Source organism: Ochlerotatus camptorhynchus, unplaced genomic scaffold (assembly GCF_037179485.1).
Source record: "Ochlerotatus camptorhynchus isolate MF236.1 unplaced genomic scaffold, CSIRO-AGI_Acam_v1.1 ptg000579l, whole genome shotgun sequence".
Taxonomy (NCBI): domain Eukaryota; kingdom Metazoa; phylum Arthropoda; class Insecta; order Diptera; family Culicidae; genus Ochlerotatus; species Ochlerotatus camptorhynchus.
In genome coordinates this window covers 18,698-162,876 of record NW_027041059.1, presented here as the reverse complement: position 1 = coordinate 162,876, position 144,179 = coordinate 18,698, and the positions used below count along the sequence as shown (strand labels likewise).

The 144,179-nt window shown below is 39.5% G+C and overlaps 2 protein-coding genes and 1 long non-coding RNA gene across 5 annotated transcripts; 1 reads left to right on the top strand and 2 right to left on the bottom strand.

Moving 5' to 3' along the window:
* Positions 1 to 29,104: 29,104 nt before the first annotated feature.
* Positions 29,105 to 29,863, bottom strand: LOC135713801 (uncharacterized). Its single transcript, XM_065237035.1, has one exon. The coding sequence runs from the start codon at positions 29,861 to 29,863 to the stop codon at positions 29,105 to 29,107; it is 759 nt and encodes a 252-aa protein (XP_065093107.1).
* Positions 29,864 to 32,383: 2,520 nt separating this feature from the next.
* On the bottom strand, positions 32,384 to 118,265 carry LOC135713806 (serine/threonine-protein phosphatase alpha-2 isoform). Of its 3 annotated transcripts, XM_065237043.1 has the most exons (8): positions 117,911 to 118,265; positions 117,477 to 117,608; positions 112,748 to 112,964; positions 86,958 to 87,243; positions 60,224 to 60,371; positions 37,245 to 37,310; positions 35,007 to 35,080; positions 32,384 to 32,973 (listed from the first exon to the last, which is right to left on the bottom strand). In XM_065237043.1, the coding sequence occupies exons 1-7, from the start codon at positions 117,963 to 117,965 to the stop codon at positions 35,043 to 35,045; spliced, it is 942 nt and encodes a 313-aa protein (XP_065093115.1). In that variant the 5' UTR covers positions 117,966 to 118,265; the 3' UTR covers positions 32,384 to 32,973; positions 35,007 to 35,042. The 3 variants fall into 3 exon arrangements, with proteins under 3 accessions (XP_065093115.1, XP_065093114.1, XP_065093113.1); XM_065237042.1 differs by having other exon boundaries at positions 32,384 to 35,080; XM_065237041.1 differs by lacking the exons at positions 32,384 to 32,973; positions 35,007 to 35,080 and having other exon boundaries at positions 36,667 to 37,310.
* On the top strand, positions 83,888 to 117,576 carry LOC135713807 (uncharacterized). Its single transcript, XR_010518767.1, has 2 exons — positions 83,888 to 84,354; positions 116,983 to 117,576. It is a non-coding gene; the product is annotated as an uncharacterized LOC135713807 (long non-coding RNA).
* Positions 118,266 to 144,179: the final 25,914 nt, after the last annotated feature.

The window sequence follows — 144,179 nt, the reverse complement described above, 5'->3', positions numbered from 1 at the left end:
CTTTCTGCGGCGAAGAAGGTGGACAAGGTGGCTGTACAAAATCTGATGGCAGGGGTCAAGCGTAAGGCCCGGCAATTCGGATTTGGAAAAGCGGAAGCCTAACTGAATATTTTTCCTGAATTTTATACTAATTGAACTTTTTGAATAAACGATTTCACCGATTTACACGCGTTTTCCCTTGACCAAATTTTGACCGTATCACCCTTTACTAGTCTTAGAGTTACCTCTATGGTGCGACTGCCGCGAAGAAGCTGCTCGACAACAATCGGTTCTCCGTTCTGAAGGACGGTGCAGAACAAGTGACGGTAACAACAGGACCAGAGAAAAAGGACAGAATGCCACCCTTCTACGTGAAAGGCTTCCCTCCCGGACTGCGGGAAAAACTAAACTTCTACAACACGAAGGGACAGCCCCTGGGCTAAACTGCCGTTAGGATGGACCGTCCCTACCGCAGTCCGAAATCAACTATGGTTCTTGGTTCACCGCAGCGGAACAAATGATCATCTTCCTCAAGATGTATGACATTGCCAACACCATCAAGAAGAAACCGACCAGCGCCAAGCTGTGGCTACCTTCATGCTCAGTTATGGACCGTGAAACCATCAAGATCGCCAACTGAAACGCTTGCTCGCTCAAGAGCAAGATCATCGAGTTCGTTGACTTCCTCAACAAACAAAACATCGACATTGCCGTTATCACCAAAACCCACCTGAAACCGGAGGTAAACATCTACCTTCCTGACTTCCGGCTTCTAAGACTTGATCGAACCAGCTCCGGGGGAGGAGGAGTGGACATTGCTGTAAGGAGAAACATCTGCTGTCAGCTTCTGCCGAGCTTCCAGCTGAAAACCATCGAAGCTTTAGGGGTAGAAGTCTCCACTCCTGTCGGCTCTATCACCATCATTGCGACCTACTGCCCCAAGCAAGTCACCATCAGGGACGGGTTGGCAGCAGACCTGCGAGGGGCAATATCAACAAACTCGACGGCGCGAAAAGTACATCATCGCTGGTGACCTGAACGGCAAACACCAGGCTTGGGGCAACAGTCGACGCAACCAAAACAGGCACCATTCTGAACGACGACCTGCAAGAGGCTCGCTACACCATATTAGCGCCAGACTGCCCCACCCGGTTGAGCCAGTCTGGCGTTCACTCCACGATAGATATCTTCATCAGCAAGATGGGAGACAACATCTCGCTACCTGTGATCCATCAGGAGCTGAGTTCGGACCACTATTCGATGGTACCCGAAGTAGGCTCATCCGTCAACCGAATCCAAGCTTCCCGACGCAACTACCATCGTGTCAGCTGGGAGCAGTTCCAACACTGTGTTGACTCCACTGTCGACTACGGTGTCCTTCCGGAGACGCCCGAAGACGTTGACCGGTGTCTACGTTCCATCGAAGAGGCGATATCCCGGGCCAGGGAACAACACGTGCCAGTGAGCAATACTCTGAACCTCATGAATCTGAGGTTGCTGAAAATGCAACCAATCTTCATCCGATTCCTAACATTTTTCCAGAGGAATCTGATATTACGGCTGACGAACTGTTGGTCTTTATCAAATCATCTAAAAACATGAAGGCCCCAGGTTTCGACAACATTCTGAATCTGGAACTCAAACACGTGAGTTCCAGATTCTACAACCATCTGGCACTGATTTTTAATCAGTGCCTCAGACTTGGCTACTTCCCCTCGTGTTGGAAGTCAGCTAAAGTCATACCCATCCGGAAACCTGGAAAGGATCCGTCCTCTCCTTCAAGTTATCGACCAATCAGTCTTCTCTCAGGGTTATCAAAACTGTTCGAAAGAGCAGTCTACCACCGGCTCCTAACATCTGCCGAACAAAAGAACATCTTACTCGAGGAACAGTTTGGTTTTCGGAAAGGTCGTTCAACCCGAGGGGGCCGACACATCTAAATCTCAATTCTAGATGCTCAAAAAATCTCACACTAGCGAATAAATCTTCGAAAAATCTTCTTTCATTTCTCGCATCTGCTTGCATCGCCCATCATCTTTTTGCAGGAACTCTTCAAAATCGTGATAAATCTTCTTTTTATCTACTGAGGTCCACCGCCTAGCTGGTATTCAGACACTGGAGTTACGGAGGGTTCAGATATTGCTGTAGACGATCCGATCAACAGATCGTTAGGGATCTCGCACGTTAGGTTAAGTTAGGTTAAGTAGGTAGAAAAACAAATTAATACAGTAAATTACCACAAATGACTGTAAAATATATCTATATATGCAATTGGATTACAGGGCTGGTAGCAATCACTGCTGTTAAAAATAGTGATTTTAGTGACCATTTTGATGAAATAAGTGACCAAATAGTGACTTATAGTTGTAAAAATAGTGACTAAAAGTGACCTAAAAGTAAATTTTAATGAATTTCTGAGGAGCTTCAGAGGAAAATTCCAAGGGCAGTCTGAGCATAATTTCATAAAGTTTGTGGGAGAAAACGACTCCGGAGCATAATTCCTTTGATTTTTTTTTGAAAATACTAAAGGAGGATTTCAACTAAATCTGAGAATAACTCCAGGACATCTTCAAAGGAATTCGGAAAATGAATTCAGGAGAGTTTACCAAACAAATTATGAGAAGAAATCTAAGTAATTTGTGAGGAGAAATGCCAATGAATTCTTAGGAGACTTTCAATGTGAGTAGAATTCCAAGGGAAGGAAATCTGAAATGAATTCAATGAATATTCGGAGAATCTTTCGAAAGGGTTTCTTATTGTGGAGAATTCCAAGGAAAACTAAAAGAAAATTGAATTCGGAGGATAGCTTCACCAAAATTTTGAGGAATATTTCAATGGAAATCTCCGTAGAATATGGAATGGACTATTCTGAGGTTTTCAGAACTACTTGAAAGTTCCCAATTTTTTCCTGAAGTTAATGAAACTGCCTTGAAGTTCTTTTGTAGTTTGAGAAACTAGCCTGAGACTCACAATACTTCTAATCAAATTCTTAAACTTCCCTGAACTTTTTAGGACTTCCTAAAGTTTCCTATTTTTTTCAATAATCATGGATCTCCTCTAAACGTTTAACAATTCGCTGAAGTTCTCTAAACTTCTTTAAAATTTATGTGACTTCTCTAATGTTAACGGAACTGCTCTGAGGTTTTTTGTTCTTTTCTGAAATTCTCAAAACTTCTCTAAAGTTTTAGCAGTTCTCATGAATCTTGTTGTATTACGCTGAATTTAATTGAACCGCCCTAAAAATGTTTAAGCTTCAGTGAGCTTCTGAACGTATGCGAAGACCTCAATTAACTTTTTAACGTCTCTCAAGTTATCTGGAAATCTGGGAACTGCTTTAAACTTCCCACTAATTTTCTGAAACTAAAGGAACTGGCCTCCCCAATGTTCATAAAAAATCCTGAAGTTCGCGGATCTCTCCTTAAGCTCCATAGATTTCTATAAAGTTCTCGAAATGTTTGTGAAGACCACAGTCCTTCTGTGAAGTTTTCGAAGTTTTTCTAAATTTCTGGAACTTTTGTGCTACCGCAATTTTCATGGAATTAGAACGAAATAATTATGTAATATAGTTCTATGATTTTCATTGAAGTTCTCAAGACTTTTTTGTAGTTCACTTCCCTTAAATTATCGATACTTATTTAAAACTTTTTCAAAAGTCTAGACATTCCTGGTGGTATTTAAACTGCCTAAACGATTATTGAATTTCTTTAAAGTTCTCTAGACTGCCCTGAATTTTCAGTATTTTTTAAGAACTTACAACTTTACTGAAATTCAATTATTTGCCTTGAAGTTTCGACAATTTCCCTTAAGTATTATAACCATTATAAACGGTCCCTAATTTTCCCTGAACTAATCAGTGGTTACCTGAAGTTCTCTTAATTTGTTGAATAATCCGGCAATTTGTTTGATATATATTGATAATTCCCTGGCGCTTCTGAATTCCCTGAGTTTCTCGCAACTTTTTTAAGGTTTCTACAATTTCCTTGAAATTGTTTGAACTGCCCTTTGATTCTATAATCTGTCTTGATGTTCTCGAAGCTTCCCAATTCTATTGAAGATCTCGGTTCTGCTGCTCGGAAATAAATGGAATTCCCGTAAAAACCTTTAAATTTCCCTGAAATTCTCTGGGCTTCTGTGAAGTTTCTGAAAAATTTCTGAAGTTTTCATGAATTCTCTGAAGGACTCTGTACTTCCCTCAAATTCTCTCGGAACATCTTAAGGGTTCTCGATTTTTTTCAGCACATCATGGAATTGTCCTGAATTTTTCTAAATTAACGATTATAGATATTCAAACTGCTCCAAAAGTCTGGACTAAAGCTACAGAAACCGCTCTTAGGTCTGAAATTCCCCCAAAAAAATCAAAAAATTAAGTGAGAAATTAAGTAAGTGATAAAATTCAACATTCAATGGATTTGATTGTAAAGCTGTTTCTTTAAAACTGATTGACATGTCTTAAAAACATTTGGGTAAATTACTGTTGTTGTAGATCTACAAAAAAAAAGAATATTTTTAACGCATTTAGCTTTATTATAAACCTGGAATTTCCAGTTAAAATACTGGAAAAACCTGGAAAAGTCAGATAATTTTATTTAGAAAAATGAATAGACATAGAGAAAGACGATTAAACGCCTGAAGCAAAGAATGAGCAGTCTTGAAATAAATTCACGCTAAAAAAGTTGAAAATAGTGACTGATTACAAGAAATAGTGACTTTAGTGACTGGCTTGAAAAAAGTGACTAAGTCACTAAAAAGTGACTCGCCACCAGCACTGGGATTAACATCCAAAGTCCATCCTTTTTTACATATCCTGCACAAAAGAAACTTTCTGCCCCGCCCCATTCATAAAAAAAAACTGCGGGAAATCCTGTCAGTTTCGGGGCTTAGAAAGTATGTATTGTGCAGGATATGTAAAAAAGGAGGGACTTCGGATGTATTTTTTGTGCAAAATATGTAGAAAAGGAGGGACGTCGGATGTTAACCTAGCCTGAATTTATAAAGAGACGACATGTCAAAATTGGAAAAATCGATTATCTGTCAAAGTCATAGGAAAAGTCATTCCAATCGAGCAGAAGACCTGTCAAATGGATAAGATGTCGCCTCTTTATAAATTCAGGCTCTTTACATATATGGTGCAAAATAGATAAAGAAGCTGGTTCTACGTCATACCATAGAGGTAACTTTAAGACTAGAAGGTCCCGAAGAAACGTGCTCAACTTTTTGGCTCAGCTCTGGTACTCTGTTCGATCACCCCTCGAAACATAGCAAAATCCACTAACCCCTCATTGTGTAGTACTAGAATTTCGACTAGAATGGGGTACGTTAATCGTTTGCTTGGGACCAATAGGCTAGTCAAGTAGTGAGCCAATTTAAAATCGTTAGTTTCGTATTGATTGTTGGTCATACTGCGGTCGTGTCCGAGGGGGGCGACACATCTAAATCTCAAGTTAAGATGCACAACAAATCTCACACTAGCGAATAAATCTTCGAAAAATCTTCTTTCATTTGTCGCATCTAATTGCATCGCGCATCATCTTTTTGCAGGGAATCTTCATAATCGTCATCAATCTTCTTTCTATCTACTCAGCGTGCGCGCAGCTAGCCACAGCAAAACACAATTTTTTCTGCATCGTAGATAGAGTCATCCCCCTCGGTCGTGTCTAGGACACAACCCTTTATTTTTTTTTTCGATTTTTAATAGTCGATCAAAATTGTCTCAGGTGTTAGGAACATCAATAAAAACCGAAAGAATAGTAAGGAACAAGGGGGGGGGGAGATGTCGAGATTCAATCCGCCAGACTATATTCATAACTATAGATTCTATAGATAAGCGGAAGCACAAAAAGTTTTTGGCAACTATGAAAAATAAATGTTCTTACCGGCATCTCCAAAAATATTACTGCTCTTGGTTGTGCAGTTTTGTTTTGTTTTATTTCGTGCGCAAAAGTACAAAATGAAGTGCAACGCAAATCTTTGCAACAATGAATCGTGGAGTGGTTTGCGTAATATTAAAAAAAAAAACTATAATGAAATTAAAACAAATAATTATTTTGCAAATAATACTACAAAACTCCCCCTTCCCAAAACCACCATGATGACGTCATGCTCGTTTTGCTAAACTAACTGACCGTTCGTTTGGCTACATTCTACTTCGGATCCGCTTATCTATGGAATCTATAATTTTAACATATTATAAGCCTATCTTGATGACATTTTTCTTGTCCATAATTATTATTACATCCTGATAAATGTGGGCGTCTACAGAGTTATAACAACAATCAATTTGATGCACCCCTCAAAACATAGAAAAATACACAAACCCCTCATTTTATCTGTCAAACTTTCATAGCGAATCAAAACAAACATTGCGTAGTACTAGAATTTCGACTAGAATGGAGTACGTTAATCGTTTGCTTGGGACCAATAGGCTAGTCAAGTAGTGAGCCAATTTAAAATCGTTAGTTTCGTATTGAGTGTTGCTTCTACTGAACTGTAAAAATATTGTCGTCCGTCTTGACGATATTTTGATCTTCGGGCGTACTTGAAAAATCTGGAAATTTGTGTTACTGACGTCAAAGGCGTTTTAATTAAGAATAATTTGACCATAAATGAGGGGAAATCGGTGTATAACCAAACTTCTGTGGATTTTCTTGCGTTCACGATCGATGGTTCAGGTATACTACCGATGCATAATAATATATCAAGCTTTTCAAGAGTCCAAAGTACTCGTTGGAAGTACGTAGCTTTTTAGGTATGCTAACGTTCATTTGTCCATTTAATAAGAATTTATTTCACAAGACCAAGCCATCATATTGCGTATATAGTACACGAAATTTTAAAATATTGTTATTAATGTACAATACGTCCCATTTAGTAAGAGTTTTCAACAATAGAACAACAATACAATTAATGGTAAATGGCTCAAGTTTGTTCGGGAAAAAAAGTGATTTTTCGTATGGTTAAGATACATAACGACGTTCTATTGTATATTCCCCCATTTACCATAGAATATATTGTGGAAACAATACATTCTATTGTTATTTTATCTTTGTGGAAAGTACGATTTATTGTAAATACAATAAACTCTATTGTATGGTTACAATACATTTCATTGTACCTCTACGGTTCTTTTTTTACGGGTTGCGAGTGTATATATTCTCAATTACATCGTGAGCGATTTGTCTACTATAGGGTTTTTGATCTAATTTCCGTCCTACTAAGCACAACCCGCACTTAACCTCTCCTTCCTGAACGAGTTTAAACAAAAAAATGGAATATTACTGTCAAAGATGACTTCCAAATTTATTCACCTTTCCATACGTACCGTTGGATTTGATAAAGAGTCACAAATTGTTGAGATATTCACCCCTATTCTGTATTTCGTTTCGAACGGGGTGATTGTTTAAAATCTAATACTGCTTCTTGATTCTAAATTCGTTGTACGAGTTTCAATTCCGTCCTAACGCATTGAAACGCCATTAGATTTTCTTCGTCCTACGGAAAAACGTAGAAAAAGAGGATTCGCTAGGAGCGCTTTTGTTTTGAGAACAATGAGCGTAAATATTCATACAATGCGCTCTAACAGTCTATACCTGGCAACCCTGGTATACCTTGCAAGTGGTTTTTAGATTGTCCCACATCTTTCGCAAGTTTAAAGTGAAAACGCTACGTATATTCGCGTGATTGCTTACCCTAATAAAAAAAATACCATAAACGAACGATAACCCAAATTGTCGAACTTTTCCACAAATGGTTTGGATGATACCCCAAACACGTCGTTAAGCAAAATAACCATACAAATTTTATTAGGGTAACGGTGCGACCAACCGGTGAACACTCGTGTTTATTTCAGTTACCATGGAGACGTAATTTGTGATTAGCCCCGGTCCCTTTCAAATTGTATCATTATTTATGAACGGCCTTATATTTGGGTGTGATTGTTTTGATAAAAATGAGCGCAAAATTTCATCTCTTCCGAGGGGGCAGCAAAACCACAAAATTACCTTGAATACGGGGGGTTCTCCTTGGATGAAAGGGACCGTGAAAGAAGACACTAAAATAGAAAGTTTTTCTTCCGACAGTTTCATCTTAGTATTCATCTTTGGTGCGACTAAGTGGTGTAGTCTATAAAACGAGTGCAGTAAGGTAGGGGCGTGCATATATTTGGTGATAATTATCATTAATTAGTTCCTACAAAAGTGCCACAAAGGAACAATTAAATAAGCGGATCGATATCGTTTCTGATATCAAGCCCGCCTTGCATGCAAGATCCTGTTGGTTCATACGAACTGCTATCTCGTGCAGCTGTTATTGTGTTTATTACCGTAGATATATCAACCGGTGAACACTCTTGTTTATTTCAGTTACCGTGGGGACGTAATTTGTGATTAGCCCCGGTCCCTTTCAAATTGTATCATTATTTATGTACGTACCTTATATTTGAAATGACGTTTCACATTCATCTAGTGATGGCCGATTTTCATTCGAATAATTGATTAATCGATTAACGAACCGAAAAGTAAAATATTTGTAATCGGTTATATCGTGCGGATATAAGCATTAACATCTCCAAAGGATCATCACCGATCGTTTCAAACATGTGCTGCACTCCTATTGGTTAAAAAATGGCAGCACAGCGAACAAAAAATAATCGATTAGTTGTTAATCGAGTAATTAAAAAATGGGACATCTCTGATTTTGGTGTGCTTGTTTTGCTAAAAATGCGCGCAAAATTTCATCTCTACCGAGGGGGCAGCAAAACCACAAAATTACTTTGAATACGGGGGGTATTCATTGGATGAAAGGGACCTTGAAAGAGGACACTAAAATATAAAGTGTTTCTTCCGACAGTTTCATCTTAGTATTCATCTTTGGATATATTGTTGTGAAAGGAATTGTATGTTCCCGTGGCACAAATTGAATATGCATGACTAGTTTGCGTATATAGAGAAGAAAACAAAGTGTGTTGTTTATATACCTAATGAGATACAGTTCTCTGGAAGTGGTGTTAGTCAATCGCTCTGGAATTCTCTCTCACACAGGGACTGCATGCTACTCCCCCTTATTCTGCGAGTCACGTGACTCTCTGTCACCGGTGAGGTGACAATTGTCACCTCGTGTGAGGTGACTCTCCATGTAAATCAAATGGAGAGTCACCTCACACGAGGTGACTATTGTCACCTCACCGGTGAGAGAGAGTCACGTGACTCGCAGAATAGGGGGGACTGTTCACCACTGAAATGTTGTTTGGTTTAGAAATGTGATGGTATGCAGTAGGCAGAAAAATTTATTACTGAAAGTAGTGCTTTCAGTGATTTTTATTTATTTTTATTTTTTTTATGGTCTACGCCTAGACATATAGTCACGCTGAATATAGTTAGAAAATAAGTTCTTGAAATATTATAATTTTGTTTCTGAATAAAATATCTACCCAATTCGCCTCTCACCTTTTTGGTATTATCTTTATCATTTTTGAATCTCACTTAAATAATTGAGATCGCTTAGTATAAACATATAAAGCAACCATGATTGCTTTATGCCAAGATCTAAGGGTGTCAAAAACTGTTTTATTCCCTTTATTATAGGCTTTAAGTACGTATTGCGATGGAGACTAATAGAGAACTGATGGAAGTTGAGGATCAGCTGCGAGATAATTCGTTGGAGGAAGTAAATTCATGTTCCTCTTCGATCCTTAACTCCTCCGGACATGGAGATGACGATGACATCTACGATGATGACGGCATAAATGTGACTCTGTTGTCGACAGCTGCTACTACTGAATCTAACGAGGAAAATGTTGGAATCAAGCAGACGGAAAAGGAGGTAAATGCTCCTCTTATGCTTGCTGCTAGCGGTAACTCTGCTGAAGTTGATACCGAATCAGCGATTGAGGCTACAGTCCCAAAAAAGGCCAAGTGTCTGAATGGAGCTGCTAAAAAGAGGCTCAAATACTTGGTAGCTTATGGTCATTCCTATGATGATGCTCGTGTATTGGCTGAGAAGCCTTTCAAAGCACCGTATTCGGATCCAAACAAGCGTCGCAGAAATGCAGAGCTAAGCGAATCCAATTGTAGCGATACCAATCCACCTAAAAGGATTGCTCTAAACGCTGATAGAGGAAATGCAAAGTCCTCGGTTCAGTCTCGGCTGGAGAAAGCCAGACAACAAGGCAATGGAGAATCGTCAAACATAAAGGAGCCAACAAGTAACAATGGCTCCCCAAAACCGTCTTACAGTGAGGCATTAAACTTTGTTAGGTTTGGAATTCTGCCCGATGGCTATCCAAGCATTGAGTTAACCACACAACAATTAGTTGCCACCCAAAAGGCAATCTTAACAAAAGTAGCTGGACAAAGGAAGGAAAGAATAAAACCAAAGTTTGGAAGCTGCCTGTAAGAATCACGACACCGCCAAGTGGTTAAAGGCTACAATTCACAGTATTTAGCCATGGGAAGAAGCTCGTCTCATTGCAGTCGATGAGAAGGATATTCTTCGGCCTGAAATACTACTTGGCTTCTTTCCACGCAGTGTTGAGGACACAAATGAGGACATCCTTGCATATGTGGAAAGTCAAAATGAAGGGTTAATGGTTGATTCCTGGAGAATTATTAAGAGATACACGGTCAAACAGCATCACGTGGAGCTTGTCTTCACTGTTGATGCTGTTTCTATGAAGACTCTGGAAGACTGCAAATTTACTGTGGATTACAAATTTGGAGTTGCCTATATAAGGAAAAAAGCCTCCACGAAATCAGATGATACAAGAGATAAACAAAGTCTCAAAGAGGAAAAACCTGATGACAATAAGGGTAAGGGCAATGCAGAACAGTCCTGTTCAAGTTCTACAATCTGTGTAAATACTGAGGACGCTGAGATGCGTGATACTAACCAACAAAGAACAGAAGCTAGCGGTGAAAGCTGCAATGCTTCTGCAGATGTTGAGTTTAGTTTGCACAACGCTGATCAGTGCCCTCCTAGAACTAGTGGAGCAACAAATAATGGAAATTCTGTGTTGCCCACCTCTTGCTTCAAGTTCACGGATCCTCTGGGTAATGACCTGATTTTGTAATAAAGGCAGACAGTAATGCCAGTTAGCATTAGCATTAGCATCGAACAAGTTGCACAATATCGTAGGTGGTACGAATTCAAAACTATTAAGAGCAAGACGGATATCTATTACTGGACAGATAGTAAGTAGGAAGTAATTACTATCTCCCAGATAAAGACATATCCCGCTCCAACAGTTAAGGATTGTCCTGACTACGTCCTTACAACTGGTAGGGATAGGAAAGGTATGTTAGTCCAACATTTACTTAAGAGAGATGCAGAGAACTCTACGACCCCTCATAAATGTCTCAGACAATAATGCCAGTTTTGGTAAAAATAGTAACTCACAGAAATAGAAATGACCGGAACAAGTATCAAATTTATACAAGAAAACTTTCATCATGCAAAGGCAGCTTCCGCAATTCTATGTAAGACATTCATCAAAGGCAAACTGGGCGTAGCGCTTCTTCAAGAGCCTTGGACATATAACAGTAGGATTTTAGGAATGCCTACACAATCGTGTAAGTTAATCTATGACAATACCGAGGGGGACGACTCTATCTACGATGCAGGAAATATTGTGTTCTGCTGTGGCTAGCTGCGCGTATGCTGAGTAAGATAGAAAGAAGATTTATCACGATTTTGAAGATTTCCTGCAAAAAGATGATGCGTGATGCAAGTAGATGCGAGAAATGAAAGAAGATTTTTCTAAGATTTGTCTCATACTGCAGAAGGCAAAATAAAACCTTTATCATCGGTTGTGATGCCAACGCTTATCATACGATATGGAGTAGTTCGGGGATCAACAAAAGGGGTGAGTCACTTTTTGATTTCATTTCTCAGCGAAATATTGATATATGTAATAAGGGTAATTCGCCAACATTAATTAATTCAATAAGGGAAGAGATGTTGGATCTAACACTTTGTAGTCCAACAATCTCAGATCGTATAGTAAATTGGCATGTATCGGATGAAATTTCTTTATCTGATCACATGCAAATTATGTTTGAATTCACGGTTAATGATGTATTAAAGGAAACTTACACAGATCCTCGTAAAAAAATTGAGAGCTATACAGCTTCAGTCTTCAGAGTCAAAATAAGCCTATTTTAAAGGATTTTGATTCAATTTCTAAGCTAGAAAAAGCTGCTAATTGCTTAATAAGCAATATAAATCAGGCTTATAATATTAGTTGTCCTGCAAAGGTGCGCACGACTAACAGAAATGTGCCATGCTGGAATGATAGATTAGAAAAACTAAGGAAAAGGGCTAGGAAACTATTCAATTCTGCCAAATGCACAGCAAACTGGTCTCAGTATAAAGAGGCTCTAAGTGAGTATAACAGAGAAATAAGAAGATCCAAGCGAAAAGACTGGAGACACATGTGTGAAAACATAGAAAGCACTTCTGAAACTGCAAGGTTTCATAAAGTTCTCTCAAAGGACCATTCTAACGGCCTGGGAGCTCTTAAAAAAGCTGATGGCTCTTTTACTATAAATGCAACAGAAACTTTGGAAATGATGATGCATTCTCATTTTCCAGGGTCTAGTCCTACTACTGACTACATACAAGATACATCTCTAAGATGCGAAGAACAAAATGGTACTACTAGAATGAATAACTCTTGTGAACTAGTAGTGTTCAACAAGGAGGCTGTCAATCTAGCAAACATTCTATTTACAGACTCTAGAATTGAATGGGCAATAGACTCTTTCAGCCCATTCAAATCCCCAGGTGTAGATGGAATTTTTCCAGCACATATCCAAAAGTGCAAAACTTTAATAATTCCTATTTTAATCAAGCTTCTTCTAGGGTACATACCAAAAATATGGAGGCAAGTCCGGGTGGTGTTCATACCTAAGGCAAACAAAAAAGACAAAACTTCACCGAAATCATTTAGACCAATAAGTCTTTCATCAATATTTTTGAAGTTAATAGAAAAACTTATAGATGAATATGTCAAATCAGATGTTCTTCATGGTAACCCACTATGTAGAGCCCAATTCGCCTATCAGTCAGGCAAATCCACCATAACAGCTCTTCATATGCTAGTTACTAAAATAGAAAAAACCTTCACAGCAAAGGAAATTTTATTAGCAGCGTTTCTGGATATTGAAGGTGCATTTGACAATGCGTCTTTTTCGTCAATGATAAACGCCATGAGAAATCGTGGCTTTAATGAAAACATAATTAAATGGATTGTGGAGATGCTATCCAAAAGAGAAATATCAGCTAATCTTGGAGATGCACTAGTAAAAGTAACAGCTGTAAAAGGCTGTCCTCAAGGAGGAGTTCTTTCTCCACTTCTGTGGTCTCTGGTAGTTGATGATCTTCTTTTAAAGTTAAAGCATCAAGGATTTGGAGTAATCGGATTTGCTGACGACATTGTTATTATAGTTCGCGGAAAATTTGATAAAATTGTATTTGATAGAATATGCAAAAAGCATGAAAATTCACACTATCATGGTGCACACAAGAAGGACTGAACATAAATACTACGAAAACATCAATTGTACCCTTTACCAAAAGACGTAGAGTCTCTACCACTGATCTTAAACTAGGAGATGTTACATTATCACTGTCGTCAGAAGTTAAGTATTTGGGAGTAATCCTAGATAGTAAACTCTGCTGGAACAGACATATGAAACAACAAATAGAAAAAAACAACAAATGCTTTTTGGGTCTGTAAAAGATCATTTGGTAAAAAATGGGGTCTAAAGCCGAAGATGATACATTGGATCTACTCGGCTATTGTTAAACCCAGAATCACTTATGCATCACTAATCTGGTGGCCGAAAACCAGACAACAAACGGCACAAGTTAAATTGAACAAGTTACAAAGACTTGCTACTCTTTCCATTACTGGAGCAATGCGTAGTACTCCTTCGAAGGCATTAGATGCTCTACTCAATATTCTTCCTTTACATCAATTTATTCAAATGGATGCAATGAAAAATGCTCTGAGGCTCAAACGGTCCATGAATTTCTTTGATGGAGATCTTATTGGACATCTGAGCATTTTAAAAGATTTTCAAATAAGTCCACTAATTTTAATGAATGAAGACTGGATGTCAAAGCGTAACAACTTCAATCACCAATTCAAAGTTCCTGAAGTGACTCGTTATGATTGGAATACAGGAGGGCCATCTTTTCGTCCTGGGTCAATAGTATTCTATACGAATGGGTTGAAACAAGATAATATGGTTGGGACTGGTGTTCGCAACAGCGAATAGATTGGTACCACTGCCGTGTATCGATTACACCGCCACCGCTAACCACTCCACGTTTCCGATGTTGGCCGCAGAAATCAGCACAGCAGAAATATTTCCCTATCCTTTTTTCCCTTCCTTGCATTTTGTTTTACTAACCCCGAGAACGCCGCGGGCAAACGGCTTCCGTTACTAACACTAGCAATAAGAACAGAAATAAGTTCAAACATCCAATAAGAATCTAGCTTTTATGACATTGTACACGATCATTCCGTTTTGCGTAGTAGATTGTTAGACCAATCATCATCGTCATTTAATTTCTCTTTGATTCAAAAAAGTATAAAACCAAGCGAATCACGCATTCACATTGTCAGTCGTTTCCGAATTGCCAAGCAATATAGATATAAAGTGAAGAAGCTGAAGTTATCCTATCCAAGAAAGAAAATTCCAGTTTTCCCGTCGATTCGATATCGATGCAAGGGGTCCCTGTTACCGTCCTAGTTTTGTCGGTGGTCCTGCTCAGTGGAGTTCCTGTTCCCTCTACTTCCGAAATGGAGAGTTGCTGTTCCCACCGTTGCTTGTTGCCGTCGCTGCTCTAAAAAGAGTTTTACTTTCGCGGTGTTCTTTTAAGAACTACCGATTCCGAGTAAGCGATGTCGGCTCGCAGCTGGTGCAGCTGGAATTTGTCGTCATCTGTTGGCAAGGCCCAAAGAGCAGCCGTTTTAGATTCAAGTCAAACATCACGTTGGCAGTCGAGCCAACATAGTGGTCCGTTCCGAACCGGATAAAAGTGCGAAACATACAGTCCACGAGTGAATTGTTTTCCCGTGTCACGGTGGTCAATACGGAAGAAGAAGAACAGTGTACCGAAGAAAAAGTGAATTGTTATAGCTTCCATTGACCTAACCGTGAACATGAACAAACACGTATGAACATGAACAAAGTGAATTGCTAGAACGCAAAAAGAACAAGTTGTGAAGTTTGCTGGATTCCCAGTATCCAAAAAGTGATGTTCCTGTGAAGCAGTAAAGTACGAAGTATTCCTAACTGGTATCATTTTCCTCGAGAGTTACTCTTCCGAAGTAACAACATCCTTCCTTCGTGATGCCAGTGGATTATACCCCAACCAAACCTGTGAAGTTGACCATGGAGGACATCAAGCCACTCATCCACCAACGTGGTCAGGTAAAGGCCAAGGTCACTGCGATTGCAAGTGCCTTGGAAAGAGCCGAAGACGATCCAACTCAGGTGAGTCTACCCATTCTCAAAGTTTATGCGAAGAAGCTCGAAGCTCATTACAATGAGTACAATAACTTGCACAAGGAAGTTCTTTGTTCCATCCCTCCTAACAAAACTAATGATCAGGATGAAAAGCTGAATGAGTTTGACAAGCTTCACACCGAATCTTTGATTCGGTTGGAGCTTCTGATAGAAATGTTGTCAGTTTCCAAGATTTCCCCTGTTACATCCAATACACCAACTAGATTACACATGTAATCGTGCAGCAACAACCGCTCAGAGCTCCAATCCCTACCTTTGACGGGCGCTATGAGAATTGGCCCCGTTTCAAGTCCATGTTCGAAGATATAATTGGTCGAAGCTCTGATTCCGATGCAATCAAACAGCATCATCTAGAAAAAGCACTAGTTGGTGGAGCCTCTGGTATACTTGATTCAAAAACTCTTGCTGACAACAATTACAAGCATGCTTGGGAAATTCTTACTGATCGTTATGAAAATCCCAGAATTATCATTGATACTCACATTGATGAGCTTTTAACAATGAAGAAGATGTCAAAAGAATCCCATAAGGATCTTCGAGCTCTGGTAGATACGTGCACGCGTCACGTTGAGGGTTTAAGGTTCATGAAACAACCAGTTGAGGGTACAACGGGATTAATAATCAACAAAATTTTGACATCCTGTCTCGATGGTGCCACTCGTAAACAGGGGAACGATCCCTTTCTCATGATGAGTTGCCGAATCTCAATAAGACACTGACCTTTCTGAAGGAACAGTGCCGTATCCTTGAACGCTGTGAAGCCGATACTCATACAACCGTGAAAGCGCACCCAATGAAACCATCCCAACAATATGTTAAGCCTACCAGCGTTAAGGTTCATGCGTCAACATCCAGTACTAACAACGAACCATGTCAGTTGTGTGGCAAGGGCCATTTCAACTATCAATGTCCCGACTTCTCAAAGTTATCAGTGGCTGATCGAGCTGCCAAGGTAAGAGAAGCCCACCTATGTTTCAATTGTCTGCGTCGTGGACATCGGTCCATGAACTGTTTGTCGAAGAAAAGTTGTAGTAAGTGCAACAAGCGCCACCATTCCCTTTTGCATGATGATGCAAGCAAAACCGACAGTAGTGTCCCTTCAGGTAATTCGTCCAATCAGAGTAAGGGTGATAATGGGCCCGCTTCTCTTCCAGTTGTTACACAATCCCAAAGCGAGCGTTCTGCTGAATCCACAACACTCGTCTCGTCTTCTTGTTCTCTGACTGCTACGGTACCAAATGTTTTGCTTCTCACTGCTGTGGTGAATTTGGTGAATAAAAATAACCAACCAGTGCCATGTCGTGCTTTTCTCGACTGCGGGGCCCAGACGAATCTGATGTCTGCTTCAATGTATCAAAGGTTGGGTATCGAGGGCACTCCAGTGAATGTTGACATTGTTGGAGTCAGTAATGTTCGAAGTAAGTCTAACCGTCTCGTAACCGTGAACCTTCAGTCCCTCTACAGTGACTTCAAAGTTTCTCTCAAGTGTCTGGTAGCTTCAAAGATAACCAATGCTCTTCCGTGCAGGAAAGTTGATATCTCACAGTGGAATATTCCTTCCGGATTTCAACTGGCCGACCCCCAGTTCTATGTACCTTCCGATGTTGATTTGTTAATTGGAATGAATCACTTCTTCAGTCTTCTGCGAACCGGTCATCTAGTACTTGGTGACGGTCTTCCAGAATTGCGAGAAACCGAACTGGGTTGGGTGGTCTCAGGTGAGATTCGGGATGAATCAGTTGCGTTTGTGAGTCCACAACAAGTTAACGCAGTTTCTATTGAGTCCCTTAATGAAATGGTCAAACGGTTTTGGGAAATCGAGGAGGTAAATAACACTTCTCAGCGCACTGTAGAAGAAGAAGAATGTGAAAAAATCTTTCTTCAAACTCATCGTCGTGATTCATCCGGTAGATATGTCGTAAAGCTACCATTCCGAGATAATTTATCTCAACTGAACGACAACCGCTCTTTGGCTCTGCGTCGTTTCTTCTTCCTTGAAAGACGTCTTCTCAGAGATCAGGAGCTACATGCACAGTATTCTGACTTCATTAAAGAATATGAGTCACTAGGTCATTGCAGAGAGGTTCGAGAGTCCAATGATCCCCCTGGTATGATTAAATATTACATTCCGCACCATGCTGTTATCAGACCGTCGAGTTCTACTACCAAACTCAGAGTTGTTTTCGACGCGTCAGCGAAACCTCCTTCTGGAACCTCCCTAAATGATGTTTTGCAGGTCGGAGCAGTTGTCCAAAGCAGCCTTGAGACTGTGATTTTAAGATTCCGTAAGCACACGTACGTGTTCACTGCTGACATTGCCAAAATGTTCAGACAGGTTTTTGTTGACCCCCTCCAGGCGGCTTTCCTTCGAATTTTCTGGCGTTCGAAGCCTTCGGACGCTCTCAGAGTTTTGGAGTTACTTACTGTAACATACGGCACTTCCTGTGCTCCATTTCTTGCTACCAGAACTTTGCTTCAGCTTTGTGTTGATGAAGGAGATGAGTTCCCTTTGGCAGCACATGCTATCCGGGAAGACTGCTATGTTGATGACATTCTTTCCGGTACAGACAGTATTCAAAGGGCAGTCGAATGTCGGCAGCAAATTCAGGAAATGCTGAAAAGGGTTGGATTTCCAGTGCACAAATGGTGTGCCAACCATCCGGATATTTTGGAAGGAGTTCCCGAGTCCGAACGTGAAACTTTAGTCCAGCTGAATGAAATGTCAGCCAACGAAGTAATCAAAACCCTTGGTCTTCTCTGGAATCCGCACGATGATGAATTTCTTTTCTCAATCCATCCGAATCTGTCAGATGCAACACCTGTCACCAAACGAAAGATCAGTGCTAACATTTGAAAACGGCGCAAAAGCCATTTGTAAACAAATGGTTTGTGGGCCCTTTACTCGCTACCCGAAGAACGCCCACGCAAACCAACAGCATCGTCAGGAAGGGGAAAATTTCCCCTACCCGATGTTGCTGTTGTGTCGCGTGGGTGTACTTCAAGTAGTGAGTAAAGGGCCCACAAACCATTTGTTTACAAATGGCTTTTGTGCCGTTTTCAAATGTTAGCACTGAGATGTTCTCAGAAATCGCAAAGCTGTTTGATCCAATCGGCCTCGTTTCACCCGTTATCGTACTTGCAAAGCATCTGATGCAGACAACTTGGAGTCTGAAGATTGGGTGGGACACACCTCTCGACGGAGACATTTTGCAATCCTGGGTAAAATTTCGTTCCTCATTGATACAAGTCAAGGATATTCATATTCCGAGACATGTGATGGTACCTCAATACGAGTACGTCGAACTGCATGGGTTTGCAGATGCTTCTGGTATGGCTTACGGTGCCTGTCTTTATGTTCGTTGTATCCAAGCTAATGGTTCAGTCTCAGTAAGGCTGTTATGCAGCAAATCTAGAATAGCTCCGCTTCAGGAATTGACAATTCCACGCAAAGAACTCTGTGCTGCCTTACTCCTTTCCAAGTTAGTCAAAAGAACTGTTCCCGCGATGCAAGTTGAATTTTCGTCAATATTTCTCTAGTCACATAGTCAAATCGTCATCGCATGGCTTCGAAAGCCTCCCTCAATGTTGCAACCATTTGTCCGCAATCGGGTTGCAGAAATCACCAATGACAATAATCACAAGCAGTGGAACTATGTTCGATCGAGGGAAAACCCCGCAGATGTTATCTCTCGTGGTCAATTGCCTGATTCGTTGAAGTCAAACTCATTTTGGTGGAATGGCCCAGAGTTTCTTAGATCCGTTTCATCATCAACCCGATATTGAGGAAGTTCCAGAAAATCAACTTCCGGACGTAAAACCCACTCCACTCGTTGTAATGATCGTGTTGAATTCAGATGACCTACCCGTTTTCAAGAGATTTAGCTTCTTTCGCAAATTGCAACGGGTGCTTGCCTATGTACAACGATTCATTACCAATTGTCGAACAAAAGAAGTTGAAGCTCGTGTTAAGGAACCTCTACCTACCATCCAAGAACTAAGATCTGCACTTCACACAATCGTAAAGGTCATCCAGCATGAAACACTTCTTGATGAAATTCAGAGAGTTGAGGATCAGGAACCCTGTCGAAGGATTGGTATGCTAGGACCCTTTCTGAAGGATGGTGTTCTACGCGTAGGAGGTCGGATCCAACATTCTCGTGTCCCTTTCTATACGAAACATCAGTATATTTTGCCTAATCATCCTTTGACCGATCTCATTATTCAAGCATATCATGTAGAACACCTTCATGTGGGACCATCTGGTCTTTTGTCCACGCTACGCCAACGCTTCTGGTTACTCGGTGCCCGATCTGCAGTACGAAAGATAACACGACGATGTGTTCGATGCTTCCGTGTGAAGCCTAGAGGAACTGCCCAGTATATGGGTAGTTTGCCAGAAAGCCGCGTAACGCCTGCCGCTCCTTTTGAAGTTTCCGGGGTAGATTATGCAGGACCGTTTCTGATCAAACAAGGATCCCGAAAACCGACTCTCGTTAAGGCATATATAGCGGTGTTTGTTTGTTTGGTGACAAAATCTATCCATCTCGAACTCGTGTCTGATATGACGTCTGTTGCCTTTATTGGTGCTCTGCAGCGGTTTGTAAGTCGAAGAGGTTTGATTCGAGAGCTACACTCGGATAATGGTAGCAATTTCCGGGGTGCCCAGGCAGAACTACATGACCTTTTCCTCTTATTCCGTGACCACATTGCTGTCCACGATATTGAAGCCTTCTGCCGAACTAAAGAGATTGTTTGGCATTTTATTCCCCCAGAAGCTCCGGAATTTGGTGGTTTGTGGGAAGCTGCGGTCAAAAGTACGAAATACCACCTTAAGCGTATTCTGAAGCAAACACCTTTGACTTTTGAGGAGTTTTACACATTGCTCACACAAATTGAGGCCATTCTTAATTCCCGACCGCTGTTTTCGCATTCTGATGACCCAACTGAGGGTGAAGTTATAACTCCTGCACATTTCCTCATTGGAAGGCTGTCCCTGAGCCTTCTTATGAAGGTTTGAACGAAAATCGTTTGTCAAGGTGGCAACACCTACAACAGATGAGGGAACATTTTTTGAAGTCATGGGCTCATGACTATCTCGTAAACTTACAGCCTAGAGGGAAAAATCGGATTCGTCTAGAGAATGTCGCCCCCGGCACCGTCGTTTTGGTTGAAGAGAAAAATCTGCCACCACAGCAGTGGAAGTTGGGAAAAATAGTCCACACATATCCTGGGGAAGACGGTTTGGTGCGTGTTGTTGACGTTAAGGTAGGAGATTCAAGTTTTCGGCGCTCAATAACAAAAATATCTGTTTTACCGTTAGATAAACAACACATCGCTGATCAATCTACGACTTCTGGCAACCCATCTTTTTGCGCCGGGGAGGATGTTCGCAACAGCGAATAGATTGGTACCACTGCCGTGTATCGATTACACCGCCACCGCTAACCACTCCACGTTTCCGATGTTGGCCGCAGAAATCAGCACAGCAGAAATATTTCCCTATCCTTTTTTCCCTTCCTTGCATTTTGTTTTACTAACCCCGAGAACGCCGCGGGCAAACGGCTTCCCTTACTAACACTAGCAATAAGAACAGAAATAAGTGTAAACATCCAATAAGAATCTAGCTTTTATGACATTGTACACGATCATTCCGTTTTGCGTAGTAGATTGTTAGACCAATCATCATCGTCATTTAATTTCTCTTTGATTCAAAAAAGTATAAAACCAAGCGAATCACGCATTCACATTGTCAGTCGTTTCCGAATTGCCAAGCAATATAGATATAAAGTGAAGAAGCTGAAGTTATCCTATCCAAGAAAGAAAATTCCAGTTTTCCCGTCGATTCGATATCGATGCAAGGGGTCCCTGTTACCGTCCTAGTTTTGTCGGTGGTCCTGCTCAGTGGAGTTCCTGTTCCCTCTACTTCCGAAATGGAGAGTTGCTGTTCCCACCGTTGCTTGTTGCCGTCGCTGCTCTAAAAAGAGTTTTACTTTCGCGGTGTTCTTTTAAGAACTACCGATTCCGAGTAAGCGATGTCGGCTCGCAGCTGGTGCAGCTGGAATTTGTCGTCATCTGTTGGCAAGGCCCAACGAGCAGCCGTTTTAGATTCAAGTCAAACATCACGTTGGCAGTCGAGCCAACAGCTGGAATAAGTGGTCCTGGGATCAGCCTATCGGTGCCGATGGGAAAATGGCCAACAGTATTTCAAGCTGAAATATAAGCTAAGCTACTGCAGCATTTGTCCTACTATAATAAGGTTAACCTATACTGGCTTCCTTGTCATTGCGGAATCGAAGGGAACGAAAAAGCTAATCAATTGGCTAAAGTGGGATCATCAATGCAATTTATTGGACCTGAACCATTTTTAGGATTATCTTTTTGTGCTCTTAAAATGGAGTTCAATAACTGGGAAAGAATAAAGGTACAGTGCAACTGGAATAATACCTTATATGCCCGGCAATCAAAACGTTTCATAGAGCCCAACGCTTTGCACACACAAAAACTGCTGACCTTATCGAAACACGATTTGAGTACATATACTGGTTTGATTACAGGACACTGTCCTAGTAAATATCACCTTAAACTTATCGGAAAAGTTGATGAAGACAGATGCCGTTTTTGTAAACTAGAGAGTGAGAGCTCTAAACATTTGCTGTGTGACTGCGTTGCACTATTTCACAAACGACGTATATATCTAGATAAGGGGCTTATGGAACCCTGGGAAATCTGGGCTGCTTCTCCCAATCAAGTTATACATTTCATAAGGAATGCATTACCTGTTTGGGATAATTGCCAACAACAGTAGTGGTGGTTGCTCATATAAATAGCATCTTGCCATTGCGTTACGGCAAAATCAAAAGAGATACACCACAATAGATCAAAGTTATGGTCGCGGTGGTATTATGTCCCGAACACAGGAAAAAAAAAAAAAAAAAAAAGGATTTATGTTGTAGCTAATGAACTAACGCATTGGAACAAACCTATTATTGATTTGTGCACGGTGAAATCATTGATATTATTGATCTTTTCTGATCGATAGAACGGAAATGGGCGATTACGACGAAGTAGTGCTCTACCCTACCTCCTTGGCCGTCATATTGCGTTCCGATGGTGCACACAGAGTGTAGATTTCTAATATGGACCATCAGGTCTGTGCCATAAAAAGGGAGAGAGTGTAGATAACCGAAGTTGGTAAAATTTTACACACAGAGTTTAGATAACCGAAGTTGGCAAAAGTTTACTGGGTTTTCAAACAGCTGAGTTTTCAGCAATCAACGTTTTAATTTAATGTACAAGTAAATTTTAATTTATACTCCGTAAATCTGAACTGAACTGAACTGTCAAAAAATTGCCGTTTAAGGCTCTGAACCATTTGGTGGATTATTTTAACTTTTAGTTAAAATTTGACAGATGGAAAGTTATCGATGAACCCTGCTATCCGAGCTTTGTTATTTCTGACAGACAAGAAGTTAAATTTTGACAACCGTGGGTTGAATACCGGTCGATCGACAGCACGAGGATTTTCGAACATAGAAAATAACTTTCGAAATGTCACTTTTAACCACGAGTTAAATTTAACTTGGCAAATGGTTCACAGCCTAAGTCAGTAAAGAAATTACTTTGTTTTCAGTAATTTATTTGTTTACATTTGTTTTTGCTAAGTTTTTCAGGGTTTTTATTTCAGTATTTTGATGAATAAGTCAGTAAAAAAGTTTATTTACTGGTAGTAATGATTTTTGTTTTTGGTTTCATACGATGGGTAGGATTAAAATGTTTCTACTTTTCAACGATTTTTGTTCAGCGCTTCTTGGTGGTTCAGCCGGTTGGTGGCTCTCTTCGTGTGCCGGGTTGCGAGTCCATGTCTGGAGCTCAACAACAGGCAATGTTAGTGAATTGGGTTCTTTAAGGGTATTGAGGTAAATGAATATTCGTATTCTGCATTAAAAATAGAACCCAAGTTCAGTTGTCAGTTTGTCAATTTAGTGTCAAACAGTGAAGTTATTTTTTTTTCCTTTGGTTTGTTTTTTCCGTCGATCTTGTTTTCCGTGCTGAGCACCAATGCTACCGACGTGCCAGGAAGGCAGCTCCCACACCTGGACCCTACCTATCGACCCATCAACTCATGAATCGGGGACCAACGGCTTTACTTCCCATCCGAAGAAAGGCGTGATCAGAGATGTTATGCCTCAGAACATCCCGGCGGCGCCGACTGGTATTGAACCCAGGCCTGCTGGGGTGAGAGGTTATCACGCTTACCACTACACCACCGGCGCCGTTAACAGTGAAGTTATTATTTTGCTTTAAATCTTGATTTAAAAATCGAGATGAAAGTGTCTGGGTTCGAAAAAAATATCGCTGAAAACGAAGTTCTTTCAGGTGATAGGGTAAATGTTGGCTTCGGCACCCATTGACTGTTTTCGGCAACCAAAATTTGAACGTTAATTTCACTATGTTTTCCCATCAACGCACTTCCCTGAATGTGTCCAAACGATTGTTTAGCCTTTCAGCTTCAATCTGATTATATTTGAACGATCGAGCAATCCAGTAATGCTACATTTTTCTTCAAATAAAGCATACGCACTACAAAATGAGGTTGATTTCGAGTTGCCGATAATAGAACAGCTGGTTAACACGCAGTTCTAATGGGAAGGTTGCCGAAGAAAAAGAGACTGCCGACAATAGTCACACTCACCTGAGAAGTTTGGAGCGTTGTAAAAACGCTTTCAAAACGTTTTGAAAAATTCTGTCGATTGGAATGGATAGAGAAGCAAGCAGCAGATGAATGTAAACAAACAGACACATCATATACCTATGTGCGTGACGCTGAGAAAATGCTAGTAGAAGTGCAGACGCTGCTTAGATTGACGAGAATACGTAAATTCCCCTATATAAAAACCGATATATTTTTCAAAATTAAAGAACCCAATTGTTCAGCTTCAAAATCAGTGAAACATCTGGAACTCGATGCAATGCCCAATTCCGTGTCAGTTTCTGCACTCTTGCGTTGGCTTCCAGATGTTTCACTTATTTTCACAAAGATTTTATATTATCACGTAGAGAGTAAGAGTTCGAGGTAAGAACGCGATGTGAAATGGAGGAGGTTGACGCAAGCAGATACTGTAAACTCGGTACTCTATTTTACTGAAACTTAGTCATTCACCGTAAAGCTGTTATTTTACGGAAAATTCAGTACTTGCTATTACCGTATTCAGTGGTTTATCGCAAAACTTACTGAACATCAGCAGTTTTATTGAAAGTAGCTGAATGTTCGGTATTTTTTTGTGATTCGAAAACTGTAAAAAAAAATACCGAACAGGGAAGCCGTGATTAAGTGTGTGAAGCTTTGATGTTCATGAAGAAGAACAAAGGTTGTAAAAATGTAGGAAAAAGAATTGTGTTCAGAACTTATGCAGAGCTGGCTTCTCCGGACAGACAAAAAAAAAATCACAGAGTAGACACGCATCAATTTTACTAATCTTAAAAACTAATAAACTTGGCTTTAGTGACGAATTAATGTTTAAAAAATAAACTTGACCACTTATTAAACTCACGCAATTCTTCAGCAAATACAACCGATACACAAAACCACACTACTATATTTTGATGCAGTTTCATATTGTAGGTAGTCTAACTTTCAAATGATTGCAATGAAACTTATGTTTATGTTTTGCCTTGCTTTCTGAAAAGAACCTTCTTTCGATCTTGATCAGTCAAGATAAAGTTTGCGACTAAATCTCAAAACTGTTGAGAGACTCGAATTTATATCCGAACTTCTTAATGCACTTGCAGGATAATCGGATAGTAGTAATCAGATGATAGTTGAGCATATGGTAGATGTCTTTATTATCGACACAAGTGGGCGAAAACTATAGAAGCTACCTAAAGTTGCTCTTGCTGTTCTATATGGTGCGCTCTCTCGGAACCATTGTTGGTAAACAGGAAATTTTTATCGAAGTGGCTCAATCGCTGTAAAATTCATAAGAGCCCTTTCCCGTACGTTTATACGGTACCGGAAAGTGGATTACGCTAAACCAGTCGCAGACATGTTGTTCTCGATATTATCGAAAGAATATGTTGTTGTCAAATAAACAGAAATAACTTGTACGCATCTAAGCACCGAATTGAATTCAGAGGTACAGGTAAGTAGAACGTAATGTTCCTTCACTATCAACTAAGCAACCATCACCGATTTCTTCCAAATGATGAATCAATCACACAAACCGGCAATACAATCTGGTGCAGCAAATCTTCGTAATAAGAATAGAAAGTTCCTATGTATACTTATCTTCTTCTTAATTATTTTATTTAACTTTGGTCTCTATTTCGAGGAAATTTCACTTTCCTTGCTGAATAATGATCTTGTGGGACGGAAGTGACGAGAAAGTAATAACGCGACGGAATTAATCAATAAAATCCAACTTTTATTCCTCTTCACGTGGTTTACACTTTTTGATTCAGTTCGCAACTGACAGCTCCCTCACAGGGTAGCCAGATGATAGGGTGACTGATTAATTAGCGCCACCACATATGCCCCTCCAGTTACACTAGGAAACGAACCCTGTGTCCTGATTGTGTAACTACAGTTTTCTTATCGTCCTGGGGGTGATTGGAGAAGCTGCTATTACATAAGAAAGCAGGTTTAATACGGTCGATTGATATGGTGCGCTGTTTTCCTCCAATTGAGATTTCAAAAAATTTGTCAGTTTTTTTTAAAACCTGGTAGGGTCCCTCGTAAGGTTGCTGGAACGGTTTCTTGACTGAGTCCACCCGAATGAAGACATGACTGCAATCCTTCAATTTTTGATGCACAAACGGCCTTTCCTTTGCATGGTGAGTCGGAGTAGGCGCATTTAGTTCGCTGAATGTTTTGTGCAGAAAACTGGATAGTTCAGTACGATCGACGTTTGCTGTAGGAGGATCATAAAATTCTCCCGGAATCCTGAGTGCTTGACCATATACTAGTTCTGCAGATGAACACTTTAAGTCCTCTCGATAAGCCGATCGAAGTCCTAGCAGAACCAAAGGAAGGCGGTCGTGCCAATCACGCCCACCTGCACACATAAGAGATGCTTTTAGTGTACGGTGAAATCGTTCGATGATTCCGTTTGACTGCGGATGATATGCAGTGGTGTGAATATGGTGTACGCCAAGCAAACGCGTGAGTTCCTTGAATACCTCCGACTCAAACTGCCGCCCTTGGTCGGATGTGATTGTCTCTGGAGTCCCAAAACGAGATATCCAACCCGCGTATAAAGCCTTGGCGACGGTTGGCGCAGTCATTTCGCTCAGTGGAATTGCTTCAGCCCATCGTGAAAAACGATCAATGATCGTCAGCAAGTAACGATGTCCACAAGAAGGCGTAAGTGGTCCAACGAGGTCTATGTGGATGTTCCGGAAGCGTGCCTTAGGTATGTCGAAGCTTGAGAATGGTGCTACGGTATGTCTAGTTATCTTTGAACGTTGACACTGCTGGCATGTCCTGACAAATTGACAGATATCCTTATTCATGCAGGGCCAAACAAACCGATCTACGATCAATCGCCTTGTAGCACGTGCACCGGGATGAGCTAACCCATGAAGTTGTGACATTATGCTGGCCCGGTGGTTCTCTGGAACGTAAGGACGAATATTGTTGTTAGTGGATACATCAACAATTAACGGTGAACGCAAATGAGGGAATGTCCGAGATTCGAGCTTCAAGGAAGTATCTTTGGACGACAAAAGTTTCTTCAGTTGCTGATCATTTTGTTGGTCCTTGGCGATCACATCAAAATCAATCCCGGCTGTTACAGCATCAACTCTTGAAAGAGCGTCTGCAACGATATTATCCTTTCCACTTATGTGGCGAATATCACTCGTGAATTCTGCTATAAATGCCAGATACCGTTCTTCGTGGGGAAGCCGACTGCTCGGATTCGTGGTTAAGGCATAAGTGAGTGGAAAGTGGTCAGTGAAAATTGTGAATTGTCGCCCTTCGACAAGATGTCGAAAGTATTTCACCGCTTCTTTTGCAGCTGTAAGTTCTCTTCCGAAGGTTGAGTACTTCTGTTGGCTCGAAGAAAATTTTTGAGAAAAGAATCCGATGGGTTTCCAGCTTCCACTATCGAATTGCTGCAAAACGGCACCCGCTGCGCAGTTAGACGCGTCTACCATAAGTCCAAGAGGCTTTGAGGCGTCAGGATAGTGAAGCAATGTTGCCTCAGCTAGTGACTGCTTACAACGTTCGAAACAACGAGATGCTTCTTCGTCCCATGAAATTTTTCTGCTATCGTTTTTTCGATTGTCAGGAATAAGCTTTCGTAATCGTTCCTGAATTTCCACAGCGTGAGGTACGAATCGTTTGTAGACGTTAATCAATGCCAGAAAACGACGCAAATCTTTCACCATTGTTGGTATTTTGTATTCCAGGACAGCACGAACTCGAGATGTAATTGGACGTATTCCATCCTTGTCAATTGTATACCCAAGAAACTCTACTTGCGGTTGTGAAAAAACGCACTTTTCAGCATTGATCACTAGACCATTTGCTTTGAGACGTTCAAGGACTAATTTGACGTGTTCCATATGCTCCGCCGCGTTCACTGACGCTATGCAGATGTCGTCGATAAAAACTATCACGAAGTCCAAATCTCCGAAAAGCTTGTTCATAAAGCGCTGAAAAGTCTGACTTGCATTGCAGAGGCCAAAGGGCATGCGCATAAACTCATACAGACCGAAAGGCGTGATGACGGCTGTTTTCGGAATGTCTGCGATTTCGACAGGAATGTTGTAGTACGCTCTAACTAGATCCAATGTAGTGAAAATGGTCTTACCTTGGAATCTGTTGACAAGGTCGTGGACGTGAGGTACTGGGTACCGATCAGGGACAGTAGCTTTGTTCAGGCGGCGATAGTCGCCCACGAACCTCCACTCACCATTTTTCTTGGGAACACAGTGAAGGGGGCTTGCCCAGCTACTGCTCGAAGGCCGACAAATGCCCATTTCGCACATCGTTTGGAACTCGTCTCTTGCTGCTTGAAGTTTCTCCGGGTGCATACGACGTGGCTTCGAAGCCACCGGTGGTCCGCGCGTAACAATATGATGTGTGACATCGTGCTTTACTTCCTGTTGAACAGATGGTGGAACTAATATCTCTCGATACGACGCAAGCATGTCTCGAAACGGGTGATGGAGATCTATTGCAGTTATTCCATGTAGAGGCACTTCCGATAAACAGCCAGTTGTTCGTAGTTTTGTTGTTTCGTCAATCAAGTGCCGGCTTTTCAGATTCACCAGCAATCCAAAATGTGCTAGCAAATCCGCGCCGATTATGGCGACGCTCACATCCGCCACAAGAAAGCGCCACTTGAAGCATCGTCGCAGCCCAAGATCCACAGAAATAAATTTACTCCCATACGTACGTATCCTTGTTCCATTTGCTGCATGTAAGGAAAATGGAACAGTTCCTCCTGCTTTTTCGCGCCGTGTCGCTGGAATGATAGACACGTCCGAGCCGGTATCAATAAGGAAGCGAAGCTGACTTGTTTTGTCGAAAATTACGAGTCGGCGGCTTTCGAAACCAGTACCCACCTGCGCCGTTTCAGATGGGCAACCGACTAGTTTTTTTGCTGGCCGAATGCGCATGGCTCTCTGCAACGATCCGCTCGATTTCCGTACTTCCGATGGTACCAGCAAATGTCGTCACCACGGGATCTCGGTTTCGATGAAGATCTGCTACGATTTCGTGTTGGCTCAGTTTTCAAGCGTCGAATCTCAGCTGTCAGAACTTCTATTTTCTCCTTCAAACTGGCGTAATCAGCATTTTGTCCAGTGGATGAAGCCGGAACATGAACAGCTGCGGCGGTGGCCGGAGATGAATCGATCATTTTGTCAGCCATCTCAGCCAATTTCTGCAAACTTCCATCACTTATGCTCAGAACTGCTCGGACACTTGGCGGCAACCTTTGAAGGAACAGCATCTTCATCAATGCATCGTCGACATTCAATCCCGTGGAGCTCTCCTGCATCTTGGCTAGTAGATGCGTGGGTCGAAGGTCACCCAAGTCGCAGGAGCCAAGCAATTGTTCGAGTCGCGCCTGTGGCGAAAGAGCGAAACGGGCGATCAATCGTTCTTTTACTGCTCCATATTTATTCTCGGCCGGAGGGTTGGAAACCAAGTCCGATACGTGACATATCACGGACTGGTCGATTTTGGCGACGATGTGCCAAAATTTTGTCTCATCTCTCGTCACCTGTGCCAGACAGAACTGGGCCTCCGCCTGCGCGAACCACATGTGCGGATCGTTCTTCCAGAACTCTGGCAACTTAACCGCCACTGCTGCGATATTCTGCTGTGCTGGAGCTGGGTTCGCCATCTTGTTTGCGTACCGCGGAGAAATGCGTATTTTCCCGATATTCGAATCAACTGCGGCGTTTTTCGACCGGAACCCGTTTCAATCACGTCGGGGTCACCAAATGTGGGACGGAAGTGACGAGAAAGTAATAACGCGACGGAATTAATCAATAAAATCCAACTTTTATTCCTCTTCACGTGGTTTACACTTTTTGATTCAGTTCGCAACTGACAGCTCCCTCACAGGGTAGCCAGATGATAGGGTGACTGATTAATTAGCGCCACCACAATCTGATCAATTATTCCGTTATGTAATTTTGACGTTTTGGATGCATTTTAACATCATAAAAACTAATTATTATTGACACCTCGCTTTGATTTCGAAATTGAGAAAAAGACACCTCTCTAGCTAGGCTAGCAAATTTACATTTATTAATCATCAAAAAATACTTTTCGGTTTTCTTTTCAGTTGCGTGCGCAGGAAGACGTGATCAGAGATTAATAGCTTACCAATACACCACCGGCACCGGTTTTTAAAGCATGTATCTTAAATATTAAAGTAATTTGTTTACTTTATTGTTTATGGTCAACAAGATTAATAGTTAATTTCATATTTATTGAAGGGCACCCACAAACACAAACTTTAAAATCTTTTCTTGTTCCTTACACATGCAAAATACCATCATAATATCTTATTATTCCATAATTTCCTAAAACATTTTTTTAGTCAAAATGAATGGAAGGCATTGTTTGTTGAACTATTATTTTTCGAGCTTATTTTATGAGAATTTTAGGCCTGACCGACTACTAGTTAAGAATGGCGTACAATCCATCCACCAAATAACCAGAATGCACGTATCTCAATGTTGTTTTGTGATATACCAAGAGTTGGCATTTCCACTTTCCCCATCAATTTCGCTTCAATCGGGTGCCCTGGTGGACCCTCCTGTACCCAGCATCTGATTTTAATGCTACTGAACGAACTGATTTTAATGCTACATGTCATTGTCAAATGCTCGTTTATCGTCAAGCGGTACCCGTAGTATAATTGGCAATGCATCCGTGTACTGAATGGGATTTAAGGGTTCAACCCACCGGTTGCCATAGATTTTGTTCATACACACGTGTCCTTCTGATCATATGTGTTTTGTTTCTTAGTATCTAGATATGTATAACTTTTGTGATTAAATTTCTCGACAGTAATCAAAAATGTAATTACTATGCGTTAGAGGCTTCTGATCTATAAATAGATCACTGGTCGTTAATCGGATAAACCATCATTGGGGGTACATTGAGATTTTTTTTAAACTTTATTATAGTGATTTTTATCCGAAGGCTAGTTCATCTCTAGGCTACATTGAGTCTGTTGATGTTGACACATAAATAAATAAGGTAGGGCGATCACAAACATGAAAACCTAAATACCTCCATTATAAGCAGGATTGAAGTATAATGTAGAACAATTTTTTGCATGGTTTGAGGTCCTCTATCACTCTGTTTCGTATTGACCATAAGCTACCGGTCACCCTGTACTAAGAGCTACAAGCGAGGATGATATTCAGCAGCGTACCCGCGGAAGAGGTACCTAGTCGACGCAGGGGTAAATCTCGCACACGTTGACATTTTACAGTAAAAGAGTACAGATATAGTCACCTAACTTCCATGGCGACTAAAAACGATGAGCTCAGGACCGATTGCACCGGAAAAGAATTCCTAGTTCGGCCAAGAAAGAGATAGAACCAAGTGAATTGCAGCGTCTAGGTTTATATAAATCAATCACATAGCCCCTATCAATCGATTTTTTTTCCCTTAGTGTGCTTTGCGTCGATCTTGTTTTCCGTGCTGAGCACCGATGCTACTAACGCCAGGGAGGCACAGCTCCCACACCTGGACCCTACCACCTATCGACCCATCAAATCATGAACCAGGGACCAACGGCTTTACTTCCCCGGCGTGATCAGAGATGTTACGCCTCAGAACATCCCGGTGGCGCCGACTGGGATTGAACACAGGCCTGCAGGGTTGAGAGGCAATGACGCTTACCACTACACCACCGTTGCCTTTGATATCGATCGATCGAATACTAACTGTGAAATAAAATAAGGATGATGTGATATTGGAACGACAGTAAACAATGAAATTCATATTTTGATTTAAGATATTTTATTACACCAGGATTTTACCGTATGCAAGTATTTTTCTTGTTGTTGGCTGCAATATTTTAGGGTTTTTATTTATTATCCCCTTGTCACTGTTCTTGCATCATCGATGTCTACTTTAATGTTGCGCTACATCGTTTAAGTCTTACTTTTAAGGTGTTAGAAGTTGTGGTTGTGTGTGTGTGTGTGTGTGTGTGTGTGTGTGTGTGTGTGTGTGTGCGTGTTTGTGTGTGTGTGGGTGTGTGTGTGTGTGTGGGTGTGTGTGTGTGTGTGTGTGTGTGTGTGTATGTGTGTATGTGTGCATGTATGTGTGTGTGTGTATGTGTGTGTGTGTGTGTGTGTGTGTGTGTGTGTGTGTGTGTGTGTGTGTGTGTGTGGTGTGTGTGTGTGTGTGTGTGTTCATTGTTGGTTGTTTAGAAAAGTGAATCGTGTTCAATGCAAATTTCAAATTTACTTTCCAATTCCGCCAATCATTTCTTCATTTCTTTCTTCTTTTTTATAACGTTTTTTGCAGTTGGATCTAGTTGTTGTCTTCATACGAATGCTTGCAGCCGAAGAGAAAGTAACAGATTTCGGAAGCGAATGTAATCAAAATACATAACTAGAAACACTGTTGCTTCCACTTTTGCTGCTGCAATCTGGGTCATTCGAAGTGATGAAGACTATTTTATCGTTTGAGAATATATGCGTCATCATCCTTAGGACAAAAATAATACTGATATAAATCTTATGGATGTTATAAAAAGGTAACTTCCACATAAACTTATAATAGTATTCAACATGATCCAACGCCTGATGTATCCGTCTTTATAAGCTGTGGGTGTTGAGTCTGGCGATGATCACGAGTCCTTATTCTGGCAAAATATCCTTCTGCTATGGCTGTACTTCTTTTCCTACTACAGAGGTCTGTTCGTCAATGCTAGTAGTTGTATAACTCGTAGTGGTGGTCGTCATAGTTGGTCTAGGCTTGCGGCTGCACAAAGTGCCATGACAATCAGTTATTGAGTGATTTTCATGATTATGTGGAATTTTCACCAATTTTCAACTATTGGTTTCGTTATTTTCAGTGAAACAGTAATTGGTACAAATGATCGTTTTTAATGGAAAACATATACATAAAAAGATAAGTCGTTTCTTGTATCACGATGTACTGCACTTAACGGAAACGAATCAAAACTAGCTCCTTATGCATTTGTGTTTTCATTTATTGAAATTAGGCTAGTTTTTGCTCATTTGTCTTTCGCAACACTCGTGCTGTTACTACAAAAAGTGTAAAATGCGTGAAATCAAATTATCATAACCGATTATTCCAGTGTTACGTTGCTTCAGATCTATCAACGAAAAAAAAACTATTTTACTAAATTTGTACCTATACAAAAAACTGGTTTGTCTAAATTCGTTATCCAAGAGCGCAGTATACCGTGTGCTTGGCGATGAGGTGACGCAGATATTATTCGATCAATCGGATTACAGCGTGTATATTGTATAATTCTGCGTAACCTTCCTTTTTATGTCATTGCAGTACAATAACTGATGATTATTTATGTGTCGATTAGTGGCATTTTACAATTGCTGATTATCTAATAATGGCAAGATATATAAAGGGCTCAGTGAAAGAATCTACCAATTTCACAAAAACTAATGTCATGATCACGGCTATGGTAAAGTGAGACTCCATTGCTGTTCAGGACTCATGTCACCGTGAATGATTCGTGTGTGACACTCGTGTCATCGTTTTCTTCAATCAATTTATAGTTAGTTCTGCCAAAAATAACCTCCTGCTAGAAATCAAATGATGAAATGAAACTTCAGACATGCTATCTTTTTCTAATTAATCATAAAGGATATAGGTCTTTCAACCACTGAGCCCCTGATATAATAAGCATTTAAAAGAAATACATACACGTGTGCAAAATAATAGCAATGGTATCTTATTAATCGCTTCACATGTTCTCACTTGAGCTTTACGCTGGCCCAAAAATGTATTCAAGTTTTTTTTAGCGCGGCATATGACGCGTCGCTATTCTGAGGATTAAATTGGGTAAAGCGAGAATCTATTTGATTTACATGTCGCCTATTATAATACCAAATCAAATTGTCACGTCACTTGTGAAATGACTATACAGATAATCACTTCAAATAAGGGGGAGCTAGAGCTACTCCAAAGCTATTAAGGCTTAAGCGTTTACGAGCTTTCCAAAAGAAAAGAAAAAGTCGTGAAGTACTACCGACGCCAGTGGCTCCATCCAAACAAAGCGAAAATTGCGGTGATTTCAAATCGCCCAAAACTACACTACACAGACTACAGATGCTAATTGCGGTTTTCACGAGGCTATTTACACGCGACAGCTATTCCTTTCTAAAAATGTGACTATATTGGCCAGATACGTCGACTTTCATTGCTATTCGTTTGCACACAGATGCTATGCGTTTTAAAAATATTGTTATTTATTTAATTTTGTTTTTGCATACGCAGGAACAAGGATAGAACCACAAACTAATGATACTAAAAATGATTTAGATGTTATTAATAAATTGGAAGATGATGATAAAGATGTTTTCATTGCAAATGCCGCACTTTCCATCTTAAATTGCCGTTCTTTTCAACGTTATGAATTATGTGCAATTGTTTAGCACATTTGTAACATTTTTTACGAAGCAGGCAGAATACGAATATTCTTTTCTACTTCGCACGCCGTTCGATGTTGAGTCCAATACCGAAATTTTATTTTTTAAAGGATAGCGCAAGCCTTCTTATTCTCATACAATCAATTATCATAGACAAGTAATTCAATCGAAATGTAGAACTTTTACGAGAAATGAACATGATGATAATACTTTGATGAACATCAGCAGTTGGACCTTACTCAGAATTAAGATACAAAAGTATTAATCCAGGTGCGCCACGGAAAGAAACAACATAAACAAAGAGCTACAAGAAACACTAAAAGGGGAAACTAAAAACACAAACCGAAAAAAACTTGGTAAAATAAATGGAATACTCACATTCGGAGCAAACGTAAAATCTTCGACCATTTGCCTTTAAAATTTGCTGTTTTTTGCCAGTTTTTGAAAACCACCTAGTAACGAGTTGAAGAAATATGTTCATTAATTTGTCAAAACAATCTTGTACACATAGCAGAATGGGGCATATTGGGAGCTTTTGATCCGTTAAATCAAAAGAGGTTGTTCTCTACTGAGGATCAAAAATGTGAAAAATAAATAGATTTAGTGACCCCGTATATTTCAAAAGATGAAAAATACTACTTGTTTCAACATTTCTTATTCGAAAAACGCTTAAGGGAAACGCACCATGTTGGCCATGATTTGACAATAATGCACGTTTTTACAAGTTTGAGGTCCTAAATTGTGTTAAGATTGTTGATTCAAATCTTATTCATCGGGGTACATAAACATGTCACCCCTGAAACGCACGAAAATTGTGATTTAATAGTTTTTTTCTGTGGTATGACCAAAATATGAAACTACGGCCAAACCTAGTGCACTTACCCTAATAAGATCTTAAACTGTATAGAAATAAGGTTTAATCTAATGCCAAACCAGATAAAAGTTTATGCTCTCCTATGTTACAAAAGTTACGTGTAGGAAAACGCGAAATTGGGCGGGTTTAATAAAATAACATAGGCTATATGCACTTATAGTAACAGACCTGCGAATGTAAACCCAGTTGAATTGGCAACCACTGGTTTTAATTAGAATTTAGCAAAAAACTAAAATGTACACGGGAAACTGATCCTATTGTTCGTAATCGATGATGGAAGTTAAAAATAGAAAAACTGATCTCTTCTTCATAAATACGTAAAGGCTAGCAAAATTACATTACTTTCAAACACTTTCCTCTGATCAACAACACAATAGTTCTTTTCAGAATCTGACAGTTCTATGTCAGATGCGCATCAGCAGGCCTGTTACTAATAAGTGTCTACAAAAAAAAGACGCTTCCTTAATAACAACAAGTGAGTGATACATATTTTCATACTTTTTTCTCGTCATATAGAAAGTGGACGGAGTGTACTTTTCCACCCATTTATCAAATTTATCATCAGTTCATCCCTGCTAGTTCACTGCACTTGATCTGCTTCGTTTAATCAACTGTAATAGGTATCTGTATTTAACGGTTGTACTACATCATTCCGAATAAAACTTTCCTAAACGCCTTAAACCATTACCTGAAAAAATGGCTATTTCTCCGAATTAGATTTGGCATTCTTTTGATTGCGGCTCGTTCTATTCACATTTGACAATGTATCACAATCGTCCTTAACCGTTATGTGATTGATGGGAAATTCTCACACACATAAGGGTTAACTAGCAAGCCTAGTGTCCGACCTCTACAACCTTGTTTCATGACAAATGGATCAATCCTCAAGTCTCGTCGATCAAATGTAGACAAAATATGAGAAATCCTTGCACAAAAATTCTAACCATCAAATATCCACAAACGCTAGTAAATAGTAGAGGAAATGTGCCAAAGTTCGGTCTATATTGTTGATTTCGGCATATTCGGAATGGAAGTACCAGCGTAAGGCACTTCCGATGGATTTTTTTCTAAAACAAAATAGTGTTTTCTGTGAATTTCATTTGATATTATTGTTAACGAAAAATAGTAAAATGGCATTTCTCCATGATAAACTCAAATGACGAATTTATTGGGGTTAATTTTTTGTTCATCATCCATACTACATTTTGTCCTCTTATCCAAATGTTGAAATTTACAAATCAACCAAATTAATGCAACAATAATAAAAATAAGTGACGAGGTACGACGAAATGAACAGATAGCTATACAGACAAAATGATACATGCTTGATGACCGATCTTTCAAAATTATCGGTTTACATAGATGGTCTAAGTTCTGTTTTATCAAAAACGTTACTTATTATGCTTACTTGTTAGTTTTTTTTTCTGTTTTGAGTTCATGTTGCAACACATTTTTGTTTTCATAGATTGGACTGATTTGCTTGTCTATTGTGAAGGTTTTTTTTTACAATCTAGCCATTTAAATTAATATTAAATTATTTTGCATTTACCTCAAGGTTTTATTATTTGCTTCAACTTTATATAAGTCATCATGTTGATTTTAAACGTGTGTGTGTGTGTGTGTTTCAGGATTTTTATATACCTCTTGTTAGCTATTTTCAGCTTATTTCTTTTTATTTTTACTGTAACCTCGTGGCGGTGTAACCGGTCGTCCAGAGTTCATGCCACCGTATTGAAACTTACGTTTATCAGCTGGTTTCAGGATCTGGAAAGAACACATCAGCGTATCGTCCACCGACATCATCGCTCCTATAATGTGGAATATAAGATATAAAAAAATAATAATCTGTGTCCTCTGTGAATAATACTAAAAGTCACATATCATATAGACTACTATATAATTCTAAACTATAATTCCACACATTTGTATTGACGAAATTCCATGTGACATTCTACATGATTTTCATGTGAGCACACATAAACAGATTCAACTCAAAAGTACACATGAAATTCATGTGTCAAATGAATAGTATGTGTGGTTACTCTTGGCCTTTATGTGTACACGTATTAAGATATCATTTGATCCCTCCCCTTGGCTAGTTTTGCACCTTGCTGCTGGTTGGGCTGGCTTAATTTCATGCTTTATAGTGGAGTGTTGGAGACGATAGGTTATGGCCGGCGTTGCTGACTCATGCCGCGATAGAATGGCGCCATGGGCAGGCGATGGGGGCTACTAAGCTTCCCCTCTCTGATGAACCACTGCATGAGTTTGAAAGACTATGCTGGCAAAATTGAGAGTGCAAAAAGCGAAGCCAAAAGTACCCGTTATGTGTTGCAGCGCAGGTTGAAAAGCTGCTCGAGATGACTCAAATTCTGGACGGAACAGAAGCGTTAATTCAACTACACCCAACGCTAAATACAAGTCGATATGTGATCTGATCGAAAAAAGTGAAAAGGACATCGAAATGGGACTGTAAAAACAAGGAGTAATTAAGGCGAGAAGAATAATGAAAAGCAATATGGAAAATACTCCTGCTATCACTCTGCAATCGACGTTTCTTTCATCGCCAGTTCTCTTGCATCCAAGTTCTATTTGTACATTCACCCGCTGACCGCTGACTAGAGCGAACCACAAAACTGCCTACCAGTCAAGTGTAGTGAAGTTCTCTTCGGAAAACCGCGTGAAATTGGAAGCCATTTTTGAGTTTTTACGGTGTTTGAAGTGGATTACAGTGATTTCATTTAAATAGATTGAGAAAGAACCTTTATTTGTTTTACTTTTATTAATTAACTAAGTGTATTTGTTTAGGTTATATTAAGTTTAGTGAGGTGAAGTGTACAGATAGTGGTAAGTGGTAATCTATGCTTGATTAACAAGCATGGATCTATCGGACAGTAACAGGCAGCCTGAGCCGCCAGATAAAGGTAAGGACATAGTTGAATATCCATTACCCCCTACATCGGATGAAGACATGGACAACGATGACGACTTCCGGGGCTTTCCGGAGGATGACATGATAGACCAGTCTCACCAGAACAAGAAAAGACGTGATGAAAAAGACACAAAAGAAAGCGATAAGAAACGAACAAGATCAAACAAGTCTAAAAGCACACTAACACAAACTACAGCTAACACTCTTACATTACAAACAAAATCATCATCCAGCACACTAACACAACCATCAACATCTCAAATGACGAATACATTGAACACCACCACCAAACTCACTAACACAACCACAACCACTCAAAATCCCAACCATACTAACACAAACAAAGCCTGGAACTTCAAACAAAAATAATGATAAAAGCATTCACATCAAAAACAACGCATACAATGTTATTTTCATCGAGCCAATTTTGATTAAAGAAGGACAAAAACTACTGGAAACATTGGAAGTAGGAAAATTCCTACATAATGCACAATTGGACCAATTCACGGAGCTCAAAAGAGCAGGACAGTATAGATATAAAAAGACTTACAAAAAACCACAGGATACAGAGAAAATTCTCAACGTGGCATCACTTCGGAAAAACAACAACTACAAGGCGTACATTCCGAAAATAATAACCGAAACGACAGGTGTCATCAAAGACATTCCTCCGTCGTTCACCGAAAAAGAAATTCGATTGAATGCAATCTGCAGCAAAACAAATCACGGATGTTGAACGAATTAAGAGGAAAATGGTCAACGAACTGATCAACACAAGGACGATAAAAATTACCGTAGAAGGCCCGGAACTACCGAGAGTGGTACAGATCTACGGAGTATACTGTAAACCGGAAATATACATCTACCCTGTGAGAATCTGTAACAAGTGCTGAAGACTTGGACACAGTGTGCAAAAGCAAGGAAACATGCCTAAGATGCGGAAAATATATCTCCGAAGAACACCGAGGATGCGACGAAAGAAACCAAGTAAAATGCAAGAACTGTGGAAACAAACATCTACCCACCGAAAAAGACTGTCCAGAACGTAAGAGAAGAGAACATATCAATGCTGCTATGATGTTAAATAAAATAACTTTCACAGAGGCAGCAGAGCTCTATCCGAAAACACAAAACAGGTATGCTATTCTGGAGTAATCGATGAATTCCCAAGACTGGAACGTGCAAATACACCAAACCCAGACTAGAGGTAGAAAACCACTGGAAAAATCGACTACAGCAAAGTAGATAAAAAAAATTGATGAAACCAAAGCCAAAACCAAGCATTGTTAAAAACATGTTCCCTCAAGAGGAACACATTTCTGAACAAGTAACTGTAATAACAAACAACCCACATGCAGTATCCGAAACAGAGCGAATTCAGACAATGTCAAATCAACTACATAACTTTTTACAGCACAACTTGGAAGGCAAAACTGATTCGGATCCGAGCTCGGACCTTCTTTTAATCGAAATTGGCGCAATGATTAAAAACATAATTGAAAAAATTGAAGAAATAAATCCACATAGAAAATAGTTAAACTTTTTCTACAATAATGGACATCTTTACTGAAAGTCTAAATATTTCACAACTTAACATTCACAGTCTAAGACCATTACAAAAACGAGAAAGTGTTTTTAACAACTAAAAACATACATATTTTTTTAATCCAAGAAATCTGAAATATAAATTCTGAAACTATTCTTTTTTCAAGAAATGTAAACCTGATGGTTATGGCGGATCAGGTATACTTACACATCCGACTTTACAAGCAGAGGAAATTATAGTTCCTAATGTCGATCTTGAACTAGTACCAGTAAAAATAAAAAAAATATTTAAAATCCAACTATTTTTATTTCTATGTCAAATTTGATACACAGATGCATATGATTGGTGCACTGTCATTTCATGAAAAACCCTGTAAAAACGGTACAAACCGTTTACGTCAAAACAGAGAAAGAGGCGAATGATGACGTTCGTCAACAGTGGACATGCCACTAAAGGGTGAACAGAAGAAGAAGTTCTATTGGTACTGCGAAGAAGACTTGCGTGGTAGTGATCACTTTCCAATACATATTAGAACTTAAAACCCACTCCCTGCAACCCGCTCGAAAAAAGATGGTTATACAAGGATGCCGATTGGACCAAATTCGAAAATGCTGCCGCACAAAAAATTCTAGCAGACTCTGATGCCAATATCCAAGATATCTCACTCGTAGTATATTTGAAGCAGCATCGTGTCTATCCCGAGAAGTAATGGCGTACCTGAAAAGAAGAAGCAGATATGGTGGAACCAAGAAGTAGGTGAATTGATACGGAAACGAAGCAAAGCTCTGCGGAAGCTAAGGAAGATGAGCGATAACAACCTAAGGCCGACAACATAGTAGAAGCGATTCGAAGCGATTCGATGCGATAGCAATTGGCAAAGCGAAATGCAGCGGCAAGCGAAGCAACCTATGACATAGTGAAAGCGTTTTTGAAAACATTACAGTCGCGCGCGCAGTGCAAAATATTTGTTCAAATTTGTTATTCAGCATGGATTCATCCGATGAGGAATATTTCGCTTCCTCAAGCACGATTAATTTCATAATCAACAACGAAAGAGAGTTTGCAGTTCACCCGATCAATCGAAATAGAAGGCGAGATGGGGAGTTCTTCAGGTTGTACGAAGATCTTCGTAAATATCCAGAGAAGTTTCGGTCTTACACAAGAATGGATATCGGTGTCCATTTTTCCTCACTAGAATCAGTCCACTTGCGTTCGAAGGCGTCAAAACACAACACGAACAGCTCTGTCGCTTTGCTGAACGCTTTACACCTCTTCGCATCGCTTTCACTATGGCTGGTTTGGGCGATTCCCATAGAACGCTCATAGAGGGTGCTTTCACGCAAGCGCTCCGCTTATTGCCAACGAATCGAATCGCTTCGAATCGCTTCTACTATGTTGTCGGCCTAAGCAAGAGCGAGGCAAAGCAGCAGTTCACACACTTAGAAAAAACGCCCATTCCGAGGTTACTTTCACTTTCACTTACAATAATCCCCGCATGTATGCATCACCGTTATCAAATAGATATTGGTATTGCATACACGCTTCCAGGATCGAAAATATTCTTTTCAAACCTGGCACGTATTTAGTTTGTTTTTTTTTTTAAATGTAAAATGTATTTGGACTGGTCTCACCATGTTAATTTGATTCTCCAATTCATGCGTTCCGTAATTTTGATTTTCTCTAATAGCGAATTCGTTTATTATCGGGGTTGGAACCAGTACCAACCCAGTGCGAAACCGAACTTTTTGTCAGTGTGAACCTCAACCTGAGCTGGGTTTTAAAAACAAACGATCAAACTTACGTTTGTCAGAAAACAAGCAGACCCAATTTTGATACACGATCCAGTTTGGAACTGAATAATAAACGAATTCGCATTTCGTGATGCACCTTTGTCGTACTACTTCCTTTAACGAACACAAATTTTCTTACATTGTCATGGTCATCTGGGAGGAAGTTCGCGTGTAGTGCTTTTCCCAGGAACAGTTTTCGGCCATCAACTGCCACCCGTCCAGTCTTGGGCGTATCCAGCGAGGCATCTTTCATATTGCTCGCAATCTCCGACACCGGCGAGAGACCAGCAGCCGAGCACTTTTGCAAGCGGAAAACTTACTGATTAACGGCAACGTCGGCCACCGAATCACCACCAAAATTCGACACCGAACAATAAAACTGAATCTGCGTTGTTGTATTTTGAAGGTTAGATTCAAGTTCAAACGAGCCACTCAAGGAAAACACAGGCAAAACACGATATATCACTAAATGATAACTTTATGAACACTTGCAATTAAATTTCAGCATACAATGCAACAATAGCACGGATGCTTCCTGTGGATTAATTTGGACTAACTTGGTGAGATCGTATCTGATTTTATCTATATAAACTAAATTTACATGATTCTCTTGAATTTGGCAAATTCTTAATGGAGTTTTCTCCACACATCCCATTTTTTGTGTTGTTGAAATCATCATTGAACGCTAAATGTCTGCACATTTTTGAACATGTGATGGAACATTACTGTAAATCATATATTTTAAAACATTATATAATATATTGGGTTGGGGAGGGGCAGCCTAAGGGAATCAAAGGATTTGATGACTGGGCGAGGGTTCGTGGATTTGCCAGTCCCTTGTCACGTGATTACAGAGTGTCATCTGGTCGTTTTGTCTTCCAAAGGTCTTCAATGAAGCTGATTTACCCTGCTGCAACAAACCATCAGGCAGAACTTTACAACCGGTAAAGTATCTGCAGACATTGGTAATCCTTGCACTGATGGTGCGTTCCATTCACATCACATCACATCACTTGCAAATAAATGTCAGCACACAAATTAACAAATTTAAAGCCAAAGTGTGTTTAATTCGCTTACGAAAAATACGCAGTAAAAGAAAAACACGTCAGCTTTCAAGCGCGGCCTACTGCGAATTACACGAGTGCAAATCTCACCCCGGACAAGTCACGAATGACCCAAGAGTGTTATGGCCCACGCACATTAGATCCGGATCGGACGCGTTGCGGCAAAGTGACAGCTAAATCTATTGTCTAACTGTCAAATTTACGTCAACGCAACGCAAACGGATCTAATGTGGGTGGCCCTTTAAAGTGACTATAATAAAAAAAAAAGAAAAAAAAAACAGTAATTCAATGCAACATTCAATTTTTTGACTAACAAATTAACATATTTTTCAATATGTTATCTTATCTATTTTCTAGAAGCATTTACTTGTGTTTTATACAAATAGTATCAATGTTCCGTCATATCGTATATTCGAATGATCTTCGCCAGTGCCATTCAGGATCTTTAGAACTACATGTGGTGAAATTTTTTTTAACTTTATTTTTGAGATTTTCTCATTAACATATGGTGGAAATATGAAACGCACCTTGTAAAATGCACATGAAAGTTACCAATGTCATCACTTACTCACACATGAAATCTGCCTCGTCCAACCTGGCAGAACGCGCCCTAACTCTCACTGAACCAAAGGGCAGGGCTATATGATTGCAATGGGGTAGGGCTAAAACTGCTACGATTGTATGTATAGGATTGTGCCATAATTGGTGTATTTGCAATATAACTCTTTCCCTATAATGCTATTACAACCATGTCTGTCGATGGTATAACTATTACAATGGTACGATGGTATTTTGTAAAGGTTCTACTGCCGGTAGACGCATATTTGTCTTATTTATTTATTTATTTCGTCAACCAACGTAGACTAGTACAAAAACATACACAGCTTTTTTCTTATATAAAAAATACATTGAAAGAAAAAATAAAAAGTACAATATTTTTTAATAAAAATTAAGTAGTGTCTGCTTTCCTATTTTTCTTCTTATATTTCCGTATGGAGTTACAATATTGTTTTAGTTTAAGCCAAGAAATTGTAAAGTCAATGGTTTCGCAGTATTGATTGTAAGAGGCCATGGAATGCGATGTAAGAGCCTATATTTTGCATAATTTGTGAGATAATGGTGTATGGGAAATAAATTAGGATTCGGAGTTGCCGAGTAGGTGCATAGAAATTTAATTTTGATAAAAGTTCTGTTGAGTCAATGCGTTGCGAAACGATATCGTTTACAAATGAAACCATTGCATATTCACGACGATCTTTTAATGTTTGTATGTGTATAAGCATGCAGCGTGCTTCATATGGTGAAAGAGGGATGTCCAGCCTCATTTACCAAGCGCGTATAATAGAAATTGTTTTTGTACTAATCTTTCTTCGTGCGTGATTGAAGAAGGAGACCATACAATGCTGCAATATTCCAGTATTGACCTCACATAGGCGATATATAGTGTTTTAATTGTATGGGTCCTGAAAGTTATAGCAAAAGCGCTTGAGAAAGCCTAGCATGTTATTTGCCTTTGGAGTAATTGTGTTATAATGGTCTATGAAAGTTGGTTTGGAGTCTAAGATAATTCCTAAATCCCCAACTCTTTCACATTTTTCTACCTACATTTTGATTTCCTAATGCAGTGTTCCCAACCTTTTTGATACAGCGACGCATTTTGCAATTTTCTAAAAAAGCCGCGGCGCACCAATATTAAATAGAAGAGAGGGCGGATTTCTTTAATGAGAATGAAGTTTTTTTATATAGGGGAAATGGATGTAATGTCGGCCTAAATGCTCCTAATGTGTGTCCATACATAAATTCAGTAATGGACTAAATTTTCAATAATGACCAAACATACCCATTAGTACCGTCCCAATGACGCGTTCATCTAGATAAAAATGAGAAATAGCAGATTTTCAGCGATGGGCCCAATGTTAGATCCATAGGCCAACATTAGAGCAATTTCCTCTACTTTTCCTACAATTTTATTAGCTTTTTGATCACCAAAAACGTGCAAAATAAGGCAAATTTCCAATTTAAAAAGTTAAAATTCTGATGTGAGTCACATTTGACAGTTGTTTTACATTTTTATCACCGCTACGGCAACAGCGCCACGGGTGTCCGGTGGTTGGTTGGATTTCACTATTGCAGGTGGAGAGATTTGAGACCACTTCTCAAATACAGAAGTGAACAGATAATATATTGAATTTTTTTATTACCTGTTTGAATATTAGGCACTGGTCATCAATGAATCTGGAAAAAAAAATACGTTCCCTAGCTGGATTTTAATACATATTTAATGAGCCCGCGGCGCACCTGAGAAAGCTTCGCGGCGGACCAGGGCGCCGCGGCGCCCAGGTTGAGAACTACTGTCCTAGTGCAATTGAAATGTTTGATGTTGTTCTTTTTCTGCTAAATGATATTAAGTTGCATTTTTACATTCAATTCTAACGGGTGTTCTATAAAAAATGAGAATTTTCTCAGTCATATACACGGTAACCGCAAAATACCCAATAACGACTACAAAGTAAGCATTTTCGAGGGAAACTGGGACTACCCATTAAATGAGTAAAATTTTCCCCATTTATGAGTAATTACAACTACAAAAACAAGTAGTGTATTCATTTTTGAGTAACAAATACTCATAAATGGGTAATAGTTTTACTCATTTAATGGGTAGTCCCAGTTTCCCACGAAAATGCTTACTTTGTAGTCGTTATTGGGTATTTTGTGGTTACCGTGTAGCTAGTAAAAAAAAAAATTTCAAAGAATTCAGTATTTTTTATTAAAAACATAATGTTTATTCTTCAAAAAAACGTCAATGAATATTAGAGAAGGGGCCCTGGTCAGCCGTACGACGCAACTTAGTCGGGATGCTCTCACAAGAGCGCTGGACGGCACTGAAATCATTCTCATTTTTTATTGAACACTCGTTAGTAGGCCTTTTTGCACACCATATGTAGAAAATGTGTATTTCATTCTGGAATATATTGATGTCTTTTTTATTTCTTATTTCTAAAAAGAGCTTCATGTCGTTGGCATAGATTAATAATTTTATTTTTTTTTGAGAATGAAAAAAATATCGTTTACGTATAGAATAAAAATAAGAGGTCCCAAATGAGAGCCTTGGGGGACGACTGAAGTGACTTGAATTGGGCTCGATTTCTTTCCGTTGAATTTAAGTATTTGTTGTCGGTTAGTTAAATATGATTCAAGCCATTTCAAGACTCCTGACTCAATTCCATTGTTTTGCAATTTAAAGAGTAGCATTGGTATGTCAATGCGGTCATACGTCTTGCTAAAGTCTGTATAGAGGGTTCCTACGTGGTTTCCATTATCCATTGCATTCAATGAATCTATCTATATATATAAAAATGAATTTCTGTCTGTCTGTCTGTCTGTCTGACCCTTATAGACTCGGAAACTACTGAACCGATTGGCGTGAAAATTTGTATACAGGGGTTTTTGGGGCCGTGGAAGGTTCTTATGATGGTTCGAGACCCCTCCCCCTTCTGTAAGGGGGGGCTCCCATACAAATGAAACAGAAATTTCTGCATAACTCGAGAACTAATTAAGCAAATGGAACCAAATTAGACATGTGGGGGCGAGTGTGGGGGTATAAGGAGATAATCATAGGGGGTAGCCCCTTAGATAATAGGGGGGGGGGGGCTACGTACAATATAGCATGCTTTTTTTAAATCGACGCATAAACTCAAGCTAATATTGAATCCCGAGCAAGACCGGGCACACTCAGCTAGTAGTCTATAAAGTCAAGTAAATTTGTCGAGGTCGAACGACCCTTGAAGAAGCCGTGTTGCATGTCAGTAATTCTATGTTTGATTTGGAGAAATAATTTTTCGTTGACAATTGCTTCGAAAATGCAAGAGATGATATGATGGCTATTCCACGATAATTACGTGCGTCAGATTTTCGGTCAGATTAAAAAATAGGCACTAGAAAGTTTTTCCAAATTTTTGGGAAGAAACCGGATTCCAGGGACATATTAAAAATCCAAAATGGAGCAGTGAGTTCTATTGCTAGACTTTTCATAAATACGTTAGGTCCAGGACCTTTTGAGGCGTCTAAATTCTTTAACACCGAATACGATGCCTCCGAAAAACGTGTAACGGCAAGTTTGCACCATCCATGTCCATGTTTTTGTCACGACCACAAATTCTGTCTTATATCAGTTCCTAATGTTTAAAAAAAAACCGGAGCTCTAGCAGATATTAAGCCATTTGCAAAACCCATAAACACACTTAAAAAGACGTGTAACGGCTCTTTTCGCATTTTGACAAAGTAGACGACTCTATTTTCAATCTTTTTCAATCAAAATCATCTACAGACACTAGGAATTCTAAAGGTACCACAATTTTTGAAATTCATTGAGAAATGGCTAAGTTATGCCATTGCAAACTTGCCGTTAAACGTTTTTCGGAGACTTCGTAGTCGCCGTAAAATTTTTTACCGTATTCCGTAGTGTTAAAGTCTGCAAAACATCCTGCATCCTGCATCCTGATTGACGCCAATGTCACTTGAAAATTCTGGATAAAATGCAAATTAATCGCGGTCTTCTTCATGTGTCGTCGTGTAGATTTTTTGAAAAAAATTGCAAATAGATTACAGCTTTTTCCGAGCTATCGCCGACGTTTTCGTCAAAATGCATGATTAAAGAAAAATTGATAGATTTTAATTTGGATTTACCGTAATTAAAGAAGTTCTTCGGACAGGACTTTATTTCAAAGTCAGTTTTTGAATTATATACTTCAAATGCATTACTGATGGCTAAATTCAGTTGATCGCATATCACCGACGAACCGACGTGACTGAGCACCAATGCTACCGACGCCAGGAAGGCAGCTCCCACACCTGGACCCTACCTATCGATCCATCAACTCATGAACCGGGGACCAACGGGTTTACTTCCCTTCCGAAGGAAGGCGTGATCAGAGATGTTATGCTCAGAACATCCCGGCGGCGCCGACTGGGATTGAACCCAGGCCTGCTGGGGTGAGAGGAAATCACGCTTACCACTGCACCATCGGCGCCGCTAGCTCATCGTCATATTTAGGCTCTGAACCATTTGGCGATTTTTTTTTTACTTTTGGTTAAAAATTGACAGATGGAAAGTTTTCGATGAACCCTGCTTGGTTATTTCTGACAGACAAGAAGTTAAATTTTGACAACCGTGGGTCGAAAACCGGTCGATCGACAGCACGGGGATTTTCGAACATAGAAAATAACTTTCGAAATGTCACTTTTAACCACGAGTTAAATTTAACTCGCAAATGGTTCACAGTCTTAAAATACGTTAAACACTACTGCCATCTACTCGTCCTATCGCATCATATCGCGAGCAAGGACACGAACACACGTAAAATTTATATTGACTTGGTTTGCGTCTCACTTCGTTTGACAGATCTGATCGCTCGTTTGATAGATTGAATCGCTCATTTGACAAATCGAATCGGTCGGTTCGTCGGTGCGCATATGTCCAAAAAGATCGATAAATTATCACTACTGCGGGAGCCAAACATTCACAAGCAGCTGTTCTTATCTTAAACTTGAGAAAATTTTCAAGCAGTTTTCCATTGGCCTGCAAAATAAAATTGGTCAACTCCGTAGTACCCTGGTAAATATATGTAATGGAGAAATGAAATATATCAGAACATTAAATTACGTAATAATGAATATACATTTATAAGGATAAAAAAAACTGGTAATCTGCAAAGAAAATAATAATTATTTAACATACAATATGATGCAGATCTATGTCTCCTCAGCTCCAAATTTTAGGAAGATGTAACCTTGAAATTTCCAGGTTATAAATATTTTTAGCTCGAATGATAGGGTAAATGTTGGCTTCGGCACCCATTGACTGTTTTCGGCAACCAAAATTTAAACGCTAATTTCACTATGTTTTCCCATCAACGCACTTCCCTGAATGTGTCCAAACGATTGTTTAGCCTTTCAGCTTCAATCTGATTATATTTGAACGATCGAGCAATCCAGTAATGCTACATTTTTCTTCAAATAAAGCATACGCACTACAAAATGGGGTTGATTTCGAGTTGCCGATAATAGAACAGCTGGTTAACACGCAGTTCTAATGGGAAGGTTGCCGAAGAAAAAGAGGCTGCCGACAATAGTCACACTCACCTGAGAAGTTTGGAGCGTTGTAAAAACGCTTTCAAAACGTTTTGAAAAATTCTGTCGATTGGAATGGATAGAAAAGCAAGCAGCAGATGAATGTAAACAAACAGACAGATCATATATGTGCGTGACGCTGAGAAAATGCTAGATTGACGAGAATACGTAAATTCCCCTACTTGATATTTTTGTGTTGTGTTATGTTGTGAGAGAGCTTGGGATTAAACCCATGATATTCTGCTCATTAAGCAAAACCGATCCCTCTAGGGTTATCGAGCATCTCAAAACCACAACAGTCCACGGCATTCTGAAATGGGTTGCTGGATCTGCGATAGAGCTATCACTTTCTAACTTCCGGACTAAAGCTGTCTCCAATGACCATAAATGCGACATTGTAGAGAGTTCTTCCATCATAACACTGCCGACCAGTGGGGGTTAGAGGGAACACACACACACACACACACACACACACACACACACACACAAACCAAAAAAAAATATGAAGGACGACGGCAAGACGCCGAATAGTGACAACGGAGGAGCGAACGTGTTCGCAAGAAGTGAAAAGTTGCAGAGATCACCAGCGTCGAACCAGGTGACCACAGCGAGTTCCAGTAGTAGCATACCCCAAGTGGAACAGCATGGATCCCAAGGAGAGCAGCTAGGTGCGGTGCCATGCCAAATATTCACACCGAAATCCAGCAGTGGCAAACAGAAGAATTGCAGCTTGGGAGAACCAAAATGACGGAGGTCAGGAGGAAGATCGATGATCTCTATGTGTTCGTAAAGGATAAAAACAACGTACACAAAGAGATCAAGCAACTTGTGACTGCAATCAAATCCGGCACAACAGTGGCAGAGCGGGAATTCCAAGAGTGGAGAAAAAAGAGCCGAAAATGCCGAAAAGGCTCTCCGGGAGGCCAAGGAGAGCATAAGACTGGCTGAAGCACATGAGACGCCGAAGGGACCCACAAATCCACGTCCTGAAAAGAGAGATAGGGACACGCCAGGAGATGAGGAGGAGCCCAAAAAACGCAAGGACGAGGAAGACATCAAGGAGATGGGAGAAAATGGTGGGTGGCGTAAAGTCGAGAACCAGAAGGAGAGGAAGAAAAAACAGAAGGAATATGAAGTGAGGAAGAAGGAAGAGGAAGCGAGGAAGAAGGAAGAGAAGAAGAAGGAAGACAGGAAGAATAAGGAGAAGTATAGGCCTCATAAGGAAAGAAGCAAGGGTGACGCTCTGGTTGTTGAGGTGAAGGACAAACCGTCCTACGCAGCATCGCATCGTATGCATCGTCAATATGCTTGCTGGATACTGTCGAAAAGCTCTTGGAGAGGATCATCCTGAACAGGCTGACGAAATGCACGGAGAGTGAACACGGATTGTCGGAGAGGCAGTTCGGATTCCGTAAAGGGAGATCGACGGTGGATGCAATTCGGACAGTGATTGACAGAGCCGAGAAAGCTTCCGAACAGAAGCGGAGAGGAAATCGATACTGCACCGTGATTACGATTGATGTGAAGAATGCATTCAATAGCGCCAGCTGGGAGGCCATCGCCAAGGCGCTCCATATAATGAGGGTTCCAGACTACCTCTGCAGGATTCTGAGTAGTTACTTCCAGAACCGGATCCTGGTCTACGCGACAGACACGGGGCAGAAATTGCTTAGAATCACGGTGGGAGTTCCACAACGCTCCATTCTAGGTCCCACGCTGTGGAACGGAATGTACAATGGCGTGCTGGCGCTCAAGCTGCTCAAAGAATTTGAGATAGTTTGCTTTGCGGACGATGTCGTCTTGACGGTAACCGGTGAGACGCTGGAAGAAGTGGAAATGCTGGCGACCGAGGCGATAGATATGATTGGTAACTGAATGCAAGGAGCGAAGCTGTAGATAGCCCACCACAAAACAGAAGTGATGTTGGTCAGTAACTGCAAAGCAGTGCCGCGGGCAGAAATCACCGTTGGAGAGCACACCATTGTTTCGAAGCGCGTGCTGAAGTATCTGGGAATGATGATCGACGACCGGCTAACCTTTAACAGTGAGAAGGCGGCGAAGGTCATCAACGCAATAGCCAGAATCATGCCCAACAATTCTGGTCCAAGCAACAGCAAGAGGCGTCTTGTGGCTGCAGTACGTTCCGGATCATGGCCATGAGAGTCGTGAGTGCGTACAGAACCATTTCGATGAAGGCAGTATGCGTTATCACCGGTATGATCCCAATCGGCATCACCTTGGCGGAGGACTACGAGTGCTATATGACGAGAGAAACCAGAGGAGTACGAAAAATGGTGTCGATGGCTAAGTGGCAGCAGGAGTGGGATGCAGCAGAGAACGGTAGATGGACACACAGGCTAATACCGATTATTTCGACCTGGGTGAACAGGAAGCATGGAGAAGACAACTTTCACTTGACGCAGTTCCTGTTTGATCATGGCTGCTTCAGGAAGAACCTGCATCGGTTCGGACACACAACGTCACCCTCCTGTCCGGAATGTGGGAATGTGGAAGAATCACCAGAGCACGTGGTCTTTGAATGTCCTAGATTTGATGCTGTGCGAGAGGAGATGCTCGCCCTTAGAACAGAGAATGTCGTCGAAGAAATGTGTCGAGAGGAGGGCACCTTTAACGCCGTCAGCAGAGCAGTAACGCAGATCATGTCAGCGCTGCTGCAAAAATGGCGAGAGGACCAGCTAGAAAGTAGTAATGTGCTCACACAAGTGCGAAGTGAAAGCCGAAGCCGAGTGAACTCTCCGTTAGAGTAGACTGAATCCACCACCGGGGTTAACCGAGTAGAACGCGACGCTGTGAGCTAAATGGCTCACAAATTGGAGAGACGATCAGCGAACTGGTAGCGCCAATTAGCTGAGGTAAAGTGAGGTGCGTATTGCACGGCCCCCTCCGAAGTAATACGACAAGTGGTTCCGGGGGAAAACGGTAAAGCGTCCAAGGAGGTTTTAGTGCGGTAAGAATCCCACACACCGTGTCACCGCGACTGTGCGCCCAGTCATCAAGCGGTGGCACGATGGCCTTTTGAAGGTTTCCTCACAGACAAACAGACATAACACATTGAATATTTCTCACTGTAAAACATCGTCGCTAAAACATTACCGCCATCTGTTGAGTACACTGTGGTGGGTAGTACTCTGAACAGATGGCGGTAGTGTGTAAACGTCAAACGCAAGGGAATTGACTATGCGCACCACAGCTGGCGGTACTACCAACTACGATGCTTTTAAATTGACTGTGAAATGCTTGTTCGTTGAACAACTTGCGAGAGTTATGTCTGTTTGTCTGTGGTTTCCTCCTTGCCAAAAACAACACACACACATGATTTCTGAGCTAAATTTTGTCGAAATAGCTATAATGACTCCGCCGCTTGACTTCTTCTGAAACGCATGAAAATTTATGTCGTCTCTGAATATAGGCATTTCCAAAGAATTGTTTCAGTTGAATTACCGAAAAGGATGAGCATATTAAATGTTGATAGATTTCCTTCATTTTGGCTGGGCTTTTCATGAGATTGAAATTTTGACAGAAGATCAAAATTTCAGTCGCATTCTGTTTATTTGAAGAAATTGTTGGAAGTACGTCGGTTGATAAAATAGTTTCAATATTGTTGTTAGTTACCTCTTTCTCGTCATTACTTCCAAAAATTTGGGTTGCGAGTATGAAACTCTATAGCACATGGAACGATTTTGCGCCCACCGGTTGATAAATAATCTTATTTTGTCAAGCGGTTTATGAAAACAGAATCGGTTTAATATGAACGGATTTTATTTTTGTATTGATCACAGTGGCAGCATACCCTTCCTAAAAATCTGCAATGGATCCCTTTTATTTGTTAAGTTTGCTTCTATGAGCCTATATTTTAAATCTGCACATAGACGTTCCTAGGCTATGGAGCCCGTTTGGTCATTGTTGTTTTTGTACTGATAATAAAGTTGCGCATTCCCGTTGTTATGATATAAATTGTAATATCAATGATAGGGTAAACCAATTATTTACAATTACCTCAACTCCGAAACATATTCAGGAGTAGTCTAAGAGCTCTGTAAGAGAGAGAAACGAGAAATCGGATCTGCACCCAATTGAACTGTCACAAAAGTGCAGCCAATCGAGCAGAAGACCTTTCAGTGGATATAAAATAATGTTTAGGGGCTGTTCCTTAACTACGTAGACAGTTTTTTTTTTGGGATTCTTAACCCCCCTTCCCCTCTTCCTGCGTAGATAATTGTCCATACAGATTTTTTTTAAATTTGTATGGGCCGTGGATAATTTTCAACCCCCCTAAACTGTCTACGTAGTTTATGAACAACTTATGAACTTATTAGATTGAAGTATTGCTATCAATAATACAATATTTTAGAGAAACAAAATGATCATGGGTAGGATTAGATACAGGAAGGAGGTGAATTAAAACAGATGTAAATAAATTACGCCATGGTAAAGCAAATATTTAATAACGTTTGATCTCAAATCTCAATTTTCACCAACAACAACAACAATACTTGACAAAAATGGCATGCATATTGTGAACAACGTTTAGGGTTGCTAGTGGGTGTGAGAAAATATCATCATGTTGCCAGTTATTTTATTTGTCTTCGCGTTTCTCTCTTATAGAGCTCCCTATTTAGGACTATTTAACTGAAAAATTAAATCGTGGGGGCTATATAAAGGTCAACCAATAAATTTTGAAGAAAACCTCGTGTGTTGCCGTGAAAGAAACAGTTGCAGGGTTGCTACAAGATTTTCTAAATTTGACCCGCGATTTCTCCAAAGAAATCCGCGACTTCAAATCCACGACAAAAAAAAATTCCAACCCGAAAAATTAATAAAACGGACAGGAAACGAACTCAGTCGCCTCCAGCATGGACTTGCTTCGTAGCTGCGCCTTTACCGACTGAGCTAAAGGAGTATCGTTTGTAACCTTTGAAAAATAAAATTAAAAAAATTACAATATATCATATTCAGTTATTTATATATAGTATAAATTCTGAGTAATAAGTAAACATAATAAAACACCCTTACATTATGAGATTATATTGAATAATACCGACCTAGATTTGATGAAACATTATTTTAAAAAAATAATGCATTTTCATTTGAAATGCAAATTTTCTTGAAAATTAACCTTTGCGTCTCTGACGTATTTTGCTGTCCTAAATGTTGTAGTTAATTTGGCTCTAGTTTTCTCAATTTTTACCGTTTCAAACCAAACACCCTGCACATAATCGAGAAATTACCAGAGTTTCAGAGTATCATAAGTCACACTTGCTGGTCACGTCGCGGTTCTGTATTTACACGGGGTCTGTCCAATAGTGAGACATTTTCATGACATTTTTTTATTTCTAATATGAACCTTTTCGTTGTCAAATCATAACCGAATCGTATATATGTGACTTTGTGAATCATGCGCGAATTATTACTATGTATACCGGAAATTATAGGTTTTCCAAATCGTTCAGGACATCAGTTGATTTGTTCTACTAGATCAACCAAGACGGCAATAATGTCTGTAGCAGTGATGCAAAATATCACGACACTCACGTGACACTCGTCTTGGCATCAACCGACTATCGCTGACAGATCGTTTTGTCACGCAGTGAGAGTTAGAGCCATGGCAAACAACAATCACCAAATGGTCTCTGCTGATGATGAAAAGCACAACGAAAACAGTGCAGACTTCTGCAGTACGATCATGAGAAAAAGTGAAACGACAGAAGAAAATGAAACAATTTCTACGCATTCCAAGTTCGTCTCGGCAGGCGCGAGTGTGTGAGTTACAAACAAAGTAGGCAACATTAAACGGAAGCTGTTGGGCTCACTCATTAACACACTCACATAAGCAAGCAAAGCAGCAACTGCTTCAAAACGAACACAGATGAGTGTCGTGATTGTCAGGAATGACCAGATCGGTGATGGATCACAACAGAAGACGACATTCACCAGTTGCTTTTTACTTCTTTCGTCAACTTGATGGATGGTCATGAAGAGAGCTTCGACGAGCACATTGATAGGAATGAACAAAGCGTTACTACCATCAGCTGTTTGATGATGGTGATTGTGATAGGTCGTAACTCTGGTCTGTAGTATCGAAAAATGTTCAATCAGATTTAAAGAGTCTATGTGGATCATGCATGATCTATTTCCGAGTAATCCAGATGTTCAGGGTTCTTCAAATCGTCCTGGAGTTCGATAATTTGATCTACTAGATCAACCGAGATTGGGACAATGTTTTTAGTATCGAAATATTTCCATACAGATGCACAGTGTCTATATGGATAATCAATCTGGTATACCAGATGATCCAGGTTCTCCAAATCGTCCTGCATTTCAGATGATTTGTTTTACTAGATCAAAAAAGACTGGGATAATATATGCAGTATCGAAATATCGATTTGGAAATCCTAGAACATTTGGCATACACGGAAATATGTTGGCTTGATCCACATAGCCACTGCAAATTTGTTTGGACATATTTCGTACTAAAGATATTGTTTTAGTCTAGGGTTATCTAGTAAAAAAATAATCTGATCTCCAGAATGATTTCAGAACCTATAACATCTTGTATACGTAGCAATCTGTTTGGACATATTTCGATACTACAGACATTATTGCAGTCTTGGTTGATATAGTAGAACAAATCAACTGAACTCTAGGACGATTTGGAGAACCTAGAATATCCGGTATACATAGCAATTACTCGCATATATACGATTCATGTATGATTTGACAACGAAAAATGCTATGTTCATATTGGAAATAAAAAGAAACATGAAAATGTCTCACATTGGACAGACCCCAGGGAATTTTCGTGTAACTCCGGTGTGACTTATGGAATTTTCGGAATTTTGGAAATTTTGCGATATCGCCTGTTGTAACAGCCCTGCAGTTGGGATTAGTGGTTTTTCCCACACATCAAAATTTATAATCACAGGGGAATTTTAGGGAAAATTAGTACAAAAGTGCGTAAAGTTTGTACATGCGTACCTTCACGGTACGCGTGCACACGTTAAATTATAAAACTTGAAGTTTAAACTAAGTTCCGAAGAGCATTTCTTAGGAACTCTAGACAAGGGTGCAGAAATGACCGCATCAAAGTTTGAAGAAGTTCCGTGGAAGCACACATGAAACAATTCGCAAAAGTCTTTGTTTGTAACAGTATTCCACGTAAATCTAAAACGATCAAGTAAAGCAAGTAACGTGATGAAAGCTAGGCCCGGCCCCTAAACACGGCATATCAAGCAAATAAATCCTTTTTGAGCAATAAATCCCAATTTCAATGACACAAAAAGTTCTCACTCATTCAACATTGTGATCCGAAAAAAAAACACAAATTACGTAACGCATGGAGTGAGGGGGAGGGAGGTCGAACTTGCTTTACTTATCGTTACATAGGGGGAGGGGGATATTGGGAAATGTTACGTAACGGATTGACGGAAGTGAACAAAATTTGCTGTTAAATAAATCCACGCGACCCTTGTATCTATAACATAATAAACACCATGGGGGCGACCCCGGCGTAGTGGTTAACATCCATACCTTTCACGCCAAAGTCACGAGTTCAAATCTCACCCCCGGACAAGTCACGAATGACCCAAGAGTGTTAAAGCGACTATAATAATAAAAAAAAAAAAAAAAATAATAAACACTTTTTATTCGTAATGCAAAAATAAATTTAAGCTATGCTTTGTTGCATCATAGAGATCCAAGCGTGCGGCCCGCGAGTCGCACTTCGATCATTACTGATTTAGGTAAACCATATTATGGCTTCGTCTAAGCGTCCTAAAATTGTACTTGTAATTGTAATTCATCCAACCCGGGGGCAACTTGACAAGTCCAGTACATTTCCAGTGTACTCCGAAAATTTGGTGCTGGTGGTTCTGTCAAACTCACAAATTTCAGAAGTGTTATCTGAATAGGGCGAATGCAGATATGTAAATAAAGTAAATAAAATACTGAACATAAAAACAGATAGCCTCATCTGTTTCTTGAAACTTCAAGTTGGTGGGGAACAATGTTAATTAAACGGACGGGTGTAACAAAAGACAATCACTGAAATTTATTCGTTTTAGAAGCTCATTATGAATATCTTTTGTTGAGAGACGCTTATTTTAATTTATTTTATTTATTTCTTCATGTTTGAATGAATATACGAAATGTTAGTGTTCACACAGCAAACCTGCTACTCACCGCGAATAAGAATCAATTTTGTGTTTTTTTTCACCCCTCAATAGAAAGATGGGGAAGTAAACTGTTTTTAATAATACGGCTTTTTATTGCAAGTCTTCACCGCACAAGTATGCTCAGAAACATTATTCTCGAGACTGATAATATTCAAGAGCAAAATATAATAGAATTAACCAATGTGTTTTTATTTCTATTTGATTATATAAGAAAAACTTCCATCAATCTGTTCCAATTTGTTTGGTTTTATTTCATTTCACCACGAAAATCATAAATCGCTCTTTTCACATGGCATTCTTGCTTGTTGCTTGACATCCACACATGGTGAAACAAAAAGTTGCCTTCCCATAGAGAAATACCATTACTACCATCTACTATTTGCAAGTGGGTACGTGAAACTAAGATTATCTGTCACCTTGCCGGGGAGTTGAATTCATCAGCCCTCAGCCTGGCTCACCACTGTCAACCCATCTAAATTTGACTAGGTGAGGACCTACCAAACTTAAGCGTTAACACAGACCGTACAGCATGCCGCTTCTTTCACTAACAGGTTCAAGCTGTCCCACAAGTTTCAGATAGTGTAAGGTGGGGCAAGACGGTTCACGGGCAAGATGGGTCAGCTAGTACATTTATGAATTTATTTATTTTTCAAAATCAACAGGTTCAATGCAATCCCAATACACTGGAGTCGCTTTTTACGCGGTTTTTTTTACACGGTTTTTTTTTACGCGGTTTTTTTTTACGCGGTTTTTTTTACGCGGTTTTTTTACGCGGATTCCGGAATTTACGCGGTTTTTTTTTACGCGGATTTTGGTTTTTTTTTACGCGGATTTCAGAATTGACGCGGTATATCGCTTTTTACGCGGTTTTTTCTTACACGGTCTTTTTTTACGCGGTTTTTTTTACGTGGATTTCGGAATTTACGCGTTTTTTTTTACGCGGATTCCGGAATTTACGCGGTTTTTTTTACGCGGTTTTTTTTACGCGGGACGTATCACCCGCGTAAAAAGCGACTCCAGTGTATTGGTTTGCTTTTTGAAGCATTGAGGCTACATTAAGTCTGATGAATCAAAATAATAAATAAATCAAGTAGATGATCCATCTTGTCTCCCTTTACATTAACTAAGGATAGGAGACGATTGGAAGGGGAAAAGTCGAGAAGGTTATGAATGGCTTCAGCAAAATAGTTGTAGATTTCTTCAAAAAAAAAGGTTGTGATGTCCAAAAGGTTGTTCCTCCTTCCTCGTGATATCCAAATTATTGTTCCCTAATGTTTCCACTGTATAAGAAATCTGTAAATATATAAAAAGCCCTGTTCTTGGATATTCTCGCTTGATCGTTGTCATTGGTGTTACAATGACCAAACAGTAGCAGACATATCGTCTCGTTATTCTTAAGTCAATATATTGATTGGTTGCAACCAGTGGTGGCACGAGTACTAGAGTTTAACGTTTTTCCTTAACATTTGATTCTTTGCGCAATGACCATAGAGAATACGAACAAACACAAACTGGCAAGGGGAAAAAATGTCATGACATTTCTAAACTGTTTTCTGCAGGCGACAGAACATTTGCGCACAATGAAGCAGACAAGACCAGCGGCGCGTGCGACATAGATTTATGTCATGTAGAATTTTGCTGATTACTGGCTAATTATAGCATTTATTTGATGTTTATTGCATGGAATTATAAAATAAGAACGAATACTAACCACTCATAACCTAAGATGTTTAAAATAATGCGTAAATAAGGGAGTTAAAAAATTTACTGTCATACGCAAGCTTGCAGCTAAAATGTAATTTCAATCAACTGTTTGAAAAATAATGAGCTACGACATTTTTCCTATTCTCTGTCTCCGCCGTTTGCTTGTAATGTAGAAATACACGACCGCTCGTGTGCTGGCTGTTTTGTTTTGCTCTGGACGATGGTTTTGCAAAAAAAATGTACTGTTACCACCTCTGGTTTCAACAACACGGCTCGTGTAGATGCGTTGAAAAAGTTTCTTCGTGTTTGCACAGAGAATAAACGTTGAGGCTGTAAAAACTAGTGTAACTAATCCATAATGACCAGTGTAAAACACAAAAAAAAAACAAAACTTACCGACTTTGGAGCTCACTCAACGTGCAACTCCACACGTTTCCTAAATTTAATGCCCTTGTCCAATATACTTGAAGAATATTTTGGAGAATATCAGGTTTCATGATACACTCAGGTCTTTTTTTACACAGGGGATATGTACGGTGTAAAAAAAAACCTACAAGATTTTGATTTCTCACATGCTTAAATTAAATGTTTAAAAAAAATTGGATTTTGATGCCATTTGTAATTATAGCATGCAGTGCTGTGGACATATTTAAAAAATTCTGTATTTACACCAAAAATTGTGATTTTTTAGTATTGTAGTATGCTTTACGATTACCTATAGCTTGAAACAGATAATGTGGTTGAAATCAAGTCGATAGGTTGTATCATTGTCGAGAAATCGTTAAAAACGTACCGTTTAAAACCGCGAAAAACCGTGTTAAAAAACCGAGTAAAAAAGACTTCAGTGTATTCACCTTGAGGGCACAGGTCAAAATAACATTCCTTGTACCTCCGTTAATTTGCACGACACGTCATACACATCAACGGGGTTGATTTTTAATTTGAACTTAATTTGTTTCTGGTAGTTTGATTTGCTGTTTTGCTTAGATTCTGCGTCCCGTTTCGCATCGTTCCTTTCGTTTTACTCCATTTCATGAGCTAAATGACGTTTGAGCCATTTTTAGTTTGCACGGCGTGCATATTAACGGGGTTCAAATAAAAAAGTGTTCAGATTAAATACGGTCGGATTCAGGGTGCACGATACTGTTGTATTTCGTACAACGCGCGAGTGCTCGTGTTACAAAAGTTGGGGCGAGTACTGAAAGGTTAATAAAGTTATAAAATAAGAAGTAAATTATGAATGAATTAGGAACCATACAGAATTAGGCACGATCACTGAACCCGAATTTGTTTGCATATATGATTGTGATCAGTCTGTTTGATATGTGATTTTGATAATACATTTGAAAGAGTGACAAACATACCAGCATTATCGAATTCGCCACAATAGTTGGGTGCAGAGAAAAGCGTTACCAGTTGACGTTTGGCGAAAAATTCGTATCCATCTTCAACCACTTGATGAGCCCGGCATATCAAATCAAAGTCATGTTTAGATAAAAATTTACCAACAATCTGAAAAAAAAAAAACAAGAATTAGAAAGCACAATACACAGTAGTTCAGGTAAACAGAAGAAATTAAATCTAGCGTTCAGAATCATAAGGGCCTACATGCGATGATATATTATCTTAATAGATTTTCTCTTTGCATTACTTCCAATTAAGTGAACCAATTTTCCGAAATATTTATAATACTATATACACGGCCAATGTATTGTACAGAAGATTTTTGTATTGTAGAAGCAGCAGTTCCATTATGGAAGAATGAAAAATTTCATACGGCTATTGAATACTCAGTGTTCACAGACTCGCATAGGTCACGTTCAAGCGTTTTTGATTTAGAATTAGTTTATGATTTTAAAAATGCAATTGTTCCTGAATTTCACAGTAGACTGAATAACATAAATAGGCAAAAACTTTTAAAAGATGAAAACGACATAGACAAGACTGTTGACATATTTTATACTAACTTATACAATATCAATGAAGTATTCGTTCCTAAAAGACTAAAGAGAATAGTAAACAGCACCAAATATCCTGTGTGGTATACACAAGAAATCAGAAACATTAAGAACAGGAAGCAAGTTGCATAAAAAGTTTAAAACTTCACAAAATTTAGAAAAATACGTTGTTATTTGCAGAGCACTTGGGGCAGAAATATCGCCAGCATATGAGAATTACAATTCAAGAGTAGAGAACAATATAAAATCTGATCCCAAAACGTTCTTTAACTTCGCGAAAGAAAACATTAAGTCACATTCCCATCACGCATGCAGTTTGAAGAGTTTGATAGCACTGATAGTGAAAATGACATATTAGTTAATAATATCACTGTTCAAGAAATTTTTATTACTCTTGAAAGTTTCGATGCCGGCAAAGGACCTGGTGATTTTCCAAAAAATTGTAAGAACTCATTTTTAGTCCCAATATTTAAATCTGACAACATTAAAAACTATAAAGATATTGCAATTATGTCATGCATTCCTAAAATGTTTGATGCAATTGTTAGCTAGAAAATATTTAACCAGGTTAAGTATCACATTTCAAGTAACATGGTTTTCTTTAAAGGTCGGTCAACGTCTACAAATCTTTTGAAATTTGTAAACTTTTCAATTGAAGCACTGGATAGAGGTAATACCGCTGAAACTTTATACTCTGACTTTAGTAAGGCCTTTGACATAGTAGACATTACCTTACTAGTTTTAAAATTAAAACGTTTAGGTATGACAAGTACACTTTTAAAATGGATTGGATCATACTTGACAGAAAGAATACAGATGGTTCGCTTTAAAGGAAAAATGTCCTCGCCAGTTAATGTTACCTCGGGAGTTCCACAGGGATCTCATTTAGGTCCTTTATTATTTATTTTATTTGTGGATGACGTGAAGTTTGTGTTAAATCGGTGAAATGTGCTCATATATTCTGACGCTATCATGCTTGGCATACACAGTTGCACACACCAACCGCTCATTTGTTAATAACTTTTCACTCAGTTGTTTAAATTTGTTTTTCTTTAAAGTAATTGATAGATTAGAATCATAGTTTAATATAGATATGCAAAGAGTAGATAAATTTTTACATTTGAATCAATACCAATGTTTTTTACACTTAAAGTCCGAGATGTGCAGCAAGCATTTCTGACTTCATTTTTACAGCGCAAAAACAAATATGTACAGTTTATTACTAGAATTAAAGTATACTGTTTTTTACGTATCTATTAAAAACTTAAACTCTATGCTATCTACTGCTTCAAAAAGAACTATGTTACGTCAACTGTGTGCAAAGTTATTAGTAAATGAGCAGTTCGTGACCAAAACTGTGTATGCCAAGTTGGACGCTATGAAACTGTACATGGAAATCTTTAACAATTCTGAAAATAATATGTGGGGATTCGTAAAAATATTTAGTTATCATTTTAAAGACCCAAAAAATGTCTGGTCACGTCTTCCTTCGGAAGGGAAGTAAAGCCGTTGGTCCCGGCCCATGTGTGTTGAATGGCTGCGATATCCTACGCAGGTGTGGAAAGCTGCCTTCCTGCACATTCGATTGCCGTCAATGGATGGCAATCGATGTCCGTCGGTAATTGGCACTAGATTGCGGAACAGAGACCGACGTTAAATAAAGGAAAGAAGAAGATTTTAAAGACCCATATACCATCAAAACACTTTATATAGCTTACTTGAGATCAATTACGTGTTGATCAACAGTACTGATAATTTTCATTTCAGCTTAATTTTGAGATTTTAAATTTTAAATTTCTCGAAATTCTAACAATCCTCACCCAATTAACCTAACTCATAAGAACCAAAGATTTAAGTAAAGTAAAGGAGAAAAATCTATTCAAATCTCTCTTGACATTTTTACCTAGGGGATGAGTACTTAAGGGTGTTAGGTTTTTGATAAGTCTTTAGTGGGAATGACACTGATGAAGTCTGCACTTTGAAGTCGAAATACGTATCTGTCATGGATACCAAAATTAATTAAGTGGAATTAAATGGAAGATAACCTTTTTTTACTGTTTTAATTTTTATTTCTTAGGTATTTGTATATATAGTCCACATTAATTGACAATTTCAAATAAAACGTATTAAAACATAAATAGCATGTAAGGCAACAGTATTATTGTAAAACAGTCTACACTGATTGACGACAAATAATCAAATGAAAACGAACGAAATTTGAGCTTAGTTTACTCATAATAGCCAAAAGTGCAGGAACTCAGCGATGAGTAAATTTGCCACATGTTTTTCTGTGGAAAATCTCAAAAATTCTACTGGAAAATTAGGAAAATTTTACTCAGTCTGGGAGTAGTACCAACGGTATCCAGAAAGTGAATTCAATATTTACTTTTCTTATATTCGGGAATTTTTTCCATTTGAATGTGTGTAACTAGAACGTTCAGCAAAGCGGACCAAGAGAACTATCGCTGCTAATGACGATTTTTGATTTGAGAATACCTCCCATATTGAATTTCATCTTGAACAAAGCATTATCGTCATTGCATACTCAAACATCTGGAAAAATAAAGCTAACTATCACTTTCTCTCCCATTTAGCATCTGAAGCATTTCTGCTTTTACAACTGAGTCCGCATTCTTACAAAACGAAGCCATCTTATCATTAAAACGTCGTTTAACACTCAAACAAACATAAAACTAAAGCTACCCATATTTTAAGTTTTTTTTTTTTTTCATTACGGAAATCGAATGGCTATTAAGCAGCTTCTATTACATTTTATTTTGAGGATGCAGAATAATAGTTATTCTAACTTTACTTTAATAATGTAATTTCACAAAACAAATTAACAAAAGCCCGAATCGGGAAAGCGACAAAGTGGACCGGTGCGAGCGCGCGCGATCGCACCGGTCCACTTTGTCGCTTTCTCGAACTTTTTCGGCCTTTTGTGATTCGGCCTTCTGTAATTCGGCCTTTTGTGATTCGGCCTTTCGTAGTACTCCCGTTTCAATGCAGCAAAGGAACTTCATAAGGTAATGACAATGATTGATGTTGTAAAAACAATGCAGGCATCAACCATTAACAACTACTATAATAACTATCGACAAATAAAACGTTATCAAGATAGCCTTGCAAACTTGTTCCGTAATCATAACGTTGCTACACTAACATGCTACGATATATAGTTGAAGATGCTAATCTCAAATAACATACTAAAGTGTTAATTTTTATACGATAGATGAGGATATGAAAGTATAGAGTTGATAGTTACGTTAGAGTACGGCAGTGTGAAGAATAGAAAGCGAGCAAGGACAACTTTTAGGAATTCACTCCACTGCGTCCTAGCAAGAAGTACGGTCGACTTAGATCGCGCTCCGCTATTTTGGAAGTTTTCTCGCTATTCGCTTGATTTAAATTATCAGTTTTTCTCGCTTAAGTTCCCAGTTAAACAATTAACTAAAAGTGAGTTTTTTTTTTCTGAGAAGAAAGTGTGTTTTCGGCATCATCGGAAGGAAAATTGTTTTTGTGATTGCCAATTCTCCAACCATTTTGCGCACCATCGGTGCGTGGTAACGCATACCTGCACACGGATCATCGTCATCGAGTGTCAGCATCTGCCTCCGCATTTACACCGCTCATCTATCATCGTGTGTTCAGCTGAGTGCCGACCCTCACATAAGCACACACCAACGAAGACCGCCCGCACACGCTGATCGAAGATCATCCACGCTGCGCGTCGCTCCGCTGCTGCCGTTTAAACGCTCGGTGGTAGTAGTATAGGATTATCAGATAAGTTTTTGTTCTTGTTTCTCTCTTTCGCCCACAGTTAAATTTTAAGTTTGTGTTCTGTGTTTGTAGTTTTTTTTTGTGTGTATTGTGTCCGAGTGATTATCGTTTCAGTGGTAGACACCAGTGGTGACACCACTTTACCACGCGATGGCAAGAAGGGTCGAAAACGTACGTCATCTCAGAAGACAGATGATGTCATCCCTGGTTCATCGTCTCAGTCTGGCAAAGGACAGGCTCAGATAAACCTCCGATCACGAGCCTATCCAGATGACTCGACTGGCCCATGGGTTGTCTACTTTCAGCCCAGAAACAAACCTTTGAATGTAATGCAAATTATTAATGATCTGACGAAGCGATACTCGGCCGTGACTGAAATCACGAAGGTTAGGCACAATAAACTTCGTGTCTCCGTCTCTAACCTGAAGCAGGCTAACGAGATTGCTGCCTCCCAGCTTTTCACGCTCGAGTATAGAGTTTACATCCCAGCTCGTGATGTGGAGATCGAAGGTGTGGTCACCGAAGCGAGTCTGACCCCCGAGATCTTGGAGAAGCAGGCGGTTGGCCGTTTCAAGAACCCTTTGCTTCCCCCGGTGAAGATACTGGATGTTCAAAAACTGGGCTCAGTATCTGTCAGCGAGGGTAAAAAGAGTTTTACCCCCACAGACTCGTTCCGTGTGACCTTTTCTGGTTCAGCCCTTCCTCACTACATCGAGCTGGGAAAACTTCGACTACCTGTGCGTTTGTTCGTTCCCCGGGTCATGAACTGCCAAAACTGTAAGCAGTTGGGACATACGGCCTCCCACTGTGGCAGCATGGCACGCTGTTCCAAATGCGGGGAGAAGCATGGGGATGACACCTGTGCAGCTACCGCACCAAAATGCGTGTACTGTAAGGGAACTCCTCATGGTCTCTCGTCGTGCCCGGTGTACAAACAACGCGGGAAGAAATTACAACGCTCACTTAAGGAACGTTCCCGGCAGTCTTTTGCAGAAATGCTTAAGACGGCCACGCCATCGACCAACGACAAAAATCCCTTTTCTCTTTTGTCAGATGACGAGACTGACTTTGAGGAGGGAACTTCTTTCCGTTTTTCAGCACGGAAACGAAAACGCATCCGTTCGCGGAAAGTTGAGAATGAAGAACCCCAAATCAGCTTGCCCAAATCAAGGAGTGGTGGAAAAAAGGAAGTTTCTACTCCTCCTGGATTCAGAAGAACTGACTATACCCAGGATTTTCCACCTCTCGCAGGGACATCCAAAACCCCTGATGTCCCATTTTTAAGAACAGAAGCCCCTTCTTCATCTGGGTTGTTCTCATTTGATAAAATTGTGTACGATATCCTCAAGTACCTGAATATTTCTGATCCTCTCAAAAGCATTGTTCTGGCAATGCTTCTTACTGTGAAGACCCTCTTGAAGCAATTGACATTGAAGTGGCCCCTCCTTGCAGCAATCATTTCCTTCGATGGATAATTTTCCAAACGAGGTCGGGGATTTAATCACTATTCTACAGTGGAATTGTCGAAGTCTTATTCCTAAATTAGACTCTTTTAAGTTTTTAGTTCACAATAATGATTGTGATGCATTTGCTCTTTGTGAAATTTGGCTCTCTTCAGATATTGATCTTCCTTTTTATGATTTTAACATTATTCGACTGGATCGTGAGGATTCGCGTGGAGGAGGGGTACTTTTGAGGATCAAAAAGTGCCATTCCTTCTATAGAGTGAATCTTCCACAATTTCCAGGTATTGAAGAGCCTTTGTATTGCTACTGTTTATATTCCTCCTAGAGCCGTTGTTAATCGAAAACAACTTTCAGATATATGTTCGGAACTTCCTGCTCCACGGTTGATCATGGGAGATTTCAATTCCCACTGTACAGGCTGGGGGGAACTGTATGATGACAACCGTTCTACTTTTATATATGACCTCTGTGATAACTTCAATATGACAATTCTTAACAATGGAAAAGTAACACTTTGCTCTAACACATTATCGTTGGATTGCACGTGGAATGTGATCCAGGATCCCCACGGTAGTGATCACTTGCCGATCAAAATTTCGATTGCTAGTGGGTTCCATCCGTCGAAATCCGTTAATATCGATTGGACAACGTTCAAGACCGCGATAGAGGAAGCCGTGTCGTCGGTAGAAGGGCTTCCACCGTTGGAGGAATATAACTTCCTCTCCAATCTGATCTTGGACAGCGCGCTTCGAGCTCAGCCAAACTCGGCCGGTTCCTGGAACGTCTTTGCTTAGAAAACCTCCTTCCCCTTGGTGGGACCACCAATGCACAGAGGTTTATCGTAAAAAGTCCGACGCGTTTAAGCTTTTCCGGAAACGTGGAACACCCGTGTATTTCGAAGCGTACTCGGCTCTTGAACGCGAACTCAAGAGCCTCATCAAAGCCAAGAAACGCGGATACTGGCGGCAATTCGTGGACGGATTATCGCGCGAAACGTCGATGAATACGCTTTGGAACGCGGCGCGTAAGATGCGTTACCGGTCTTCGAACAACGAGAGCGAGGAGTACTCAGATCGTTGGATTCTCAAGTTCGCGCGAAAAGTATGCCCTGATTCCGTGCCGGCACAGAGAGGAATCGCGAAACGAGGAATTCGGTAGACGAGATCAGCCAACCTTTTTCAATGCTGGAGCTCTCACTCGCGCTCCTTTCGTGTGGCAATTCGGCTCCGGGGGCTGATAGAATCAAGTTCAACTTGTTGAAGAACCTCCCAGACGTCGCTAAGAGGCGCATGTTGAACTTGTTTTGTCAGTTGCTAGAGCTCAATATTGTTCCGGATGATTGGAGGCAAGTGAGAGTTATAGCCATTAAAAAGCCTGGAAAACCCGCGTCAGATCATAACTCGTATCGTCCCATCGCGATGTAATCGTGCATTCGAAAATTGTTGGAGAAAATGATCCTTTTTCGCTTGGACAAATGGGCTGAGACGAACGACCTACTCTCAGATACTCAATTTGGTTTCCGTAGGGGCAAGGGAACGAACGACTGTCTCGCGTTGCTTTCCACAGAAATTCAGTTGGCTTTTGCTAAAAAAGAGTAAATGGCTTCTGTGTTCTTGGATATTAAGGGGGCTTTTGATTCAGTATCGGTTGAAGTCCTTTCAGACAAACTCCACGCATGTGGCCTTTCTCCATTAATTAATAACTTTTTGTACAATTTGCTGTCAGAGAAACATATGAGCTTTTCTCATGGAAACTCTACAGCTTGTCGATTTAGTTACATGGGTCTCCCCCAGGGCTCATGTTTAAGCCCCCTTTTGTATAATTTCTACGTCAGAGAAATTGACAATTGTCTAAGTGACAACTACACGCTGAGACAACTTGCAGATGACGGAGTAGTGTCTATGACAGGGCCCAGAGATGCCGACCTGCAAGGACCCTTACAGGATACCTTAGACAATTTGTCTACTTGGGCTATTCAGCTAGGTATCGAATTCTCCACGGAGAAAACTGAGTTGGTCGTTTTTTCTAGGAAGCATAGCCCAGCACAACCGAAGCTTCAACTTTTGGGTAGGCCGATCACTCATTCCATGTCTTTCAAATATCTTGGGGTCTGATTCGATTCCAAATGCACCTGGAGATCCCACATTGAGTATCTGAGACGAAAATGCCAACAAAGGATCAATTTTCTTCGAACAATTACCGGAACGTGGTGGGGAGCCCATCCACAAGATCTTCTGACGTTGTACCGGACAACGATTTTATCGGTTAGAGTACGGTAGTTTTTGCTTCCAGTCGGCGGCTAAAACGCACATCATCAAACTGGAACGGATCCAGTATCGCTGTCTTCGTATCGCGTTAGGATACATGCACTCGACTTATACGATGAGTCTCGAAGTGTTAGCGGGCATGTTGCCACTCTCTGATCGGTTTTCGGAATTATCCCTCAGGCTCCTCACCCGTTGTGAAATTATGAACCCACTGGTGATTGAAAACTTTGAGAAGCTTCTTGAGCTAAACCCTCAAACTCGTTTTATGACATTGTACTACGTGTACATAACACAGGATGTCAACCCTTCACAGCATAATCCTCATCGTGTATGCTTCTCCGACTTCGGCAATTCAGTTAGTTTTGATTTATCTATGACGCGGGAGATTCGTGGGATTCCAGAACATCATCGTTCCATGATTGTTCCGTCAATTTACGCTGCAAAGTTTGGCCAAGTTGATTCCGCAAGATCGTTCTTCACAGATGGATCACTAATAGAGTCGTCCGCTGGTTTTGGTATTTTTAACGAATTTCATAGCGCCGCTCGAATGCTTCAAGCTCCTTGTTCCGTATACACTGGAGTCGCTTTTTACGCGGGTGATACGTCCCGCGTAAAAAAAAACCGCGTAAAAAAAAACCGCGTAAATTCCGGAATCCGCGTAAAAAAAACCGCGTAAATTCCGAAATCCGCGTAAAAAAAGACCGTGTAAGAAAAAACCGCGTAAAAAACGATTGTTACGTTTTAGATTTGGGTTGTAATTTTTTCCTGTGTTTGGTAAAAACGAGTAATTTTACACAATTGCTGCTTAAACACATTCGAACGTGCATAAACAAAAGATGCTGCAGAGGTCACATCGCTTGACAAGGAACGAGCAACGCAAATTGTTTTGACGAATAATGATTCAGCATTGAGTCTGCTGACTGTGCTTCCGCACGCACACACACATCCACATCAGCCTGTACCGGATCCGTCGAACACAGCGAAAGGCAGAAGTGAAAAGATTCCCGTGCAAACGGCACGCAAAAGAGCGTGGGTCGGAAAAGAACCCGAAAATATTCGTTTCTTTGGTTGTCGCGAGTGCGAGTAGAGTGCGTGGTGAAAATTGTTCTTCGTCGGCGCGCGGGCTGCAATTTCGGCGGTGAGTGGTGCTAAAACGACCGCCTTTCGATCCGACGGATATCGGAAGATTGCGGCAGTGTCCAAAAGATCCGAAACGAAGAGATCTGCAAACGGCCCGCTTGGAAACGGCGCGGCAATCAAAAGATTTTCGCCACACAAAGCGTACATACCGGCAGCGAGAAGAGGTGCACGTGGAGAATTGACGACGATCAGCAGCACGAGATCCGATCGCACGGACAGCGCCCGGCCGCGGTGGATCGTGGCATCGAAAGACGAAGCCTTCAAAAGAAGGCTTTTGTTCCATACTTTCAGCACCTCATTGGATCGGATTGTCTCGTGATCGTGACACGTGGTCAGTGTCGAAGCCCGCATCACCTGCGGAACCCTCAGGCGAGGTTTATTCTCCTCGGAGTGCTTGCGACATCGAAGCGACGGGGCACGCCGCTAGCAACTAGTGGTCTCGACGGAAGCGACGTCCAACGTGGAGGGAAACGAACCCGCGAGCACTTACGTTGATATGATCGACGGTGTTTCGAGGAGTGAATCCCCACCCAGAGCGACGGCAGGAGCGCAGGTGTGTTGTGCGTGTGGAGCCGAACAGACGTGCGAATAGCAGCATCATCGAGACGGCGTTTGTGCGACGGTAAGGGTGCACCCGACCGGCAAAGTGAGTACTCATAAGAAGAAAAATTGACATAGTTGGAAAGATGATAGGAGGCACAAGGTTGCCGGAAAAGTACGAAGGATAGAGAGAGGAAGAAGAGGAAGTAGGAATCAGGAGTAGGAATGGGGGAGAATGGGTGCGAATGAATAAATGTTAAACTGTTATTCGACACTCTTTTGCTTTGGTTGGAGCAAATGCCGATTAGTGTTTGTGTTTTGTTGGCCCTACGGTAGTTCTGCTCTACCGCTACCGGGGAACTTGTAACACTGGCGCCCAACTGAAAATCCACATTTAAATTACCGTAAGCGGAAGTTTTTGGTTTGTGTATTGAGTTTTTGGTTTGTGCTTGAGTATCCTTGATAGGATTATTTGTTTTTAGCCTTATCGCACTAGATTTCGAGATGGATTATACGCATTTGAGTAATGAGGAAATAGATTACGAGTTGGCTCTACGTCATGTTGTCAACTTGGGACCCACTACGCACCGAGGCAAGGTGCTTCGCCTCAAGGCACTCTTGCAAGAAGAGTCCTCGAGAGACAACATGCCAACTAGCTCTGAGCATGTGATGAGTGCTCAAGCTAATATTGAAGTTTGTCAAGAGCAAGTTGAACAATTTCACTTGCTCACCGAAACAGCCGTCAATACAAGAGACATAAACGGTCTCAGTCAACTTTGTTCGCGACTGTCTCACTATCGAAGTCGGTTACGCTTAATTAATCCCCCGGTGGAATTGAAAGACACTCACACGTTGATAACGGTACACATGAATGTGTTGTTCAATAAAGTTGTCAGTGTGTTGAGATCCTGTAGTGATGGTGTACAACCAAGTGAAGTTAATGTGAACCAACAGGCAAACGCAACCGGTACGAGAAGGAGGACCATTGATCAAGAGCAAGGCGCTGTTGGAGGAGGAAACAATTCGGCGAATTCGGGGGAACACGCTGGACAACAGGACGAACTACCACCGTCAGGGTCATCGACGCCACGACTGGTTTCGTTCTCAGGAGGACGGGGTCAAAGTTTGTTATTGTCAAACTCACATGAAGATCGTCGAAGCATCAGGAGCGGCCTAAGATTATCACCGGATCGTTGTCATGGTTCACCACCTCCACCATACGACGTCAATGACGAATACGAGACTAGGGAGGCACGAGCTAGAGAGCTGCGAGCCAGAGATACAGAAGCAAGGGAAGCTCGAGCGAGGGAGCGGCAGTATAGAGAAGCACGAACTCGAGAAGAAGAAGCACGAGAAGCGCAAACAAGGGATGCACGAGCCCGAGAAGCGCAAGCCAGGGAAGAGCACCACAGGATTCGTGACGAGCTACTGGCTCGTCTGCTTCGCCAAGAAAGACAACCAGCTCCAGCAAGGCGGGAGGACGAGAGAAGGATGCTGAAGGCGGTACATAATTGGCCATTCAAATTTAGAGGAGAAAAGGATACAACATCGCTCAACATTTTCTTGGATCGCGTTGAGACGTTCGCCAGGTCAGAGGGCATGACCGACGAGACACTGCTGATCTCCATCAAGCACCTGTTACAGGAGGACGCTCTTGACTGGTATGCGAGAGCTACTTCACAGCAATTGCTACCGACATGGAATGCGTTCAAACGGGAGATACGGAGAGAATTCCTGCCAAGTGGATACTCCCAAATTCTTCGTCTGGAAGCAACATTTCGATTCCAAGGAGCCGGCGAGTCGTTTGCAAAATATTACCGGGACATCTCTGCACTTTTCCGGTTCGTAGAGCCGCCAGTTCCGGAAGAAGAGAAGTGTTTCATAGTGAAGAAGAATATGAACGCGGACTATGCAGCGATTGTTACAGCAGCAAGGCCTCGATCGTTACGAGAAATGGTAGAGATTTGTACCAGCTACGACGAAACGAGGATGCTATTGAACAGGCAGCGTCGCATCCCAATTCCACATAATGCGCTACTAGAGCCGAACTTTGCGACACCTGCGGCCAGCAGCAGGCCAGTGCAAATACCACAGCAACATCCGCATCGCTTCAACAGGATGCACGCAGTAGAAGTCGTAGGAATTCAGGAAGAAGAAGCGTCAGCAGATCCGGAGGAAGACAACTGGCAGTACAAGCTCGATGAGCTCGTTGAGCAAGTGAACGCTCTTAAAATGATCTTCGAAAGGAAGAGCTCTAGGCCGAACGAAGCAGCGCAAAACCAGCGGCAGCCTCGATTTGGCGGTAGATCTAACCATTCGGGACCTGATCAGCTGCAGCAACCACGTCAACAATACACCAGCATGCCATCGGCGTCTGCTCAGCAACAACTACGCCCGCAGAACGCGCCACAACCAATACCGCGAATGCAGCAACAGGTGGACCACCAGCAGAGCACGCAGGGTTGGCAACCACAGCGTTGGAATCAGCAGCAGACAGGGGAATCAACCGGCGAAACACGCAGGAGGAGCGAACCGCAACAACAAGACCGATCAGATCGAGTGGAGCAGCAAAGTGATCAGCAACAATCGGCGGCAAACCACCAACGGTTGGTAATGATCTGCTGGAACTGCGACGAAGAAGGACACAGATTCATGGACTGTCCTAAGCCGCAGGCGGTGTTATTCTGCTACCGCTGTGGACGGAAAGGATATTCGCTGCGCAGTTGCTTCACTTGCCGCTCAGATGCGGTAAACTACACGGCGGGGAACATGCAATAGAGGGAAGCAGCTCTCCGCATACTCTCGAACAACCCTCAGAAATCCCAGAGTTCAAGAACCTCATCTCAATAATCATCAACCCCGGAAGTGACAATCGACCGCTCGCTGTAATATCGGTATTAGGAAAAGAGTTAACTGCACTGCTAGACAGCGGAGCCAACTGCTCGCTGCTCGGCGGTAAACGAACCCAGCTGGCAGAGGATTATGGGTTGCAGAAAGGAAACGTGAAAGGAGGAATCAAGACAGCGGACGGAACACGGCATAGTATCAGCGAATTCGTCTACCTTCCCATAGTGTACAACAACCGAAACGAAGTTCTCCCAGTTCTGATGGTGCCATCAATCCCAGACTGCGTCATCTTGGGTATGAACTTTTGGGACAAATTCGGAGTTAAGGCTGTTTGCTGCTCGGTCGAAGTAGAAAACAAAGAGGAACGGAGTGAAGACCAAGAGATGAAGGAGCTGTCGGCAGAGCAGAGAAGGCACTTAGAGAGAACTGTAGCGAAGTTCCCGAAGGCGCAGGATGGCAAGCTGGGACGCACGACCATGTACGAACATCGAATCGAAGTAGGAGACGCCACACCAAGGAAGCAACGGCACTACCCTATGTCACCGTACGTTCTCCAGGAGGTCAATCGAGAAATCGATCGGATGATTGCACTGGACGTCATCGAAGAAGCTCAATTCTCGCCGTGGAACAACCCATTAGTAGCCGTCAAGAAGAAGACCGGTCAGTACCGCGTCTGCTTAGATGCCCGTCACCTCAACTCGATCATGGTGAACGAGGATTATCCGATTCCGCAGATCGCATCGATAACTAACAACCTCCGAAGCAGTAAATTCATCTCGTCGATAGACCTCAAGGATGCTTTCTGGCAGCTTCCGCTTCACTCAAAATCAAGGCCGCTAACGGCGTTCACCGTTCCATCCAGAGGCCACTTTCAATTCAAGGTGGTGCCTTTTGGATTGTGCACGGCCAGTCAAGCCTTAGCACGGCTGATGACGCACATCTTCGCAGACATGGAACCGCAGGTCTTTCACTACCTGGATGACATCATCATCTGCTCAGAAACCTTCGAAGAGCACATCGCCCTGCTCGAAGAAGTGGCTCGGCGACTACGGCAAGCGGATCTGACGATATCGTCGGAGAAGTCAATGTTCTGCAGGAAGCGGATGAAGTACCTCGGCTATGTGATTGATGAACAAGGATGGCGCGTGGACGACGGAAAAATCGAAGCGATCGTGCAGTTCCCAACACCTTCGACCAGGAAGGAAGTACAACGCTTTCTGGGTGTCTGTAACTGGTATCGGCGATTCATCGCAGGATTCTCGCAGCTCGCAACTCCACTGACTGATCTAACAAGAGCGAAGACGAAGTTCCGGTGGACTCCGGCAGCGGAAGAAGCATTCCTCAAGCTGAAGGCAGCCCTGGTATCAGCCCCGGTGTTAGCGATGCCCGACTACGGTAAGCCGTTCGCCATAGCATGTGATGCGAGCGATACAGCGATTGGAGCGGTCCTCACTCAAGAAATCGACGGAGAGGAACATCCCATCAGCTACTTCTCGCAAAAGCTGTCAGCATCGGAGAGAAAGTACTCGGTCACGGAGCGGGAATGCCTGGCGGTGATCAGGGCGATCGAAAAGTTCAGAGGCTACGTAGAAGGAGTCAAGTTCGTCGTGCATTGCGATCATGCGGCGCTCAGTTATCTGAAGTCCATGAAGAATCCGACAGCGCTGATGAGCAGATGGCTGTTGAGGCTGAATGCGTGCGATTTCGAGATCCGGTACCGAAAAGGCTCGATCAACGTAGTTCCTGATGCTTTGTCGAGGACGGTAGCGGAAGCAGTGTTTACCGCAGAAAAGATAGAGGATCCATGGTACACGAAGCTGATCGAAAAAGTGAAGAACGACGGAGACCAGTTTCCAGATTTTCGGATAGCGAATGATGTCCTGTTCAAGAACTGTCGCTGCAAGGACGAAGTAGGAGCAGTGTTCCACAAGTGGAAGCAGGTTTTTCCGAAGCAGGATAGAATACAGTTGATCCGCAGATTCCACGACGAACCAGCCGCTGCTCATCTAGGCTTCTACAAGACTTGGCACAAGTTGCAGGCGCACTACTACTGGCCGCGGATGCAACAGGAAATCAACGATTACGTGAAGAACTGTGCTACGTGTAAGGCGTGCAAGGCTCCGGGTACAAGAATGATGCCGCAGATGGGTAACCCGAAACCGGCGAAAATTCCGTGGGAGATGATATCGGTGGACTTCGTCGGGCCGCTCACACGCTCCAAGCGAGGAAACACGGTGCTACTTGTGGTGGTGGATTGGGTCAGCAAGTACGTGATCGTCCAGCCGATGCGCACGGCGGATTCGCAGAAGATGGTGGAGTTCCTGGAGAAGGAGATTTGCCTGAAGTTCTCGCGTCCAAGGATAATACTGTCCGACAACGGAAAGCAGTTCGAGTCGATGCTGTTCAAATCATGGCTGGCACGGCACAAAATAAGCCATATGAAAACCGCATTCTACTGCCCGCAAGTCAACAATGCGGAGCGAGTGAACCGCGTCATAGTCACTTGTATCCGGTCGTTGTTGGAGGGAGATCATCGAGAATGGGACGAGAACTTATCGGCCATCACCGCTGCGATTAACTCGGCCAAGCACGAGGCGACAGGAGTGAGTCCGCATGAAGCAAACTTCGGGAGGAACCTACTACTACACACGGATCTCTACACACAGCAAGACTTGAATACGCCGGAGGATCCGAAGGTGGCACAGGACTTGCGTCTATCAGCGATTCGCCGAATACAGCAGCTCATCATCCAGCGTATCAAGAACAACCACGAGAGGACGAAGCAACGGTACAACCTTCGATCAAGAGTAGTCGCATTCAAGGTGGGAGACCTAGTCTGGCGGCGATCATTCGTGCTGTCGTCGAAGGCAGATCAAATAAACAGCAAGCTCGAACCGAAATTCGTTCCAGCAGTCGTGAAGGAGATCCTGGGAACGAACTTGTACGTTTTGGAGGACGTTTTGAGCGGCAAGAAAGGAAGGTACCATGCGAAGGATATCAAGGCCGACTAAATCGGATTGTAACAGCTATGTCCACAGGCAATGCCTGTCAACGAAGAGCGAAAGCCTCGAAAACACCGTCTAACGGGTGGAAGGACAACGTCCGTCAGGTGTGATGAGCAAAAACGTAATTAACTACCTCTCCACCTTGATAAGCACGATTTGATGAGTCTTTGATGATGTGCAATGCTACGGATCTTAGCGCAACCGCGCGAGCCGTTCACGATACGGGAGAAATCGTACCCTGACAGGCTGGAAACGGACTGCAGGGAGTTGGTGCGTATCATCAGTCTGGCATGCATCCGATGGGGGTCTCGGTGACGCGGACTGAAGGGAGCCCAACCGGGCAGGCCGTTAGTCAGGGCGAAAGAAACTGACCATGTTCAAGCTTCGCGCTGACATGCCGTTGCCAGACGTGACAAACTGCGCAAACCACCAGGCTCCGCGGCTAACCGAAGTCGTTACAGCAAGACGGAGGAAGGAGAAGCCCAACCGGGCAGGCCGTTAGTCAGGGCGAGAGAAACTGACCATGTATATGCTTCGCGCTGACATGCCGTTGCCAGACGTGACAAACTGTGCATATCATCAAGCTATGTCCGCAAAACAACTGCCAACCAGGAAGAGGAGACCTCACACCAAAACACACCAAGTGGTCAAGCCGTTCGCCGATCGGGACAAACCAGCTCATCACCAACTACAACCACTAACCACTGACAACAGAGCTATGAGCTACGCCAGCTACCAAGCAAGAAAACACAAAACCCGGCACAACACATCCAAGACTGGATTGGTGTTCACGTACTTCCTCAAGCGTGTCCAGTTAACTCGAATGCGTTCCCAAAGGTTAAAATCTCTGAGGATCGTCATGAAATTTCCATCCCAAAGCAACGCGATTCGGGGCGCGGTAAAACCCCTCACTCTGGGCTCATGACGATTTAGTCGCGGAAATGCAACTTTTCTCAGATGCACCGCATAAACCAATACAAACCATTTTAGTCCTTGTAAATATTAATATGTTAAGCCAATCATTAATATCTAAGCTTCTTTTCGTTTTGTGTGAGATTGAGCCTATTATTGCTATATCAATAGGCTAGAATCCGTTTGAATGTTCGCCGTAGTGGGCACGGATTTGTGGAAGCTTGGACAAGGACAAGGTCAGAGACGATTTGGAAGGTCGAAGTAGTTCTGCCAGAAGCAGCTGACGGTTGTAAGCATTTAGATTAGGCAGTTCAGGTAGTGATGGGAGATTAAGATCTGGCAAGCAGCCGACGCTTGCGTACGTTTTATGTTTCGATTTAGTTGAATTTTGTAACTTGAGGTCTGCTCAAGAGTTTTGTTGACCGTTGAAGTCTCTGACCAACATCCTGAGGGATGAGTTTTGAATTTTTTATGAATCGTTTGATCACCGATTCATAAAAAATTCTTCCGCTACGGTAGAGTTGTGTTACGTTTTAGATTTGGGTTGTAATTTTTTCCTGTGTTTGGTAAAAACGAGTAATTTTACACAATTGCTGCTTAAACACATTCGAACGTGCATAAACAAAAGATGCTGCAGAGGTCACATCGCTTGACAAGGAACGAGCAACGCAAATTGTTTTGACGAATAATGATTCAGCATTGAGTCTGCTGACTGTGCTTCCGCACGCACACACACATCCACATCAGCCTGTACCGGATCCGTCGAACACAGCGAAAGGCAGAAGTGAAAAGATTCCCGTGCAAACGGCACGCAAAAGAGCGTGGGTCGGAAAAGAACCCGAAAATATTCGTTTCTTTGGTTGTCGCGAGTGCGAGTAGAGTGCGTGGTGAAAATTGTTCTTCGTCGGCGCGCGGGCTGCAATTTCGGCGGTGAGTGGTGCTAAAACGACCGCCTTTCGATCCGACGGATATCGGAAGATTGCGGCAGTGTCCAAAAGATCCGAAACGAAGAGATCTGCAAACGGCCCGCTTGGAAACGGCGCGGCAATCAAAAGATTTTCGCCACACAAAGCGTACATACCGGCAGCGAGAAGAGGTGCACGTGGAGAATTGACGACGATCAGCAGCACGAGATCCGATCGCACGGACAGCGCCCGGCCGCGGTGGATCGTGGCATCGAAAGACGAAGCCTTCAAAAGAAGGCTTTTGTTCCATACTTTCAGCACCTCATTGGATCGGATTGTCTCGTGATCGTGACACGTGGTCAGTGTCGAAGCCCGCATCACCTGCGGAACCCTCAGGCGAGGTTTATTCTCCTCGGAGTGCTTGCGACATCGAAGCGACGGGGCACGCCGCTAGCAACTAGTGGTCTCGACGGAAGCGACGTCCAACGTGGAGGGAAACGAACCCGCGAGCACTTACGTTGATATGATCGACGGTGTTTCGAGGAGTGAATCCCCACCCAGAGCGACGGCAGGAGCGCAGGTGTGTTGTGCGTGTGGAGCCGAACAGACGTGCGAATAGCAGCATCATCGAGACGGCGTTTGTGCGACGGTAAGGGTGCACCCGACCGGCAAAGTGAGTACTCATAAGAAGAAAAATTGACATAGTTGGAAAGATGATAGGAGGCACAAGGTTGCCGGAAAAGTACGAAGGATAGAGAGAGGAAGAAGAGGAAGTAGGAATCAGGAGTAGGAATGGGGGAGAATGGGTGCGAATGAATAAATGTTAAACTGTTATTCGACACTCTTTTGCTTTGGTTGGAGCAAATGTTTGTGTTTTGTTGGCCCTACGGTAGTTCTGCTCTACCGCTACCGGGGAACTTGTAACACGATATACCGCGTAAATTCTGAAATCCGCGTAAAAAAAACCAAAATCCGCGTAAAAAAAACCGCGTAAATTCCGGAATCCGCGTAAAAAAAAACCGCGTAAATTCCGAAATCCGCGTAAAAAAAAACCGCGTAAAAAAAAACCGTGTAAAAAAAAACCGCGTAAAAAGCGACTCCAGTGTATGTTGCTGAGCTGGCGGCAATATACTTTACTCTAGAAACGATCGCCTCAATTCCACCAGATCACTATTTTATTTTTACGGATAGTCTCAGTTCTGTCGAGGCTATTCGCTCCATGAGGCCGGTAAAGCACTCCTCGTATTTTCTCATGAAAATACGAGAGCTTTTAAGTGCTTTATCTTTAAGATCTTTTGTCATCACCTTTGCATGGGTCCCATCTCATTGCTCGATTCCGGGCAATGAGATGGCTGACTCACTTGCTAAGGTGGGCGCTATGGAAGGCGATATTTACGATCGACAAATCGTCTACGATGAATTTTTCTTCATTTATCGTCAACAGTCACTCGTCAGCTGGCAGAATAAGTGGAGTGAAGGGAGTTTGGGACGATGGCTATATTCGATCATCCCTAAGGTGTAGAAGATTCCATGGTTCAAGGGGTTGGATGTGGGTCGAGACTTCATTCGTATGATGTCTCGCCTCATGTCCAATCACTATTCGTTAAACGCTCACTTGTTCCTTGTTGGGCTGGGGGACAGCAATCTCTGTGAATGTGGACAAGGTTACCAAGACGGCGATCATATTATTTGGTCTTGTGCTGAGTATCGTGGAGTCAGATCTGAGCTGTACGATTCCCTTCGGGCTCGAGGTAGACAACCTAATGTTCCAGTTCGGGATATTTTGGCTAGACGCGATCTGGAGTTTATGAAACTCATATATGTTTACTTTAAGAATATTAACATTAGATTGTAAGTTTGATTAACCTTGTGTTTAGTTTGTACGTGTGGGTTTTTTTTATGTTTGTTTTCAAGATGATTAGAAACTAGTTCATGTTTTAGAATTAATTAAATATTTGTATCGTAAACCACATTTCAAACCTCCCTCTCCCTTTTCCCATCCAAAAAAATTGTAAATCTCCACTAGCCTCGAGACAACCGCGAGTATCCGGTCCAGCTCCTTTAACTTTAAATATAAGACATCAATAATGTATAACGAAAATGATAACTCGGCTCTGTACAAATAAAGTAATAAATAAAAAAAAAAAAACTTTTAGGAAGATACAAATCGGGTTGATCATCTCTCTTTACCAAACACCCCGTTAGAGAGGGATGGTGAGGGGTATCCTCCCTGCTACCACTGGCAAAAAGAGATGATCACCGACTTGCTCATGTACCGACGATGTGTTTGAAACAGTTCTATGGATTGTACCGTACTCAAGTTGTTATCTGAAGGGAGGGTAATTGTTTGTTTGTAGGTTTGGAAATTGCAGCTATTGTTACCTCTACCACGGTATGTGCTCTTGTTATCGTCAACTTGACGATCTCGAGGAGACCCGGGTAGGGTAGGTGCTGCTACTGTGCCTTTCGACCAATGACAGTAATTGATGGTAAGCTCCCATCTAGAGTTATATACTTTAACTATTTGTTTGTATTAATTTTCAGTGCCTACGCGGTAACCGTAAAAAAACTATAATTATAGTCAGGAACGCATTTGAGGGAAATGCGACTACGGGAAGTACCTTTTTTTCCTCGATCTTGTTTTCCGTCCTGAGTGTCAATGCTACAGACGCCAGGGAGGCACAGCTCCTACACCTGGACCCTACCACCTATCGACCCATCAACTCGTGGACCGGGGAACAACGGCTTTACTTCCCCCTTCCGAACGAAGGCGTGATCAGAAATTTTTGCCTCAGAAAATCTCAACGCGACGACCGGGATTGAACCCAGGTCCTTTGGAGTGAGAGGCAATCACGCCTACCACTACACCACCGGTGCCGCTAGGAAACTACCGATTAAATGAACTATTTGTTTAGCTTTTAAATCTACGAGTAAAATTTTTACCCCTTAATAAGTAGCTATTACTCACAAACAGTGTTGCTTCCACACATTAGCTATAACAACAAGTTTTTCTTAATTATGAAATCATTAGATGTTATAATGATATGCTGTACTTGTAGGTTTCAAGAAGAGGTTGTAAAACTCACCAAACCTGTCAATTTCGCTGTCAGAGCGTCACAATCAGCGATTTTATGATTCGTGAGCGTTCGCTCAAGAATCGTAAAATCGCTGGGTGTGACGCTCTTCAGTCTTCACGAAAACATGTACCGTGTTGAGCTTGAGTACTTAAATCAAAGTAAATGTTCAGCTTGAACTTACGCGCAATTTTGTACACAGGTACATTTCATACAATACACTCGGGTGTATCGATGTTCACATGATTGACCAATGTTTGCATATGGATACATTGCACATGGGTTTGTGCACGGAGTAAAATTATAAAATAACAAAAAAAACTCTACATACATGAATCTTGAACATGAATCAGACCTGCGTCTTGACTAGAGACGGGCGATCCGCTCCCGAGCTGTTCTATAGACCCGATTCTCTAAAGTGAGCTGAAGACCCGCGGTTAATTTTTTAGGAACCGCAGCTCATCAGCTCACTGATATCACAAGTCTAAACCATTCAATCCATCATTCATAGCGGAACTTTTCAAAAAAGGACTCATTACTCCACTTACGCATTGAATAGTCACCGCGTAAACCAAGACGCAAGCGTAATACACCATGTGCCTACTGATCGACAGCACAGCACCAATGGTAAAAGCAAACTTCCAAGCGACTGTTTGGGAGAGAGAGAGACATAGTACATATGCACATGTGCTACACGATGTTAATTTTCTACTGGTATTATCCAATTTATTTATGTACCCAGCCAGCTCTTATTGCTGATGTTATTCCTCCAGCATATGTGCTCTCACCTCTTCTCCCATCATTCTCTGGGGGAGCGGAAGATCCGCACAAAACAAATAACCGAAATAGGGGAAATGTATGGTAATTATCCACGGCCCATACAATTTTTTTTATTTTTTGTATGGACAATTGTCTACGCAGGGGGAGGGGGGTCAAGAATCCTAAAAAACTGTCTACGTAGTTTATGAACAGCCCCTTACCATCACTAGCAAGGAGTAGTGCTTCAACCCAGTGTAGATGAATTCTATTTGTTTTGAAAATCTTCACTGTCAAAAGCAAAATAATCAAATTCTTTTTGAGCAAAATGATTATTTTGAATATTCTCGACCCCAGAATCTAAAACCTAAATATTAACATCAATTCAACATGAGGCAATAATTTGCCATCGATCTGTGTGTAAAATCCAACACGACACGTTCTTGAGCGCTATATTTGTTACAAATGAAAATAATCATTTTACATTTGATCCTCAAAATCGATTCTGTGACACTACCCCGAACGCCATAACCCCGAACGCCGTTACCCCGAATTACCTAGAATGGCCACTACCCCGAAATTAAGACAAATGGAAGAACAGCAAGGGATCAAAAGAAGGGTAAATTTTTGAGAAGGAAATTTCCTTTTCTAATTTATACTGAATACAAATGATAGGATTCTATAACATTCCCCAGAATCTCATTCCCCAGAATGCACCATTCCCAGAATGAACCATTCCCCAGAATGTACCATTCTCCAGAAAAGTATGCCATGTATTAGATTGACTATTTTTGTTTATTATAGTCACTCTTGGAATCTTCTTTCGCGTATATAAAAAGAAAAAAAAAACTTCTTAGGGTCTGTTCATAAACTACGTAGACAGTTTAGGGAAAGTTGGCAATTGTGCACGGTCCATACAAATTTAAAAAATTTTGTATGGAAAATTGTCTACGCATGCCCCTCCCCATGGAGGGGGGTCAAAAATCTAAAAAAAACTGTCTACGTAGTTAATGAACAGCCCCTTAATGGCTCCCATCTTTTAAAATATAATAAAAGGAAATAATTAATTCTTTGGATATACGATAAAGAAGGGAATATTCCCTTCTTTTAATATATAAAAGAGAACATAATCAATTCGTTAAATATATGATAAAGAAGGGAATATTCCCTTCTTTGAAAATATAGCAAAAGGAAATAATTAATTCTTTGGATATGCGATAAAGAAGGGAATATTCCCTTCTTTGAATATATAAAAGAGAACATAATTAATTCGTTAAATATATGATAAAGAAGGGAATATTCCCTTCTTTGAAAATATAACAAAAGGAAACAATTAATTATTGGATAAACGATAAAAAAGGGAATATTCCTTTCTATGAATATATAAAAGAGAAAATAATTAATTCTTTGGATGTATGATAAAGAAGGGAATATTCCCTTCTTTTAATATATAACGAAACTATGTAATCAATAGCTTTTGGCAAGGGATTCGGGGTAATGACCATTTGGGATAATAACGTGTGGAATAATGCTATAAATTTGTAATCGATAGGCCAACGTTCCATGCACCGATTTTTCAATCCATAACGAGAAATTCTTCAACTCAGGTCGAACAATTCTTTGATAGTGTTTAACAGTTTCCGACTGGTTGAATTGGATTGCATATTAGACCCTTTGACTTTTTAAATGGTGAACGAAGTGCTCGAAAACTTGAAGGTTGTCATTTTCTAAAGAGCTTTAAAATGGGTTGGAATTGATAAATACATAGTTCCATAAAAGTAAATGTAGTGTATCATCAATTTGGTAAAGTGAAACTAATCATGAAAAATATATTAAATCAAATGTGTAAAATTTATCGAGAAAATTTGTATTCAGAAGATGTATTATTCAGTGTGCAAGATACTTGCGGACCTGTATATTTATGGACGCCTTACATTAGAAAAATCATTGTGTTTAAAACTCTGAAATATTCGGAAAGGATTAAGCTTACTACGTTTATGTACGTCAATGGATGGAGACATCCATATTCAGGGCCTTGCATTGGAACTTTGTAATAAATAAAATATTTATAGTTGAAGATGCTAATTTCAAATAACAGACTTTAGTGGTAATTTTTATACGATAGATGGAGTAGATGAAAGCATAGAGTTGATAGTTCCGTTAGAGTACGGCAGTGTGAAGATTGTATATAGATATTAGACAAGCGAGCTAGGACAACTTTTAAGGAAGGTACAAATCGGTTTTTTCATCTCTCTTTACCAAACTCCCCCTTTGGAGAGGGATGGTGAGGGGTGTCCCCCCCCGCCACCACTGGCAAAAAGAGTAGAAGTAATACTAAAAAAAAACATAGTCAAAGTACATAACTCTGGATGGGAGCATACCATCAATTACTGTCAATTGTCGAAAGGTATAGTAGCAGCACCTACCCCACCCGTGTCCCCTCGAGATCGTCAAGTCGACGATGACAGGAGCACATATCGTGGTAGGGGTAAACAATAGTTGCAATTTCCAAACCTGCGACTGGATGCCTTCCTTCAAATAACAACTGTAGTGCGGTAAAAAATCGGTAGAACTGTTTCAAACACACAGTTGGTACACTGCCGCTCTTCGCATATCGGTCCCATAGCAGTTTTTGTCAAAACTGAGTTTTACAATGCAAATGGTAGCTGATCACCCATATTTCCTTAATACTGGATGAACTCAACAACTTTGTTCTGAAAAAGTTTGGAAAGACAGCCAAATTGGTTGTCTCATCACATAAGAAGCAATGGTACGAATCAAGCTTAAAATGCGATTTTCTCGGCTTGCTGATTTTTGCCATGGGACCGACATGCGAAGAACGGCAGTACATGAGCGGGTCGGTTTTTATCTCTTTTTGCCAGTGGTGGCGGGGGGGGGGGGGGGACACCCCTCACCATCCCTCTCCAAAGGGGGAGTTTGGTAAAGAGAGATGAAAAAACCGATTTGTACCTTCCTTAAAAGTTGTCCTAGCTCGCTTGTCTAATATCTATATACAATCTTCACACTGCCGTACTCTAACGGAACTATCAACTCTATGCTTTCATCTACTCCATCTATCGTATAAAAATTACCACTACAGTCTGTTATTTGAAATTAGCATATTCAACTATGTAAATCGTTGACTTCACGTAGAAGTAATACTACAAAAAAAAACATAGTCAAAAAAAAAAAAATATTTATATTAAGCTGTTCTGTAATATAAAACTGAAATATAATATCAAATGACCAAAAAAGAAGTGATAAATTACTAATTTCATCATCTTTTCTGGGGAATGGTACATTCTGGGGAATGGTGCATTCTAGGGAATTGTTTTCTGGGGAATGGTTTTCTGCGGAATGTTATAGAATCAATGATAGTTTTTTATTGGAATTTAGAAACACTTAATTTGCTGTTTGCTGTTTACAATCTGAAGCCTTTCTGCTCTTACAACTGAGTGTTTTTGGCCTTTCGTGATTCGGCCTTTTGTGTATTTCGGCCTTTTGTGATTCGGCCTTTCGTAGTACTCCCATACTATGATCTAATACTTAATATGAAATATTATCGGTATAGATGAAAACTGGAATAACCCATCAGCGAGAAACCATTTTACTTTTGTTCTGTATGTTGAACATAGTGTTGGAAGTAGTGCGCAGTAATCACACAATCCTCAAAATCATCCCCACCAAGATGAAGACGATAAATAATATTGACAACACAGAGGCGATAATGAACATCCTGCCATGAATGAAAAATAAAAGAAATGTTGACTTCGATACTCATCAGAGGCAAGCTTACTTCAACTCATTTGCTATAAAAAAAAATGATTTTCCGGATTTTGAAATCATCAGATATTAATTATATGAAAGAAACAAATAATAAAGGTAAAAGGTAATAAGATAAAGATAATGAAGATTGTGAAATTTGTGTTTGATACATTTTTTTTTCCTTGATTTGTTTTCCGTCGATCTTATTTTCCGTACTGAGCACCAATGCTACCGACGCCAAGAAGGCAGCTCCCACACCTGAACCCTACCTATCGACCCATCAACTCATGAACCGGGGACCAACGGCTTTACTTCCCTTCCGAAGGAAGGCGTGATCAGAGATGTTATTCCTTAAGAACATCCCCGCGGTGCCGACTGGGATTGAACCCAGGCCTGCTGGGGTAAGAGGTAATCACGCTTACCACTACACCACCGGCACCGCTATGTGTTTGATACATTTTTTTTATATTAAATGTGTTTGATAAATTGACAGGTATCAATTTTGCTACATGAGTGTCGCAATAAGCGATTTTGCCATTTATCTCACCCAATCTTCGCGAAGAAGCGATTACAAAATCGCTCATTGTGACTCTGTCAAAGCTAAATTTGTAGGTTTTATGTTACACAGACTTTACAATCTTGTCTTGTTACGTATACATACAACATATCATCATAATATCTTATTATTCCATAATTTCATAAAACATTTTTTTTACCAAAATGAATGGAAGGCACCCTGGATATTATAGTGATATTTTGTACTTGCTATATACAAGAATAGCTTGAAAGGCAATTGTTTGACACATAAAACCTGTCAAATTCACTTTCAGATAGCCACAATCAGCGATTTTGCCTCACCATAAAATCGCTGATTGTGACACTCTAAAAGGGCAATTGACAAATTTCATAACACATACTTTACAACCTCTTCTTGTAACTAATAAATGTAATAACATCTAATGATTTCATAATTCCGAAAAACAATTTTTAAAGGCAAGTGAGTGGAAGCAACCCTGCTCAGAGGTTGCCTTGAGGGTTACTTTCACTCACTTGCTATAAAAAAATATTTTTCCTAATTATAAAAACATTAGATTTTATAATGATAATTAGTACTTGTAAGTTACAAGAAGAGGTCGTGAAGTATGTGTTTGACACATAAAACCTGTAAATATTGCGTTCAGTGCATCACCATCAGCGATTTAACGATTCGTGAACGCTCGCGAATTATAAGATCGCTGATTGTGACGCTCTGAAAGCGAAATTGACAGGTTTTATGAATCAAACACATACTTTACACCCTCTTCTTGTGACTTACAAACAAGTACAACATATTATTATATCATCTATTGATTTCATAATTCCAAAAAACATTGTCTTATAGCAAGTGAGTGGAAGCAACCCTGGTTGCCTTGATCAAGAGAATGCTGTTATATCAAAATTCAAATTCACGCAGGTAGTTGGTCTATCTGTTAAGGTTGTCTTCATTTTAAGCTAAGTTGAGTGTAGAAGAAATGATTTTTATCAGCACTGCTAGTTATTCTAAAGAAGTTTTCTTTACTAATGTTTAACCTAACATGAGCACTAGAACTATAATCTGTTAATCCGATTTGTACGGACAAATAAATAATTAAACCCAAATAAACTGATTTATTAATATTGGCCTGAAAATAAGAATCAACTTACATCGACTCCAAACGTGAAACTAACACCACGATCATTCTCGCCATAACCATTGGTATCCTTGTCCGGATCAGACCATAGGAGATCACAAAGCAATCCCTGATCAGGCACGTCCGTTGGTCTCATGATGCGACGAATCTGTTCCATCGATTGGAGGTCAGGGCTTAACCCACCGTGGCAACAGAAAATTTTTTCGTCCACGATTGCTGCCACCGGTAAGCAGTTGAAGCAATCGGTAAACGTTTTCCACATCTTGATGTTGTAACGTCGCTTACATTCATCATAGAACCTGTAATGAGAAAACACAAAAGAAAATATTTACACAAGTAAACGGATTGAAAATGCACTTGTTGTTGAGTTTATTAAATTTGAAATACAGTTGTTAATGGATTAGCTGAACGAGAGGTTCAGTGGAGAAATAAACCATTCGTGTTTCACATTGCCACCAATGAACAAATTTTTGAATGCCCATGTAATTCGATATGATTCATGAAGAGAGGAATAGGGGAACGTGGGGTGGATTTTTTTTTAAATTACCGAACAGGTTTGGGCCGAAGGGTTTCGATTTCTATGAAACTTCGCCCATAGGTAGAGTTCATGGATATATTAACAAAAGTAAATTAAAAAAATCAGGGTTGCCAATTTTTCCGGAAAACCTTAGTTAAAGTTTTCCAATTTTCTCGGACACCACCTACTTTAAAAAAATCATAGCTTTTGAACTAATCATTGCACAGTCAAAGTTAATTAACAAAAATTACTTGTAATTTTGTCAGCTATTGATAAAGTTGGATACAGTTGGAAACAAATTTCGCATGAAGATTTTCACAAATTAAAGGAAAACCAAAAAAAAAAGCTGTGGAAATTATCGTCTGTATCATGATTTTTTATAAAAAAAATGTTTTCATGTTTGAAAATTTAAAAGTTTTTTTTTCGGTGAACATTTTAAGATGGTATCTTATACCGTTTTTGAGATATGCCCAAAAAACTGAAGACTGGTCTAGCGCTCTTAAAAAATATCTACCTACCTATCTATATTGTACAATCAAGAACCTTGACTTACTGAAATTGAAAATCATTTGTATCATTCGTAGTTCTCTTTTGGTGATTGTTACCAGGCATGGAAATAAGAATTCTGTAGCACATACACACAAAAAATTATCACTAATAAAATTTAAAAAAAACCATTGGTAGAATTAAAAGTTTGCATTGGTTCTTTTTGGTAGAAAGTCATTAGCATTCAAAACAAAAGTCAGACAACTTTCTAATCAAAAGTTGCCTGTTCACTGTTTTTAAAAGTTGAAACTTTCAAAATAAATTGTTCTGCTGTCAAAAGAAAAACTCGACTGGGTTGAAATTAAAAATGGATTTTTTAAATTAAAATCATTGAGTTTGAAATAATAAAAATTCAGTTAAAAATAAGCAATTTTAATATTATGACACATAATTTTCATTTTAAATTCTATAAAATATTAGTATCAGTTTTTTTTATTCCTAATGTTTTTATTATAATTTAATTAATAAGGTTTTGTATACTACAATATTTCTCGCAGGTTTTATAGACTCCGATATTCCTTCGATGTACCGTTTCATGTTTTCCAAGCTGAGCACCGGATACTTCTGATAACATTCCTTTGTCAGTTCTTGCAATTTTCGCTCAGGAGGATACATCGGATCGGCTAGAGGAATGCTTTCCCGGTGGAACCACCGTCAATGGCATCCGTAGTGGCTTCTGTGGTGTCAACACCGAAGATGGTGCAAAGTGCTTCGTACTTTCCAGAAACGAGTCAATATCTGCAACAAGATAAGACCACCTATAAATAATTCACCTATAAAACCTAACCCCAAAGTAACTTACCTAGTATTCAACTCCAGTTACACATTCTGAATGGCCAAACCTGATTCCAGCACTTCCATATGCTCGCACTGCACTCCACTGAACATGCGAATACATATGTATTTTAATATTTTAAACTACATTTAAGTAAATCAAACTGGTAGATTTTTTTGGCCCGGGATTTTTGTTTTTTTTTTTCACTTGTGATGGCTGTGGTGCACGAAAAAACGAAATAACCCAACATGTAGTCCATGGTATTTTTGACAGTTCAACAATTTTCATTTTGAAAATATGCCTTTTTAAAATGACAAGTATAAAGTGAAAGACAAACTTTTAAAATAACAATATTGCTTTCATGTTAAATATTGTCGTAGTTGAAACTACCAAAGTCGGGAGACTTTTAATTTGAAAATGCATTATTTTTGAAGGAACAATTTTTATTTTTTGTGTGTAAGAAAAAAATGTAAATTTCAAACTCACCGTTCAAAAGTAATCTGAACGGTGAGTTTGAAATTTACATTTTTTATTATGTGATTTTTTTGCGGATTTTGAAATTTACATAGGGGAAATGGATCTAATGTTGGCCTATGGATCTTAGATTGGGCCCATCGCTAAAAATCTACTATTTATCAATTTTATCTAGATGAACGCGTCATTGGGACGGTACTATTGGATATTTTGGTCACAATTGAAAATTTAGTCGTTTTTTGAATTTATGTATGGTCCCAAATTATGGGCATTTAGGCCGACATTGCATCCTACAAAGGTTTGAGCTGGACGATTTATCTTTAAGATAATTAAATATGACATTTTAACCAGGTTAGCAAACAAAATCGAACTGATTTCAGTTACAGATATAAATTCCCTCTAGAGTTTACAGTTGCGATATAAATGTGAAAAAGCTCAGGCGTCCACCTCTTAGTTCGCCTTTTTGTCCACCTAAAATATTCATAAGTATTACAAGCAATCAAGAGTTAGTGAGCAATCAACAAAGCATCCTATTACACTAGCAACCCCGCAATCTGATGCTATCATAATTTTCACCAAAGTCAGGAATGCTCACGAACCCCCTACATTTGTCAGAAAACTTACTACTAACTCAAGGTATCTTCCAAATAAGCTTCAAAATTGCATTTTTTTTTTAAATGTTAAATTCAGTCCTCTATATCCGTAGTACGCGCGCGAGGCTCAAACCTTTGTAGACTACTATTTTTTTTTACTACTACTATTAAATCAAATATCAAAAATCCATCATCACCATCGTGGCGAACAAAACAGTTTTTGCAGTGCTACAATAATTATTAAAAAGTCGTTATAACAGCTATCCATACAAAATAATCCGTTAAAAATAACTTCGTCAATATACATAATTTGTCAATTCATAATCACTGGATAACCGTTCAAAAGACAGTTTTAACGTGTGAAATGCAATGTCTTTTAAATTCTGCTAATGTTGTTGCACGTTTAATGTGTCTAGGCATAGAATTGAAAACATTTATTCCTTTAAAAAATAATGAATTCTGTAAAGCACAAGTCAAGAAATGTGGTGTTCTTATTTCATCCGCGTTTCTAGTATTATATCTATGATAAAGGGTGATACGGTCAAAATTTGGTCAAGGGAAAACGCGTGTAAATCGGTGAAATCGTTTATTTAAAAAATCAAATTAAATTTCTTTTTCAAGTTCAATTAGTATAAAATTCAGGAAAAATATTCAGTTAGGCTTCCGCTTTTCCAAATCCGAATTGCCGGGCCTTACGCTTGACCCCTGCCATCAGATTTTGTACAACCACCTTGTCCACCTTCTTCGCCGCAGAAAGCCAGTTTGCCTTGAACTGCTGCTCGCCCTTAGCAGTTTTTTTGGTCTTCTTTAGGTTCCGCTTGACAATAGCCCAGTATTTCTCAATTGGGCGGAGCTCTGGCGTGTTGGGAGAGTTCTTGTCCTTGGGAACCACCTGCACGTTGTTGGCGGCGTACCACTCCATGGCCTTTTTACCGTAATGGCAAGATGCCAAATCCGGCCAAAACAGTACGGAACAACCGTGTTTCTTCAGGAAAGGCAGCAGACGTTTATTCAAACACTCTTTCACGTAAATTTCTTGGTTGACAGTCCCGGAAGCTATGAAAATGCTGCTTTTCAAGCCACAGGTACAGATGGCTTGCCAAACCAGATATTTTTTTGCGAACTTTGACAGTTTCATGTGCTTGAAAACATCTGCTACCTTTCCCCTTCCTTTTGCCGTATAAAACTCCTGTCCCGGAAGCTGCTTGTAGTCGGCTTTGACGTAGGTTTCGTCGTCCATTACCACGCAGTCAAACTTCGTCAGCATCGTCGTGTACAGCCTCCGGGATCGCGCTTTGGCCGTCGTATTTTGTTTATCATCGCGATTTGGAGTCACTACCTTCTTGTAAGTCGATAGTCCGGCTCGTTTTTTGGCTCGATGCACGGTTGTAGACGATACACCCAGCTTATTTGCGGCATCTCGGAGAGAGAGGTTAGGGTTTCGCTTGAAACTACCGGCAACTCTCTTTGTCGTCTCAGCGGCTTCCGGTTTTCGATTTCCCCCCGATCCAGACTTCCTGGCTGTCGACAAACGTTCCCCAAACACTTTAATTACATTTGTAACGGTTGATTTGGCAACTTTTAGCGATTTTGCCAACTTTGCGTGCGAGTAGCTCGGATTTTCGCGATGCGCGAGCAAAAATTTGATACGCTGCTCTTCTTGCTTGGACGGCATTTTGACAACTGAAGAGTGAATTCCAAAATCAAAATAGGAGCAACATTCTACACACACACACCTTCAAAATGAGGGGTGTTCAGGTTTTTTAAATGCAAAATTGAAAGAAATACGTCAAGTTGATATTGACCAAATTTTGACCGTATCACCCTTTAGTCACTTCCTGACATCGATCACACAAATATCGAGGCAGCAAATCGTTAACTACTTTAAAAATGAACACCATAGTCAAATATACAATTCTTTGCTTAACCGACAACCATTGTAAGGCGTCCAGCATCAAAGTTGAGGAAGTGAATCTATTGCATCGCAAAATCAAACGCATTATTTTACTCTGCAAGCGCTGTAATCTCGATATTTGTGTTTCATTGAGTTGGAGGCGAACCAGCCTAAGGCTGAAAGCCTCCTAAATAAAGCTAAATAATAATAATGTTTCATTGAACAGAAATAAAATGGATGGGCAAAAGTCTAGATGAGGAGAGATGATTGATTTGTATAACTGTATTTTACTGGCAATAGTTAAATCGTTTTTCAATCGACATAGAATTCCATACTTCTTGGCAATTTTCTTGATGACATTGTCAATGAGAGAGTTGAACTTAAGTTTGTCATCAATAATCACGCCAAGATATTTAATCTCCTGAACGCGATCAATAGTCTCATCATCAATTACAACAGAGACGTTCTCATTTAATCAATTCCGCGAAATTACTATACATTTAGTTTTACTTGTATTCAATTTCAACTGCTTACACTTCAACCATCTACTTAGATACTGCAAATCTTCATTCAAGTGTGAGACGGCAACTTCTAAATCCTTAGCTGCAATGAATAACACAGTATCATCTGCAAAAAGATTAATGTCGCAAAACCGTAAAACACGTCGCAAGTCATTAATATACATAATAATTAAAAGGGGCCCTAATACACTTCCCTGGAGCACTCCAAGGTTATTCCCCACGGGACTGGAAACAGAATCATTAAAAACAGTTCGTTGAGTTCTGTCAGACAAATAGCTTTCAAACCATTTATATGCAGTACTCGTAATTCCAAAGCACTTGATTGTACTTAACAGCAAGGGCCTAGAAATTGTTTCAAAAGCGCGTTTCAGATAAAAAAAAACAGCAACAATCGTATCTTTACGCTTGTCTTTCTACTTTGCTAACACCAAATTCAACGCAGTTTCACAAGAATGACCTTCCCAATATCCCGATTGTTCTGGTATCAACGAAGAGTTGCTATTCAAATACTCCAACAGCTGGCCTTTAACAACAAGTTCTAAGATTTTCTCTAATATGTGCAACAAGTTGATGGGACGAAATTCTACGGCTTTAATCGTTCCAGCTTTTGAATAGGAACCACTAAGGATTCCTTCACAGTATACGTATTGTGCATCAGCTTCAACAATATCAACGAGAGGTTAAATCATGAAAATTCTTCGAACGATACAGGAATACATACATCTCTAACAGATAAGTATATCAAATTAAAGTAAGTATCATTTTAATACCAACCGATTAATACTAATTTATCATTGAAACGTGAATGCAATACCATTTATTTTATTAGCAGACAGGAATTTTCATTTAAATAATTCTCAATAACCCTTATTTTATTATTTTTATTACTTACTTATTATTACTTAGCATTTACAAGTCTCATGGATTTTTTTTTTTCATTTTCAAAATATTTTTTATGGATTGTTTTTGAATGTAGAGTTTGAAATCTATGGTGTACCTGTATTTATTTTTTTGTTTCAGATATTTTTGAAATTTACGTAGGCAGTTGATTTTTTTGTATAGTTATTAGGTTCTTCAAATTATCACTTGGATTCTGTTCTTATGGGTTTTTTTTCTACGGTTTCTTAAGGTTTTTTTTGTAATTTTCTGAGCTTGTGTGGGCATTTCACTCATCACTCATAAATACATTTTTTACGCGGATTTCGAAATTTATGCGGTTTTATTAAATTTGAATGTCGCAGCGCATGTCGTTGAGTAGGAATCAAATTCGGATTACTTTCAATATTATTGCTATTCTTCTTGATAAGTGATGTCTCCTATCTACATGTTCCTGATTATGTAATCGCAATACCAGCTGAAAAGCTGCAGTGACCAAGTGAGCACCATAGCTCGAGGCGTCTGTTAGTATTTTGTATTAAATGAGTAGCTTAATCTAGATACTAACTTACTGAAAAAAAAAAATCCGCTCATCTTTATTTGATTCTTTTTTTTATTGTGTATCAAGCTGGAGCTGCGTGACAGCTTAGTTTTCAAGACTTGACCCATTTGAATAAATTTCGCTTCTATCTTTGACCAGCAGAAGGACTAGCCTATGTTGGCCGCTTGAACACTGGATTCCGTATGTATTGTTTCAAGATAGTTATAGAAAAAATACTGTGACGTGTGCGCGTAGATACATCCGCGTAGTAAACCGATTGAATAAGTAAATCCGTTTCGAACGAAATATCTAAATTATGTAAGTTACGAAAACCGCGCGAATTCCGAAAGCCGTGCGAGACCACCGAAGCGAGAAAAAAAAGGCTTATTATCATTTAAAGAGTTCCACCAAAATAAATGTGATAGCCTATGTTGGCAAGTTGATTAATTTTGGTTTCCTCCCTAGATATTCTACTTATTTACTACTGAGCTTTGTATCAAATTAGTTCATTTACGTATAAATCATTTCAAGATTTCGCGACCGTACCGAACAAATTCTATACTACATAAGCTCAAAAGCGTTTGACAAGCTCTACCGAATTGCGTATCACTTCTGCGTAAGCTCCGTAGACGTAGGCGCGTTGAAACCGTATCAACCTGTACCTGTACCAACATCGCTTGAGGAACGAGTCAGTAAAACCGTTTAGAGCTAAACATCTAAATTACGTAAGATACGAAAATCGCGCAAATTGTGAACGCCACGCGAAACAACCGTAGAGAAAAAACAGCTTATTATCACTTAAAGAGAGCCACCAAAATAAATGTGATAGCCTTTGTTGGCAAGTTGATTAATTTTGGTTTCCTCCCTAAATATTCTACTTACTTATATTACTCAACAGTAAGCTTTGTTTCAATTCGCGACCGTACCGAACAAATTCTATACTACAGAAGCTCAAAAAAACTTTTGGTGAGCTCTACCGCATTGCGAATCACTTTTGCGTAAGGATCGTAAGGAGGAAAGATCGATTTTACATAGATTAACATTGACTGCTGTTTACAAATGTAAGTACTTGAACACTAAGAAATAAGTTAACTCAAATGCTTCAACCGCATATATAAGAGATTTCGCGTATTGAGAGAATAATATAGTAATCGAGTACAACAAACTCAGGGGAATACAATACCTCCAAAAGTTTAAAAATTATTAATTGTCACATAACTCTACTTTTACTTATTTCCTAAACTATTCCTCTTTTTGTTAATCTGCTTAATGCTATTGGTCTGCTTGCGTTTTCTTATTAAAGTTCAAGACTAAATAAGAAGAACTTTAAAGTTGCGGACCCCCCGCATCCTAATTCTTTTGTTTATCTACTTAATGTCATTAGACTTTTTGAAGTTTCTTATTTAAGTTCATTTGATGATTATGATATCTCATTAGTCTAATTTAATAAATTATTAAAAGCTCTAATTCACTTAATCAATCATAACCCATGCTTTATTAAGTACCTGCACTTGTGCTTGTAATCTAAAATACACGTTTAATTTCAAGTACTTTTGATTTTGACCTACACCGTGTCCAATATATTCTCATACAAATTCAAACATCGATTATTTCACATCAGTTATTCAGATTGTATTAGTAATTGTGCTTATTGAAAGGTAATATAGTATGGATCAATTACAGCATATGCTTCGGAATAACAGCTTTTGACCAGCTTGAAACGTTTTTCAAACCCATCGCAAGCGGCACGCACGACTTCCATCGGCATTTCGTCCCAAATTCGACGGATTACGGCTTTAAACTGAACCAAAGTGGACACCTTGTGTTCGTTTATTTTTGACAGCATGTATGACCACACAAAATAATCTAAGGGGTTTAGATCTGCTGAACTAGGAGGCCATTCATCCTTGGCCAAAAAGTCGGTCAACTTTGCTCGACACCAGTTTTGGACCAAGTTTGCTGTATGAAAAGGCGCGCCTCCTGCTGAAACACATAATCATCCTTCCCGTACATTCTTTCTAAGCTTAGCTTCACGACATTCTGCAAAACTTCCATTTTATAATATAAAGCGTTGATCTTAACCCCTTTCTCGATAAAAACAAGCGGTAGCTTGCCGCGCTTGCAAATACCTCCCCATACCATGACGGAAGCGGCGCTTTGGAACCGTGGAATGTTTCTGTCCCTATCTGGGGTCCCTGGACCTACACGCCCACAACCTGTCGTTTTTTACATTGTGAGACTGCTGCAGGACAAATAACTTTTCATCGGAAAAGGCAAAGTCTCGTCCAGCGTGCCGCGATAGTAGGAGAGTTGCTCTTTCAAGCCGTTTGTTCTTGGAAGGTTCCGAAACTCCGTGAACTTTACGTTTCTTGAAAGCTTGACATCCCAGGTCCTGCTTGAGTACATTGTGCATGGTCGATTTCGAGACATTGAGATCAGCGGCCATTTTACGTACAGAGCGTTGTGGTTTTCGTCGAACTCGTTCCCTGACGGTCTTAATCACTCGTTCAGTCCTAGCTGAACGTCTTCGGCCGGATCTTTTCCGGTCATCTAACGAGGAAGTCTCACGGTACCTTCTAATGGTTCAATACACAAAATCCCGCTTTACTCCCAGATTTTGCAAACTCTTGAATATAGCACCAGGGCGCTCTCCTTCCAAAATTTTTTTTTATTATCACAGCACGAAATTCTTTCATCGTTGATAAGAGATGGGTACTGAATGAAAATAAGCAAACAGAACCGTCAATGGTTTGTGTAAACACAGTGCAAGATTACACCAATCCATATAAAGTGTATGAACTGTAGCTTCGACAAGATGAAAAGGTGTATGAGAATATATTGGACACGGTGTATACCTATTTATTATATCTTAGAGTTCGACCCAGGTAACACCTTCATGTGACTAAAATGCTTCATTTTGAAATTAGTTTCCTAGCTGATTTTTAAAATATATCGGGTATATGCTCCAACTTTACCCACACACTTCCACTATGTCGCACCACAAAAATACGTATGGGTATGTCACAATACGCCTTTTTAATGCATCACCAACGTAGAGTGCGCCACGTGAGTTGCTTCATGAGTTCGAGAAGAAACGTCAACCAAACCGTTTGTTTATATCAGAATAACAATTTTTCACAACGCAAATTAATGCATTTTTCATTCAACATCTTGCCAATTGTCTTATTGTACTATTTTCCACAGATCTGAACTGATTTGTACCTTAACTATCCACACACAAGAAATCCGGAAGATCATAACCCCTAAGGCACTTTTCTAATTTTCCATATTTCGCAACAAAAATATTCCTTTACACCAGCAGGATGTTTGCAAAAACGTTATAGAATTAAATTTTTCAACTGTCGATTAAGTTTTGGAGCATCTCAGATGAATCAATTTATCAGGAAAAGTTAAAAAGTGTTCCGCTTCCTATGTCTCAAGGCAAAAATTTCTGCTCACAACACTCTTTTTGACGTTCTCCTATTCACCACCAGAGGTTGAATTGATTCCCATTAAAAAGGCCTATAGAAGCACGCCACAGTGGAAATCCCGAGCCATAGTTCAAACACTTATCCAAATATATTATATTAACAATATGATCCACTCTTTCGCTTAGCTGGCGAACCAAATTTTTAGCGATGAAAGCACCTCTGTGGCCAAAAAGGCTACCATACCAATGTATTTGTTTATCGTCATGAGGGGTAGTCCAAATGAAAATTTGTTTAATATATAAAATTAATGTATTTCAGCATATTATTTTATTTGATGACAACAGTGACATGTCATACAAATTTTAAAGTAATATACACATTGTAATTAATGAAAATAATGTGACTCTTACTTTTGTAATAAGTGCTATATTCGCACCCCTCGATTGTAATTGAATGATTGTTGCTGACCTTTTTCAACGCTAGATGGTGCGTGAAGCAATATTTTGCGGGTCGCCATTGCAATATTTGGAAAAGGCATGAATGGATCATATTGTTAATATGAAATATTTGACTTATCCCAAATCAAAATAAAGCGCATATAAGATTAGGTTCAATACCATGTACAAAAATGGTGTTTAACATTGTTTCCGCCGGCCATAAACCTACCGTCTCCAACACTCCACTATAAAGCATGAAATTAAGCCCGCCCACCAACAGCAAGGTGCAAAAACTAGCCAAGGGGAGGGCACTCATTTTTATTTGATTCTAATTGTATTTATTGATATTATTCTGTTCTCTGTTGAAGGGTCAACAATGAACAGTTTTAGCATAAAAGGATTTAAAAGAAACAATTATTTTCTGTAGAATAAATACACTTTAAAAAGAACTATTCTTTATTATTTCTTTTTTTTTTATTATTTGCTGTCAATTAGTGTAAACCGTTTTACAATTGTTGCCTTAATGGGAAGTTCACCACTCCAAAAAAATTAATTCGGTATGATAAAATAAAAATATTGAAAAAAAGGTATCAAAAATCTAAACATATCAATTTTTATCTAATTTTTCAGAGAAAATTCACGTGCAAAAACATTTTTTATAAATCATTATGGCGTAAAGTTGGACTCAAAAAACCACAAAACATCGACTTTTCGGTTTTGCTGAGAGTCCAATTTTTTTCATGATGAGATAGTTAAAATATTTTTACATGTAATGTTTGACAAAAATCTAAGGAAAAAAACGATTTTCTTGGTTTTTTGATAATTTTTCCCAATATTTTTAGAAAAGTAAGAACTTACCGAAGATTTTTTTTTATTTTCGGGCCGGTGAACTTCCTCTTAACTGCTATTTTTACAATTTTCTCTTTGTTATATAAATTAATTTAGTATTTTCTGAGAACAATTAAAAAAAAACTACTATTAGCTGTCGTTGCTCGAGGAATTAAAGTATTGAAAGAAGGCCTGGGTTCAATCCCAGTCGGCGCCGCCGGGATGTTCTGAGGCATAAAATCTCTGATCACGCCCTCCTTCGGAAGGTAAGTAAAGCCGTTGGTCCCCGGTTCCTGGCGTCAGTAGCATTGGTGCTCAGCACGGAAAACAAGATCGACGGAAAACAAATCAAGAAAAAAAAAAAAAAAAAAAACGATATCGTTTACGAAAGAAACCATAATAAATTCACAACGCTCAACCTAACTTGCGAAGTGTAACAATAGAAACTGGTTTTGAGCGAACTCTATTCTTTCATCGTGTGTGATTGAAAAAGGAGAACAAACAATGCTGCAATATTCTAATATCGGCCTTACATAAACAATGCACAATGTTTTTTTATATACTAAGGATCGTGAAAGTTATAACAGAAACGTTTTATGAAACCAAGCAACGATTGGTTTCTCATTATCAAATCTTACGGTACATACGGAAAGGTAAATAAATTTGAAAGCCGTCAGTAATAATAACATTCCGTTTGGTGCAAAACTGCGCTAGATTAAGAAAGACTAAGTGCGGGTTGTGCTTAATAGGCCGGAAATGGGGTAGTTAACCCTACATTTTTATAAAAAAAAAAGAATAATGAAAAATTGAAGAATTTTAGCAGAAAATGTTGCCTCAAATAGTGGAAATGATGGCTTCGGCATGACAGACTATTTTCGGCAACTCAAATTGAAACGCTAATTTCACTGGATTTTCTTACGAAAACACTTCGCTGAATGCATTCAAGCGATTCTTTCAGGCTTTCAGCTTCAATTTGATTACATTTTTACCACTGAGAACAAGCAATCTATCAGGGTTTTCTTGAAATGAAACACACGCACTACAAAATGCTGCTCACACGCAGCTCAAATAGAAAGGTTGAACCAATGAGCAATTATATAGGGGAATTTACGTATTCTCGACAACCTAAGCAGCGACCTTCTTTCTATAGCCTTTTTCTCTAAGGAACGAACACATATGCAGTTTTGGTTTGTTTACAATCTTTTGCTGCCAGCTGCTCTAACAATTTCAGTCGAAAGAATTGTCAAAAACAAAGCTCCAATCTTCTCTAGTGAGAGCGAGTATTGTTGGCAACCAGTTTTTCTTCGGCAACCGTTCCATTTGAACTGCATGTAAATCTACTGTTCTATTATCGGCAACTCGAAATCAGCTACAATTTGTAGTGCGTGTGTTTCATTTCAAGAAAACCTTGCTAGATTGCTTTTTCTCAGTGGTAAAAATATAGTCAAATTGAAGCTGAAAGCATAACGAATCGTTTGCATGCATTCAGCGAAGTGTTTTCGTAAGAAAATCCAGTGAAAATAGTGTTTCAATTTGGGTTGCCGAAAATAGTCTGGCATGCCGAAGCCGTCATTTCCCCTAGCTGCTGAAGGAATATTAACGATAAATTAAAAGAAACTAGTGATAGACCTTATTTTCTGATTCAGGAATTTTATAACATTTTTGACATTTTGAGCTAGTCTAACATTTTTCGAATATTCGCACTAGAGAAAAGTATTTTTTAGACTAAAATGAAACGGGTAGTTCAAGAAGGCTTCAAGCATTAAACCTGCAACCGATTTTTTATAAGACATGTTCAATAAGCTGATTTTTAAGCGCGTGGCCACATTGCGTAATAGGCGAAATTGCCCCACTTTCCCCTATCAGTAGTTTCTAATCATGTGAACCGAGGCAAGTTGAAATGTGCGGAGAAATTGAAACGGGTTGTGTGTAATGACGAACGCTATAGTTTATTTCGCAGTGCTGTGAAAAATTCGATATTTAAGTGTGAAATTGTGCTGTGTGCCGCGATAGAATTGAATTCTATCGCGGCACACAGCACAAGGATTGCCCCATATGGCCATCTTACCCTACTTTCCCCAGTTGTTATGTGAAGGTTAACATAACAACAGTGAATTAAAGTGGGTTCAATACCGAAATTTTGTCAATGAAAATGTATTCACTGTTCAGCCCAGCAATATACTGTGAACACATTTTCATAAACTATGTTTCGAATTTGAATGAAATAGCTACTTTGGAATTTTTATGAACAATGTTCCCCGTACCCTTGCGCTTTATATATAATCATTTACGACAGCATTTTTGAGTTCCAATTCGTATACGTTGATTTACATTACAGCAAACATGGAACTACCCAATAAAACTTGTTAATTAATTGTTTGATTTGCATCAAATAATTACCCGAATCAAATAAACAAATATATGGCTGAAAAATATAAGTTCAGCCCGCAACAGGTTTTGATAGTTCTTTGGAAATGCTTCAAAAAAATAATACTGATTGCACAGCTGTTTTGGCACACTTTCGTATAGAGTCATGTGATTTGATAGTGGCACGTTCAGGGCAATGAAAGAAAAAAGCATTCTGCAACGCTAGCCTACTAATCAGTTAAAGTTATCAGTAGCACACTTGTTATGAATCATCTGCAAACATCAAAATAATAAGTAGGGGGAAGGGCATAATGAGCATATGGGGTGATTTAAGCACGCCCTTTACAAAGTACTTTTATGTATGATCCAACCAATTTTCAAAATAGGGAAAATGTCTCTAATGTTGGCCTATGGATATAAGATTGGGCCCATCGCTAAAAATCTGCTATTTATCAATTTTATCTAGATGAACGCGTTATTGGAACGTTACTAATGGATATTTTTGGTAGCTATTGAAAATTTAGTCGTTTGCTGAATTTATGTATGGGCCCAAATTAGGGACACTTAGGCCGACATTACCTGCATTTCCCCCAGTGGCGTCACCTTAACCTCAATTTACCTGTGCACCAACTCTCAAAACATAAACAATTATCAAAATATTGCTTGCAATGGATAGATATCGAGTTAACTAGAAGATTAAGTGTGTTTTTCAACCGATTCGAGTGTGAATATGGCATTAAATCTGTTTTTGAAAGTTGGTGCACAGGTAAAAAGTGAGGTTACGCGACGCCACTGATTTCCCCTATGATAATTCAAGTCCTTTTCGAGGGAAACTGTGAATACCCATTAAATGAGTAAAATGTTAACCCAATTATGAGTATTTGTTACACACAAATGAATTACTGTTACTTATGTTTGTAGTTGTAATTGTTCAATGCATATCCCGTGCCTTCCGCTAAGTTGACGTATCTATAGGGACCAACCCGCAGCTATATGCACCTACCGATCTTCCCGTTGCACTTGTCAGCTTATGCGATACTCTAGATCTACATGGGTGGTCGCATCCGGGTCCTACCCAGGGTAGGTTCAATGGTCCGTCCAGGTTCTGGTATATTAACTTATATCTATGCATGATTGAAGCTACCGTAAAACGGGGTATCTTTGATAATGCGGGTAACTTTGATAGTAGAATACAATGATTAAATTTACTCTCTGCGCTTTTTCCGAATTGGAAACATTGGTTCCATATTGTAGCTTAGGGTATTTCTGTTGATATCGTATATAGTTTTTATATAGTAGGGGAGTTAACGTATTCTCGTCAATCTATGCGACGTTCGCTTCTTATATTAGCTTTTTCTCGACGTAACGTACACATATGCAGTATTTGTTTGTTTACATTCATCTACTGCCTGCTGCTCTGTCCATTCCAGTCGATAGAATTGTCCAAAACTGCTTTAAAACGCATTTACAATGTTCCAAACTTCTCAGGTGAGTGTGACTATTATTGGCAGCCTCTTTTTCTTCGGCAACCTTTCCATTTGAACTACGTGTTAACCAGCTGTTCTAATATCGGCAACTCGAAATCAGCAGCATTTTGTAGTACGTGTGTTTCATTTCAGAAAAACCTTGCCAAATGCGTTTGCTCAGTCGTAAATATCGAATCTATCTAGACTAGGGATTCGTTTAAATACATAAAGCGAAGTGTTTTGGTGAGAAAATGAATTGAAATTACCGTTTAAATTTTGGTTGCCGAAAACAGTCAACAGTGCCGAAGCCGACATTTACCCTATGTGTTACATATTGTATAAACATATCAAAAACAATTTTCTTGTTTTTCGTCTGTTTGAGCACTCAAACCATCATTTATGAAATGTGGGGGGAGGAGGGGCATAGTGAGCAGCTGGGGCATAATGAGCATCCCGCAGTTTGGCTCTGGAGCTCCAGCTGCATGAAACAAATCAACTGGTAGTAGGTTCAATATAATTATGATATTGATCCTACCACCAACCAATTTGTTCCGAACGGCCGGAAGTCCAAGCTGGTGCACGGGATGCTCACTATGCCCCTCTTACCCCTATTAACGATATAGCCATTACATATTTAATTTTGTATTATTATTGCACATTTCTTGAACTAAATTGTTTTAGCGTCACGCATTTTTTTTTACATTCATCGAGAGCATTGTCAAAGTACCCCGATCACAAAACTAAAAAAAAATAGTGCAAATGCTTTGACAGTAGCGCAGAGTAAAATTTAACTTATTTTGAACTTTTGAGTGACTTATACTATTATACTTATACTATTATAGTCACTTTAACACTCTTGGGTCATTCGTGACTTGTCCGGGGTAAGATTTTATTTTAACTCGTAACTTCGGCGTGAGAGGTAACCACTACGCCGGAGTCGTCGCCATGAGTGAGTGACTTTTATTTGAAGGACGGAATACACTTTGTTTTTGGTAATGGCATAAGTATATAAAGAATAAAACGAGTTTTTGTGATCGACGGAAGTCCTTTCTTTTCGTTATCGGAAGTTAGCCAAACCATCAATTTTTCTTGCCGTAAATAAGGTTGAACTATCGTTGGACATGTTGGACGTTAAATATATTACTAAGTAATTGACTCTGGGATCCTCAGTAATTGTTTAAAAAATTGAAAAACATTAATTGCACTAAAAAATATTTAGAATATACTTAAAAAAAACCATCAATGTCACCCCGTTTTACGGTACAACTTTTTGAAATTTAATAAATTGTTTAATCTGTTTTGAATAACAGAACTTCATAGTTTTACATTATTTTTTCCACAATGATAATAACCTTTACACTAGAGCAAATGCTGAATATATTTATGAAAAATTGATTTACTAACAATGTGAATCTGATTTTGATCTAAAAAGTGATCAGTGAACGGGCACTACAAGAGAACATTCTTTCACTATGAACCTGTCATTTAGGGCCTATATGAACTATTTAATAAATGGAAACCGTAACATGGGTTACGCTTCCCCAAAGCGAACCCTCCACATCCTATATCTGTCTTACCTCAAATACAAAGTGGCAATGGTTTGAATGTATCAATATATAACTTGCCAAATAAAATGTACATGCAAATTTCCAAAACATACTTCACACAGTAATTTAATTCATGTAATTAATATTTTGCAATTATTTCAATATGTACTAAACTCGCCGAAACTTGCATAATTATCCCATCTTTGCTTGAGTTCCTATTCATATGGGACAGTTATGCTTTTATGGGCAGTATAGTGACCATATATAAACACACTTAGATTATTTTACAGAAGTCAGTATTGTTTGACTGGGTTTTTGAATTGCTGAAAAAATTCAAATGACCGTTATCCGTAAAGAATCAATGAAATCGACAAATTATATTTTTTATTACTAAGGTGATTCCTTGTAGAAGTTCACAAATGGCCGCCACGTAGACTATAAATGCACTTCCACCTCGAATTTACAATTACACAAATCTCGGAAATTGGAGCTCCATTCACCTAAAATTGCTACTGCATGTATGCACTATGGGGAAAGTGGTGGCCAAAAATCGAAAAATTGACTCGCTTTGAATGACGTATCTTGTAAACCATTTGATAGCCAGATAGTTCAAACCTAGATGCCCAAAATTTCAGCCCTCTGTGATGAAAACTCATTGCGCCACAGACATCAGACTTAGGAAAATTTTGAAAATTGTAGAAAAAATGCATTTGAAACAAATGCAATTTTCTCAGCGAATAACGGTCTAAACATTGAATTTAAGACACCGTTGGAAAGCTAAACTTTAAAATGGGTATGTTGATAAGGTTACACGGTTAATTAAAATTAGTTAAAAATGGGCAATTATTGAAAAAAAAAATGTTTTTTTGCCTAAGTTGGACTATATCTAACGAGCAGGGCCGAGCAGTCTCAAGAGACCACCACTACGGTTTAGTTTAGGGTCTATACTATCTTCGGAACAAGGATCCAGCTGCGTATAGCTGCGTATGAGCGTCATTTTGGCACAAAGTCGAAAAAATGATTTTTAAAATGTTTTTTTTTTTGTTATTTACATATATTGATTATACGAGCATTAACCAAAAAAATCGTACAAATTAAACACTGGTTGAAAAGTGGAACTGTTAAATGTCAAATTTGGTCTTAAAAATGTTACAGACTTAATTATTATTGTTGTTAAAAATGGGTAAAAACAGACCGAAAATTATCATTACATATAGAAACCGTATCTACCCAACTGGACTAAAAAGTTTTCAATGTTTTCACGATAACCTTTTGATATTTTCAATATATAATAACCAACGGAAAAAGAAAGACCACTACCAAAAGGAAATTACCTGTTCGAGTGCCATTTTACAATTTCTACCCACTAAACTTAGGTAAAACTATTATTGATGTTACCTACTTGCATTTAAAAGACGAGGACAATATTTTCAAATCATGAGTTTGTTTTCGGCTTTAACGCTAACAACGTGTGTGTGCTAACAACAATATTGTGCAGTAGTTTAATCGAAAATCTGAAAACAACTGGATGATGATTTTGGTTTTGATGAAAATGTAGAAAATGAGTAGAATTGCTTGTGAATTTAATTTAGTTTTAAGAGAAAGTTATTAAATAAATTTTATTATGACAATTAGTCAAAGAAAATTATGTTTTATTTGTAGTATATTCATCCCTGCAGTATAAAAAATGTAGTTCAACTTAGTTAACGATGTTGATATGTGTTCAGTAAAAATAATGGAAACATAGTAAAAAAAATAATCCTTTCGACTAGCTTTGATGATTTATTTCTCGCCTTGAGTATCATAACGGCATAACTGCATTGATCGATTTGTCTTCATCGATTTTCTCTTTTGTTAATAACTTGACCAAATCGAAGCCGATCGACGTGATTTTTTACTGACGGAAAAGGATCATAACCAGTGCTGCAAAATTTCGACACTAAAAACTGATAATAACAAAACAACCCTGGTCACTCATTTCAGCAGAGAGTCACCATCAGTAGCAATCAATATCAATTGTCAGTGATATTACTATCAGTGACGACGATGTGCAGTTTTTTCATTTGCTGAATTACTATCAAAATCAAATTAATTTAGCAAAACCGTTACATAGAACCATCAAAGTGAATACGAATCATCATCATTATCAGCCTGGAGAACAATAATGTGACACAGAATGCGCAAATTCACAGTTTTTTCACCAAGGGAATCTTTGTCACTGACAAAGAAAAGAGTGAGATTTTGACAAAGGAAATTTTGATTTTCAGTTCTATCAGTGTTGCTGCTGAAATGAATTTTGTCTATATCCACTGAAGTTTTCTCAATGAAAATGACAAATCGCAGCACTGATCATAACATCTTGCCACAGTCCAAAAATTGCGTCTTTCGGTTTGGCCAAGTTATTAACGAAAGAGAAAATCGATCAATGCAGATACGCCCTTATGATGCTAAAGACGAGATTTGGACAGAAAAAATATTTTCAGTAGAGGGGAGGTTCGATAGACAAATAATTCTTCATCAAAATACCTGATTGGTAAAACAAAACTCTTATATCACATATATAAAAAAATGGGGGAGGGGTCAGATCTTGGCTAGGAGGGGGGGGGGGTTCCACCTCCACCTTTCCTATTTAATCTTATGCACAGCAACCTTATTCTAGTTTTGATTTGCATTTGAACTGTCCCTAAAATTAAAAACAAACTTTCAAGTTTATTGTTCAGGAATAAGTAGCTCATTACTGGGTTTAATACTAGTTACACCTTCCGGATGCGATGAAAATACATAAATATGACTAATTTTATGCTTAACTTACTATAATACCATCAAAAAGTGCGGAAAAACCAATAAAATATTTTTGGCCACCACTTTGTATGGAGCCGCCCCATAGTGGTATGCTGCAGCGCAGCAAACGTGGAGTAACAGTTTAATTGTAGTACGTGTCGTGGAAGCTGATATTTGTGCACTTAAAGTTTCGAAGTGGTAGCGAGAATAAAGATCTCACAGCGAATCATTTGGTAAACAGAACTAAGTCTGTACAAGTGCAGAATAAATTGTCTCATTTTTTAATTATCCACAAATTTTTAAACTTTTACCGAACACTTACGCAATTCAAAACCCCAGTAAAACCTTCTGACTGGATTAGTGTGTAAATAAAAAAAAATCGGGAAATGACGTACAATTAAATAAACCCATAAACCACTTACTTAGCCAGGCTTCAGAATCATCCAGTGGGCAGTGCGCTCTACACTCCAAGTTCCCTTTCTCTCAAATTCACCTCAAATTTTATATTTTTTTTCCCATTGAGTGTTGAAATATTGTGACAGAGCACGGACTTGAGGTTACTAGAGTCCCGAGCAAAGTCTGAGATCAAATTTAAATCTAAATTTGATGTTGTGATTTCGCTGATAATAATTACTCAGGTTGCTGTCGTTTTGGCCGTTTTAACGGTTCAAATATCAAAATTGAGAGCAAACATATCTTTCTGTGACATCACATTGAAAACTATTTCTGCTATCAGTGAAAGCAAACTGAAAACTATTTTTGATATCAATTTTTCCTGTTGATAACAAAACAAGTATTCAATTTGATGTTATGCTAAGGCAATGAAAACAAACCCGCAACAACATATTTTTGAAGAGCAAATGTACAGCACGAAAACAACATTTGGTATCAAATTTGTCCATTGCGTAAACAGAAATCAAATTATGATTTCAGTTTGATGTTGATATCAAAACTTGATTTCAATTTGCTGTTATTTTGATGCTGGACTTTGCTCGGGGTATTAAATAATCTAGGTCATATTTAGGATTATATCTGAAAAATCAAAATTTGGCCAACGCCCATCATTTATTTTTGTAGTTATAATTACCGTAAAACGGGGTAACATTAATAAGTATATTCTAAATATTTTTTACAGCAATGCACGGTTTTCAAATTTTATTTTTTTAAAACAAGTACTGAGGATCCTAGAGTTAATTCGTTAGTAATATGTTTAACGGAAATTAAAGCATTTGCATTACTTCGATAATGCTTGATGAATGTAGAAAGAAAAGGGGGGAAACTCAAGCAATTTAGTTCTTGAAATATGAAACTTTGCATGGTTATGTAGTTAGAATACATTATAAGCAATAAGAATACAACATTAAATTTGTGATGGCTACATCGGAAATACATTTCATACGTGATGGTTTGAGTGTTTTTTCAAACAGGCGAAAAACACGAAAATTTTGTTTTAATATGTTTGTAATATATGAAACATGTACTATATAAAAACACCATACGCTATCAACGGAAATGCCCTAAGCTACAATATGGAACCAAAGTTTCTAATTCGGAAAAAGCGCAGTGAGTAAATTTTATCATGACATTTTACTATCAAAGTTACCCGCATTATCAAAGATACCCCGTTTTACGGTACTCATAAATGGGTATATATTGACTCATCTAATAGGTAGTCCTAGTTTCGGTCGAAATGCTTACTTTGTAGTCAATTTTGGTATTCGGGGGTAATCGTGTATATATGCTCATTATGCCCCGTACTACTAAAATTGGGACCCGTACAGAAGGCCGAACATATTCTAAGGTGCCACAAAAGGCCGAAAATCGAAAAGGCCGAAAACCAAAAAGGGCCAAAAATTTATCAAAAACTGAATTTGTTAAAAAACCGCATCCAAGCAATGTGTTAGTCGTTGGTCTTTCTGCTCGTTAGTCGGCTCGTTAAATGGTTTGCATTCACAAAAATAAAGCCAAGATGAAATTAGATGTACAGGTGTTCTCACTTGCTGACTTTTTGGGAAAAATCAGTAAGTGGTGAGCTGTGGGTAAAGAAATGAGAGATGCGATAGAGGTGGACGGTTTATTTACGCATACACAACATTTTGATTGGGTAGCGAGTTGCGCAAGCAGTTGAATGTGTGTAACTAGAACGTTCAGCAAAACGGACCAAGATCAATATCGCTGCTAATGACGATTTTTGATTTGAGAATACCTCTCATATTGAATTTTATCTTGAACGAAGCCATCATCATCATTGAATACTCAAACATCTAGAAAAATAAAGCTAACTATCACTTTCTCTCTCATTCAGCATCTGAAGCCTTTCTGCTCTTACAACTGAGTAACCTCGTTGAATGGTCCGCATTCACAAAAAACGAAGCCATCTTGTCATTAAATCATCGTTAAACACTCAAACATACATAATACTAAAGCTTAAAATTGAAGTTTTTTTTTTTAGTTTTCATTACGGATATCGAATGGCTATTAAGTACACAGAAAAAAAAAGTTGTTGAATATTACATCCAAACTGCTGCAACCAGGTCACCAATTGGCTACAAAGTTGACATGAATCAGTTAAGACCAAATCAATAGTTGAGGGATTTCTTTCTGAAGAAAAGCATGTTAGGCTGTTTGGATATTGAATAGTGTGATAACCTGCAGAACAATCATCAAACAGAATATAAATATTGGAATTGCTCTGAGCATTATTCCATGAGCGGTGTTTTGCATTAAAATCACCAATAATGAAGAATTTAGACCTATGACGGGTAAGTTTCTGAAGGTCACCCTTGAGAAAATTCTTTAGCTTGCCTACGCATTTGAAATGGCAAACGAGATGTGCAGCGAGTATTTCTCACTTCATTTTACAATGCAAAAACAAATACACACGGAAAAAAAAGTTGTTGAATATTACATCCAAACTGCTGCAACCAGGTCAATCCATCGGTTGCGTAATATAACGTTGTACGATGTACATCGATTTTGCGAACAAAATTACATCCATTGATGTAATATTGTATCTGCTTTTTGCTTTTACATCATTATTTCATACATCAGCTTGAATTGCATTGATCGATGTTACATTTTTTTGCTGTGTAGCTTCCATTATATTTTATTTCGAAGATGCAGAATAATAATTATTGTAACATTACTTTAATAATGTAACTTAATTTATTCATTTTCATTTTCAAGCACAGAAGGGGGTCATAGGGCCAAGTCACCAGCGAAAAATCGCTGTCCATACTGCACCAGGGTAGAGGTATAGATTTGGCATCACAGAATAATAACCACAGGGGTCAAATGAATCCTGTTTACGATACCGGATAGTAAGGAAAGCTGTTGAACATAGGGGATAGTCAGAGTAACAGCAATAATAGTGAAAGTTAGGAAAATAAGCAGGTAGAGATGGTTGATTTGCAATGGCTATCGACTCTGTTATATGGCCTACCGTATCAGATTCAAATTTAATGTCGTTTAATATTGCGCTTATTACTTTTATCTTTATTCTAAGCAATATCCTTTCATACTTGTTTGTTTTAAAGTGAACTGGATGAAATGATTGTTTTATCAAAATTATGTTAAAGTTAACTACTATTCATATTTGCTAATTAATACCTAAATGTAATTTTTAATTTTATGAAGATAAGTTGCTCAGAATAGCAGCCTCCAATTTAATGTCTTTTGTGGATTCGTAGTAGCAAAGTTGTGCTAAAAGCTAAATAGTTACCTAAAAATACTACCTAAATCGTTCACAATCAGAGCCGGGCCGCTGATGAAAACCAAAACTACAACCCTGAAAAAACGAATCGATATTTTCGAAGGCGAACATAACCTATTCTTGCTAGTGATTCTGTCCAATTGTTAGGTATCCAAATTATAGTCATTCGTAAATTTATTATTGAATATATGGATGAATTATCTATTATTGAATAACTATTATTTACGATAATTACATGAAAGAAATAACATATAAACTACAAACAGAACGTGACTACTAAAATCTCAAAACCATTAGACCAAATATTATAAATTAACAATATAATAATGTAACTTAATTTATTGAAAACAAATTAACAAAAACCCGAATCGGGAAAGCGACAAAGTGGACCGGTTCACTTTATCGCTTTCCCGAGCTTTTCGGCCTTTTGTGATTCGGCATTTTGTGTATTTCGGCCTTTCGTAGTACTATCCTAAAATATGCTACCGTTGTCGACTAATCTGAACACTGTATTGTTTAACGTCCAAATCAACTAATTTTACATTTTTTAATCATCGGTGATAAACGAAAAGGACTGCCTAAATGTTATAATTGTATTGCATCGTCTGCAAAAAAAAATTGTACATTGCTTAAGATATTAATTTCCCAAGGTACCTGATAGTAGCGAGAGTTAGCGACAATTTATTCAGATTATTTGAGAAGAAAGAAAAGAGAGCAAGAAAAAAGAGGGATTGATTTCTCATGAAAGTTTTCACTATTTAGGAAAATCAAAAAAAAAAGCTGTGGAAATTAAAGTCTGTAACACGGATTTTTATCAAAAAAAAATCATGTTTGGAAAAATTATAAATATAAGCTTTTTTTTCGGTGAACATTTCAAGATGATATCGTATACCATTTTTGAGATATGCCCGAAAAAAATATGACCGGTCTAGCGCTCTTATTTAAAAAATAAAATTGTTCTTTCTCCTCGCAAACCATACGTACGCAGCCCCGTAGGTCGCGTTGAGTCTCTCTTTCAAAACTAAATCAAACCATACATAATGTGTCAAAATAAAATAAGAGTGACTTGCGGCCATCCCGCTAGTACCACACCTAAACCCAAAGTCAGTGCCTTTACATAAACGTGCTGCGACATGGTTATCGAATAAAATATATACAGGTGTGATACTGTCACTAGCGGCTAGAACTTTGGTTATCTCAAGCCATATGGTTCATCAGAGACGGAAGGTTCACTAATCTACAACGCCTGCCCAGGACGGCACACTGCAACGACATGAGCTAGAGATGCCGGCTATAAACCCACCGGCTCCAACGCTTCATTATGCCATTAGATTAAACCCTCCCACCAACGTCAAGGTGCAAAAACTAGCCATGGGGAGGGCAATATCTAGCTTGATATTTTGTGTCATTATCACGCGTGGTATTGAGAGCGTATTAGAGCGAAAAAAAAATATAATTTTGCTAATTATTATACCATGACTGGGTGTAGGTAAATTTAATGTGTTTGGACATCTCCTGCTCGCAACTTTGTGTTTTGAACGCTTACGCAGTTGTTAATTGAGAACTTTCTACCAAGGTTACTTCGACTCGCAGTCGGTATAAAACAAATCTGAATTACTGAATCATTGGATGTTATGATGTTGTACTTGTAAGCTACAAGAAGAGGTTGTAAAGTATAAGTTTGTCACATTCAGAGAATCACAATTAACGATTTTATGATTCGTTACTGTTAATTTAGCGTTAAAAAAACACGAATCATAAAATCGCTGATCTGTTAATCATAAAATATAAAAAACCAGCTACGTAAAAAAAAAGGGAAAATACCCATCAACCCATATATGACCGACAATTTTTGTGCTGTTTTCTGCACCGTGTTATACAAATGGGAGCTGGGTACCCGGGTAATCCGTCGAGCATATAACGATTAGTGCGTCGGAGACGAGCCAGCCAACGGCTGAAAGTCTCCTTAATAAAGATATATATATAAAAAAAAATATATAACGATTAGTGTCTGTTGGCTGAGCTATGCATAAAAGCATGCTTTCTTCCGACATGAGCTTGACGAAAAGTGTTTTCTCCTCCGAAATCCGATATGTTGCTTCCATATTAACAGCATTCACATCCAGTGCTTTGACAAAATTGGCAAACTCGCCCAAGGTGGGCCTCAAGCTCCCATTGGGAAATAGAAGCAATGTGTATTCTTAACTTCACCACTCATCACGGCGACGACCGAGCTGCAGTCAGTGAACAAAGCGGACAGAAACAATAATTTCGGACGATTACCTACAGTGCTGCTGCCGGTTTCGACAATAGCTGAGAGAAAATTTGTAAACATTGGTTAACAAACAACAAAGATATGTACTACAGTTTTTAATGATAATAAGATTTGTTATGTCCAAATTGCTTCATGTTATATGTTTCAAACGATAAATAAACAATGATATTTAGGATTCAGAGTTCAATCCCGCTCTAAGCCACGGAACTTTCTAACACTTACCCATATATTCTGTTGATGCTGGCGCACTCATGGTTCCCTCTAAGCAAGAAGAAGTTCTCGGGATATTTTATTTTGTAGGCAAGCAGTAAGCATATGGTTTCGAGCGATTGTTTTCCTCTATCAACATAGTCTCCCAGGAAGAGGTAATTTGATTCTGGTGGGAAACCACCGTATTCAAATAGACGCAGAAGATCATAATACTGACCATGGATGTCACCTGTACGAAAGGGAAGATAAATAGACATATATAAATAGCAAACATCGTTGATTCATTGATGATAACAAATTAAATTATGTCAATTATATGTTTTAATCATTGTGCTCAAACGGTTCCAAACCCTGATCATCCTCTCAAAATTTGAGCTAATTTCATTCGGTTGATAACTGAATTTGCCCATAAATAGTTGAAGAACATGATTTTGATTTTGCAAGACAGAAGGGGGTCTTATGAAGGCCAAATCTCAAGTCTCAAGGCTACATACCAGAACGTGAGTGCATCATGGTGATCACGTCTCAAATGAACCACATGCCCCACATAACCCCTAGAACTGCTCCCATAAGCTTTCCATGCTGAATCGTGAGTCCCCTCTTTTCCCATATCATTGCATGCAAAATAATAACCCAATGCAGGTCAATTGAATATGCCTAAATGAATTAGTGACAATGATAGTATAAACAGTGATGACATTATAATATACTAATTGAATAAAATGAATATTTACATGTTAATAATGATCAAGATTTGTGAGAAGTAAGGGAAGTTGTTAGTTGATTTTACCATCACAGAGTTTGACAGTAGTGCGATGGTATATTATTATGATACTGATAAGACGAATCCTGGGAAAGCATCATCCTTTTTTTTTTTTTTTTCCTTTGGTTTGTTTTTTCCGTCGATCTTGTTTTCCGTGCTGAGCACCAATGCTACCGACGTGCCAGGAAGGCAGCTCTGGACCCTACCTATCGACCCATCAACTCATGAACCGGGGACCAACGGCTTTACTTCCCATCCGAAGGAAGGCGTGATCAGAGATGTTATGCCTCAGAACATCCCGGCGGCGCCGACTGGGATTGAACCCAGGCCTGCTGGGGTGAGAGGTAATCACGCTTACCTCTACACCACCGGCGCCGTTAAAAAGCATCATCCTAGTCTTTACAAAAACCTCTGAAATACGAGATGTTCAGTTGAACGTCGCTACTTGAATCACTGAGAGTATCTTCCGAGTCTTCGTATTCTGAATCCACAATTTCAGTGAACAATCTTGTCGTGGCTGTTTTAAACTCGCTCCAGTTATTAGTCACCTCTTGCCAATCATCCGCCGATCGATCGCTTTCTTCTACATCGTACCTTGTGCTGGTTTTCCAATTTTCTTCTTCTCCGGGATCCCATACTAAAGGGCTTTCCTGATAATCTGTTATGATGGTTCTGTTTTTATGAAAATAAAATGATGTGCTACCCCTCAGGCTATATGTTGATTCAGCGTGCAGGTAGTTAATATCATTGTCTTCTTCAAAACTTCATCGTCTTCATCTAAAGAAAAGAAAATCGCCACTCGATCAAGCCAAATTCAAAGGTAGTACCTGTGTGATATCGCATTCCAAAAGAACCAAATAAATAAACAAATTGCAGCCATTAGACTTAATTATTTAGAAAAACAATTCATTGTTAAAATCATAATTCTAAACTACACAATTATTTTATTTTGGCTAGCTTGGGTGTCCATTCAAATCCATTTTTCTCGGTTATTTAAAAAAAAAAACCCAAAGGTCACCCCTGCTTTAAACAAAAAAGGCGTTAAAAATAACCGTTTATAGATAATCATATATTTGCAGAATTGTTCTACAATACGTTTACTTTGTAGAAAAAAAATAAGAGATGAGATATGCATTAACATATTGATCATCTAGATCCGCCTTCGGATAACGGATCATTGATTCCACCACCCGGTTATAAAATATCTCGTCCTTACACTCGTCGACAAAATCGCCGTTTTCCCTGTGTCCCAACAGATTGTGATTGAAAGAAATGAATAGAGTTTTTGTAATTTTGAGGATTTTTCATACTTAATATGTAACAGATGTGTAAACAAGAAAATATTATAATGAGAGAGAGAAGGATTAGTAATTTCCATTTAATTCCACTACCTTATTTGCTTATCCTTGACAGATACGCGTATTTCGTCTACAATGTGCAGACTGCTTCAGTGTCTTGTACTAATACTCGACTGTCGGTAGGTAGTGGAATTAAATGGAAATTACTAATCCTTCTTTTTCTTTTTCTTTCGTGCTTCTACTCAAAGTTCTGTGACATGATTTTTTCTCGGTGTTTGGACAAATGAAATACTAAAGCTACCGGGAGTCAAAGATTTTTCAAATTACTGGCCTTTGAAAAAATGTCGAGAGTTTGAAAATTTTCCTGGACCATTTTTTGACATTTAAGGCTTGGAAAACATTCAAGATCTCGAAGTAAAATAGCCAGAATATTGGATCTAGAACTTTTTCGAAACTTCTGACAATTTCGAGATCAAAAAGTAGAAATATTAGTGATTCAACATCAATTTGATGTTCGCAATCGTCTGTTCGCAACTCTTCTTGTCAATCAGAATTTACACACGGATTTTTAATGAATCTTTCTAACACAAACTAGTTACCAAATCAAGCTGTGATTTTATGTAAGTTTTTAAAGTCAAATTCTTTACTCTCAACATTGGTATTAAAAAAGTTACTTTAGTGACTAAATTTAAAGCCATAGTGACTTTAGTGACTTTTTGTTGAAAAAAGTGACTTTTTAGTGACTGACTTGAAAATAGTGACCAAGTCAATAAAAAGTGCTACCAGCCTTGAATAATTGATCAGATTTCCGAAATACTTTCATTTACCGATTTACCGAACTGCGTATTGGGTCAAGAAATGCTAAAGAAAATTATTTTCTTCAGCATTCCGTGTCCTATCGCGTAGCACGTAAAAACGTAATTACAGTTGTGTTCGATAAAATAGCAGCGCATGCCGATTTCCATACAAAATGATATAACTTTGTTAACGTTTGATCAATTGAGCTGAAAATTTCTCCACAGAACTACAAATATGTTCAATTTTACGATTACAAAATACCAAGCACCTGTTGGAAAGCGAGACACTAGGTAAAATTGTTCAAAATAATAGCAGTTTTTGATTTGAATTTTTATGTACTGCAAATATTTTAAACAGTTTTAACTATTATGTACATTTATAATGTAAAATTTAAAATCTCAAAATTGAGCTTAAATGCTAATTATTAGTACTGCTATTATTTTGAACAATTTTACCTAGTGTCTCACTTGGCAGGTGCTTCCAAAAATTTTGTATTTTGTAATCGTAAAATTGAACATATTTGTAGTTCTGTGGTGAACGTTTCAGCTCAATTGATCTTAAGAGAACAAGGTTACAACTTGCCAAAGTTGACAATTTTGTATGGAAATCGGCATGCGCTGCTATTATATTGAACACAGTGTACTCTTCAGCTGCGTACCAGGCTTTATCCGAGTGAGATTTGAACTCATGACTTAGCTATGGATTCAGATCTTTAAGTGTTACAAACTAACCAAAGTATTCTACATTGTTCTGACCCGTTCTGACAAAACCTCAGGATTTTCATTGATCGATTTCCGCTCTATCTAGAAATGAGTAAAAAAAAATACACTTAACTGTACATTTTGTAGTAACAATATTACTCATAGATGGGTAAAATTTTACTCATTTAATGGGTAGTCTCATTTCCCTTTCAAAATGCGTACTTTGAAGTCATTATTGAGTATTTTTAAGGTAACCGTATACTTAAAAGGCGAAAAAAAAACTCGTTATTAAAAAAGTACCCGGGTACCCGAGCAAAGTCCAGCATCAAAATAACAGCAAATTGAAATCAAGTTTTGATATCAACATCAAACTGAAATCTTAAGTTGATTTCTGTTTACGCAATGGACAAATTTGATACCAAATGTTGTTTTCATTTTGCTGTACATTTGCTCTTCAAAAATATGTTGTTGCGGGTTTGTTTTCATTGCCTTAGCATAACATCAAATTGAATACTTGTTTTGTTATCAACAGGAAAAATTGATATCAAAAATAGTTTTCAGTTTGCTTTCACTGATAGCAGAAATAGTTTTCAATATGATGTCACAGAAAGATTTGTTTGCTCTCAATTTTGATATTTGAACCGTTAAAACGGCCAAAACGACAGCAACCTGAGTAATCATTATCAGCGAAATCACAACATCAAATTTAGATTTAAATTTGATCTCAGACTTTGCTCGGGTAATGTAACAAGACCAATCAGGTATCAGTATTTAAATCTATCCCATACCACAATGCAAGCATACAGCTGAATGAAAATAAATTAATGCGGCTGATACTGAATATAAATAATAGGTTCTTAATAGGGCTGTACGCAAACTTCGTAGACAGTTTGAAAATGATAGAAATGGTCGAATAATACAACCATTTAGTATATTCTTTTAAATATGTATGGATTATTGATACGCGAGGGGAGGGATGTAAAATCATCAATCAAAACGTGGTTTATGGACAGCCCAAAGAACATGGTCAATGATTACACACACTATTCAACTGTCATCATGATCATCATTCATCTTTATCCCTACTTGCCGATGATCATCATCATTGTTACATGTCGTTCAACAATTTTTGAATTTCTACACATTTTAAACACTTCATCAAATATTTACTTATTACTTACCACATATTTTCAATGGCGCCTCCAATTCCAAAAGAATTGGTTGTGACAAGAAAATTTCCCGGGATTTCAAACATAAGCCACGAATTTCATTTTCCGATAATTGAACATTTTTTCCTGGCCTTGCACCACGAACTGGAAAAGGAAAATCAGAGTAAAATTTTAGCCAATGATTAAATTTCACTACTGCATTCTGTTCTTTTAATATGAATCGATCAAATCCTTTTGTAATTGGTTTTCTCCTTCTATTTTTTTTTTCCAAAATCCGAAGGTGGCATCATTGAATTCTTTCGAACCCTTTGTATTGCTTATTAGTCGGGCGTTGTCCAATTCAACCAAAACATTCGTGCCAAGTTGCTGATCCTGGCAGGAAAACCTTCGAATCCACGGTAAATCGCTGCAAAAACCTTTTCATTTTCTCTCCCAAATGACTTTACCTTCCAAAAGCATAGCAATCAGATGATCGATGTTTAATGCGTCTGGGTCCGACATTTTGTAGGAATTAACTTTTTTCACTCTCGCGATATATCCTCACACTCGCTCTTCTTCCGTTATTTCTACTTCTTTATCACCTTCCTCTTACTTTCGATCTGCAGACAAATTTCGTCCACTTAACTCTGTAGAACGGTGGTCCTTAACAAATAAACCGCTTCCGTCATCTACTGAGGCCTAGATGGCTACCACCGAGCGGAAAATCGGGAAAGTTCACCAAATTTTTCACAAGAAAAGACGACGGAAAAAGCAACTACCACCACTCAGCACACAGCAACGCGGACTTGTGAGGTGGGAAGCAAAGAAGCAGCGACAGTCATGGCCCAATACGAACGTACGTGTGAGGTCGAGCGAGATCAGAAAAATTCGATATTTTTTTCATGTCGCGATATACTTGACACTTCGAATTCGAATTCTCGTTCCATGAGAATCTACACGCTATTTCAAAACTCCTCAAATTTCAGTAAGATCTACTCATTTCAACCGAAGTTAAAGTAATCAAATATTAGTAAACTATCCTAATAAAATTTGTACGGTTATTTTGCTTAACGACGTGTTCAGGGTATCATCCACAAACCAAGATTTTTCTTACAGTATGCTGTATTTTTTTTTACCGAATATGGAACAGCTGAACCACAGACAAACAGACATAACACATTGAATATTGCTCACTGTAAAACATCGTCGCTAAAACATTACCACCATCTGTTGAGTAAACTGTGGTAGGTAGTACACGTAGTACACTGAACAGATGGCGGTAGTGTGTAAACGTCAAACGCAAGGGAATTGACTATGCGCGTCACAAGTGCCGGGCGTTAGGCGACAAAATGTCTTCATCAACCACAAAAAGTTAATTTTTGCAAATTTTTTTTTAAATTTCTGGAACAAAAAAGAAAAGTACTTACTTCACCGACAAACCGACATGAATGACCATATCAAATCACAAATCATTTTTTTTTTCTAGATCAAAAAATCCTATGGTTTTGACAGTTCGGATCACTGCACATTTAAATAGGCCGTTTACGATTTTCGGATATAAATCAGAATTAAGTGTCATGCCGGTTTGTCGGTGCTTACTTTTCACAAAGTACAACCACAGACAAACAGACATAACTTTTAGAAGAAAATTCTTCAATCGTCAAGCGTATTTTGCATGCGCACTAGCACCATCTATCATCCACATTCCCAAGCATTGTTTTGCAACCGGAGCATCCCTCGTTCATGCAATTTTTTCACTAGTTACTTTTCTCTCGTTCTGTCAACGCGTCAGCTGTGTTGAATAAAAACAAAGCAGATGGAAGTCAGTGATGTCGGTTCTACGAAAATTTTCCGTAGATCTATTATTGATTGAATACTGCAGGAATACGGATCCGTAGGAAAAATTAACAGAAGGGATTTGTTTTGTTTGTTTATTGTGCTTTTTCTTTTGCTGGAAATAAGTTTTTAAATGAGGTAATGCATCACTTATTAGTGCCCTTTCTAAATATAGAAGTATCAATGTAATATGTATCAATGAATGATATTCATGGTGAAGTATTGAACATCAATAACTGGTAAAAGTTCATAGAATATCACAGTCATAAACATGATTTGTTCTCATTCCGTATCGCACACTGAGCCGGTCAAGTCGCATCGGTCTCGTTGTACGACACTATCATTTGAGTTTCGAGTTTTTCCCCACGCGAGGGTTTTTTCTCGCCAAAGTTAGTTGGCATAGTGTTTAAACAACTAGTGCGCGAGTGAGGAAGCCGTTAATGATATGCCGAGTGCTTTCATTACGGTCCAGCTTTAACCTAGCATCATCGCAACATCATCAGCAAAATCATCACCACTATCGGTACATCACCCCATCGATAGCAACAACGAAAGAGCGTCATATTGCCTACCGAGTCGACCGAGGCACACCAGCATCGAGGTTATTGACTCTGCAGCAGTTGGATCAAACAATTCGACAGTGAGCATTCATAAGGGCGAATACGCGATGATCGATTCTCTTCATCGATTTTCTCTTTGCATTGCTACAGCTAAGCGAAACAATTTGTTCAATGCAGAGTAGTAACAGGTTGTATTGGCTATCAAAAGCAACAGCAAACGCACCGAGAAACGTGAAATCTAGCGAGTTATTAACAAAAGAGAAAATCGACGAAGAGAATCGATCATCGCGTATAGGCCCTTATGCATGCTCACTGTCGAATTATATCTCTCCAGTCTGCTGCTGCCTCAGTGCAATACACTGAAACAAAGAGAATAGTTAGGAATACTATTTTGCAGAAAACACTTATTTTCAATATAACTACGCTTAATACCGTTAAATCTACCATGATTTCAGTATAGTTGACTATAAATATAATCAAATTTACTACCATTCTTTCAAAACTACTATGCTTACTCAAACGGTATAGTAGTTTTGATAGAAAAAATAGTAAAATTAAATGAATTTCGTTTCTGCACAAATCAATTGGTGGGAGTGTTTAATTTAAACCATCAATATAGTATTTTTGCCAATGGATTTTGTTTCTGTGTAGGAGGTATAAATCGTGTCGTTTGTTTTGTTTTCGCCAGTATAGCATCTCCCTTCACTATAAAAAATTCACACGTTACCTTTATGTGTTCCACACTTCGATTTGCGCAAATTGCGAAACACATCCATTTCATGTGTGAAACTTATAATACAAATTATTCCCGAACACTATAAGTTCTATTGTGGTACACTTGGATTTCATGTGTCTCACATTTTGTTATCGACAGTCTGACACTTAATCATCAAATTTCCTTCATTGAAAAGCATATTCTTGAACATATCTGGCTCGTGTTTCTTACTTTTGATAATGGATCAAAACTTCCCAGCAATATTGCATTTCATTTATAGCGAATTCGTTTATTATTCAGTTCCAACCTGGATCGGGTATCAAGATTGGGTCTGCTTGTTTTCTAGCAAACGTCAGTTTGATCGTTTGTTTTTAAAACCTGGCACGGGTCGAGGTTCGCACTGACATAAAGTTCGGGTTCGCACGGGTTGGAACTGGTTCCAACCCCGATAATAAACGAATTCGCTATTAATGATTATTTTTTTCATTATTAATTCATAAAAGATAATAAAAAAAAAAACTGCAGCTCACTCCAATCACGTAACTGTACCAGGACCTAGGAATCCAAGGATACTGTAAAATGCAAGTTTTTCAGCATTTGATGTTATTCTCATGGCGGTAAGCTCCAACTCGGATTAACTTTTAATACCGTCCTAGTTTGGATGATCTGCGAATTGTTTGCATAGCATCGTGTTGAATAACGCTGATGTCGACATCAAAGCAGCCGGACATTCTTGATCGGGATTTAATCCGAGGATAATACCGATTGGAGCTTACCGCCATCAGTGATTAAATAGGATTTACTTACCATTCCTGATCAGTTTTCTGTTTTAAAGATGATCCAGCCAAGGGCTGAATATCTCTATAATGAAGCCAAAAATAAAGTTTTCTTTCATACAGAACTGACCACCTACTTCACACGCTAACTTGAAAGTACCCATTAATGGTTGAAAAAGACCCATTTTGAAGAAAAGTGGCTTAACTCATTAAATGAGTAAATTTTTTACCCATTAATGAGTATCTGTTACCCATTAATGAGTAATTGTTAATCATTAATGGGTAACAGATACTCATTAATGGGTAAAATTGTTTAATCATTAATGAGTTAAGCCACTTTTCTTCAAAATGGGTCTTTTTTCACTCATTAATGAGTACTTTCAAGTTAGCGTGCACACCGGCTGACAAATTAATTGCTACTGGGAAAAGTAATTATTGCCAGTAAATTAAACCGCAAATTAATATTGTGGAGTACCTGTAAACTCTCGTAAAGGGTCATAACTTTAGCAGCAACACATTAGCATTGATTGTTAGGCCGTTCGCAATGCTGTTGTATTTTACAAGGACTGTTTCAATTTGAAACTAGAACAGAAACGCACCTCTCGCAGTGCTGAGTTGCAGTTTCATTATTCGAGCACTATTTTGCACCAGATTTGCAACTGCTCGACTATTCTGTTTTATTTCTGAGCGAGTTTGGAACACGAATGGAACTCTGTTTCAAATTTCTTTGGATGTGTTAGAGATGTTTCGAGAGCTTCACAAATAAAAACGGAGAATTTCATAGAGAACAGTAAGGCCGTTCGCAATGCTGTTGTATTTTATAAGGACTGTTTCAATTTGAAACTAGAACAGAAACGCACCTCTCGCAATGCTCAGTTGCAGTTTCATTATTCGAGCACTATTTTGCACCAGATTTGCAACTGCTCGACTATTCTGTTTTATTTCTGAGCGAGTTTGAAACACGAATGGAATTTTGTTTCAAATTTCTGTATGTATTTAAAGATGTTTCGAAGAGCTTCACAAAAAAACTCTATGAACTTCATAGAGAACAGTAAATTTTATGGAACTTGGTGATTACAAACATCTTTTAGAACTGTGCGTTGCGCTGATCGTGTTGCAGTTTTATTTTTGACAGTTTCAAATTATAGAATTGACGAGTAGTTAAAAACAATTTTGAAACTCAGCATTGCGAACGGCCTTACTTTGTTTAATACTTCTTTTGACACTCGTCCTGCTACTGATGAGATCCATGTGCCATACACGTTAAATGCGATAGTAGAAAACAGTAGCGCAGATCCTATACTGATCCCATGAATTTCAATAACTAAATACACGAAATTATGGTGTGATTTGTTTTGATTTCACCGACAGCTGGGAGATGTGATTTTTGAACATTGATTTCATGAAATGCGAATGAAATTCACATGATATCATGGTGACTGGCAATTGGAAAAAGTCATATTTGAAAACACATGAATGGAACATGTGGGTTTTTTTGAGTGTTGTTTCCCTAGTCCAATATTAGACTGGTATTTAATTAGGGTGATCCAAATAATCCATTTTTTTTTCTTGTTTTTTTATTATTATTTTTTTTGTATTACTTAGGGTGATCCAAAACGCGTTACCGTTGATGACCGGAAGCAGGCTAACCAAATTGTTGCGTGCGAGCTTTTTTCTTTGGAATACCGAGTCTACATACCCAGTAGTGAGGTAGAAATTGAAGGAGTGGTCACCGAAGCGAGTTTGACTAGTGATGATTTCATGGGTTCCGATTTCTTCAGAATCTTTAAAAACCGTGCTTTACCGAAGGTGAAGATATTGGACTGCCTTTAAATGCAGTCAGTATCCATCGTAGGTTAAAAAAATCGTATTCCTTGTCGAACTCGTTCCGTGTGACCTTTTCGGGTTCAGCGTTACCTCACTACGTCGCTATAGGCAAGGTTCGACTGCCTGTACGTCTGTTTGTACCTCGGGTAATGAACTGCTCTAATGTAAACAACTTGGTCACACATCGGACTACTGCTCGAACAAACCACGCTGCGATCAGTGTGGCGAGCAACATCAAGAGGGCCCTTGCGGTGCTCCTCCAAAATGCGTGTACTGCAAGGAGAGCTTGCATACCCTGACTGACTGCCCAAGGTATAAACAGCAGGGAGAAAAAATTAAGCGTTCTCTGCAAGCTCACTTCAAGAGAACAATAGCAGAACTCTTGAAGAATACCGCTTCATCTTCTCAGACCACACCAAAACAGTAACACGTTTTCCATTTTGCCAGTTGATGATCTAGACTCTGACTCAGAGGGCGGTGAGGGTAGTCCGTTTGTCTTTAAAGGCAATACGAGAAAACGAGCAAAACAACACACCACCGAAAAGCCTCGTACGGACCACCCTTCCACCTTGGAAAAATCAAGAGGTAGCGGAAATGCACCGAAATCCATTCCACCGGGTTTTAAACCTTGTAATTATGACAAGAACTTTCCGTCACTTCCAGGATCATCTAAAACCCCAGATGTCGCAGTTTTTCGGCCAGAAAAGCAGTTGAATAATCAGCAAGAACATGCCCCCATGTTCACGTTTTCTGGTATTGTGGATAGCTTCTTCAGTATATTCAATATCTCTGACTCAACGAGGAGCATTATTAATTTAGTGCTGATAATGGTGAAAAACCTTTTGAAGCAACTAGTTCTACACGGATAGAAATCCCCTTATACCTTTTGGCAAATTTCTATTGCTGATTATTCATAAAATGTATAAGTCAACTAATAAACACACGCCTTGCAAAAAGTTAATGAAGATCATGTGTCAAATGAAATGTATAAGCGTTCACACCTACATTTTATGCATTCTTATAGACCTATATGGTTCGTCTTATGGAATGTATAAGGCTGATGTTTTGGCAAAAATGAATAAGTGAAACACATGAATACAATAATTGATTTTCGTTTCGTGTAGGTGGTCCTTCCTTGCATCGATCATATCCTTTGATGGATAATTCTCCGAATGAGGTCGGGGATATGATCTCTGTTCTTCAGTGGAACTGTAGAAGTCTTATGCCAAAACTTGGCTCTCTTCAGACAACGATCTTGCTTTCCACGATTTCAACATTATTCGCCTTGACCGCGCAGATTCGTATGGAGGGGTGCTACTGGGGATCAACAAGCTCAATTCCTTCTACAGAATCGATCTGCCTTCGGTGACAGGCATTGAAGTTGTTGCATGTCAGGTTAACATTCGAGGTAAATGCCTCAGCACAGACAAACAGACATAACACTCGCAAGTTGTTCATCGAACAAGCATTTAACGGTCAATTTATAAGTATCGTAGTTGGTAGTACCGCCACCTGTGGCGCGTATAGTCAATTCCCTTGCGTTTGACGTTTACACACTACCGCCATCTGTTCAGTGTACTACCCACCACAGTGTATTCAACAGATGGCGGTAATGTTTTAGCGACGATGTTTTACAGTGATAAATATTCAATGTGTTATGTCTGTTTGTCTGTGGCTTCAGTATTGCCTCAGTATATCTTCCACCGAGAACAGCGATTTCTCGTCAAAGTTTGTCGGATATCTGCACGGCTATGCCGGAGCCACGGTTGATCTTGGGAGATTTTATCTCTCACGGTACAGGCTGGGGGGAACTGTACGACGACAACCGCTCAACCTTGATATACGACATGAGCGACTTCTTCAAAATGACAATTCTGAACACCGGGGAAGCAACACGAGTAGCCAAACCTCCAGCAAAAATAAGCAGATTAGACCTCTCACTTTGTTCGAGTTCACTATCGTTGGATTGCTCGTGGAAAGTAATTCAAGATCCCTACGGTAGTGACCATTTGCCAATCAAAATTTCTATTACCAATGGTTCATCTTCTACTCGTTCGGTCGACATCGCGTACGATCTTACGAAAAACATTGACTGGCGAAAATTCACGACCGCGGTTCTTGATGCCAGTCAATCGGTTGACGTACTTCCTCCGCTGGACGAGTACTCCTTTCTCGCGCGTCTTATCATCGATTCGGCGCTGCGAGCACAGACGAAACGTGTTCCGGGTGTTTCCGTTCGCAAGCGACCTCCCACCTCGTGGTGGGATAAGGATTGCACCGACGCGAACAGCGAGAAGTCCGCCGCGTTTAAACGCTTCCGCAAACACGGTAAGGTCGAGGATTTCGACCACGAGAAAACCTTTAAGGGCTTGAGTAAAGCCAAAAAACGCGGTTACTGGCGTCGGTTCGTCGATGGTTTGTCGCGAGAGACTTCCATGAGAACACTCTGGAATGTCGGCAGGAGAATGCGAAACGCGTCATCACCGATTAGCGAAGACAAGGAGTATTCGGACAGTTGGATATTCAGCGCGCGGAAAGTTTGCCCGGATTCGGTGTCGGTTCAAACCAACGTTCGTGATCGTCCGTCGGGTAATAACGAAATAGATTCCCCATTTTCGATGGTGGAATTCTCACTTGCTCTCCTTTCATGTAACAATTCAGCTCCAGGAATGGATAGAATCAAGTTCAACTTGCTTAAAAATCTCCCAGATGTCGCGAAGAGACGCTTGTTGAACTTATTCAATCAATTTCTGGAGCACAACATTGTTCTGGATGACTGGAGGCACGTAAGAGTTATCGCCATTCGAAAACCTGGTAAACCCGCGTCGGATTATAACTCGTACCGTCCCATCCCGATGCTGTCCTGTATATGGAAATTGTTGGAGAAAATGATTCTTTTTCCTCTAGACAAATGGGTCGAGTCGAATGGTTTACTTTCAGATACGCAATTTGGATTTCGGAGAGGCAAAGGAATGAGCGACTGTCTTGCGTTGCTTTCAACTGAAAATCAACTGGCCTATGCGCAAAAACAGCAAATGGGTTCAGTTTTCTTGGATATTAAGGGGGTTTTTGATTCTGTTTGTATCGATGTCCTTTCGAATAAACTCCACGATAGTGGACTTTCACCAATTATGAACAACTAAAGGGCGAACACGAAATTATTGCGACACATTCAACAGGGCATAACTTTTTTACCATTGGGTAAAAATCAACCAAATTTTGCACACTTTCTCATTGATGTGTATTGTGTACATGCTGTCAAACTCGAAGTCGTGTTTTTCGATTCAACGAAAATGGAGGTGTACCAACGCGAGTTGAGAGAACAAATTCTTTCCAAACACCTGGAATTTCCTGACCTGTCGCACCGGCAGTTGGGAAAAATGTTGAACATTCACCATTCAACCGTCTCCAGAGTGTTGAAGCGGTTCCAGGAGCGGTAGACGTTGGACCACGGCAAAGGAGCTGGTAGAAAACCGGGACCGGAGAACAAAAAGACGGAGGGAAAGGTGAAGCGGATGATTAAAGCAAATCCCAACGTCTCAAGCCGTGATTTGGCTAAAAAGATCGGCATGTCGCAGAGCTACGCCCAGAATGCAAAGAAGAGAGCTGGACTACATACATACAAGGTACAGAACTTCCCAAACCGCGATGAGCGGCAACAATCGACGGCTAAAACTCGGGCACGGAAGCTCTACGAGAAGATGCTGACAAAATATGGCTGCTGTGTGATGGACGACGAAACGTATATAAAAGCCGATTTTAAGCAAATTCCGGGGTTGGAGTTTTTCACCGGCAAGAGCAAGTTCGATGTGGACGACAAATTTAAGAAGAAGAAAATGTCGAAGTTCGCCTCCAAATATCTCATTTGGCAGGCCATCTGCTCTTGCGGACTGAGGAGTGAGCCTTTCGTGACAAAGGGCACAGTAAATGGCGAGATCTACAAATCTGAGTGCCTCGAGAAGCGCCTTTTGCCGTTCTTGCAGCAGCACGACGAAGCTCCGCTATTTTGGCCAGATTTGGCATCATGCCACTATTCTAAAAGTGTCCTGTAGTGGTATGAGGTCAATTCTGTCCATTTTGTTCCAAAGGACATGAATCCGCCAAACTGTCTGGAGCTGCGCCCGGTGGAGCAGTACTGGGCAATAATGAAGCGGGAACTTCGGAAGAGTAAGAAGACAGTCAAAGACGAGACGGACATGTTACGAAAATGGAAAAAAAAACTGAGAAACTGGTACCGGATGACACTGTAAAGACTTTGATGGAGGGCATCAAGCGAAAATGCGTTCAATTTTACACTCAAGGCTCCATCGATTAACTTTTCTTTAGATTTTTGAAGAAAATATATATGTATAAAACTACACTTAAATTTTGGTTTGATTCTAAACATTATAAGAAAATTGGCATGACATTTTCGGTGTCGGAATAATTTCGTGTTCGCCCTTTATTTGAGCAACTTGTTGTCTGAGAAATATATGAGCTTTTCCCATGGAAACTCGACAACTTCACGAATTAGTTACATGGGTCTCCCCCAGGGTTCATGTTTAAGCCCCCTTCTTTATAATTTCTATATGTAAAAGACATTGATGGTTGTCTTGATGAAAATTGCTCGCTAAGGCAGCTTGCAGATGACGGGGTTGTGTCCGTTATAGGGCCAAGTGCACCGGACCTGCAAGGACAGAATGCAGATTTAGGTGGAATGATATGTTTTGAGCCTGAAATTGAAACTTTAGACTAAAAGTCTCTTCTACAAAGTTGTTCCTTATAGTTAGGCCCTCATTTTTATGACAATGAATTCTAGGGTGGTTCCTATTATCATTAAAATCAAAAATCTAACTTTTTTGTTTGAATAAATTAAGGTATACATTCTTCGACAAAGTTATAGTCATCTTCTAGAGACTTTTAAAACTCTTTAAGATGAATGTTTTATAGCGGAATTTGTTGCCTGTATCTCTTCTAATAAAAAAGATATACTCAAATATAGTAAAAAATATGAATAAATTCAAATTGATTTTATACGAGTTAAAAAAATAACATACCTCCAATTTTTTTCATATTATTGAGAATAACATACGCCCTTTCAAATGCTGCAAAAAAAAACTTTTTTTTGTTTGCCCCAACTAGAGATAGGGGTATTTACGTATTCTCGTCAATCTAAGCAGCGTCTGCACTTCTACTAGCATTTTCTCAGCGTCACGCACATATATGATGTGTCTGTTTGTTTACATTCATCTGCTGCTTGCTTCTCTATCCATTCCAATCGACAGAATTTTTCAAAACATTTTGAAAGCGTTTTTACAACGCTCCAAACTTCTCAGGTGAGTGTGACTATTGTCGGCAGCCTCTTTTTCTTCGGCAACCTTCCCATTAGAACTGCGTGTTAACCAGCTGTTCTATTATCGGCAACTCGAAATCAACCCCATTTTGTAGTGCGTATGCTTTATTTGAAGAAAAATGTAGCATTACTGGATTGCTCGATCGTTCAAATATATTGATCAGATTGAAGCTGAAAGGCTAAACAATCGTTTGGACACATTCAGGGAAGTGCGTTGATGGGAAAACATAGTGAAATTAACGCTTAAATTTTGGTTGCCGAAAACAGTCAATGGGTGCCGAAGCCAACATTTACCCTATTAACATTTGAAAAGTGCATATTTTTAGTATAAAAACGTCAATAACTCTTGATCGGCGAAAGATATTGACAAGCTTTGTGAAGCAAAAAATTGCGCCTTCTTAAGATCTAAAAGTTATCTGAAAACACTTTTGCTGAGAAATTCGAAATAAGAAAACTAGAGCAAAAAAACTATTTTTTTAACAGCCACCCTAACTCAATTCAAGAAAATAGCTCTAAATCGGCCAATTTAAGAGATACAAAAAAGTTATTTTCAACAAAGTTGCTTGAAATTAGCTCAGCTATAACTTTGTCAAAGAATGTATACCTTAATTTATTCAAACAAAAAAGTTAGATTTTTGATTTTAATGATAATAGGAACCACCCTAGAATTCATTGTCATAAAATTTGTCAAAACATATCATTCCACCTAAATCTGCATTCTGGACCACTGTGCATTGCAAGATACCTTAGATAATTTGTCTACTTGGGCTATGAAGCTGGGTATCGAATTCTCTCCGGAGAAAACTGAGTTGGTTGTTTTTTTCTACACTGAAACAAATCGACATGTACCGTTTATTGGATCCATCTGATAACATAGCAATGTCAGCAGATTTATTCATTCTATGTGATGATTGATAGATTCCATTGGATTATCACTTAAAAACTATGACTGCGATATGGAATGATTTCTATCATAATTTCACATACTTAGTACTTGATAATACTTTGCTTCGAACGTGGTTAGCGATAGGTAAAAAGTATATGAATTTTGTCTGATATATTTCATGGTGAAAAACTGTTGATATGTCATGGGTGGGAACAGACATCTAGAAACTAATGGAAAATCATATAAGTTTGCACTATGAGAAAATTCAGTAAAATATACCTGTTTTCATGATGAATATTGCTCACTAAAATATATATCTTATAAGATAATCATGTATATTTTATTGGAGTTGCTTTTACTGATTTTTGACGTTTGTTGATATGTCGCGTGTAAATAGACATGTAGAAACTATTGGACTGTCATTTAACTTTGCAGTATAGGAAAACATGTATATCTCATTGTAATAGCTTGCTTTGATTTTTGACGTTTAAAGATTGTAAACAGATCTATCCCAATCATTAAATAGTCATATAGAAATGCCTTTTAAGAAATCCAACTGCAAGTATTTGTTTTTGCATGTTTTTCTGGGATGAATATCGCTCCCAATAAAATACATCTTACATGATTGTTCTTTATAAATTATTGAAACAATTTTCAACGATGTTAACGTACACTCATTCATATGATAATTAGTTCCAGAAAAGAATGTATTGAGATTGAAAAAAAAAATGATTCTACTGTAATATTTACTTTGCTATGATTCTAATTGTAAGCCTTCTACACGGCTTATTCAGATTCCAGCCCTAAGTAGTACTCGAACTTCATGAGCCAGTTCTATCAAATCATATAATTTAGTCGTTGATTTATTGCACACAGGTGCATTAAGAAAGATTTGAACAAACCACACCACCGAAACGGAACATAAATTTGTCAGTGCTATTTGTCTTCACTCTAGCAAAACGAGCATAAAGTTGCACTACATTCCATGTCGGGAGAGCTGTTCTTACTTCATGCTATTTGAACGAGCTCAATCTTGAAGTCAGCCGTGGCCCAGTGAAATCGAGCACAGACACCGAAAGCATCACACCTCAACAGATCTTGATCGAATCCCAAATCAGCTACAATAAAAAATAAGGCACAACTGTGAAAGCTCCCACTGCCTGATGTTTATTTTTCGAATTTATTTTTAGAAATCGATTAAATATATGTGTCAAAAGAAGAAGTAAATTTCATGTTATTTTCACATAAACTTTACTTCGATTGATTTATGACACATATATTATATTGTGGTGAAAAGTATAGCTTAGGCTTATGGGTTTCAAATCCATTTCAGTTAATTATTATAATTTAATCGATTTTCATTTATCATATGGCGATCATATAAAAGTTTTCAAATTATCAGCATTGTCAATGTATCAGATATTCATATAGAATTTACCTGACACATTTTCAATCATATCATTTTCAATGGATTATCTTATAGCGCAAATTTATTAGACTTCCACATAACAGGAATATGTCAAATTCGTTCAGTGTAGGAAGCATCATCCTGCACAGTTACAGCTTCAACTAAAGGGTAGAAAAATCACTCAAAGTATATCTTTCAAGTATTTAGGTGTCTGGTTTGATTCCAAAAGCACGTGGGGAAAACATATTGCGTATGTGAAACAAAAATGCCAACAAAGAATCAATTTTCTTCGTACAATTACTGGAACTTGGTGGGGAGCACACCCGGAAAATCTGATCAGGTTGTACCGAACAACCATCTTGTCGGTTCTAGAGTACGGTAGCTTCTGCTTTCAATCCGCGGCGAAAACACATATCTTGAAGCTGCAACGGGTTCAATACCGTTGCCTCCGAATCGCGCTTGGCTGTATGCACTCGACACATACGATGAGCCTCGAAGTACTCGCAGGTGTTCTCCCACTGACAGATCGTTTCGTGGAACTGTCCTTCCGGTTTCTTATCCGTTGTGAAGTAATTAACCCATTGGTAATAGAAAACATTGAGAAGCTGCTCGACAGAAATCCTCAAACAAGATTCATGAGTCTCTTTTACGAGTACATGACGCTGGAGATTGGCTCTTCTTCATTCAATTCCTCTCGTGTTTGCCTCCAAGACTTTTATAGTTCCTCTGTAAATTTTGATCTGACCATGTTGCAAGAAATCCGTGGAATACCAGATCACCATCGGTCGATGGTTGTTCCCTTAATTTTTGCAAACAAGTACCACCATGTTAGTAACAATAAGAGTTTTTTCACAGATGGGTCTACTATAAACGCTTCCAATGGATTTGGAGAATTCAACGAATTTCATAGCGCCTCATATCAACTGCAAAAACCCTGTTCCATATACGTTGCGGAACTAGCAGCCATATTCTACGCAGTAGAGCAAATTGCCTCACTACCATCTGATCACTATTTTATTTTTACAGATAGCCTTAGCTCGTTGGAGGCTATTCGATCAATGAGGCCGATGAAGCACTCCTCGTATTTCCTGACCGAAATCCGAGCAAAATTGAGTACTTTATCTAACTGATCCTATACTATCACCTTAGTTTGGGTCCCATCTCATTGCTCAATTCCGGGTAATGAGAAAGCGGACTCGCTAGCTAAGGTGGACGCTATGGAAGGCGATATTTTTGATCGACAAATCGCCTTTGCGGAATTTTTCTCAATTAACCGTCACGTCCTCACCAACTGGCAACAAAAATTGAATGAGAGTGATCTGGGAAGATGGTTACATTCTATTCTCCCACAGGTGTCGAACAAGCCATGATTCAAAGGATTGGACATGAGCCGTGACTTTATACGTGTCATATCAAGGCTCATGTCCAATCACTACTCGTTAGACTCGCATTTCTTCCGAATCGGGCTCGCAGGCAGCAATTTGTGCGCTTGTGGATATCGACCACCATGGCCATGCACTTTACATTGTGTTGCTAGATCCGAGTTGTCCGCGTCCCTCAGGGCCCGAGGAAAACAACCTATGCGGATCGTTAGAGACATCTTGGCGAGCCGAGATCTCGAATATTTTCTAATTTAATTTATGTGTTTTTAAAACGGATCGATCTGAGGATTTAGTAGTTAGTGTCACCTTGCGTTCCCCCAAGTTGTTAGCTGCCCATCGGTGTACCCCCATGTTTGTCTTTTTCATCAGTTGGTCGCTTAGTTCGAGATAAAAAGCACATTGCTCTCCAAACCTTGTGTTCTCAATCCCTACCCTGCCATCCATTTGTTACAATTTGTTACCCATAACCTCGAGATAGCCGCGAGTAATCGGCCCCCGCTTTACTAACGTTAGTTTTAAGAAATTTTGTAATTTAAACAATGAATATCGGCTCCGCAAAGCTACGGCAAATGAGCCTGAAAAAATAAACGCATTATAAAAAAAAAAAAAAAATAATTTGTTCTCGAATTCTGTGTACATCGTACAACGTAATATTAGGAACGGAATGACTAATGTGCAGCAGTTTTGATGTAATATTCAACTACTTTTTTTGTATTCGTCAGATGTGGTATGTGTCTCCAGTGGGATGCCTTGACCACTTATCATTTTCAAGAGCTGACATCTACTAACTAGACGTGAAAAAAAACTGGCATCACTGATAAGTTCGAAATGTGGTGGCTTGCTCAATGCTTCAGTGGCGCCACCATGACAAATGCAAGCACATTCCCAACTAAAACATTATATCGATGAATGTGATTGTGAGTGTTATGTTTGTTTGTCTGTGGTACAACCAACCGGTGGAAACTAAAAATTTTAAATTCCCTAATAAAAATGTTATGGTTAATTTGCTTAACGACGTGTTCGGGGTACCATCCATACCATTTTTGGAATAGTTTAATAATTTGGGTTATCGTTCGTGTATGGTAATTGTTATTAGGGTTGGCTCACTACTTGACTAGCCTATATTTGTCCCAAGTACATCTATAAGCGTACCCCATTCTAGTCGAAATTCTAGTACTACACTATGTTTTTTTGATTCGCTAAGAAAGTTTGATAGATAAAATGAGGGGTTCAAGGATGTTTCGAGGGGTGCTTCGATTAGCTTGGGACCAAAGATAGTAACAGAGCTGAGCCAAAAAGTTAAACACGTTTTTTCGGGATCTTCTAGTCTTAAGGGCTCACATTAGATCCGTTTGCGTTGCGTTGACGTAAATTTGACAGTTAGACAATAGATTTAGCTGTCACTTTACCGCAACGCGTCCGATCCAGATCTAATGTGCGTGGGCCTTTAGAGTTACCTATATGGTACAACCACAAACGAAGTTACAAACGACTAACTGGCGAAGAAATCAATTAAATAATGTGGTTCGCTGTAATAGAAATTTCTTATAAGCTTGTGCCATCAGTCACCAGATGGGCTAGTATTTTTGTTTTGATTTGAACAAAGTTGATTTTGTGTTCAATGATATTTGACAGTGTGCAAAGAGTGTACCATTTTGTAATTTTTTTTAGGCATTTCTCGCGTCACTTTTCAAATAGACCAATGTAACATATCCACCATTTTGAGAAAATCGAAGTTGAAGTTCGACAGATTATTATTTTAACTGTTTAAAAACAATACATTTTGCATTACTATTTTTAATGTAGTTAGCATATAATAACGTTGAAAATTCAGAAGAAACAGTAAAATTAGAATTTTACTTTGAATTTCATGCTACAACATAGAAAAAATCACATAGGACGTTTTGACAAGTCGAGTTGTACATCGGACATGTTACATTGAACGATTTTTCTCAATGACATGATCAATGATTGTTACATTGGACGTTTTGTCTACATGATACTAGATTCCCTTTCACAGATTTCAGAGTATAGTACCTAACTTTAGATTGGCCCCGCCTTTGGAAAATGAGCACCAATCATGTTAGGCAGTCCGAATGACCGAAGTAACAATCATGTACCCATCATTTCAAACTGTACATTGGACAATTTTTGATCAATGATTATCTTAAATAAATGAAAGTAAATTTGGATGGATGTTTTTGTATCACATACAATGACAGAAGAGCAATAGTTTGTATCGCTTAACTCGATTTGTTTACATTTGTTACATTGGACTATTTGAAAAGTGACGCGATATTTCAGCTTTGAGTAGAGTGAAAGAGATACAACCATAGAGGTAACTCTAATAGTACCACAAACGAAGTGACAGACGACTAACTGGCGAAGAAATCAATTAAAATAATGTGGTTCGCTGTAATAGAATTTTCTTAGAAGCTTGTGCCATCAGCCACCAGATGGGCTAGTATTTTTGTTTTGATTTGAACATAGTTGATTTTGTGTGCAATATGATCTTTGACAGTGTGCAAGGAGTGTATCATTTTGTCATTTTTCTATGCATTTCAGTTAAGAGTAGAGTGAAAGAGATAGAACCAAAACATTCTAGTACATTTAGTGTTGCCATATGGTACAATCCATTAGTAGTGTTGCAATGTGGTACAATCCAGTAGTAGTGGTGTTGCCATGTGGTACACTGAAAAATTGCAATAGCAGGTGCGTCACCAAAGTTTTCGAGCCGCTCCGTCTGTCACTTCGTTTGTGATAGTACGTTCAGACTACAGAGTTATAACATAGAGGTAACTCTAAGACCAGAAGGTCCTGAAGAAACGTGCTCAACTTTTTTGCTCAGCTCTGGTACCATAGAGGTAACTCTAAGACTAGTAGGTCCCGAAGAAAATCATTATTATTTTTGGCTCACTCAGTACCAGAACAACGGTCCCAAGCAGTCCCAAGCTATTTCACTCACCCCTGCATGTTCTGCATGAATCCACACACCCCTGATGTTATCTGTCAAACTTTCATAGCGAATCAAAACAAACATAGTGTAGTAATAGAATTTCAACTAGAATAGGGTACGTTAATCGTTTGCTTGGGACCAATAGGCTACTAAAGTGGTGAGCCAATTTAAAATCGTTAGTTTGGTATTGATTGTTGCTGGTACTATCTTCGGTCCCAAGCTAATCGATGCACCCCTCGAAACATAGGAAAATCCACGAACCCCTCATTTAATCTGTCAAACTGTCATAACGAATCAAAACAAACATTGTGTAATACTAGAATTTCGACTAGAATGGGGCACTTTTATCCACAAACGAAGTAACAGACGAAGCGGCTCGAAAACTTTGGTGACTAACCTGCTATTGCAATCTTTCAGGGTACCACATGGCAACACCACTACTACTGGATTGTACCACATGGCAACACTACCCTAATAAAAAATAACCATAAACGAACGATAACCCAAATCATTGAACTATTCCACAAATGGTTTGGATGATACCCAGAACACGTCGTTAAGCAAATTAACCATCCAATTTTTATTAGGGTACTACCAACAATCAATACGAAACTAACGATTTTAAATTGGCTCACCACTTTAGTAGCCTATTGGTCCCAAGCAAACGATTAACGTACCCTATTCTAGTTGAAATTCTATTACTACACTATGTTTGTTTTGATTCGCTATGAAAGTTTGACAGATAACATCAGGGGTGTGTGGATTCATGCAGAACATGCAGGGGTGAGTGAAATAGTTTGGGACTGCTTGGGACCGTTGTTCTGGTACTGAGTGAGCCAAAAATAATAATGATTTTCTTCGGGACCCAGTGGTCTTAGAGTTACCTCTATGCTACTACTGGATTGAACTAGCATTTTCACCAAATGTACTAGAATGTTTTGGTTCTATCTCTTTCACTCTACTCAAAACTGAAATACATAAAAAATGACAAAATGATACACTCTTTGGACACTGTCGAAGAATCATTGTACACAAAATCAACTTTGTGCAAAACCAAAACAAAAATACTATCCCATCTGGTGGCACAAGAAAACAAGAATTTGGAACGGTAATGGTTCTTAACAACCCATTATTTGTAAGATCCAGTTCCAAAAAACCATAATACATAAGGTTGAAACTTTATCATTAAACGTTCATGTAAAGTTCCATAACCATTTCAGTTAAAGTTTAGCAGGGATTATAAACAATTTTTAACCATTTTAGGTAAGGTCAATTTATGGTTCGCGTTTATGCGGGTACACATTTCAACTGAAGGCCCTATCCCTTCTCATAACAGGTTTCATCCAGTATTCGAGAGGAAAATCATCTGATTTCAAAACAACCGTCATCCGGTTGCAGATATCATTCGAAAAAGCGATTTTGGTCTTTTGTTTTGAATGGTCTGAGGTTTCATTCGGTTAGAGGATGATGTTTGTGTACAGTGTAGCCGGACGTAGTTTGTTCGTGTCTCCGTTGCGGGTATTGGTTTCGTAGCCGGTGGAGTTTTTTTTCCCACCATAGTGGTTTTTTTTTATATCGCGCGTTTTTCCTCCCAAGTCCAATGCCCAAGGCAACCGCAGTCAGCAGAGGAAGTAGCCACCTTTAGCGACGCTATCGGTGGACTATCATCTCACCGTCATCGTCTCATCACCACTCCAAAGCAGCAAGCAACAACAACAAAGCAGCAAACGGAGTGGCTGCACCAGCTCACACAGCCGGCACCGGCCGGTGTTAAGTATACTATACAATTTTGTCTGTGATACAATAGTCTTCTCTAGCCCATTGCCGCGCTTTTGTTATAAAATTTTGCGCGTGGCTTTGCCCTCTCCCCTGATAGGGTTGTGAGGGCTATAGTGGTGCAACTTCTTGCAACTAGCGAAAGTTTTTTTTTTTTTTTGATAATTTTGTTTTTGGTTTGTTTGGTTGTTCATACACTGGGCAACAAAATATTAACAACTAGTAGTTAAGTAGATTAATTGGTGAAGGTTTTTTTTTTAAGTTTTTTGTTCTTTCCTTTTTAAGCGGTTGTGCACCGCTTTTGCGCAACACTCATGGCGTCTTCGGATACCTACGTTGCGCGAACTAGATACTACCAACCGTCTTCGAAAGGACCATGGGTTGTCTTTTTTCGGCCTAAAAATAAACCTTTGAAAACTCTCGACATTTTGAGAGACTTGCTGCGGAAGTATCCGGGAATCTTGGTACATAAGGAGAGATTCAATAAACTGCGTGTAGAAGCACCGACTTATGATGTGGCAAATAAAATTGCTGAACATGAGCTGTTTAGTGTTGAGTACAACATCTACATCCCTTCTCGAGATGTGGAGATAGAAGGTGTGATCTCCGAGGCGAGTCTGAGTGTCGAGGACTTAAAACGAGCATCGGGTTGCTTCAAAAACTCGAAAATCGGTGAGCAGGTACAGATACTGGATGTCAGGCAACTGCATTCAGTATCTTTGCAAGATGGCAAGAAAGTTTATCAGCATTCAGACTCGTTTCGGGTGACTTTCGCTGGTTCAGTTCTCCCAAACTTTATCAAAGTTGATGGTGCTTTTTTTCCGGTGCGGTTGTTTGTACAGAGGGTATATAATTGTACCAACTGCAAAAGGCTGGGACACTCAGCCAGCCATTGCGGCAACAAAACTCGTTGTGGCAAATGTGGTGAAAACCACAAAGAGGATTCTTGCCACAAAGAATCAGTAAAATGCGCATATTGTGGCGAGAATCCTCACCCCTTGCAGGAGTGCCCGATGTACAAACAGCACTCCGATAAAGTGCAGCGTTCAATCTTTGGACGCTCCAAGCAGTCATATGCACAAATGGTGAAGGCTGCATCAGCCGTCGAAGATGAAAATCAATTTTCGATTTTGTCAGCTGAAGAATCGGACTCTGACTCATCCGATGAGGGTGACTCTACGGTGGTACACGCACCTTTGAAAACGAACGGATCCTCAAAACGAAAATGCTCCTCCCCAAAAGTGCGCCGCAAGAAAACTAAAGTCTCTCCCAGAGGATTGCAAAATTCCCAGGGTAAAGGGGATGAAAAAATTTAATCGAAGGCTCCTACTGCTTCACTTCCTGGTTGCAGTAAGGATTTTCCGCCATTACCCAACAAAGATAAGAAAAACAAAAAAGCTGCTCCTCAAACTTCTCAAAAGAAATCCAAGTCCGAACGAGGTTTGCTAGCTTTTTCGGACATTGTGGAATTCATATTAAATATGTTCAACATACAAGACCCTCTTAGAAGCTTAGTTTCTGCCTTGGATAATTCGTCGAACGAGGTTGAAGATATGATCACTGTGCTACAGTGGAACTGCCGTAGTCTAGTGCCTAAGCTAGACTCGTTCAAATTTTTACTTCACAATTCTGACTGTGATATATTTGCTCTCTGTGAAACATGGCTTTCTTCCGATAAAGAACTCAACTTCCACGATTTTAACATTATACGCCTGGATAGAGACGATTCTTATGGAGGAGTACTTTTAGGGATCAAAAAGTGCTACCCTTTCTACAAAATGTCCCTTTCTGCTCTAACAGGCGTCGAAATCGTCGCTTGCCAAATAAATGTGAAGAACAAAAATCTTTGCATAGCTTCAGTTTATGTTCCACCAAGAACCTCCATTAACCGTAGTCAACTCTGGAATCTTGTTTCGATTCTTCCATTTCCAGTATTAATTCTGGGTGATATGAACTCCCATGGTACTGGTCGCCCCCTATATGACGACAATAGAGCGGCTATTTTTTACGATTTATGCGACGATTTCAACTTGACTATTTTAAACACTGGTGAAGCGACACGTATAGCAAAACCTCCGGCTCGAGAAAGCCGACTCGACCTATCTTTGTGTTCAAGATCGCTATCATTGGATTGTCTGTGGAAGGTTATCAATGATCCCCATGGTAGTGATCATTTGCCAATCATCATTTCAATTAAGTGTGCCCCTCACTCTGTACAACCATCTCGAGTTCCATTTGATCTTACAAGGAACATCGACTGGCAGAAATATGCAACGGCGGTGACTATCGGTATCGAATCAATAGATACGCTCCCACCATTGGAAGAATATCGATTCCTCACCGATTTGATATACAAAAGCTCTCTGGAAGCACAAAAAAGAAAAGTTCCAAGTGCATCCTTCAAAAGGAGACCAGCCACACCTGGATGGGACGAAGAATGCACAAAATTGTATGTAGAAAAATCTGATGCTTTCAAAGCTTTTCGTAGACACAAAACCTCCACATACTTCGAGGAATATTCAAAGCTTGAGACAAAGCTGAAACAATTAGTCAAAGAAAAGAAACGCGGTTATTGGCGCAATTTCGTCGAGGGACTCTCACGATAAACCTCAATGAACACCTTGTGGAGGGTGGCTCGGAACATGCGTAACCGCTCATCTTCTAATGAGAGTGAAGAATACTCCAACCGATGGATATTCGATTTCGCTAAAAAGGTCTGTCCGGACTCAGCTCCAGCACAACACATTCTTCGAGAAGCGTCTCCGAGCGGCAGCTCTCTGGATAGACCATTCACAATGCTGGAATTCTCTACGGCTCTTCTTTCATCGAACAACTCCTCACCGGGAAGCGATATGATTAAATTCAATCTTCTGAAAAATCTCCCAGATATCGCTAAAAGACGCTTGCTAGATTTATTCAATTCCTTACTAGAAAACAACATTATACCGCCTGAATGGAGACAGGTCAAAGTAATAGCCATTCGAAAACCTGGCAAACCAGCGTCTGACCATAACTCATACCGTCCGATTGCGATGCTTTCGTGCATTAGGAAATTGTTGGAGAAAATGATCCTTCGGAGACTCGATCAGTGGGTCGAAATAAATAAGTTGCTATCAAATACACAGTTTGGATTCCGCAAGAGCAAAGGAACAAACGATTGTTTAGCGCTGCTTTCCACAGATATTCAACTGGCCTTTGCGCACAAGGAGCAATTGGCTTCAGTATTCTTGGACATTAAGGGGGCTTTTGATTCAGTTTCCATTGAAATTCTGTCAGACAATCTGCACAGATGTGGACTTTCCGGAATTTTAAATAATTTCTTGTACAATTTGTTGTCAGAAAAGCAAATGAACTTTTCCCTTGGACAACTGACAACTTCCAGAATTAGCTACATGGGCCTGCCCCAAGGCTCATGTCTCAGCCCTCTTCTTTATAACTTTTATGTCAAAGATATCGACAACTGTTTGGCAGAACAATGCACGCTAAGACAACTTGCAGATGACGGTGTGGTTTCCGTAAGAGGTCCACAAGCCGTGGACTTGCAAAGACCATTGCAAAGTTCCTTAGATAACTTGTCTTCTTGGGCTAGGAATCTAGGGATCGAATTCTCGCCGCAGAAAACTGAACTGGTAGTGTTTACTCGAAAGCGGTACCCAGCCCAAATGCATCTTAATCTTTTGGGCAGAAACATTACTCAATCATTGTCTTTCAAGTACCTTGGGGTCTGGTTTGATTCAAAGTGCACTTGGAATACCCATATTACGTATTTGAAGCAAAAATGTCAACAGAGGATCAACTTTCTCCGTTCAATATGCGGCACATGGCGGGGTGCTCATCCGGGAGACCTCATAACGCTTTATAAAACAACTATTCTCTCTGTTCTAGAGTACGGCTCTTTCTGCTTTCTCTCGGCAAGAAAATGTCACCTAATAAAATTGGAACGAATTCAATATCGTTGTCTGCGTATTGCTCTCGGCTGTATGCACTCAACGCATAACATGAGTCTCGAGGTTCTGGCAGGAGTAACACCCCTCCAGAACCGTTTCTGGGAGCTCTCTCTCAGAATACTAATCAAATGCGGAGTGACGAACACACTTATAATTGAAAATTTTGAAGAAATTCTGAACACACAATCTCGATTTATGAGAATCTACCACCACTACATATCGTCAGATATGTGTCTTCCTTGTTATACTCCAGACCGTGCTCACTTCACCAATCGCAGTTCCTCAATTGAATATGATCTGACCATGAAACAAGCAACTCATGGGATTCCAGATCAACTTCGAACTATTATTACTAAAAAGTACCAACACGTCAATTGCGTGAAAACATATTTTACAGACGGGTCACGTCTCAATGGATCCACTGGCTTCGGTGTCTTCAATGAAAACTCTAGCGCCTTCCGCAAACTTCAGGAACCTTGTTCTGTTTATGTTGCTGAGCTGGCAGCAATCAACTTCGCATTGGGGATGATTTCCAACATGCCCGCAGACCATTACTTCATCTTCTCGGATAGTCTCAGTTCGATTGAGGCTATTCGGTCGATGAAACCAAGTAGGCACTCATCTTATTTCCTTTCAAAGGTAAGGGCAAAGATGAATACTAAGGGAGCAGATGAGTGTACTGGTCGAAAGATCATATATGATTACCTTTGTATGGGTCCCCTCACATTGCTCAATCCCAGGCAATGAGAAGGCGGACTCTCTCGCAAAGGTGGGCGCGCAGGAAGGCGAATTTTATGACAGGCAAATTTCACACGATGAATTTTACCATTTAGTGCGTCAGAGTACCCTTTCGGGTTGGCAAACCGATTGGGACAATGGAAATCTTGGACGGTGCTTACATTCAATTATTCCTAACGTTTCTTCGAGAGCGTGGTTTAAAGGCTTGGGCTTAAGTCGTGACTTTATTCGCGTGATGAGTAGACTTATGTCCAACCACTACTCGCTAGATGCGCATCTCAATAGAATAAACCTCGTGGAAACGGTTACGATGACATCGATCACGCAGTTTGGCAATGTACGGATAATGACGCCGCCAGAGAGCGACTTTTGAATACCCTCGAGGCCCAAGGAAGACAACCCTATATCCCTATCAGAGACGTGTTGGGTACCCGCGATCTCTGCTATATGCAGTCGATTTATGTGTTTCTGCAAATGTCTAGTATAAGAATTTAATTCGTTTGTCTTTTGTATCTCTTTATTAGTTTTTGTTTGTCTTGTCCCCCGTCTCGATGAGCCTCATCGTCGCCCACTGGTCACCATAGCCGGTCGAACTCCAGACAAATCTAGAACCACACTACCATTCACACTGGCGACAACGCTCTGATGAGGCAACGATACCCTACTCCCAAGCTCCTCCCCTTTTCCTATCCTTCGACAATGTACCCCTCTAACCTCGAGTAAGCCGCGAGTATCCGGCCCAACTCCTACTAGACATAGAATTAAGTGAATTTTGTTACAAAGAAAGAACAATGAATTATCGGCTCCGTAAAGCTAACGCGATTGAGCCTTACAAATAAACGAACTAGATAAAAAAAACAATCAATACTATCGATTTGAAATTGGCTCACTACTTGACTAGCCTATTGGTTCCAAGCAAACGATTAACGTATCCCATTCTAGTCGAAATTCTACTACTACGCAATGTTTGTTTTGATTCGCTATGAAAGTTTGACAGATAAAATGAGGGGTTATTGGTTTTTCCTATGTTTCGAGGGGTGAATCGATTAGCTTGGGACCGAAGAGAGTACCAGAGCTGAGCCAAAAAGTTGTAAGGGTTGTATCATAGAGGTAACTCTAAGACCACTGGGTCCCGAAGAAAATCATTATTATTTTTGGCTCACTCAGTACCAGAACAACGGTCCCAAGCAGTCCCAAGCTATTTCACTCACCCCTGCATGTTCTGCATGAATCCACACACCCCTGATGTTATCTGTCAAACTTTCATAGCGAATCAAAACAAACATAGTGTAGTAATAGAATTTCAACTAGAATAGGGTACGTTAATCGTTTGCTTGGGACCAATAGGCTACTAAAGTGGTGAGCCAATTTAAAATCGTTAGTTTCGTATTGATTGTTGGTTGTATCATAGAGGTAACTCTAAGACCACTGGGTCCCGAAGAAAATCATTATTATTTTTGGCTCACTCAGTACCAGAACAACGGTCCCAAGCAGTCCCAAGCTATTTCACTCACCCCTGCATGTTCTGCATGAATCCACACACCCCTGATGTTATCTGTCAAACTTTCATAGTGAATCAAAACAAACATAGTGTAGTAATAGAATTTCAACTAGAATAGGGTACGTTAATCGTTTGCTTGGGACCAGTAGGCTACTAAAGTGGTGAGCCAATTTAAAATCGTTAGTTTCGTATTGATTGTTGGTTGTATACTAGATACGACCGCAGGGTTGGCGTTGGATAACGTCTGTTATGTGTTGTACTTAATTGTGTATATTATATTTTAGGAATATTCCTTGTTTTTCGCAGTTTTGTCACGAACTGCTCATTTGCTAATAACTTTGCACACAGTTGACGGAACATAGTTCTTTTCAAAGCAGTAGATAGAATAGAGTGTAAGCTTGTTATAGATATGTAAAATAAAGTAGATTTTAATGCTAGTAGTAAACTGTATTTGTTTTTGCGTTGTAAAAATGAGGTGAGAAATGCTTACTACACATCTCGGAATTTAAGTGTTAAATTGATTAGTGTTGATTCAAATGTTAAGCTTTACCTAATCTTCGCATATTTATAGTAAACTATGAGCCTAATTTATCAATTACTTTAAAGAAAAATAAATTTCAACATCTGAGTGAAAAGTTATTACCAAATTAGCAGTTGGTGTGTACAACCACAAACGAAGTGACAGACGACTAACTGGCGAATAAATCAATTAAAATAATGTGGTTCACTGTAATAGAATTTTCTTAGAAGCTTGTGCCATCATCCACCAGATGGGATAGTATTTTTGTTTTGGTTTAGCTCAAAGTTGATTTTGTGTACAATGATTCTTTGACAGTGTGCAAAGCACAAACGAAGTGACAGACGACTTTCTCCGAAGAAATTAATTAAAATAATGTGGTTCTCTGTAATAGAATTTTAGTCCACCTTTCGCCCCTCACCGCCAGGTTCGCTAGTATTTTTGCTTTGAATTAATTCAAGTTGGTTTTGTGTGCAATGATCTGGCAACCCTCGTTCTCGCTCGCGTTGACGTGGTGCTGTTTTCTCACTCATCGAAGGAAATTTTGATTAGAGTGAGAAAGTACACGGAGAAAAAATA

Bases quoted from the DNA above. Each gene is read 5' to 3' on its own strand.
- LOC135713806 (XM_065237041.1), bottom strand. From the start codon at position 117,965: ATGTCGGACCCAGACGCATTAAACATCGATCATCTGATTGCTATGCTT. The intron at 87,244-112,747 runs GTAAGTGTTAGA...TTCTCATTACAG, and splicing joins AGCATCAACAGAATATATGG to GTTCTATGATGAATGTAAGC. The intron at 60,372-86,957 runs GTAAGTTGATTC...TTTTTTTTTCAG, and splicing joins GTTTCACGTTTGGAGTCGAT to ATTGTTGGTAAATTTTTATC.
- LOC135713801 (XM_065237035.1), bottom strand. From the start codon at position 29,863: ATGGCGAACCCAGCTCCAGCACAGCAGAATATCGCAGCAGTGGCGGTT.